At 41.1% G+C, this 144179-nt stretch overlaps 7 protein-coding genes and 1 long non-coding RNA gene across 8 annotated transcripts; 5 read left to right on the top strand and 3 right to left on the bottom strand.

Annotated features, from left to right (window-relative positions):
• Positions 1 to 40112: 40112 nt before the first annotated feature.
• Positions 40113 to 93843, top strand: vsnl1a (visinin-like 1a). Its single transcript, XM_079571853.1, has 3 exons — positions 40113 to 40296; positions 88765 to 88980; positions 92833 to 93843. The coding sequence occupies exons 1-3, from the start codon at positions 40135 to 40137 to the stop codon at positions 93028 to 93030; spliced, it is 576 nt and encodes a 191-aa protein (XP_079427979.1). The 5' UTR covers positions 40113 to 40134; the 3' UTR covers positions 93031 to 93843.
• A 3224-nt stretch (positions 93844 to 97067) lies between these two features.
• sf3b6 (splicing factor 3b, subunit 6) lies at positions 97068 to 99032 on the bottom strand. The gene is made up of 4 exons (XM_079572260.1): positions 98892 to 99032; positions 98452 to 98570; positions 97446 to 97584; positions 97068 to 97360 (listed from the first exon to the last, which is right to left on the bottom strand). Exons 1-4 carry the CDS (start codon positions 98919 to 98921, stop codon positions 97271 to 97273), a joined length of 378 nt encoding a protein of 125 aa, XP_079428386.1. The 5' UTR covers positions 98922 to 99032; the 3' UTR covers positions 97068 to 97270.
• Positions 99033 to 100916: 1884 nt separating this feature from the next.
• Positions 100917 to 108253, top strand: tdrd6a (tudor domain containing 6a; the record flags this gene model as incomplete). The annotated part of the gene is made up of 5 exons (XM_079572447.1): positions 100917 to 105663; positions 106138 to 106509; positions 106587 to 106663; positions 106736 to 106819; positions 108218 to 108253. The coding sequence occupies 5 exons, from the start codon at positions 100917 to 100919 to the stop codon at positions 108251 to 108253; spliced, it is 5316 nt and encodes a 1771-aa protein (XP_079428573.1).
• A 4177-nt stretch (positions 108254 to 112430) lies between these two features.
• On the top strand, positions 112431 to 113787 carry LOC306975010. Its single transcript, XR_013793688.1, has 3 exons — positions 112431 to 112486; positions 113606 to 113639; positions 113722 to 113787. It is a non-coding gene; the product is annotated as an uncharacterized lncRNA (long non-coding RNA).
• Positions 113788 to 117376: 3589 nt separating this feature from the next.
• pla2g7 (phospholipase A2, group VII (platelet-activating factor acetylhydrolase, plasma)) lies at positions 117377 to 127400 on the bottom strand. The gene is made up of 11 exons (XM_079571828.1): positions 127107 to 127400; positions 125862 to 125989; positions 125337 to 125487; positions 125045 to 125138; positions 124351 to 124419; positions 122474 to 122645; positions 121529 to 121642; positions 121366 to 121457; positions 119956 to 120126; positions 119733 to 119881; positions 117377 to 117902 (listed from the first exon to the last, which is right to left on the bottom strand). The coding sequence occupies exons 1-11, from the start codon at positions 127168 to 127170 to the stop codon at positions 117802 to 117804; spliced, it is 1305 nt and encodes a 434-aa protein (XP_079427954.1). The 5' UTR covers positions 127171 to 127400; the 3' UTR covers positions 117377 to 117801.
• Positions 127401 to 127996: 596 nt separating this feature from the next.
• ints9 (integrator complex subunit 9) lies at positions 127997 to 136475 on the top strand. The gene is made up of 16 exons (XM_079571812.1): positions 127997 to 128119; positions 128205 to 128265; positions 128428 to 128490; positions 128578 to 128717; positions 129522 to 129608; positions 129685 to 129805; positions 129929 to 130063; positions 130687 to 130798; positions 131049 to 131229; positions 131869 to 131929; positions 132007 to 132178; positions 132253 to 132377; positions 132463 to 132630; positions 133861 to 133959; positions 135955 to 136092; positions 136291 to 136475. Exons 1-16 carry the CDS (start codon positions 128055 to 128057, stop codon positions 136465 to 136467), a joined length of 1905 nt encoding a protein of 634 aa, XP_079427938.1. The 5' UTR covers positions 127997 to 128054; the 3' UTR covers positions 136468 to 136475.
• Positions 136476 to 138920: 2445 nt separating this feature from the next.
• glrx5 (glutaredoxin 5 homolog) lies at positions 138921 to 141883 on the bottom strand. The gene is made up of 2 exons (XM_079571858.1): positions 141468 to 141883; positions 138921 to 139200 (listed from the first exon to the last, which is right to left on the bottom strand). The coding sequence occupies exons 1-2, from the start codon at positions 141769 to 141771 to the stop codon at positions 139028 to 139030; spliced, it is 477 nt and encodes a 158-aa protein (XP_079427984.1). The 5' UTR covers positions 141772 to 141883; the 3' UTR covers positions 138921 to 139027.
• An 838-nt stretch (positions 141884 to 142721) lies between these two features.
• prkrip1 (PRKR interacting protein 1) lies at positions 142722 to 143368 on the top strand. The gene has a single exon (XM_079572031.1). The coding sequence runs from the start codon at positions 142731 to 142733 to the stop codon at positions 143307 to 143309; it is 579 nt and encodes a 192-aa protein (XP_079428157.1). The 5' UTR covers positions 142722 to 142730; the 3' UTR covers positions 143310 to 143368.
• Positions 143369 to 144179: the final 811 nt, after the last annotated feature.

Genomic DNA, 144179 nt, shown 5'->3' with positions numbered 1-144179 from the left:
TAATATGTTTTGTTATTTTGTGTTCAGGACCTCCTTGAAATAAATCAAATCAAGTTCCTGCACATCGTTGATCCACACACTACATCACCAGCCAAGAAAAGACAACAGTGTCTCCACTTCACTCTCTCCTTTCCCTCCCTCAGTCCGTCTGTTCCCACATACATCCTGTAACTGTGGTCCTCTCTCCAGCCCCCATGAGGACACTCAGGACCCTCCCTGTTATATGCTACACCTGCAGCACAGAGGAGGGAGGCGTCACAAGAGGCGCTACAGGGAACAAGGAAGGGACAAAGGAGAAGATAGTGAAAGACTTGAGGATTTTGTTTTAAAGGCAACAGCTATATTTATGTTTTGTGTGTTTGGGTGGGGCCAGGTAGCCATGCAGTTCATTAAATGGACAGGTGGGGGTGGAAGCTGGCCTGGGTTTTAGGCCCAACGGTTTTTTGACTGTGCTGTGAAAACTGTGGAACTGTGAAACCTCTGTCTATATGTGAACTTGTGGAACTTGGACCATATTAAACCCAAACTTCTCCGTTATCCTGTAAGTCTGGACATTACATTTGTTTTTACTAAAAAGCACACGACAAGCTAAGGCTACGGCCCAGGCTGCTTACCATGGCAAATTACCCTCAAAGATTGCCATAATAAGCACTGAAGACAGCCAGCCAGGATTCTCCTAGTTTCCTCTGAGTTTCCCCTACCTCCAAAAACATGCTGGTCAGTTTAGCCCACGATAGGCGCACTCAGTCCTGCCTGAACACAATTTCGTTGTATGGTTAAAATAAAGTACTTACTTCTAGAACATCATTGCGATTGGATTACTGCAACAGTCTCTTTAGCAAGAAAGAGCTTGCTCGTCTGCAGTCAGTTCAAAACTCAGACTTCTGACCAGGACAAACAGGAGAGCCCACATCACACCTGTGTTGAAGTCCTTGCACTGGCTCCTGTTGAATATCGGGTTCAGTTTAAAATCTTGGTGCTACATGGTCAGGCTCCCGCTTACATTGCTGATCTGCTTAAGCCCTACAGTACGTCTCGGAACCTGAGGTCGTCTGGGCAGAACCTGCTGGTGGTTCCACGAACGCACTTTAAAACTCGGGGAGGCCGCTCCTTTAAAGCCGTAACACCCCGACTTTTGAATAAACTTCCTCGTCTCGACTTACGCTCATCGGAGTCAGCAGCTAACATCTAAAAACCCATCTGTCTCAGGAAGCATTCAAGTCCGGCTGACGCAACACTGACATAACTTGTACAATGTTTTGAATTATTGCAATGAATATGCTGCTGTGTCTGTGAAAGGCGCTGTACAAATAAAGTTCACTTACTTTGCTCTGGTTTGCACCAAGGGATTGAGTTTGACGTCATTTACATTCTCTGCATGTACTTTGCACATCGTAAATATGACAATAAAGCTAACACGGACTTTTACTTTTTGATTGTCAAAGATATTTTGAAAAGTAGAAACAAGTACTAAAATTCCCAACAGTTTGTCACAAACGTCCGTACACTACAAAAAGTAAAATCAAGCATTGGCTTAAATGACTTGAATTGAGGAAATGTTTCTTGTTTTGAGCGGTTTTCACTCATTGAGACACTTTTCCTGATCGGACCGAGTTTACTTTGCTTGTTTGAGGACATTTCAGACCAGTTCTAGGGTAAATCTCGCTTGAAATAAGAAAGTAAAATTGCCAATGAGATAAGACCAATGTTCTTTCCCCATTGGCAAAGAAAATGACCTGAAATAAGGACGAAATGTATCGAAACGAGTCAGAAACATCTCAGAACAAGTGAAATAATCTAGGACAAATGCCCAAGAACTTCTTACCTAGTCAAAACAACTAAAATTTGGATTATTATGCTCAAATTGAGATGTTTGTACTGATCTAGTTAAATACTTTTTGCAGTGCAGTCTCTAAAGTTAGTGAAACTTGTTAGTTGCATCAAGGCCTGATTTTAACCCTACCGCCTTTTGAAATCCCCTAAAACTCATACATTAAAAAAGATATGCAGCTCAAATTGTATTCACAGAATATTTAGAAGATCAACATCAACTGTGCCAAGTTCGAAGCAAATCCAAACAGGTGAAGTTGAACTGTTGTCCTAAAAGCTGTAACTTCACCATGGAATGGTCTCACAGGCCTGTATGGACAAATGCATGAGGATCCACAGCTCTGAGAGGGAACATGACACACATTTTCTGTTATAGCTGCTGATCCGTTAGAGGTACTGAGTTCATCTTGGGCTTAATGTGAAGCTAATGAGTTGGGGCAGTTTTCTATTTACATTTGAAAAGGTAAAAATAAACAAAAAAGACAATAATGCACTCATTTGTGAAGTGCTTTTCTTATCTACATGACATTTATTTAGCGTTTTTGTAGATATATCGTTTAATATATAGAAAAAGAAAAAGCTAAAGCCCAAAACTGTCATATTCCTTTGTTCCTCATCATGTCAGCTTTCCTTGTTCTAGAAAAGGAAAAATCTCTCGCACACTGTATACTTGCAGAGAGATTTTTCCTTTTCTACATTCGGCCTCTATGCCTTCTCTTACGCACCTGTTTAAAACAAAGCGATGTGCGAAGTAAACCTTCTTTAAGCTTTCTTTGTTCTAAATTTCATTAATCTGTGACTCTGTATGTGACCACAGCACTACTTTGGAGAGAATCACAAAGTTCCGTTTGAACCCTGTCCCGTTAAAGTGGTTTTTGGGCTCCCACAGCCGAACGGGGCCGAGTTGCAATGGCGGGTTCCCACTGGTAACGACCCAAGATATACTCTATTGAAAGATACTAGTTTGGAAAAGGCAGCAAAAATGTGCCTGAGGAGGGGGGTCTGGCTCCCGGTCGATTTGACTTATAATTGTAAAGCTGAAATTGTGCGCGACACTTCACTCCTGATTAAACGTTGTGTGTGAAATACTGTGCAAGCGACCGAGCAGCATCATGAACTGAAACTGAAGTTGGCTGATGGTTACGCAAAAACCTTATGACACACAGAGAAAATTGAATGAGAAAGGACCTTCAACAGGTCGGGCTGAAAGTAGTCTGAGAATAGCACTTAGCCCGGTCTTGTTTTAGTTCTGATTTCCTCCTTGTTGCGACAGACTGCTGCCATTCGAGCGAGCGAGCGCCACACACATACACAAATTCATGTTTTATTTAATCCATAGCTGGCCTGAGGACGCCTCACAAAAGACAGCACTCCGCTAACCTCCCACTGAAGCGCTCAAGGACACGTCGAACACACATGAAGCTTTAACGGCTGAAAACTACAACGTACACAATGAACCACGCTCGCCCACGCGCTACAATAACAAGAACTGCTGTCCGTACGCCCACGACGGAGCAAGAAAGATCGAAAAACAATTAAAAAACTTACTGTAAAGAATAAATACAAACCCCCCCTCCTATAAATACTGTACAAAGAGCAAGAAAAGTGTAGTGCGTAATGAAATAAATAACATTACATTGAATACAAACAGTAAAGGGGACATATTATGCAAAGTCGACTTACATAACGTTGAGTAGAGTAATGTTGTTTCATTTAATTGCATCTTCCTCTGCAGCTGAATCGCTCCATTCTGTATTTCCTGGACTTTGCAGCATAAACCTTCTGGTCTCCACTCGTTTTTTTTACGGCGCCATAGATTTGAAAGCTCGCATCTTGTTTTTATCAAAGCCAATTCCACTCCAAGCCACACACAAGATTACTAGTCTTTTCAAGCACATTTTAAAGGAACAGGCCAACGTTTTTACACACTGAGATATGTTCTTACCTGAGCTTTGACGAGTTCTTTAGGACCTGTCTGACCTTCAGTCACGTAAACACAGCGCAGACGGCGTTAGCATTTAGCCTCTCCCTCTCTCCTCTATAGCTCCAAAACAGGTCAAGACAGAAGCTACCAAGCTCTTCCACGTTTTCCCTATTTAAATATGGTTACGTGAAGTGTTCCACTACAAAGTATAATTACACAACATTAAACAATGTGGATTTTCTAAGCGGATAAAAGGGGGGACTATATTGTAAGGCGTAATAATACCAGGAGTAGTTCGAAATCCACGCAGTAATCTTCACTTCAGTGTCATATTTTATTTTAGTTTTAGTCTTTTGACTAAAATGTATTTTAATTTTAGTCGAGATTTCGTCCAAAAAAACTTTTCAATTTTAGTCTAGTTTTAGTCGACTAAAACTAGACTAATTTAGTGGACTTTGCATTGATAATATTCATTATAATCATGTTTAATCTTGTTCCTCTGCTTCATGGAGCTGCTCCACATGAACAAAGCTCAGAGCTGATCCTTTGGCAGAGAATTTACATGATCTGAGGCTCTTTCAGACGCTCAATAGAAGTTTGGAGGATTTTAGTCTCTCCTTTTCATTTTTATTTAGTCTTATTTTAGTCGACTAAAATATCTGGACATTTTAGTCACAGTTTTAGTCTCATGAAAAACTTTTAATTTAGTTTTAGTCCAATTTTAGTCACTTTGACTAAAATTAAGACAAAATATTTTAGTCGACGAAATTTACACTGCTTCACTGCGGATGCCAAATTACTCCTGGTATTATTACGCCTTACAATATAGTTCCCCCTTTTATCCGCTTAGAAAATCCACATTGTTTAATATTGTGTAATTATACTTTGTAGTGGAACACTTCACGTAACCATATTTAAATAGGGAAAACGTGGAAGAGCTTGGTAGCTTCTATCTTGACCTGTTTTGGAGCTATAGAGGAGAGAGGGAGAGGCTAAATGCTAACGCCGTCTGCGCTGTGTTTACGTGACTGAAGATCAGACAGGTCCTAAAGAACTCGTCAAAGCTCAGGTAAGAACATATCTCTGTGTGTAAAAACGGGGGCCTGTTCCTTTAATTAAATGATCAGATGTGATATATCTATGCTGAGGTGCTCACAACGGGTTTGTAAGCCGCTATTATGCATCACATGTCCACTTTAATTCATAAATAAATACACACCAGCATAGACTCTAACTACAACCTATACATCTTTAGCTAAACAGTTGTTGTTGTTACAATGGAAAAGAAATGGCACAACAACAAAAGCCTGTCCCAGTGACAAACAGCAGAGACTATCATCTTCAGTCGGCGGTCGAAGTGTCCTTAGGCTGAGAGACAATACGTGAATTCCCCAATAGGCTCGTCTAAGCTCCGCACTGAGCTCGGATTTTGTGCCGACCTCCCGGGAAAGGACGAATAAATATGCCAAAGGACAAATTCAGAGGCAGAAAATGACACCCAGATCAAACAGGGATTGTTTTTCCCGAAGGCTAATGTCGTAGCTGACCTAAAAGTGCACAGAACAGGCTTTCACGTGTTTGTATTTATCACTGAGGTTGATGAGATGATGCAAGTGGTGAATATTAGTCACTGTTTTACACCAATAACGTGGAAATTCTATGAGGAAAAGACTATGGGAAATGTCCTCCTGTGAATGCTTTGAAACTGTCTTTGCCCACATTTACCATTAGAAATGCACAATACAATGCTAAATTATTGTTATTTAGGTTTTCCATCAGAGTTTCCTCAAAATACAGTGTGTTCTTGCCAAGTTTCTATATTTAAAATGTCAAATCTTAGCTGTGTTTTCCCAAAAAAGTTGCTGATTCAGCCTGTTTTTGTCCTGGTCCCAGTTTTTGAATATGTAATGTATATGTCAACTCTTCTTAAGGATAGGCCTTTTTGAACAAGCAACAATTAGAGCTAAAAACCTTTTAAGAGCTCGAGAACATGTTAAAGTGTGCCTGAAAGCGTTCATTTGTAGGGGTGTGGCTGATGGAGCTGTCCCGTCTTCGCTCTCTTGGACAGTCCCACTCGAATGGGCCTCGTGCAGGTTCTGAGCGGCTCGAGACGCCGCGGTGGCTCCAGCAGCTCTGCACAAAACAAAACACGGAGATGTGACGTCAAGTATTTCATTCCGTTGACACAAAATCATCGTCATCTCTCGTCAAGCCTGAATGCCAATGACTAACCATGACTGGTCAACACGTTGGCCTAATTTTCCAACGCAGTGATTTCTCAAGCGCCGCTCAGAAGAACCACTGCAACTCCTCCAAAAGCCACGTTCAAAGCAAAACTGGCAAAAGCGTCTCCTCTGAGCAAGTCCAAATCATTTTAATTTGAAGTGTCTCAAGAAGTGAAGAGACTTGAAGAAGTGGAAACAATTACTGCCTGAATTAAGCTTAAATACTTCTGCAGGTACGTTTTTAATGAGGGAACAATGATAAAACATTGTTTAAAGCTTGATGATTTTAACTTTGCCTCTTAAAGGTCCTATATCAAGGAAAATCTACTTTTTGGAGCTTTTTGACCATGTTACTATGCTATTTCCTTATCAAAAACACTCAATGTCAATAAGGTAATCCTCCTGAATCCTGCTCTCTGGGCAGCTGCTCTGAGCAGTGTTAATTTTGACAACATATTTTAATTTAGTTTTAGTCTTTTGACGAAAATGTAATTCGATTTTAGTCTAGTTTTAGTCGACTAAAATTGCATGTCAATTTAGTCGACTAAATTTAAGACTAATTTAGTGGACTTTGCATTGATAATATTCATTATAATCATATTTAATGTTGTTCCTCTGCTTCATGTTTCTGCTCCACATGAACAAAGCTCAGAGCTGATCCTTTGGCAGAGAATTTACATGATCTGAGGCTCTTTCAGACGGACAATAGAAGTTTGGATGATTTTAGTCTCTCCTTTTCATTTTTATTTAGTCTTATTTTAGTCGACTAAAATATCTGGACATTTTAGTCACAGTTTTAGTCTCATGAGAAACGTTTCATTTAGTTTTAGTCCAATTTTCGTCGTCAAAAATATCACTTTGACTAAAATTAAGACTAAATATTTTAGTCGACGAAATTAACACTGGCTCTGAGTAACCAACTTACACATTTTACGTACGATTGTCCAACCAGGAAGTGCCCAATGTCTGTAATGTAATGCCTTGCGCCCTGATTTTAATTTATTATTATTTATTATTATTTCTGTTGCAAGAAAAAAAAAAAATGAAGTGCCCGACGTTTAGACAAGTAGTGAAGAAGGGACTCCTTTCTTACCTACTCTGGACTCCGCCTTTTCTATTTTTCTTACCTAACGATAATGCGGCAGCGAAAATGTGCGTTTGGGAGCGAGGGGGACAGGACTTTATTTCAACCTTTCTAAAGAAGAGTCCAAAGTGGAAGTTGGAATTTCTCTCCGGGATTCAGCGACTAACCAGACCAGAATATGTTTGTACTTCACCAACGGCTGCTTGGAGAACCTTGGCCAGAACCGAAGTGGATTCACTAATAACCAGCGCGATTCCCTCAATAAAAACACCCGATGGAGAGACCAGAGCAGTAAGTAAATCAAAACACGTGTTAGCGTTTGTGTGTTAGCAATTTATCAAGCTGTGTTGCAAATGTCAACTCCTAAAAACTGCATTGTGAAGTAACGTCACTTATTACTGCGATATCTATCTTTCTACTACTGGTAATGTTGCATGTGCGGCATCAACTCGGAGAGAGAGGGCGGAGTTAACTGAATCCAAGCGTCTTGTCTTCTGGGTTCAGAGCCGTGGGAAGATGTTTTAGTTAGGGGGCGCTGAGGGACAAAATTTACCCCCAAAATACTTTTTCTGTGCATAAATCCTATTTATTAACCTCTTAACTCCCGCCTGAACCGAGAGCATTTTCTCCAGTTCAGTTTTACCCAAATCCTGTAGGCCAGTGTAACGCCTCATTTGAAAGACCTACAAAACTAAATGGATCTTTTTCCTCACGTCAGATTTTTTTTCATCACTTTTTTTGTTGGGCAGTCGTCTCATTTTTGTCAAATTTACGTGACTTTTTAGTCAATTTTTCGTCAAGTTATTCACATTTTTTTGTCAAATTCTTAAAACTTTTTTGTCATTTTTTTCTCAAATTTTCATCAAATTTTTCTCACTTTTTTGTCAATTTTTTGTCACTTTTTCGTCAATTTTTTGTCAAATTTTCGTGACTTTTTTGTCACTTTTTCGTCAAATTATTCACATTTTTTTGTCACATTTTTGTCCATTTTCGTCAATGTTTTCTCACTTTTTTGTACATTTTTTGTCACTTTTTCGTCAATGTTTTCTCACTTTTTTGTAAATTTTTTGTCACTTTTTCGTCAATGTTTTCTCACTTTTTTCACATTTCCATCCTTGTTTTCGTCTCAGTTTTGTTGCCATTTTCACACCTTTTTCCCAGAAGCTTTTGGACTGGGGGTAAAGCTGGAGAAAATGTGCTCGGTTTCAGGTGGGAGTTAAGGGGTTAATATTGCCTGCAGTTCACAAACTATCCACCAGGGGTTGTTGCAGCGCCCTCAGCACCCTGGGTTCCCACGGCCTTGTCCGGGTTGGTAAAATACCCCAAGAAAGTACTTCAAAAGTGAGTACTCCATAGTGGTAGAGGTACAATGTGTCATACAAATGCCTATAATTTACTTTCAACTCTTTCAAAGAGTGAAATAAAGAAGTTTTCTTTGTGTTGAAATAACATCTTTGCTGCTAAGTCACTGTCCAGGATACTTCACCTAAAGCAAATAGTTACTCAAACATCCTTAAGTCGCCCTTTGCCATTTTTATTTTGCAAACGCATCTGATTTAATGAAGTGGATTAAATCTACTGATTGAATTAAACAATTTACAAGCTTTGATAATTTCCTTTAAATTGCACTACAGATTTTAAGTGCGGTCGCTGTTATAATACACGAGGTTATTTTTATATTGGTTTAGTTTTTAGCGGCAGCCTCACTGTTTTGTTCATTTGTCACGGTGCAAATAATGAACACACAGTGAACCTTAAACGTCGGGCTTAACGCGGCGTGGCTCGATAAATGGAGACAGCTCCCAAGGTTTCCTCCCCTCAGAGCGACGAGCTAAACGCAGTGTTCAGGTGGGCAGAACTAAATATGTATTCCACTCCACCTACCAGAGAGAATCGCATTCATAATAAAGTGACAAGCAGAGCGGGAGAACGCTGCGAGTGCCAAACAAACACTTAAAATGTTCAAACGTTTTCCTGACTGCGTTGAGTTAGCTGCCAAATGGATTCTAATAAACACTGCCTCGAGAATCCCACGGCCATGTCTGTAGCCTTGTGTCTAAATAGTTATTCAAATATTCAGATTGTTTCTAGCAACAAAACATGTGGGGCTCATTCTGACTTTGTGATTGAATATTTGTCTGGGGAACAAAAAGAAAAAAATAGAAATAGGAGCTTTTACCACCTTATCTAAAATGTCTGTGATTGTACACAGGTTACAATCAATATTTCATTTGAACAGGTAATGGAAACAAAATCTTATCTATCTACATTATCTACATCTACATATCCTACCGTTAAATACTGCAAAAAAAAGAAGTGCAACGAGTATTATATTGGAGAAACTGAACAACATCTGCATTAGAGGCTCTACCAACATCACAGAAAGGTTCTAGCAGTCCTCAGTCTGCAGCCCCATCTCCACCTAAAGCCACAAACCAATACTTTGAAGACAGTGAGGTTAAAAAGATGTTTTGAGTGAGTGGTTAAGAAAGGAAGTTTTCTAAAAAGAAACTGAGATACTGAAGATATCTCAGTATCTTCTAAAAAGATACCGAGATATCTTCTTACCTGAGCTTAGACCAAAGTTGTTGTTAGCATTTAGCCTCTCCTCCTCTCCTCTAAGGGGCCAAACGGGGGTGGAGTCAGAAGCGACCAAGCTCTTCCACGTTTCCCCTATTTAAATACGGTTACGCAAGTTGTTATAAAAAGAGAATTCTATAGCAGTGAGGATATAAGCCGAATGCCCATCTCGACATGCGTGGGTCATTCAGGCTCCTAATTTCGGCCCAAACAAACCCCTCCGCCATTGAAATGTGTGAGCGAGTCCAGGTAGCGGAGCCTGAACACTGAAGTATATTAACCGTGACCCAAAAGGCTCACGGGCACTGGTTTAAAGACTGTAAGTCTCAAGTGACATTTCTTGCAAATATTTGTGTTGTCAATATCTTGAAAGCGAGGGAACAGTCAGGATGCCGGCTCAGTAGGCAGGAGCGGATCATAGCGGACAGGGGGACGACAGGACCTGGGATCAGCCCGACACAGACACCGCCCCTTTATAAATAATTTAAATTTGTCTTGAAATCACAGGGGAAAGTTTCAAAACAGTGTTGATGTTAAATATAGTGGGTAAATTTCCATCTGTCAAATTAGCGATGTTGTACCATCTGATCACTCGTTAATAATATACAAATAAAGTAAATTTGGCACAGCCTATATGTGGATCTGTCACAATTAAAACAAATATTTCCTTTACTGTCCACCTCGATATTGACAAAACAAAACAAGGATTCTATGTTTTTACTCATTCAGTTTAAATGTAATGAACATCTGCGACACGAGGCCACAGTTTCAGACCCTGGACTTTGTCCAACAATCAGAAGGGTCAGAAATGTTTTTGTCACATAGTTATTCCAACTATGTGTGTTTTGTTAACCGTAACTAGTGTTTTGTGTTAATGGCCCCCCTCGCAAACGAGATGGCACATCTCAAGGGGCATTCCATCAATAAACTTAAACTTCTATGTGAACAAGGACTGGTCGTCACTTTTGAAGCAGCTCTACATATGAACGGCCGTTCAGTTCTTTAAGTTTCTGTCTGTCTCCGTTCGCAGCCCTGGTTGTAAAAATACACTTTATGCTAATATTGTAACAAGCTCCACAGCGACGACAAAAACAATTTATATCATCAACTTTCCAGCAGTTAAAACCATAGAAATAAAAAGTTAAACAGTCTAAATCAGAGCTTTCTTCGTTGCTTTACACAAGCTCTCGATATTGTTTGGTCAAAATAAATTCCATTACCCATAATGCAACGGGCGACCCGAGATGGGCCTTCGGCTTATTACTGCATGGATCATATCTCAGTATGGAAAAACAGTGGCCTGTTCCTTGAAGGACGCCGTCATGCTAATGAGGCTGAGACACAGCCCAGGGCAGATCAATACACAGGTAACTCATCTGGTGCTAGTCTCTCTATCTGGTCTTAGAGAAACTCACTTAACAACAAAGATTTGTATCAAAAGATTGAGAGTAGACTTTGAATACAGAGTAGGGGTAGAGCCGAGCACAAGCCAGACCCTCCCAGCGGTCTTTATTTAGTCCGTCTGTGGTCAGACATATTAAGTGCCTTGGATGAGTGGTAAGTGTCCTGCAGAGTACAGATGATGAATCAAGAACCTTCGTCTATTTGTCGAGGCGCTATTAGTCTGAGCCGTTATGGTACAGCAAACAGTGCTTGCAGTTTTCATTATGCTGTGGCTCATGTATTTTGTTATTTGCTGTCCCTTGTTTTGCCGAGTCTGTCTCTGAGCTCTGTGCCAGTAAATCAAGCTCGACATAAACACACTAACAATAGGCACTGCTGTGTTTTTTTCTTAAACGGCACTGTCGATGCAAGTGGAAACTCACTCTGGGTTAGTTGTTCCATGAGCGGCCGCGACATGAAGGATGGAGACCACGTCCTCTGCGTCTGCTCCCTCTCAGCGGGCTCTAAAAACAACATTTATTTACAATCAGCGACAGCCATAGAGGGCCAATAACACACTGTTGTATTAGTTGATATTCTGTTTGTGGCGGAAAAACACTTCTGAGCTCCCTCTTCACTTAGGACTGGAAATGAACATTTAGAAACTGAATCGCCTGCAGTGACATTAAAAATATAGGCAGTTCTCACAGGAGTGGGTAAAGCCCAAAGCAGCTTCAAATCCACAAACATTTTGTTTCTTCAGGGTAATAACTCAAAGTGCTGATCCAGAGAGTTAGGGGATTGCATGTATCAAAATATGTATTAAAATGTTTCTTCTGTGGTACTCCAGTCCCGGACTTGTTTTGCAAGTTATTTCCAGGACTTGTGACTCAACATGGACATCAACCTCTCACTGAACTCGGACAGAGGCAGAGACTTGTTACCTTCAGATTCAGGTAGGAAGACTTGGAACTTGGGGGCTAATATTTTGAGTGGACAATGGTTGAAAATGAAGTAGAAAACTCGCCTAAAATGGACTGGACTACAATCCTGCTACATTTTAGGGAAGGGCACCTCAATTTTCAGTAATGATAAGTAGTTAATATTGTTGCAATCCTTTAGAAATGTACAACAATGTGTGTGCAAATGTGTTTCTAAAAGTAGAATTTGACCAAAAAACAAACCATAGAAGTGTGGAAATATAATTTTCTATTCTAGTTTGATATTGTTCTCAAGCTGTTTTGCCTGTTGGTTGGTTTCTTTTATCTCGTAGATCAGTGGTGTCTAACTCGTTTTCAGCCCCCACAGCGGGTCATGGGTCGCATATATTGTGGAGGACTGTGGCCTAATAAATAACTAAAAACTATACCGTAATCTACGTAATCTATGTGAAAGTACCCGTTAGAAAAAAGACCTTTGGACAGTCAGCTTTTACCGTCCAGGGTGCTAAACTTTGGAACTCTTTGCCTCCTGAGCTGAAACAGGACTTAGATCTGGGGGCTTTTAAATATGAACTAAAGCGTATTTTTAAAAAGAGATCAAGTCTGCAATCATTTTTAGTCTGCGCTCAATGCACTTCCTTTGTGTAATGTCAGAATTAATTAATTAATGTTACTGTAAATGTATTTTTTGTACTTTCTGTGTGAACTTGAAAAGCCCTTCTAGGGACGGACATTGCAAATTAGCCTTGGCTATAAATGTTGTAGTGTGGTACATGTTTATTGTTCACACATGTCCCTATCAAATAAATAAATAAATCAATAAATACTTCTTCTCTTAATCTAATAGAAGGAATTGCGTCCACGGTAAAGCTAAACCTCTCTACGGTTTAATCCGAGTGCTGAACAAGGAATTACCCGTCTCCTTCGGTTCACGGCGTCCGGGTGCTTCCTGATGTTCGTAGGTGCTGAGGGGGACCTCCTGCTCTCCTTCACGACGCTTCGCACCGGGGACCACAGCTTCACACTCCAGGCTGCGATCTTCATCAGTGTCGTCTAATTAAAAGGAAAACACCTGACATCACCTTTGGAAGAAGAATAATTGCTTCCTGACACCCTTTTAGCTTTGTGTGAATTTAGAGGTCAAGCTGATGCTTTTCTTTGACCTTCGTTTGACAAGAACATGAGTTTACAATCAAAAGTGCCAGTGTTTACTTTCCTTGGTGTATTGGCTAACATGTTACGTGGATGCATTTGCAATTTCTTTTACTCAACACACAATCAATCGCCTTAAGGGATCGATAGTAGTTAGTGCAGCTCATAGTTAAAACCGGGTTAACTGTTTCGTCAATAGTAAGGTTTGCTAATTGAAAAGTAAACCATTCCAAGGCGTTTCTTTACTGCACTGTTTGACTCACAATACAATACAATCAGGCGTCTCTACAGCCGAACGACTCCACTCCATCTTACCCAAAGACGTTTCTCTGGTGCCTGCCTCTTCTGCGCTCCCCTCCCGGTCTTTGCACTTTGAAGCGCCCCCTTCTAAGGCCTCGATTATTTCCCTCAGAGGCTCGGGAGATGACGCCGCGCCGTTGCCGCTCGCCATTTCACTTGCGCTGATGTCAAAAAACAGCTTCAGCTCTTCCAGCACCGCGTCAAATTGCTTTTTCATTTCAAACCCGTCGCCGCCTTCGCACTCAGAGTCGTCGCTTTCGATCGACGCGGCGGCGGAGTCCAGAAAGCAGTCGTACATTTGGAAAGTTGATTCGCGGCGAGGCTTTTGGTCTGGCCAGCCTCGGGCGATAACATCTGCCGGCGGGACGGGGCTCGCGACAACAGCACGGGCGCTGTTACTGCTTAAAAAAAAAACACATGCGTTGTTAGATGCGTCGCTCTCAGCCTCGTCGATCTGGTGCGGTTGTTTTCCCAACAGCTGGCGGGGCGGGCTGGTGAGCAGGGTATCGTTGCCCGGGCCAGAGGCGTCTACGTCGTCGTCATCTGGTGAGAGCTGGATCTTCTCGAACGTGTCAAACCCCCCGGCGGTCGCTCGAATGGTGAACGCCGGGGCAGATGGCGCTCGGGAAAATCTGACATTAGACGCAGAGCTGTGGTCAGTGAGCTGCGAGTCCGCTCCAAAGTTGTTTATTCCCGGGACGACCGCATCGCTCGAAGTGGGACACGTCACGGGGAAGTGGGTGTTCAAAGTTTCTTCACAGGTTTTCTCTTGACTGAATGGTTTTAGAGTGTTGCAAATGGTTTGACAGGACTCAGGCGGCGGCAGATTAGCCGTGTTAGCTTTACGTTGCGGTGGCTCCTCGTGCAAAGTATCACCTGTCATTGCATTTTCTCCTTGACTACCAATAACATTCACATTTAACACGCTGTAAACTGCTTCATCTCTCTCATCCGTGTTCTCGATCTGCGCCGGCTCGCTTTCATCCAACTTTTTCCCATTTTCTTCGCTGTCCGACATTACACAAGTTTCTTTCTTCAGACTGTTGCAAGCTGAGAGATGGACCTCAGCCAAGCCAGCTTCACGTTGCTCTGAAGCTTCTGATGTTTTCTGTGGCCCATTTATTCCCTCCCCTGCGTCTCTTCCCTCTACTGCACTTTCTTTACATGTATTTGCCTCCTCACTATGTCTGCTGCCGGTGTGTCCTGCAAAGCCATTCCCAGATTTGCACATTTCCGCGGTATCGTGATGAACGTTTTGCTGTCGCACCAACTCGTCTAACCAAAACCCATTTGTGCAATTCACAACCTTTGCTTCTCGTGTCTCGCTTTTCTTGTCCATTCTCGCCGTGTCCCCCCGCGTGGGCGCCTCTGGGTGGTCAAGGCCGCCAGAAAGGCTTCCAGATTGATCTCTCTCTTTCAACTCGTCTCCCACAGTCCCCTCGCTTCCTCCTCTTTGATCCTCGGCAGAATGGGAGGTGGCTGAACTGCCACTGCCAGGGCTCGCGGGTCTCCGGTGGTTTTCAATGTCGCTCTTGTCACCCGTTTTGTCATCGGTGATAGAAGTTGCCGTCTCCGTGTTTGACAGACGGTCTTTGTCGTATTGTTGCTGCGCTCTGCTTTGAAATGGCGACCGCTCTGTCTGCTCAGGCCCGGGGAGGTCGACCGTTTGCAAGTCTTTAGGATCGCCCTCATTCGTGCAAACCTTTTCAGATAACTCAAAACCTGCACTGCGATTTTCCTCAGCGGGCCAGTCAGCCTCCATCAAGATCGCACGGTCAATTACAGAGGAAGAGGCTGCGTCATTATCTCCTTCAGTGACGATTTGACTGACGCTTACAGACGCTCGGGTCTCCGCTGTGTCAGCTGTTTGCGTCTCAACTTTTGCGATCGACTCTCCCGCACTCTGTTGTTTCTTCGCTTCGCACTCTTTTGCATGAAACGTGTTGATATTTTGGGTTCCCACAGCACCCGCATCCGAAAATGATAGTTTCCTACCGTCATTAAATCGCTCCTCTGCTTTCCCGTCACAAGAGACAACATTTTGCAATTCTAATGTTTCGCCATTATTCTCTCCGACTTCCGCCAAACGACCACAGGGGCACACCGCGGGCTTAGCGCTGAATGATTTACCGTCTGCGAAATGGCTGAAAGATAAGCTGGTTTCCACATCCTCTGTTTCCTCGTTGCAGAGGGATTTCTCTCTGAACTCACACTGAATCTCCCTCTGATTACTCTCTTCAGACGCCGCCAGAGCTCGACTTTGCATATCAGTGCCTTCATCAAGAGCCGCTTCTTCATAACCGCAATCAGCCTGACACCTGACATCCTCTTCAGCCCGAGTCAAGGTGACTGGTTGGATGGGGCTGCCGCTGCTTTGCACCTGTCTCGCACCATCTTCCGCATCGCTCCCGGAAGCACCGGGCCCGACGGGGGGCTCGCGTTGGACTGATTTCCCCAGTCGGCTGCCATCATGACTAGATGCGTCTGCTACGGCATCATATAGCATGTTCAAAATGAGCCTGTCGGTTTCTGTTATATCTGTAATGGAAAATGTTTGGATTTCCGTGGTTGAATCTGCTTGCAAGCCGAGTTGGTCCTGAATGCGTGTGGTTTGTAAAGGCAAAGTTTCTACACACGCGAGGCTTGTGCTCTGCAGTGTGAAGCCCGGTTTGCAAAATGTCAGAAGCTCAGGAAATTCAAATGTGCTTTTTCCGACGTCTGCCTCTACGTGATCCGTCCTTGGTCGTTTGGGAGACGGAGGTGAGGTCATCGCTTCCACTGCCGTAAGACTGTCGTTCCTTTCCATGTTTGCGACTCCTGTTCAAACAGATAAGCACAGTCTTTCAATGAGAGGGCACATCTTTGTTGTTTCTGAATAAACGTTTAAAGTAAAGCAGTGTTTCCCGTATGGTGGAACCCAGGGTGTCATTTTTTAATCCTCATAGTCTGAACAATAAATTAGCATTACATTGGTAGGTGATAAACAGGAAAAGCCTGTTTGATTTGATTTAAGGCGAGACACTGCAGGTGAATACGGAAAAAAAAAAAAATGTAGAGATGTCAATTTGAAGCTTTTGCTGAACATCACAGATATAAACATGAGAAATTTGTTCTGTCATTTTATGTTTTCACATAAAAATAAGGCATTTTGAGCATTAAAATGGCCACAATTGCTTATATTTTGGGCAATGAAATCAAAATAATGAATTGATCCAGATTAAATGTTATGGTTTTATTTTATTGACATATTAGTAACTAAGATTTTTGCATTGAGTTGCCTTGTGTACGAAATGCGCGGTATAAATAAAGTTGCCTTGCCTTGCCTTGCCTTTCAGAGGGGATTTTGGATATTTTGTTTAGTTTCAGTGAAAAAATCTGTAAAAACTCAAATTCCGCCTGTTTTTCAAGGTTCAAGGTTCAACTTTATTAATGTCCCGAAGGAAATGATTATGCAGCAGGAGTCCACACATAATAAAGCAAAAACAAACAAATAAAACACAGTGAGACAACAATTGTGCTTGGGACAAAGATCATACAGTCACAGCATCATCAGTCACACAATCAGAATAAGATCAAGTAAAGCCTCATTTGCAGCAGCTTCACTGAGCAACATATGATCATTTACCTTCGCAACAGCCTGTGGAATAAAAGAGGCCCTGGCCCGACGAGTTCGAGTACAGGGCATTCTGAGCCTGCGTCCGGAGGGGAGTAAGTTAAACTCCTTAAAAAGCGGATGGTCCGGACACTCCATTATCTGTTGGGCTTTACGTACAACCCTTTGGCTGTAAAGGTCATGCAGCTGAGTCTGCTGTGCACCAATGATTTTACCTGCTACTCTGACCAACTTCATCAAACAATTTTTGCTGGTCACAGAAAGAGCCCCAAACCAAGAAACAAAACAAAATGTTAAAACTGACATTTTGTTTTGTATCTTGGTTTGGGGCTCTTTCTGTGACCAACAAAAATTGTTTTTTGGTTTCAAAGCTGAATAAATCAGGCTCGGAATTAGAAAAAACCTTCAAAATCTTGTTGTGTCTCAGACTGGAGAGTTTGGAGTCTGTGGGAGCTTCTATAAGGGCTCAGGCTCTGCCCGAGTGCGGCTTCTCTCATTCAGAGAAAACCAGCCCTGAAGTTTTGTAGCGAGTGCGCATGCTCGGCCCGTTCTTCCACTTTTTCCGCTCCGGCGTCTCGTAGGAGGAAAAACACCATATTTGGGTGAAAGCGTCATCACGGGGCCCCTTAGCAGGACACGTGGATGTAAAATCTGTCAATATTTATGAATGAAAACCCGCGGGAAAGACGGCCTTTCTACTTCCGGGTCGCCCCCACCTCGCAGACAAAACATCATAAAATAAACATCATCATTTTTATATCTGACATGAAAACTAAGATGTAAAGGGAGGAAAATAGATACAAATCTCCACTTCGACCACTGCGTGAAAAATCTTAATTCATTCATCACATAATCATCACAAACGCTTCCCCTAAATGTGCATGGATATCGCTTATCTTTTCCTTCTGATCTGATTAATGCAAGACGGCATCTCACCTCAATCCAAAACCTGCGGCGAAGTCTGACAGCAAACCTGGGACACACCACATTATTCTATCAGCGGATGGATTGTCAGAGCAGATTGTTTCTCAGCGTGGAGCACATTCACACGGCACCAGGGCTCAAGAACAGACCAGACACCTGCATTTACTGACCGGCATTAACGAGGGAAACACAATGTGCTCTGAGTCAGACCGCGCAATGTACCAGCTCTTTGGGGTTCAGAGATATGCAAATGAAGGCAAATTAGATCAATAATGATTTTTTAGAACACCGGCTGTTACTGCGCAGACCTGGTGTGCTTCCTCTCATGACTATTGATGTGTTTGGAGTCAATTAAAATCAGATTAGTGGCAGTGGTCAGGGTGGTGCACATACAGTGTATATGAAGGCAATAATTATACATCTAAGTGAAGGCAGTGTCTATAGAACCGTCCCATGGCTACAAACTCTGTTGCTCTCTGCTATTTTGCCGTCTCTTTATGATGATGCGTAAAAGGACGTCCAGTGACCAAGGGTTCAACAGCTCAACATTTAATGCACTTAGAATTTGTTTGAGAGATAAAATAAATGATTAGTCACGTCATTATATTGCTGAATAATCTTAATCCTAATCTAATTGAAATGATTAATTGTTTTCCTGTTTCTAAACTTAAAGAGACTCGATAAAGTTGGTCATTTTTTACTCACTACTGCCACCTCAGGTCACACGTGTAACTGCACCTTCTATATGAAGCTCGTGCATGACGGCACTTTGGACCCAAAATAACTTTCTGAGTGACAGTGCAGGATTTTAGAGGCAGTTGTGGTGAACAGGTCTGGGCTCCTTCTACACATTAGGACATGGCTGGAACATGTAGGGGGAGGAACATACTTAGTTTTAACATTTTTAAACTCTGTATTAGTCCCTTTAAGTGTTTTCCAACTCCTGGCCCTAACCATAACCAGTTATATTGTCCACATCTGTCATGATCTGTCTTCATGTCCGAGTCTGTGAGTTGGGTTTTCAGTTGCTCCTGCTTTATTTTTGGTTTTCGTCAGTGTTTTGTTTTTTTGCACATATTAAATAAGTTTAGTTGCAGTCTGCATTTTGGGCCATTTCTTTCTTATTTTTACTTTAACTCGTGACACATATCAAACATATGTGACGGCAAAATAGAGAACTGTCCGACGGCATCGTTGACACTAACTTTTAACAAATTATTACCTTTTACTTGACGTGAAAATTCCTTTCTTGCCCCAACACAATATATGGAACAGGCCACCGTTTTTACACAATGAGATATGTTCTTGCCTGAGCTTAGGCGATTTGATGCGCACCTGTCTGGTCTTTGAGCGTGCCATCAGTCACGCAAAACGACCAAAGATGTGGTCGCATGTAGCATTTGGCCTCTCCCTGCATATTCCTTTAGCTCCAAAATGGGGTGAAGTTAGAAGTGACCACGCTCTTCCACGGGCACAAAGACCAGACAGGTACAGATCAACTCGTCTAAGCTCAGGTAAGAACATATCACAGTATGGAAAAACGGTGGCCTGTTCCTTTAACAACATGCACTGATTAACCTAGTCAGATTCAAGTTGGCCCCCCAACATATTTTACAAATATAAACCACGAATGTGTCGTTACTTTATTGAAACTAAAGATTATGTAATCATTGACTCGTTGAGGACTGATGACTGAAAGTAATGTTTTTTTTTTTCCTTCAGTTGATTCCTTCATTATTAAGACATTATGATGAAGGCCTTGGGGCAATGTCAACCCCAGGGTGCAATCTTAACCCTCCAGCAAATTATATCCTGTGGCCCCCTGATGATTTTGAGATATATGATTGTACACAACAAAGATCTACAACTGACATAATACTTAAAGAGGGGGTATTTTGCTTTTTTCAGTCCCACAGCACCAGTCTATATCACATTACAATGATAAGCAAACCTTCTGTTGGTCTGTAAATGCAGTAAATTAGAATAACTGCCTTGTATAAAATGTCTCTCTCAAAATGGCTGTAGTGAATGTCTTGAAATAGGCCTCTGTCTCTTTAAGAACCTCTGAGCCTTTAGACACGCCCCCTCCACACGCTGTCTGTGGCATCAGTGGGGAGGGGGTTCTGCTGAGGAGCAGTGGTTGGTTACTCGGCTGGTGACGAAAGCTCGGAGGCGTCTCCAGGAGGTGGGGGCGTTCCTAGGAGGACTCAGGCAAACCTATCCCTAAAATGGCCGCCATCAGAGTTTTTACAGATTACTCAGAAATACGTGAATGTGCCAAGGCAACACTTCAGGGGTGTTTTTAATGAGGGAGTGACAGAATAACATGATGGAAAGCTTGAAAAAGTCAATTTTGCATAATACCCCCTCTTTAAGTTAACTGTAAATACCATAAAAAAGACCTCCTTATTTAGTCAATGTGGGGAATAATAGCTTGATGTCAGGCCTCCATCTTACAACTAGAACAAAAATTGGCCTGCAAAACTTCCCTACCTCTGGCAAACATGATTATACACGACAAAACATGAGACCAATGAGATTTCCAAGCTTGTACTTGATTTTTTTTACTGACCTTAACTGTTACCAAAGCCACGGAGGGGAGCGCGAGACGAGCCAGTTGCAGCTAAAGTAAGAGACAGACAAAGTCAACATTCACGTTCATAACCGGATTGTAAATATAAAGCGCATTAACATTAGAGCTGTGTGATCACAATACGATTTCTCCTGGTTACTTGTTTACTTGCCTCAAATTGATTTACTTCGAAGACAGCGCCGTTAAGCCCCTTTTCCCGCTGGTGTCGTGTGGCGCGAAACTGCGCCGGCTTTAAATGTCTGTTATCGCGAGAGTTACGCGGACGGCGAGCGTGCGGCTGTTTTTTCGTAGTTTTTTTTTTTTTTCAAAACAGACGAGCTTTGTTATTATTATTATTATTATTATTGTTATTATTATTATTATTATTATTATTATTTTTATTTTTATTTTTATTTTTATTTTTATTTTTATTTTTATTTTTATTATATTTAATATTTATTTTATTGTTTTTTCGTAGTTGATCCGGGGCTGATATAGATTATGTATGTGTGCTTATGTATGCTCGATTTACCGCGTTTATTTGTTCACCTCTTGACAGCATCAGCCAGCAGGAGAGGGGGGGGGGGGGGGAGAGAAAGGGGGAGAGAGAGAGAGAGAAAGAGGGGAGAGAGAGAGCGAGAGAGAGAGAGAGAGAGAGAGAGAGAGAGAGAGAGAAAGAGAGAGAGAGAGACACGATGCGCCGCTGCTCGCCTTCGTCCCCAGTCTGGTTAGTCTCCTCCTCCGCTCCGCACATCACCAGCACACTGGGCTTTTACGGGGCATCTCTACAGCGGACCTGCTTTTACTTTGCACCGAGGTTGACGACTCTCCCCCCCTTTCACCTCTTCCAAAACCCCCCAAAAAAAGCACCTGCAGCAAAACGACACTCCGACAAAACTCGTGTCTTTTAATCGCTCCTCGCGTCGTGCGCACTCGCAGGGTTTTTGGATCAGCTCCGCGCTATACCAGCCGCTCCGCTTCTCCCGTCGTCTCCCGCACTTTGGCACGGTAAGAAAGATTCATTTTCCCCCCTAATGGCTCACACACTGTAATAACAATACAAATATAAATGCATGGGTTTGTATCAGTTTTGGATTTTGGGCGCACACACCTGCATGATGCAACGCGCGCGTCGCTCACTTGGGTTTCGTCAGATTAAATCATTTGGAGAGTTGTTGTTGAAGCGGGTTTTGGGGGTTTGTGCGAGACATATTGGCGGATAGGGCTGCCTTCTTCACTTGAATACTCCCTCCCAATCTCTCTCTCTCTCTCTCTCTGGCAAAACCATCAACTTTGCTTCAAATTAACTTGAGATAGTTTTACTCCTCTGTGCGTATTACATTAAAAATACGTCTACAGTTGTTATAATAGGCTCAATCCTGGCTCTGGATGGTGTATCTGACTCCCAACAGCCTCTAATGCAGATATGACAGACAGGGATGAGCTATGATGCAGCTCAACTGGTGCTGATGTTGCACGGGTGTGTGAACATACTATGGGGTTGGGTCCTTTTTTTTTCTCAACCAGAGCCACCCACATTGTTTCCCACCGCCAGGGTTTCTCCCTCATTTCCCAGGCTGTTCCATCTTTGCTCCACTCTGCTCCTGTGTGGTTACAGGCTGCCCCGGGGGCCCAGGGCTTTGCCTCCATCTCAAGGTCATCCCCTATTGGCAATTGATGGTTAAGAGACACAGTGTTACGTAATAGCCTCGTGCGCCCCCGCCTCTGGAAGCTTCTCCTGATGCTGCTCCTGTACCTGTCTAGTCATGTGTAACTATAGCTGCTTTTTCCACCCCCCCCACTTTAGCTTAGGCGAGACCCCAGTGGATTCCACCACGAGACAAAAGGCTGTGACTCAGGTCTGGAGTCAGCGTGGTGCTCTCTGCTCTGCTCGGCGATGCGTGGATAAACAGAGAAGCTTTTTTTTGTTGTTTGCTGTTTTTATCCACGTCAGAGAACCTTGATTTGCTTCGTTTTTTCCCGGCTAAAATCTCACTCTGACATTTGCCCATCATGCGCCAGCTGTCTGTGTTTTTAATTTAGCTGGATGTGAGCAAGCGGCGCAGAACCCAGGCACAGGATGAAGGCGCAGAAAAAGGGGAAGAGGAGGGCGAGTTTAAAGAGTGTCAGTGATAATTACATCCTTCGCGCATCTGTCTGGTACTTTCGCTTTATTTTGCCTTTTGAATTGTGTTCGCAAAGCACTGGAGATGATTATCGCCTTGTTAGTGGCCGTCAGCTGGCGTGGAAATCAGAGAGAGAGAGATTTGCTCGTTTTGCAGGAGGCTGATTAGAAGGGAGAAATCCTCGGTGCGTGTCTTGCTTGCATGAAATATATCAAAACGCAGACTTAAACGAACGCTGAAACAGGAGATAAAAGTGCACAGTTTGTTTTCCTAGCCCAAATTGCTGCACTGTCCTGAACAACATCGAGCTTAGGGTCGGCCTGTGCAATTAACTGAATTTAAATCGAATTGTGGGATCAATCAGAGTTTGCGATTATCGGCTCGGGGCTTTTAAATTCACAGGTCTATTGTAGCCAATCCGTGTTACTTTAGAGGCATCAATGGAAGCTTAGTTGGAAACATTGGGACTGACAGCATTTGTTGCTTGAACTGAGGTTTATTTGAAAAGTCTTATAAACCTTTCTAGTACAAGTCATATCTATAAGGAAATCCATCTTTTTGACAAGCAGACACTTTTTAGTCTGTGGGTCATGGAGACACAGGCTCTGTGAGTTGTGACTTTGATTTGTTTCGCTTTATTTTAGGTTATGGGTGTGATGTAACTTAAAGGAATAGGCCACCGTTTTTACACACTGAGATATGTTCTTACCTTAGCTTTGGCGAGTTCTTTAGGACCTGTCTGATCTTCAGTCACGTAAACACAGCGCAGACGGCGTTAGCATTTAGCCTCTCCCTCTCTCCTATAGCTCCAAAACAGGTCAATAATACCAGGAGTAGTTCGAAATCCGCGCAGTAAAGTGAAGATTACTGCGCGATTTCGAATTACTCCTGGTATTACTACGCCTTACAATATAGTTCCCCCTTTTATCCGCTTAGAAAATCCACATTGTTTAATTATACTTTGTAGTGGAATAAGAGCTTGGTAGCTTCTATCTTGACCTGTTTTGGAGCTATAGAGTTCGGGAATGTCCACAGTTACCATGGAGATCCGCCATCTTTGCAGCTGTTAGCGTACATTTCCATACACTAACATTAGTTAAAAACAGTATAAGAAGTGGAGAAAAAAACAGTGGAACGACTCCATTAGCTGCTGAGTTACTGCTGGTAAATACATCTAACACACTGTGGTCTCCAAGTGTTTTAATGTGAACAATAACTCCAGTATTTTAACTTTTAAAATCTCCATTAGTTTACAATGGCTGCTAATCCCATAATGCTTAGCGATATGATGTCACATTCCCGAACTCTATAGAGGAGAGAGGGAGCGGCTAAATGCTAACGCCGTCTGCGCTGTGTTTACGTGACTGAAGGGGAAGATCAGACAGGTCCTAAAGAACTCGTCAAAGCTCAGGTAAGAACATATCTCAGTGTGTAAAAACGGTGGCCTGTTCCTTTAAACCTTTCCGATACAAACAGACTAACATAGAGCAGACAGTGCTGCTCAGTGTGAATGGAACAAGACAGTGGAATGAGTAACTACCTCTATGATGTAAGCTTATGTCAGCCCAACATACAGGACACGTTCAGCCAAGATGTATGAGCACATCCCGCTAACCGTATGCAGTAATTAAGCTTCATAATTTCACCATAACCTTGGTCAGGGAGGCAGGAGGCAGTGACTACATTAAACACAGAATCACATTTTTATGAAGTCGAGGAAAGCATTACATAACTCCACTCACACGGACAACTTCACATTGTGGATAAAAGCATCAATTAGCTTTGGACATGGAATTGAAAGTGCCTCAGTGGATTCCTCCCGGCAGCTAGAAGCTCACGTTACACTAGAATACAGTAACATTATGCTTCCTGTTGCTGTTCGGTATATGCCCAATTATTGGTGTTAAAAATACATATCGCAAAATCCCTGAGGTTTTCCATCTGACTGATTTACACTTTTCTACCACATCCTAAAACACATGATAACTTAAGACGAGACACTGCAGGCGAATAGGGAAAAAATGTATATTAACAGATATCAATTTGAAGCTTTTGCTGTCGATCACTGGCATAAATGTGAGAAGAAAATACATGGCAAGTTTTCTGTCATTTTATCTTTTCATATAAGAACAAGGTGTTTTATGCCTAAAAATGCCCCAAATTTCCCATTTTTTCAGCGACGAAATCCGAATAATGGATAGAGCTACATTCAAATTGATGGTTTCATTTTATTGATGAATGAGTTACCAAGACTTTCTCAGAGGGGATTTTGGATTTCTTGTTTAGTTTTAAAATAAGCTGTTTTTTAGTGGAAAAAATTGTAAAAATTAAATTTTCGCCTTATTTTTTGACATTCAAAACTCAATAAATGGGGCTTAGGGACAGAAAAATAAAAAATCCCTCTGAAGAAATCTTCCAAATATTGTTCAGTCCAAGGCTGGAAAATGTGAAGTCTTTAGGTCCGACTGACGTGGACATAGTGTCGCCACAATGACAGAAAAATGTGTTTTGAGAAAAAGGCCCTTGAAATTGCATTGTCCCATATAAGTCTATGGGGGAACATTGAATCAGCGCAATATTTAAACATGTTATTGTGAAGATTAGGCATATTTTCTGTTTCCGGGTGAAAGCTTATATGTTCAGAGACCAATTTGGCCCAAAACCTGAAAACTGAAAAAATTGAGTTTTGCCTGGAGTGTCTCCCCTTAAAATTTTAAAAAGATGAATTTCAGTCATGACTTTCCTAGTGTTGTACTATTTTAGCCCTGTTTTGGTCCTGTTTTGGTCCTGTTTTGACACACTGTGATGCAAATTTGTTGTTGAAAGTTGATGAAACGTACTGTGTTGAAATGGTTTTGTCAAATATCCCGATTAAATTGCGATCTTCAGCTCCCCCCACAACACTTTGTGCAGCCTTAACGTTTGGAAGATGGCGTTGAGTCGATTGTGGTGAATAATTCTGATTCCATCTCACTTTCCACAGCATTCGCCTCTTTTAGTTGTTGTTGTTTACTTGAGTTTTAGCCGCTACTTTCGTTGATGAGGAGGCGGGCCATCGCACCTGTCAATCACCGAGTCTGGGTCGATGGACAGGCTTGTTCGTTTGCCTTGTTCTGCGGGCTTCATTAAACAGGACAGCGTAGTGTGAAAGTGGGTGAGGAGCGGAAAGAGACATTTGGGAAACTCTCCGGGCTGGGAGGCAAATCCACAAAGCTGGCACAGTGCCCTGCATCGGACTGGGCTACGTGGGCTGAACAATTCATATCACGCGTCCATCACGACTAGGGCTGTCACGGTTTTTACCTCACGGTTATTGTGGCCAAAATGATCACGGTTTTCGGTTTTATCGCAGTATTTTTTTTTATGTGTGTTAATATGTTCAGAAAGCATTGATAGTCCTGCACAAACTGAAATAGTTTCAAAAAAGTTTAACAGTGCTTGTTATATAAAAAAATACAGACAAAGCCTTTTCGATCAAAGTAAAGGAACTATAACGATGTGTTGTTGATGTTTCGAGGGTATTACATGTGCTGTTTATAGCGTCAGAAACAAAGAAAAACCGTCTTTATCAGGAACATTGTTGTTGTCCTTCCAGTGAGCTTTCGCTTTGCAGATTTGGGAAAATGCCTCAGACAGTGATCGTTATTAAATTCATAAAACTGCGGCGAGAGTGAATCTGCCACTGGGAGCCCCGTAACGCATTGTGCCATCGTGCGGAGGTATCCGGACACGGCTTATGCTGGCGGTGGCGCTGCAGCCACACTATGGGGCGACTCGGGACCCAAAGTCCCACATCAGCATTTCAACTAAAGCGCTAACGTTAGCTTACTGCTATAGAGCTGTGGAGACGGTCACGATAACGTTAGCTTACTGCTATAGAGCTGTGGAGACGGTCACGCTAACGTTAGCTTACTGCTATAGAGCTGTGGGAGACGGTCACGCTAACGTTAGCTTCCTTCTATAGAGGGAGACGGTCATGCTAACGTTAGCTTACTGCTATAGAGCTGTGGAGACGGTCACGCTAACGTTAGCTTCCTGCTATAGAGCTGAGGGAGACGGTCACGCTAACGTTAGCTTCCTGCTATAGAGCTGAGGGAGACGGTCACGCTAACGTTAGCTTCCTGCTATAGAGCTGTGGAGACGGTCACGCTAACGTTAGCTTACTGCTATAGAGCTGTGGAGACGGTCACGCTAACGTTAGCTTACTGCTATAGAGCTGTGGAGACGGTCACGCTAACGTTAGCTTACTGCTATAGAGCTGTGGAGACGGTCACGCTAACGTTAGCTTCCTGCTATAGAGCTGTGGAGACGGTCACGCTAACGTTAGCTTACTGCTATAGAGCTGTGGAGACGGTCACGCTAACGTTAGCTTACTGCTATAGAGCTGTGGAGACGGTCACGCTAACGTTAGCTTCCTGCTATAGAGCTGTGGAGACGGTCACGCTAACGTTAGCTTACTGCTATAGAGCTGTGGAGACGGTCACGCTAACGTTAGCTTCCTGCTATAGAGCTGTGGAGACGGTCACGCTAACGTTAGCTTCCTGCTATAGAGCTGTGGAGACGGTCACGCTAACGTTAGCTTCCTGCTATAGAGCTGTGGAGACGGTCACGCTAACGTTAGCTTCCTGCTATAGAGCTGTGGAGACGGTCACACTAACGTTAGCTTCCTGCTATAGAGCTGTGGAGACGGTCACACTAACGTTAGCTTCCTGCTATAGAGCTGTGGAGACGGTCACACTAACGTTAGCCTCCTGCTATAGAGCTGTGGAGACGGTCACGCAGGAGAGTCACAGGTTCGAAGTCTTGCTGCTTTAGAGACACTTTTTCCTGCTCGTTCCACAAACAGGAAAACCGTCTCTATCAACTGTCCTTCAGCTTCTTAAAATACACAAACATGCCCAGACTTCAGGCTCGGTCTCTGAGGCTGATCCTGCGCTGTCGTCTCGGACATGATTCCAGCTTCCAGAAAGTTTAGTTTTGGTTGTAGCTAAAATGAGCCTCATGAGGCTCACTTTGCCTAAACCGCGGGCGCCGTAATCCACCACGGTAAAATATTTTTTCAAAAACAAGACGGTAATTTTTATTGTCAACATTTTTACCAGGGTTTACCGCTACACCGGCAACCGTGACATCCCTAATCACGATTTGATCTCCATTCATGTCACTTAGTATCTTTATATATGAAACACAGAGGGGTTATGTTTATTCAAAGTGTCACCATGTAGCAAAAGCCAATTCCTATTTATCATATGAGCGATACGTTGTAATGCAAAGCCGTCCACAATCATCCGTCAAACATGTCACTGTCATTACAATGCACTTCCCTCGATGTGTCCCTATTTGTTCGTGTCACCCTTGATCCAGTCCAGTCTGCCCCCGCCGCTCTCCGGTGACATAACGGCCAATCTGACGTGCATCTTGAGCTCCTGTCTCTCCTGGGACGCATTCGTCTCACACCACAGCAGCAGCCCCCCGACCTCCCTACCCCCACCCCCCGTCCTGGCATGTGAGCCTGGCACCCATTTCTGATAGAGGAACGTGTCAGAATGAACTGCCCCCCTCGCCGCTCCCGGGCCACGTCACCGGAGCTGCACTGCGGGTCATGAAAGATGTTTGTTATCAGGGGCGGACCGGCCATGTGTCCATTCTGGAAGAGCACAGAAGGGCCACTGGCTCTAGGGCCACCGGTCTGGCCTCTCACTTTACCCCCGGGCGTGACCGAGCTTTACCCAAATCTAAAAGCTTAACCTCTTAACTCCCGCCTGAACCGAGAGGATCTTTTTCCTCACGTCATCAGATTTGTTTTCCATCATTTTTTTGTCAGGTATTCAACTCATTTTTGAAACTCATTTTTTTTGTCATTTTTTGTCCATTTTTTTTGTCATTTTTTTGGTCTAATTTTTGGTCTAATTTTTGTCATTTTTTTGTTGATTTTTTATAATTTTTTTGTCATTTTTTTGTCATTTTTTTTGTCATTTTTTTGTCATTTTTTTGTCATTTTTTTATAATTTTTTTGTCATTTTTTTTGTCATTTTTGTGACATTTTTGCCACTTTTTCCTAAATTTTTCGTCACTTTTTTGTCACATTTCCATAATTGTTTTCGTCTCAGTTTCGTCACTATTTCCACAGCTTTTTTCCAGAAGCTTTTGGATTGGGGTAAAGCCAAACTGGAGAAAATGTGCTCGGTTCAGGCGGGAGTTAAGGGGGTTAAAAGAAAAGCATCCAAAAACAAAAATGCGCTGGAAAAGCAACAGAAAAGTGACAAAAACAAAACGAAATGTGACGAAAACGTGACGACAAAGCAATGGAAAAACAACAATAACATGAAAAAACCCCCGGAAAACAAGAGACGAAAACACAACGAAAAAGTGACAAAAAAGTCATGAAAAAGCAACAAAAACATGACAAAAATGCAGCGACAACGTGACAAAAAGTTACCTCCACTTTTCTAGAATTTATCTTTCAAATGAGACGTTACAGTGTTGCTCTCCAGTCAAGAAGCTTTTAGATTTGGGTAAAGCCGAGCTGGAGAAAAAATGCGACAAAAAAAATGACAAAAACACGACAAAAAATGTGACAAAAAAGTGAAAAAAATGCGACAAAAAAGTGACAAAAAAGTGAAAAAATGCAGATTTTTTTTCCATCATTTTTTTGTTGGGTATTCAACTCATTTTTGTAACTCATTTTTTTTGTCATTTTTCGTCAATTTTTTTGTCATTTTTTTGGTCTAATTTTTGTCATTTTTTGTCGATTTTTTATAATTTTTTTGTAATTTTTTTTGTCATTTTTGTGACATTTTTGCCACTTTTTCATCAATTTTTTGTCACTTTTTTGTCAAATTTTTCGTCACTTTTTTGTCACATTTCAATCATTGTTTTCGTCTCAGTTTCGTCACTATTTCCACAGCTTTTTTCCAGAAGCTTTTGGACTGGGGGTAAAGCCAAACTGGAGAAAATGTGCTCGGTTCAGGCGGGAGTTAAGGGGTTAAAAGAAAAGCATCCAAAAACAAAAACGCGCTGGAAAAGCAACAGAAAAGTGACAAAAACAAAACGAAATGTGACGAAAACGTGACGACAAAGCGATGAAAAAACAACAATAACATGAAAAAAACCCCGGAAAACAAGAGACGAAAACACAACGAAAAAGTGACAAAAAAGTAATGAAAAAGCAACAAAAACATGACAAAAATTCAGCAACAACCTGACAAAAAGTTACCATCACTTTTCTAGATTTGAGCTTTCAAATGAGGCGTTACAGTGTCGCTCTCCAGTTAAGAAGCCTTTAGATTTGGGTAAAGCCGAACTGGAGAAAATGCTCTCGGTTAAGGCGGGGGGTCAGAGGTTAACATATGTATTTGTGGAAGTGTCACATTTTCGCTAATTTGGGCCAGGCTGACCCGAGTCCAGGGCAGTTTTTCAGTCCCAGTCCAGCCCCTGTTTGTTTTCAATATGAGATGAGTGATTACAGTGAGGTGGACGACTTCACAGTGTCAGAAGTCAGTGGTTCAATCCTTGCCGTGCACAGTTATGTACATCCATCTCGTCTGTTTTATTTCTACCTGCTGTATCTATATGGTATGTGCTGCCAAACACTAACGCATTATTGAAAGTCAGACTCATAAAGCAACAGGGCTCAGCTGCTCTGTCCAAAGGGAGAAGCCACATCCGCCGTGCTCTATACATCACCCCGGGAAGTGTGTCAGCGTCACTCTGCGGGTCTCAACGCACTTTTCAGCTCAAATCTTTGTTCCTGAGAGAACAATGGCGGGTTTGTTTTTCTTGTTTCTGTCACCCGGCCAGTCACAGAAGTTGGATATATTGAGCAACGAATGTATTACAATAAATTACCTTTTAACGGCATAGAAAGTAACTCGTTCTCGTCCGAAAAGCGTTCTTAAAATGTCATTCTACAACATGAAATATAGTGAGTAGTGTGTGGACTGCAGGCAATATGAACCCCTTAACTCCCACCTGAACCGAGCACATTTTCTCCAGTTTTACCCCCAGTCCAAAAGCTTCTGGAAAAAGGTGTGATAATAGCAACAAAAGAGACGAAAAAAATGATGAAAATGTGACCAGAAAAAGACAAGAAAAAGACAAGAAAATGACCAAAAAAAACGACCAAAAAATGACAAAAAAGACAAAAAAATTGACAAAAAAATGACAAAAAAATGACAAAAAAAGACAAAAAAAAGAACAAAAAAGACAAAAAATGACAAAAAAAAGAACAAAAAATGACAAAAAATGTGAAATAAAAAGACAAAAAAATGGCTAAAATTGACCAAAAAATACAAAAAAATACAGAAATGTGACAAAAAAATGACAAGAAAATGACAAAAAAATGACAAAAAAATACAAAAAAAGAACAAAAAAGACAAAAAATGACAAAAAAAGAACAAAAAATGACAAAAAATGTGAAATAAAAAGACAAAAAAATGGCAAAAAATGACCAAAAAATACAAAAAAAAGTACAGAAATGTGACAAAAAATGACAAAAAAATGACAAAAAAATGTGAAATAAAAAGACAAAAAAAACGACCAAACTTAACTACCTCGATGTTTGTGTGTCATTTATTGAACGATAAGTTGATATAGTAATTATCCTGACATCTATCTGTCACACTGACGTTGAAGACATTAATAGAGGTATTGTTATGTAGTTTTTTTTCATTGCATGTTTGTTTTGCTGGGCTCGCATTAGCAGTTGTTCCTCATGGTTTGCACTGAATCATTAGACAAAGCATCGGTCGCCGCGTATTGTTCTGGCCAATGGGCAAAGGAAATTGCAAGGGCGTGGCTATGCTTAGCAGAGAAATTAAATCTTTCTAAAAGAATGACCTCTCTGACATGCCAGTCCGCCGTCTGCGCTGTCCTTGTCCTCCATCAACAATGCAAACAGCTAAATTAGATCAGCCGCGGCCGGTCACTCGCTCCGTATAAGCTCCCTCATTCCTCCGTTTACAGCCTATACTAAAATTAGCTGAACCCCGTGGATAGCACTCCTTGTGATGAAAGACAGACCCAGTATGTTGTAGTAAAGCTCAATAAAGCCCAGCCGTACAGTAGGGCTGTGCAAAAACATTTACATTATTACACTTAACGACTACAAAATAAGCATAATCATGAAAAAAAGACTATTATTATTATTTATTACATTTTTTTCCCTTCGCATTTCACGTGCCACTTTTGCCTGGCATAAAAACAAACAGCGCTGTGTGATGATGTCATCAGGCCGCGCTGCTCTGTTTGCTTGCGCAGGTGTGAGGGCTGGCCAGCAGGGGGCAGGTGTGAAACAGAGACCTCTCCTTAAAGGAATAGGCCACCGTTTTTACACACTGAGATATGTTCTTACCTGAGCTTTGACGAGTTCTTTAGGACCTGTCTGATCTTCACCCGTGCCTTCAGTCATATAAACACAGCGCAGACGGCGTTAGCATTTAGCCTCTCCCTCTCTCCTCTATAGCTCCAAAACAGGTCAAGATAGAAGCTACCAAGCTCTTCCACGTTTAAACAATGTGGATTTTCTAAGTGGATAAAAGGGGGAACTATATTGTAAGGCGTAATAATACCAGGAGTAGTTCGAAATCCGCGCAGTAATCTTCACTATACTGTGCAGATGCCAAATTTTAAATAGGGAAAACGTGGAAGAGCTTGGTAGCTTCTATCTTCACCTGTTTTGGAGCTATAGAGGAGAGAGGGAGAGGCTAAATGCTAACGCCGTCTGTGCTGTGTTTACGTGACTGAAGGCACGGGGGAAGATCAGACAGGTCCTAAAGAACTCGTCAAAGCTCAGGTAAGAACATATCTCAGTATGTAAAAACTGTGGCCTGTTCCTTTAATCAAGGCATACTTGAAATCATTTGTACTTTTATGAAATAAGATAAAGATAGCCTTTTTTTTTTAAATAATCGTTTTGAATAATCGTTATTTCAATTATGACTAAAATAATCATTGTTATTTTTTCTATAATCGAGCAGCCCTACCACACAGTGCAGGGCTCGCCAAATGGTTGATGTAAAGTTTCCAGTAAGGCTATATGCAGTTATTAAATTCTGGTCATGTTACAGACTGAAACTAATTTTTGTAAGATGATAGTTGTCTCTCCGGCTAAGAGAACCACACGAAACTAATGTGCCTATCTGCTAATTATAGTCAAAGGGATTATCATCAAAATGGTATGGCATTAATATTTCACTCGTTCTGTTGAAATGCAACACTGAAAACAGTTAATCTGAGGCAAACATACATTGCACTACAGCAGCTAAAAATACGAGTAAATCTTGGCTACCCTTACAGCAACATTGTAGTTTATTTTGAACATAATTTAAAGAGGGGGTATTCTGCTTTTTTCAGCCCCATAGCACCAGTCTATATCACACTACAATGATGAGCAAACCTTCTGTTGGTCTGTAAATGCAGTAAACTAGAATAACTGCCTTGTATAAAATGTCTCTCTCAAAATGGCTGTAGTGAATGTCTTGAAATAGGCCTCTGTCTCTTTAAGAACCTCTGAGCCTTTAGACACGCCCCCTCCACACGCTGTCTGTGGCATCAGTGGGGAGGGGGTTCTGCTGAGGAGCAGTGGTCGGTTACTCGGCTGGTGACGAAAGCTCGGAGGCGTCTCCAGGAGGTGGGGGCGTTCCTAGGAGGACTCAGGCAAACCTATCCCTAAAATGGCCGCCATCAGAGTTTTTACAGATTACTCAAAAATACGTGAATGTGCCAAGGCAACACTTCAGGCATGTTTTTAAAGAGAGAATGACAGAATAACATGATGGAAAGCTTGAAAAAGTCCATTTTGCATAATACCCCCCTTTAATCACATTTCCACTGGCTTTAGTTTCAATGAAAAAGCCTTTCTTCTCTGCGTTGCGTTGCTCGTCTGCTTTGTGCTGCTGAAGTCAGGTCAGTCCTGAAGCTGCGCAGGAATATTGGTTATTTATGTCTTTACCTTTAACAAGAAAGGCTTCTGTTTTCTTGCTTCTCCACTCCCCTGTTTTTAAACGAATATAAGCTTACCTTTGACACTACACAGAACGGGAGCGCCTTTGCTTACTTTTCGGATACCGCAGAGAAAGAGCTCAGCAGCGCCCGAAAAGCAATCTCAAAGTTATGACATCCCGTCTCCTGCAAAAGGAATAGTTTTTAGTGAAACCAATGTGGCGTGAAAGTCCGTAGTGCTCGCTCCCCTCTCCCTCCACAGCTCCCGGGGAGGGGGGGAAAAAACCCAAAATATCAAGTGCCACTACAACTGCACGGAAAGTCTTCAACGGTGTCTTCGAATTAGTGTAATTGTAGGGGTTGTTAATGGGCTAATCAAGGCCTGAAGTGGCGGCATCAGCGTTCAGCGAGACAGCTGGGTGGAGGCAGATGCGGGGGAGAAATGAGGAAACGAAATGAGCTCAACAGTTAAAAAGTCACAGGGGGCCAGAGGGTTCATCATGTTTAACCTTTACACATTGCAGAGACTAGAGCACTTCTTCCGTGTGCTAAGCGAATGTACATCTTGCTGGTATGCTGGTGCTTATATCTAAACTTAAAGGGATATTTCAGGATTTTTGACATAAAGCCTCATTTCCTAGTTATCCAGAGTGTTTTTCTTTTTAATTCACGCAGTTCTTACATTTGAAGAGTTTCGTGGCGCTCGGCTAGTGCAAGGCTAGCGCGTTAGCCTGCATTAAAAACAGTCTGACTCCACAGAGCACCTGAGGCAAATCACTGACATCAGGGGTGTCCAAACCTTTTTCCTGGGGGGCCGCATACTGAAGCATACACAGGGTGAAGGGCCATAGATCGGTGGTTAGAGCCGCAAAACCTTTGACTAGCAGAGGTTTAAATTGCGCCCACACCTTTATTTCTGCTCAAAACCTTCATGCAGCTCTGTGTCACAGTCAAAGGTTAGTTGTTTGGTTAGAATTGTGTAGAATTATTACATTTCAAATAAAAATGACCATCTCTGATGATGTGTCCCGATTCAGCAAGAAGGTCTGAGGGCCACCAACAATTGGTCTGAGGGCCACATTTGGCCCCCGTGCCGCACTTTGGACACCCCTGACATACAACGACAGAGCAACGATAAATATCTGTGTCGATAGAATAATTTTAACCATTTTGCATTTAAAATAAGCAGATATATATTTTTTAAATTCATGCAGTTCTTATATTTGAAGAGTTTCGTGGCGCTAGGCTAGTGCTAGGCTAGTGCATTTCTATGGTATCAGCTAGCCTGCATTAAAAACAGTGTGACCGGCTCCACAGAGCACCTGAGGCAAATCACTTATAACACCAGACTAACCATATAAATGTCTGTGTCCATAGAATCGTGTTTGGAATATAACTGACCTTCATCACATGAATAACCGCATTTTGAGGGACTATTTTCTAGCAGATCACTCCGCCGCTGCGTAGCTTATACAACCGCGAAGCTGATGCTGCTCAAATATAAGTTATTTTAAATGCAAAATGGTTAAAAAGATTCTATCGACACAGATATTTATTTATATCATTAGTGTTATAAGTGATTTGCCTCTGTGGAGCGGGTCAGACTGTTTTTAATGCAGGCTAGCTGATACCATAGATACAGACAGCATCTCTGGAATCGCCCATTTATGGTTATGTTTGAAAACAGTTAAGGGGGAAAACAATTTTGAAAAAATGTTAATTTTCTCTAATTATTCAAAAACTACTGTAACAAATGCTGAATTATGAATATAGTTTCTACTACATAGGTGTCAAACTTTAATGTAATTATATTTGGCCCGCGAGGCTATACCAAATGACTACTCGAGCTGGCCCACTGGTATTATACTTTTTTTTTTTTTCAGATTTTGCATATCTGGATATTAAGTTATATATTGTATAGTAATAAGTGTTGCTTGTTCCATATTCAATGTTAAAGCAAATCTTGTTTGGGTCCATATTAAAAGGTTCATTTGTTCAATGGTGGCCCGCGACTTTGTTCAAGTTTTACATTTTGGCCCACTGTGCATTTGAGTTTGACACCTCTGTTCTACTAAATAAAGACACAAAGACATGAAGAGAAGCAAAGTGGTTCAACAGCCCATAAATACATAAATAGCGGAGAATGCTAACTTGATGCTACATGTTAGCATCGGGCTAATGCTAACGGTTAGCTAGCGCTAGCTACAACTGCCTTTTTTTCACATCTACAGAACAATCTGCTGTGAGAAAATATGCATATGGGCCCGATTTACACTTGACTTTCTTTGAGTGATAAATGAGTTCATTTCCACCAGAAAATGGCTAAAAAGAGGGAAAATTGTGTTTCTCAAAAGATTCTATTTTTTTTGTGCTAGCCTTGCAGTAGCCTAGCGCCACGAAACTGTTCAAATATAATAAAAAAGTATGTATATCTCCAGAACACTCTGGATAACTAGGAAATGAGGACCTATGTCAAAAATCCAGAAATATCCCTTTAAGTTTAGCTAGAAGTACCAGCATACCAGCAAGATCTACCCCACTTCAATTACACTGTTTTTAATCCAAGCTAATGCGCTAGCCCTGCAGTAGCCTAGCGCCACGAAACTCTTCAAATATAAGAACTGCATGAATTAAAAAAATATATATATCTCCAGAAATCAACAACACTCTGGAGAACTAGGAAATGAGGCCTAATGTCAAAAATCCTGAATTATCCCTTTAAGGAACATTTGTTGCATCCTGGACCAGTACAGGGCCCGGGGACATGTCTTTGAGCTCGGTTGCTTTGTTTGCATGTCCTTGTCCTTTCTTCCAGGTGCTCTGGTTTACTCTACCACTAAAGTACAACAGGTCAGGATGGACGAGAGTGTGTTTGAGCGAGTGAGACGACAATACAAAGACTGGATTGTGAAATACTGAACCATTGTCTCCCAATTTGGCAAGTTTACGCTGCGCCGCTTTGATTCAGCGCCTTACTGTCTGCGCTCAAAATAGAAAGGCCATCTACTTTTACTCACCCTCTCCTGGGTCCGCTCGTCTACATCTGTCATGCTCCGTGTGAGTGGCCAGGAGATTTTTTCCAATTACAGTGCAGTCTCAGAAGAGGATCCAGATTGTCACATTTGTTTCAAGCCCCATAAAGCTGCTAAGTCAAGGCCGTGGGAACCCAGGGTGCTGAGGGCGCTGCAGAACCCCCCCTGGCGGATAGTTTGTGAACTGCAGGCAATGTTAACCCCTTAACTCCCACCTGAACCGAGCACATTTTCTCCAGCTTTACCCCCAGTCCAAAAAAGGTGTGAAAATAGCGACAAAACTGAGACAAAAACAAGGATGGAAATGTGAAAAAAGTGAGAAAATATTGACGAAAAAGTGACAAAAAATTTACAAAAAAAGTGAGAAAAATTTGAGGAAAAATTGAGGAAAAATGGACGAAAAAGTGATAAGAATTTGACGGGAAAAAAAGTGAATAATTTGACAAAAAAGTGACAAAAAATTTAGAAAAAAATGGACAAAATTTTGACAAAAAATGGACGAAAAAGTGACAAAAAATGGACGAAAAAGTGACAAAAATTTGATGAAAAATTGAGAAGAAATGGATGAAAAAGTGAGAAAAAATGGACGAAAAAGTGATAAGAATTTGACAAAAAAAATGCGAATAATTTGACGAAAAAGTGACAAAAAAGTCACGAAAATTTGACAAAAATGAGACGACTGCCCGACCAAAAAAAGTGATGAAAAAAAACCTGACGTGAGGAAAAAGATCCATTTAGTTTTGTAGGTCTTTCAAATGAGGCGTTACACTGGCCTACAGGATTTGGGTAAAGCTGAACTGGAGAAAATGCTCTCGGTTCAGGCGGGAGTTAAGAGGTTAATAGAGAGGATTTATGCACAGAAAAAGTATTTTGGGGGTGAATTTTGTCCCTCAGCGCCCCCTAACTAAAACATCTTCCCACGGCTCTGGGCTAAGTGCACGTGAATAGTGACAGAATCCAGATTGTCACATATTGCCCAACCCTAAAGCAAATCTTCATGGACCGCACTTTTAGATTTTTTTCCTTGCTGCAAAACTAGGCCGAGCAGCTGGTTCAAAAGAGGTCCAAAACCGTCTCTCCGAAATGACCCTGTTCCCCAAAAGGAAACTATCCCAGGATGACGCTCAGGCACGCGGCGCTCCTCTGCATCACACCCGTTTGTTCCGTGTATTTTTAGTCGCGGCTTTGGTGTGCACTTTCGCAGTTCTCCAGAAATCTCTCGTGCTTTTCCCAGCCCCGATGAATCACTCCTCTGTTCGCCCTCCGGTCTGCCAGCATCATGTACGGCACAGGCACGAACACCCATTTTGGTCGGCGTCCCATTTGTCTATTAAAGACATTCAACAAGGTGATAGAACGAAGCGTCTGGTCTTGCTTTTAAGCTGTGATACGCGCTTTTCGTGGTCTTGCAGTTGGAGACTTTGTGGTGGGAATCAATGCTAAGGGTTTTATTTTAATCAGGTGTGATCAAACAAATGCTCATGTGAGGAGAAGGCCGTGGGAACCCAGGGTGCTGAGGGCGCTGCAGCAGCCCCTGGTGGATAGTTTGTGAACTGCAGGCAATATTAATCCCTTAACTCCCACCTGAACCGAGCACATTTTCTCTAGCTTTACCCCCAGTCCAAAAGCTTCTGGAAAAAGGTGTGATAATAGCAACAAAAGAGACGAAAAAAATGATGAAAATGTGACCAGAAAAAGACAAGAAAATGACAAAAAAAACGACAAAAAAATGACAAAAAAGACAAAAAATTTGACAAAAAAATGACAAGTAAATGACAAAAAAATGACAAAAAAAGACAAAAAATGTGAAAAAAATGACAAAAAAATACAAAAAAATACAGAAATGTGACAAAATGTGACAAAAAATGACAAAAAATGACAAAAAAAAAAAGTGAAATAAAAAGACAAAAAAAACGACCAAAAAAGAACAAAAAAAGCCAAAAAAATGACAAAAAATGAGTTGAATAACCCCCCCAAAAAAAGATGGAAAAAAATCTGATGATGTGAGGAAAAAGATCCATTTAGTTTTGTAGGTCTTTCAAATGAGGCGTTACACTGGCCTACAGGATTTGGGTAAAGCTGAACTGGAGAAAATGCTCTCGGTTCAGTCGGGAGTTAACAGGTTAATAAACAGGATTTATGCACAGAAAAAGTATTTTGGGGGTAAATTTTGTCCCTCAGCGCCCCCTAACTAAAATATCTTCCCACGGCTCTGTGTGAGGAGCACCTACGCCTGGGGAGAACATATACTACTGCTAAATAACGTCGGCGTCCCATTTGTCTATTAAAGACATTCAACAAGGTGATAGAACGAAGCGCGTCTTGTCTTGCTTTTAAGCTGTGATACGCGCTTTTCGTGGTCTTGCTTTTGTGCCGGCCGCAGTTGGAGACTTTCTGGTCGGAATCAATGCTAAGGGTTTTATTTTAATCAGGTGTGATCAAACAAATGCTCATGTGAGGACAAGGCCGTGGGAACCCAGGGTGCTGAGGGCGCTGCAGCACCCCCCCTGGTGGATAGTTTGTGAACTGCAGGCAATATCAACCCCTTAAGTCCCGCCTGAACCGAGCACATTTTCTCCAGCTTTACCCCCAGTCCAAAAGCTTCTGGTGAAAAGGTGTGAAAATAGTGACAAAACTGAGACGAAAAAAATGATGGAAATGTGACAAAATAGTGAGAAAACATTGACAAAAAAGTGACGAAAAAAAGAACAAAAAATGACAAAAAATGTGACAAAAAACTGACAAGAAAATGACAAAAACTGACAAAAAAAGAACAAAATAAGAACAAAAAATGACAAAAAAGAACAAAAAATGACAAAAAACGTGACAAATATGACAAAAAAATGACAAAAAAATGACAAAAAAATGACAAAAAAAATGACAAATAAGACAAAAAAAATAACAAAAAATAACAAATAATGTGAGAAAAATGTGGAAAAAATGACAAAAAATGACAAAAAAATGACAAAAAAGACAAAAAAAAGAACAAAAAAATGACAAAAAAGAACAAAAAATGACCAAAAATGTGAAAAAAATGACAAAAAATAACAAAAAATAACAAAAAATAACTAAAAATGACAAAAAATGAACAAAAAATGACAAAAAAATGTGACAAAAAATGACAAAAATGACAAAAAAAACTATAAAAAAAAGACAAACAATGAGTTGAATACCCCCCCCCCCAAAAAAAAAGATGGAAAAAAATCTGATGTGAGGAAAAAGATCCATTTAGATGAGTTTTGTAGGTCTTTCAAATGAGGCGTTACACTGGCCTACAGGGTTTGGGTAAAGCTGAACTGGAGAAAATGCTCTCGGTTCAGGCGGGAGTGAAGAGGTTAATAAATAGGATTTATGCACAGAAAAAGTATTTTGTGTTTAAATTTTGTCCCTCAGCGCCCCCTAACTAAAACATCTTCCCACGGCTCTGTGTGAGGAGCACCTACGCCTGGGGAGAACATACTGCTAAATAAATCATCTATTTCTTCTTCTTCTCTGTTTCTAGGCGAAATGGGGAAACAGAATAGCAAGCTGACCCCTGAAGTGATGGAGGACCTGGTGAAGAACACAGAGTTTAATGAACATGAGCTGAAGCAGTGGTACAAGGGCTTCCTGAAGGACTGTCCCACCGGGCGCCTCAACCTGGACGAGTTCCAGCAGCTCTATGTCAAGGTAAGGCTCCGCTCTAGACTCAATGCTGACATGTCCCGCACACGGCACAAAGAAAGGGCTGCAGTAGGTCACGCAAAAACCACATCACGACGAACCACAATGCACGGTGTTCCTTCTGATTTACAAAAGTGGGAAAAAGAATGGCAAAAGTTCAGTCCAGTCACAATCAGCCATTTTAGCCTCATGTTGGTCTTGATGACACAATTCACTGAACAAACAAAGTGCAATAATCATTTCTTTTATCAGAATGTCTTAGTAAAGGTTGACTTTATTAGATTTAGTTGAGTAACTTGTTGAATGAACATGACTTGTTGAATTGTTTGATAGGTCACAACATTTTACGTCTGCAAGAGTTGCAATTTGAACTACATTCTTATTTTGTATTGAATTATGTAGAATAAAGTAAATCTACAAATCGAGATACAAATCCCACAAGACGAGATGAGATTTTGATATGGTATGGTATGTTTTTTATTTAGACAGGGACAGTGCACAATTTAACATTGACCAAAAGGAAAGATGCTTTGTGCCCGGTTATAGCAAAGATGCTAATTTCCACCTGTCGTCCCTGGGCAGGTTGATGACATAACAATAAATCATATTTTGTTTTTATGTTTCCTTTGTACAGAACCATTGTATTGAATTGTTATTAACAATTAACAAACAAATAAGGATAAGAATGGAAAAGATTTCACCAATGTCAATAGAAGAAAGCTGACAGAAAAAGTATTCTGATTAAATTTCCTATTGCGATTGTTATGATGAATAATTAAACAGAATTTGAAGTTTAAAAGGTGATTTCAGGAGGGGAAGCAGGAGACACAGGCTTAGATTTGTCTGTGCCAGACACTGACACAGGTGTGATTCTTAGTTAGACTGAGCTCTTTCTTCAGTGTTGCTTTGTTTCTTCCATGTGCGGTAGAATACACGTGTATAATCGCAAAGAGACGACAGATCGACCCGAACTCGCCGCCACAGCCCTAAATTGTTGCTTCCAACTGCAGAGCCTTTAGTGGCTACGTAATGAAAGAGAAAGTTACAAGGTGCAGGTGTGTATCTGCGGGCATGAACCTGCAGCAGCTCCAGTGCTGCAGGTTAAAACACTGAGACGACGCTCCAGACCGACTGAAAACTTATCAAAGTTATTATTTTTTAAGTGCCGATCAGCATATTAAAGGAATAGGCCACCGTTTTTACATACTGAGATATGTTCTTACCTAACCTTAGTCGAGTTAATATATCCCCGTCTGGTCTTTGTCCGTGCACTCTGCCAGGCAAACGGAGCACATACGCAGCCTCTCCCACATGTCATATAGCTCCAAAAAAGCTCACGATAGAAGCTACCAAGCTCTTCCACGTGTTCCCTATTTAAATAAAGTTACGTGAAGTGTTTTCATGCGAAGTATATTTACACAGAAATGTAACATATCGATTTTATAAGCAGATAAAAAGGGGGACTATATTGTGAGGCGTAATGATACGAGGAGTAAAACGTCCGCGCAGTAACTCCTAAAGGTTATTGACGGAAGTGAGCGGGGGAAGTCTTTAGGAGTTACTGCGCGGACGTAACTTAACGTAACTTTATTTAAATAGGGAACACGTGGAAGAGCTTGGTAGCTTCTATCGTGAGCTTTTTTGGAGCTATATGACATGTGGGAGAGGCTGCGTATGTGCTCCGTTTGGGTGACAGAGCGCACGGACAAAGACCAGACGGGGATATATTAACTCGTCTAAGGTAAGAACATATCTCAGTATGTAAAAACGGTGGCCTATTCCTTTAAGTACAGCTAGATAACTATTGCCTAAACATTCCCTTAAGGTTAGGGTGAAGGTATACTTTAATAATCCCCGTAGGGAAATTCATTCTCTGCATTTGACCCATCCTCAATGCCGCTGGGCCGACCTGTAGGAGCAGTGAGCTGCCAGCGTGGGGGCCCATCTCCATTCTGTTGGTCAGAAACACCTGGCAGGAGGATTCACCTATTGTACATGTTTTTAGTGGTAGGGGAAACCAGACACAGGAGAACATGCAAACTCCACACAGAAAGGCCTCGTATACCAGGTGGGAATTGAACCCGGACCTTCTCACTGTGAACCACTTTACTACCGTGCCGCACCAATTTTACCTGGCGAGATCTCGTGGAAAGAGATCTCGGCCCATCCTTACTACACAAGAGTATAATGTGCACTGAAATACTACAGAAACTGCAGTTGTGAAGCGCTTTACTTTTGGACTCCACTCTACTAAATTCTCCTTCAGTAAAGTTGAGTCTCCATCCACCTCACGACTCACTACGGCAGAAACTCGACTGGACTAACAAAGACGGCGCTAATGATGGTGTGAAATGGATTAGCGGTTTGGACGGATCAATCGTTTTTTAGTGAGCGCTAAGGAGAATGAAAAAAAACTCACCGGCCTCAGCTGAACCGAAGAAGCAGAAGGAATTAACGTTTGCTCAAAGGCTTTTCATTGCATTCACAAACAGGAGTCTCTTTCAAACGAGCGTGACTTTACTGATACAACTATTGGCAGCTCGTACTTGTTTATCTAAGAGCGGAGGTGTGTTAGTGACTGGAATACCTCGAAGTTATGAAGCGCAGACTTTTAAGCACGACCTCGGGCAGATGATTCTTGGTACGACTTTGAGAGGATTTAATTACTCAAAGCTTTTCACAAGACTCGATTAAACTCTTTGTATCAGTCCATTCAAACTGTGACTCGTAAAAAAGGAAAGGTAGCTGAATAGTGCATCTTGTACATTTCTACTATAATGTCTAATGGTTCCTGTTATTTCCTGAAAGGTGTTGTGATTGTGACTTGCATTGTAGACTTTAAAGTGAAGATTCAGTTCACACACTGCACATTTTAAACATTTAAAACATTTGATCGCATACATTTCAGAACACAGCTGTTTATTTCTCTGCAGAGGATGTTATACAGGGTTTCCGTGAGGCATTACATGACCAAAATCAAGGCCTTAAATGTCATTAAAAAACATTAAATTAGATTCAAACTGGCATTAAATCCAAATTTCTTTGAAAATCATGACATCTCAAACATTTTTTACTGTGAAAGTTAATCAAAAATACCCATATTATCGTCTAAAACATATTCAGTTGCAGTTCTGGCTGAAATTGATCACATTTGCTCAAAAGTTACCCATTTTCTCGATTTGCTTTGATGTGAAAGTTTCCTCCCTTCTTCTGCTTGAGGAAATCTCTGCAAATCTTAAGAAATCAAATTAGTGATGCACCGATACGAGTACGAGTACTTTGATTTAATTACTCGCCGATACCGAATACCGATACGAGTACGAGGCATTTTCTTCAACGTTCTTACTTTTTTCACAGCAGATTGGTTTGTAATTAGTTAATTTACTCATGTACATTTCCTTAAGTAAAGTCGGCGACACATTTAAGAGCAGGTATATTAGAATTGTTCTGATGCCATTTATTTATTTATTTTTATTTTCATTCAATCTAATTTTTAATGTTTATGTCTCTGTCCATCATAGACAGAAAAGTCCATGTCCAAAAGCTCCCAATGCCTGAGCTTTATTCATTTATGTGTTTTTATTTAACAATAGTATTGAGATGTTTCTTAAATGGTCTCTTTTCGTCTTTACTTCAGCTCCTGTAGATTTTCTCTTGTGTTTGTAGTAACTTAGCGAGAAGCTACAGCGTTTTCATTGTTCTGCTGCAGCTCATTTTCCCTCAATATAAACATGCTGTATGTCTTTACTTTGGATTTTCTGAGGACTTTTTAGTCTCTGGGTTAGTTTTTCAGATGAATAAACCCCTGGGCATAAAACGGTGTCAGAATGGCCAAAACTGCTAGCCGCGAGTTAGCATCGTTAGCCTGTATGTTGTAAACACTGCAGACGCTGCAGCACGAACAACATTAAGCTCTGGTTAAATCCAGCTCAGACTCTGGTTTAGAGAGCGCAGTCTGTAATAAAGTCAGCTCTATGTGGATTATTGTGTTTCCACTAAACAATTCTCCAGTTTGTTGCTTCTTCTCTCCTCAGCTGAGAGCTGCGCCTCGTAGCTGCGCCTCGTAGCTGCGCCTCGTAGCTGCGCCTCGTAGCTGCGCCTCGTAGCTGCGCCTCGTAGCTGCGCCTCGTAGCTGCGCTGGCCGCACGTCAAATGGTATCGGCCCTGACACCAGCGTTCGTTTGTGCAGGGGGACGTGACATGTGCTGCTCAGTCCGGAGGCACCACAGCAGAATCACACTCGGCTTTGTAATGATCGTTCTGTTTGTACGAGCTGCACATCTGGGTAAAATGTCGTGTCGAAATGTGTTCGCTGTGTGGCCTGTTGATAAGCAGAGTGAGTAATAACATGAAGCAGCCATGTCTGGACTTCTCCGCGACGCGTCATCCTGAGCATATCTGAAGTGGGAGACGGAGCGTACACAGGCTGCATGTGGAGTAGAAGTAGTAGTAGTAGTAGTAGTAGTAGTAGTAGCCTCTGTGCTCTGTTGTCTAATGCACCTGTCATACAAGATGAACGTCACTTCAGCCACATGGCCACGAGTCACTGTGCTGCTGGGGAACTGTGTGCATCCTCTGTTTGATCCAGGAGGTCAGCGGCGAAACATCTTCTCGCTTTTCAAATGTATATTTATTTGTAGATGCCGTCTTTGCAAACGATGTTGGGAGGAAGCACAGATGCCTTCGGTGGCTCGTCTCGGCAGGACAGAGCGGCACGATCTTGTAATAAAATGCCTAATTGCTCTTTTCGTGATGAGTATTGCAACTCGATTCGTGGTGAACGCTTTAACGTGAAGATTCAGTTCTCGATGTCGGCGTTAAACATGCGTCGTGCAAGTGAAAGACTGGATATGGACTGCGAAACTCACACAACAATCGCACACATGTTTGTAGAGCAGTGGTTCTCAGGGGGTCACCAGATCATGTAGATAAAATATAGATATTTTTATTAGCATATAATATAATGTTTTATTGCAGCAGTGCCATTATTTGTTCGGAATCTGAATTTTATTTTATCCATTGTTTTTTTTTAAAGGGCTAGAGGCAAGTTAGCCATTTTATACTCACTACTGCCACCTCAGGTCATATGTGTAGCTGCACCTTCTATATTAAGCTCGTGCATGACGGCACTTCGGACCCGAATTAACACAGTTCTGAGTGACAGTGCAGGATTTTAGAGGCAGTTGTGGTGAACAGGTCTGAGCTCATTCTACACATTAGACATGGAGGAACATGTAGGGGGAGGAAAATACTTAATTTTAACATTTTTAAACTCCCTATAGCCCCTTTAAGAATTATTATTATTTTATTTTTTTACTTTATTTATGAATTATACATTTTACAATTATGCAAAACCATAAACAGACACACTCTACCCCTTACCTAAACCCACTGTACCTGCCCAATTAGTGAAAGAGGAAAATTAAACAAATCAATCAATCAATAAAGGGAGGGAGAACATTGAATAAGAGTGGCAGTTGCAAAGAGACGAGTAACACAGTAAGAAAGAATAAAAATCTTAGCCTGAAACATTCTGAACGGGAATATTCTCAACATAATGTAGAAAGGGGTTCCAAATTCTTGAGAACTTGAGAAGCACCTGCACTGAGTCTGATTTTTTCAGATTTAAGAAAGTACATCACATCTTTAAGAATTATGTCGGCTAATGTTCCTATTTCTCATGGTGTGACTCGGACGGGGGTCACGAACCCCTTTAACTGTTATAATGGGGGTCACGCCTCTAAAAGGTTGAGAACCACTGTTGTAGAGGAGTAAACTACAAGATGAGCAGATTTCATTTACATGATGAGACAGGACATGCTGTTGTTTGGAAAGGATGCTGAACTGCCTATTTGCGGTTTTGGGGATTTGTAAATCGCAGCCGTTCAACTGCAGATAACGCCCTGTAACTGTGCACAAATGGATATTAGTAGCTATTTATGCATCTAATCTAACATTACCTTTATGTCTGTTGTGAGATTTGGCGAGTGTAGAACCTCTGGCCCAAAGATGATTTTGAGAAATATTCTTACACAAATCAAAGAACATTGGTCCTTCACTAAGCAAACCTGCCTGTCCCAGATTTAGATCTTTGATTTATTGTCCATTTCTGGGCCAATTGGAATGAATTAAAATATGCCACAGAGTTAAAGAGGGGGTATTCTGCTTTTTTCAGTCCCATAGCACCAGTCTATATCACACTACAATGATGACAAACCTTCTGTCGGTCTGTAAATGCAGTAAATTAGAGTAACTGCCTTGTATAAAATGTCTCTCTCAAAATGGCTGCAGTGAATGTCTTGAAATAGGCCTCTGTCTCTTTAAGAACCTCTGAGCCTTTAGACACGCCCCCTCCACACGCTGTCTGTGGCATCAGTGGGGAGGGGGTTCTGCTGAGGAGCAGTGGTCGGTTACTCGGCTGGTGACGAAAGCTCGGAGGCGTCTCCAGGAGGTGGGGGCGTTCCTAGGAGGACTCAGGCAAACCTATCCCTAAAATGGCCGCCATCAGAGTTTTTACAGATTACTCAGAAATACGTGAATGTGCCAAGGCAACACTTCAGGCATGTTTTTAATGAGGGAGTGACAGAATAACATGATGGAAAGCTTGAAAAAGTCCATTTTGCAGAATACCCCCCCTTTAAAGACTTCTCTGTCACAATAACAATATCTGAGGTTTGATATTTGGAGGCAGGAAAATATTGCGATAAACGACATCATCACACGTCAAGACCTTTTAATGCCACAAAAACAAACTCTAAAGCTTAAAAATGACTGTAAAGCTTTGTTTGAAAAGTACTTACACCTTAAAATATCCAAAAATAAACAAGAAATACAATATAGCACAACTTACTGTGGGTGGAAAATAATATATTACTTAAGAAAAATGGGGAAACAATGCAAATACATGTACTGACGATAAATATTGAGCCCAAAAATGTATTGTTTATTTGTCATTTAAAGCAGAACTAAGTAACACATGAACCTAGAGGCCATAAGCGCCACTGCAGGTGCTGTGAGAGTAAACACTACGCTGACAGAAAAGACAAAGGGAGAGAGGGATATTGTTCATCCAATTACACAATTTTTTTTTGCTTAAACTTGGCTGCAAAGTGATGCTAGCCCACAGCTAGCTTCTTCTTCTTGATTCCATGTGTGTTGGGGCCTCCGACCCGGTGCAGTAAAGCTACAAGCGTCGCTTTCTGGCCAGAGACACCGGGGGGAGATAAAAGACCCCCTAATCATCCCAGTAACACCTGTATTACCTAGCCTGGCATCCAGACTAATCTCCGATGTTTATTAATGAATAAACAGGAGACTAGTCTGGCGACCCTGTCGTAGAAAAGCCAATGAGAACAGAGCGGATGTGACGACAGAAACAGCGACAAGAAAGTTGTATCATTCGGACATTAACAATGGTGCTCCTGCCACACGGAGTTCAGTAAATGACTTCTGTCGTTTATGTCAGAAACACTTACACAAGCAAACCGGAGCATTACGTGAAGTGGTTGCTTGTGTTGAAAAACTACAAAACAAAGGCACAACAACGTGACGCCCGTTCAGGAGCTGCTCTGATTGGTCGGTCGGCTCCATATCGCTGCGTCACTTCCTTTGAAAGCGCACAATGGAGTGTTGCCAGACCCTCTTCTGTAAAGAAGCGGAGTCTGGTTGGCGAGACTATGTATTACCAGCAGAGGGACTATAGAAAGGATTTTTTAAGGCAAACAGTTACTTAGTTCTGCTTTAACAAATAAAAACAGTGAAAATATAGAACCAAACAATGATCAGGTTCGACGTGAATAGTTTTTCTGTTTGAATTCATACTGTAGTTTTCTGTGCCGTCACTTTACACTTCGTTAGAAACCTTCTTACTCTCCAGCGCAGACCTCCGAGCCGGCCTTGTCATTTAAATGGCAAGAGAACGCTGACATGTCGACGTGATGCCGCATGAAAACGATGAATATTTCTATACAGCGCAGGCCTATACATTACGGGCTGCCGACCTCCATCACATCAACCCATCCGACTGCATTCAGGACCGCGCGGCTGCATCATCATCTGCGACATTATGACAGCTAAGGGCGATGCGTTTCCCGCGGAATCAGGCACGGTGCCACGTTGCCGTTCGCCCTTGTGTTTCCGGGCAGAACTCCAGGACCCGCTGCTCACACTGGGAGCCGCTCCGCTGATCATTCGCTCGTGCTAATACGAAGTCTACCGCGCCTCATCTCTCCGCCGGCGCTGCAAATGTATTCACTCACACAGCACATCAAACGGGCGACATGCAAAGGAGCAACGCGGCCCCGTAGTACGATCAGGCGGTGATGCCAATGCGTGACCCACTTCTCTGTCATCTATGTTTGTTAGAGACCGAACGCGTGAAGGATGGGGATCTTGTGTAAATGCAAATAAAGCCGATGAGTGGGTTTTCTTATTGTTTCTATTGGGGACTTTTGTATTGGGCTTAGGCAGGGGCGGACTGGTCATATGTCCATTCTGGAAGAGCACAGAAGGGCCACCGGCTCTCGGGCCACCGGTCTGGCCTCTCACTTTACCTTACCTCCGGGCGAAACTGAGCTTTACCCAAATCTAAAAGCTTAACCTCTTAACTCCCGCCTGAACCGAGAGGATCTTTTTCCTCACGTCATCAGATTTTTTTTCCATCATTTTTTTGTTGGGTGTTCAACTCATTTTTGTAACTTTTAAACTTTTTTGTAATTTTTTTGTCACTTTTTTGTAATTTTTTGTAAATTTTTTATCACATTTTTGTCATTTTTTCGTCATTTTTTTATCAAATTTTTGTCACATTTTTTGGGTCAATTTTTTGTCTTTTTTTGTAAATTTTTCGTCAATTTCTTGTGACATTTTTGCCACTTTTTCATAAATTTTTCGTCACTTTTTTGTAAATGTTTTGACACTTTTTGTCACACTTTTGTCATTTTGTCATCATTTTTTTTGTCATTTTTTTGTGTCATTTTTTGTGTCATTTTTTTGTCTTTTTTGTGTCATTTTTTGGTCCATTTTTTGTCAAGTTTTTTCACATTTTTGTCATTTTTATGTCATTTTTTTGGTCAATTTTTTGTCTTTTTTTTGTACATTTTTCGTCAATTTCTTGTGACATTTTTGCCACTTTTTCATCAATTTTTCGTCACTTTTTTGTAAATGTTTTGTCACTTTTTGTCACACTTTTGTCATTTTGTCATCATTTTTTATGTCATTTTTTGTGTCATTTTTTTGTCATTTTTCGTCATTTTTTGTGTAATTTTTTCGTCAATTTTTTATCAAATTTTTGTCACATTTTTGTCATTTTTTTGCCTTTTTTTTGTCTTTTTTTGTCAAATTTTCGTCAATTTCTTGTGACATTTTTGCCAATTTTTCATCAATTTTTCGTCACTTTTTTGTTCTGTCACTTTTTGTCACACTTTTGTAATATTGTCATCATTTTTTGTGTCATTTTTTGTGTCATTTTTATCACATTTTCGTCATTTTCCGTCACTTTTTGTCCCATTTCCATCCTTGTTTTCGTCTCAGTTTTGTTGCTCTTTTCACACCTTTTTTCCAGAAGCTTTTGGACTGGGGTAAAGCCAAACTGGAGAAAATGTGCTCGGACAACGTGACAAAAACTTACCATCACTTTCCTAGATTTTCACTTCCAAATGAGGCGTCACAGTGCTGCTCTCCAGTCAAGAAGCTTTTAGATTTGGGCAAAGCCGAACTGGAGAAAATGCTCTCGGTTAAGGCGGGGGGTCAGAGGTTCACATGTGTATTTGTGGAAGTGTCACATTTACGCTAATTTGGGCCAGGCTGACCAGAGTCCAGGGCTGTTTTTCAGTCCCAGTCCGGCCCCTGGGCTCAGGCGCTTTGATAACACATCTAACACACACTTTTCTGACAAGTATTGCGATTACATGTGCGTTTTTATGTTTTGAAAAAATGATTAATATTTCAGCCTTGTTTCAGGGCACTTGAGAGGAGATAGAGAGGAAGATGAAGGGCTAAGCTAATACAAGAATCAAAGGGTCTAAGCAAGGATTACCGTCGTTCACACATAAAGACGCCACTTTGATACTGGATTCCTCGCTCTGTGCAGAAGACATTGTCAGAGCTGCCAAATGGATCTGAAAACCCGGCCAAAGCCCCCCCACACAGTCAACGTGACTGTAATTCCCAATGTATTTATCTGTGTTTCTCTCTCACACAGAAAGAACAGCTCGAACGGCCTCAGATTCGAGGCGTCGTCGCTCGAAATAGTGATTTTTATTCGTCGATTTAGTGAAAGAGCATATTCTACATGGAAAACAGCGCGGCCAAAACCGGCGGACGCTTTCGTTTTGCGCTTTTCCTGCTTCTTTTTATCAGCTTTAGCCTCATCCGAGCACATTTTCTCCAGTGTGGCTTTATCCGAATCTAAAAACGTCTTGAAAAAGGCGTCGACAATGAGGATGAAAATGCAACGAAAATGTGACAAAAGAAGCAACAAAAACAGCAGCAGTAACACAAGAAAAAATGTGATTAAAGAACGGCAAAAAAAGGGACGAAAATGCGGCGAAACCACGACGAAAAGCAACGGAAAAAACAATGAAAAAAGGAACAGAAGCATGAAGAGACTAAAACATGACAAAAACGCTTTTAAAAAAATGAGACAAAACGCGGCGACAAACAACTTAAACAACTAAAGCCAAACTTGGGAAAATGTGCTGGGTTAAGAGGTTAAAGGAACAGGCCACCGTTTTTCCATACTGAGATATGTTCTTACCTTAGCTGTGACGAGTTCTTTAGGACCTGTCTGATCTTCAGTCACGTAAACACAGCGCAGACGGCGTTAGCATTTAGCCTCTCCCTCTCTCCTCTATAGCTCCAAAACAGGTCAAGATAGAAGCTACCAAGCTCTTCCACGTTTTCCCTATTTAAATATGGTTACGTGAAGTGTTCCACTACAAAGTATAATTACACAAAATTAAACAATGTGGATTTTCTAAGCGGATAAAAGGGGGAACTATATTGTAAGGCGTAATAATACCAGGAGTAGTTCGAAATCCACGCAGTAATCTTCACTTTACTGTGCGGATGCCAAATTACTCCTATTACGCCTTACAATATAGTTCCCCCTTTTATCCGCCTAGAAAATCCACATTGTTTAATTTTGTGTAATTATACTTTGTAGTGGAACACTTCACGTAACCATATTTAAATAGGGAAAACGTGGAAGAGCTCGGTAGCTTCTATCTTGACCTGTTTTGGAGCTATAGAGGAGAGAGGGAGAGGCTAAATGCTAACGCCGTCTGCGCTGTGTTTACGTGATTGAAGATCAGACAGGTCCTAAAGAACTCGTCAAAGCTCAGGTAAGAACATATCTCAGTATGTAAAAACGGTGGCCTGTTCCTTTAATACAGGAGTGTCCAAACTTTTTTCACTGAAGGCCACATACAGAGAAATACACAAACAACTGGGCTTTACTCAGTAGAGGTCAGATGTATAACTTCACCTCTGTTGTTATAACGTTAGCAAATTCAATAAAATGTGAACTAGGCTTTTTAACTGAATATGCTTAAAGCAAAAAAAAAAGAACAAATTCAACTACATTTTTTTGAATTTGCAGCAGGCCAATTAAAAGTGGGCTGTGGGCCGCAGTTGGGCCGCGGGCCGTAGTTTGGACGCCCCTGGGTTAATACATTTACACTGTCCTTTTGTAGGATAACCAGACGATATTCTACTGTGGAAAAGGAAACGTCAGAACCTGCCGCTACATAAGATGCACTCAAAAGGTCGTCGTCTAAAGGCCACCGAGCACAGGATGGGCTGTGGAAAAAAAGACTCGCCTTGTCCGATCAAATGCCTCTAATCTGGCTTTTGAAGAAGCGCAGAACCGAAGGGGCGCGAATCCTTTTATCGACGCGGCCTGTTGTGTTCCCAGGCAACAGTGTGCGGGTGAAAGGGGCTGTATTTAAATCCGGGGGACTGATAAGTGGAAAAATGGCGCGCTGTGACCTCACATTAGTGGGACAGATTGTTCCTGTGAAGAGCGACTGGATGTGTGGGCAGAGCGGGGGGGGGGGGGGGGGCGGGGTCGTGTGGCCAGTGGGAGAATGCAGAGCGGCTCTTGGTGATTCACAGCGAGAGGAGAGAGGGGGGGGGGAATAGGAAATTGGGTTAGCACTTACGGGTGGGAAGTGGATGCTCTTACTAACATTCACCAGCTGTAACACGCAAAGTTTCTTTTGTCTGACTGCTGGACTGTGCAGAGTCCAGGGCTGCAACTCACGAATATTTTGTTTTTTCGATTAATCGATTAATCGTTCGGCTGTAAATGGTGTAGGAAAATTGTATTTTTTCTTAGTTTTAAAATGTTTAACCCCTTTCCTCCCACCTGAACCGAGCACATAGCAACAAAACTGAGACGAAAACAATGATGGAAATGTGACAAAAAAGTGAGAAAACATTGACCAAAAAGCGACGAAAAATTGATGAAAAAATGACAAAAATGTGACAAAAAAGAGACAAAAAAATTACCAAAAATGGATAAAAATTGACGAAAAAATTATAAAATAAATTACAAAAAAATTACAAAAAAATTACTAAAAAATTACTAAAAAATTACTAAAAAATTACTAAAAAATTACTAAAAAATTACTAAAAAATTACTAAAAAATTACAAAAAAATTACTAAAAAATTACAAATGTGACAAAAAAGTGAGAAAACATTGACCAAAAAGCGACGAAAAATTGATGAAAAAATGACAAAAACGTGACAAAAAAATGACAAATGTGACAAAAAAAAAGACAAAAAATTGATTAAAAATTGACAAAAATATGACAAAAATGTGATAAAAGTTTTACAAAAAAATGACAAAAAATTGACGAAAAAATGACAAATGTGACGAAAAATTACCCCCCAAAAAAAGTGACAAAAAATGGCAAAAAAGTTACAAAAATGAGTTGAATACCCAACAAAAAAATGATGGGAAAAAAATCTGATGACGTGAGGACAAAGATCCTCTCGGTTCAGGCGGCAGTTAAGAGGTTAAACGCCGTATAGTCCCTTTAAGTGGTGCTGTTTGAGGATGTGTTGATGGAGTAAACTAAAGTAAACTAAAGGGAAATGTTTTTTGAAGGCTCTATTCATGAAATGTACAATGTACAAAACACTACAGACCCAAATCAAAGTAGGATTTCATCAAAATTCTTACATTTTTTATGTCATTTTTGCTCCATTTTAGTCTGTGTGAACCAGCAAACGACTAATTGATTACTAAAATAGTTGTCGACTATTTCAGTAATCGATTAGTTGTCGATTAATCGATCAGTCGTTTCAGCCTTAGCATCGTCCACTCAGTCTTGATTTTAAAGCGTAAATTATAAATATGATGAGAGAAAACAAACTCAACAGAACCAATTACAGACGCTGTATTTGTTTTGTGATTTGTGTTTTTCCATATTGTGCTTCAGTAATAAGCAGACACCTCGCCTCGTGCCTAATGTTGTTGGTTACAATAGGTACGGCCTCTTAATTACCAACAATATTGCCTCGTCGCCGCCGCAGCCTTTTGTTGACAGTCTCTCTCAATGAATATGTATCACGGCTGCGGAGCGATAAATGGAACGTAATTGCTATTCAGGCGGGTAGCGGATTGTGACCATGGCAATCGTTAAAAAAGCTTCAAACGAAAAAAGCAAAATTTAAAAAAACCTCTTCCGTTGCAAAGCTATTTCTATAGCCATTGGAGAACAACAAACGCTCTTTGTTTGATTGAGGGACCTTCATGAATAAATTGTACATCTAAAAGTAGCATAGATGTAGGTTTTTTACTTCTTCAGTGATGTTGTTTTGATGTAATAACATAATTACTTTAGTACAGTCACTTAACATTACTATACCGTAAATTCTCTAATACTGGCCTGTATTCCATTAGCGGCCGGGTCTCTGACAGAGGCCGGGTTCGCGGCTGGCGGAGGCAAATTAAAGCCGGTCTCTAAAACAGGCCGGGGCTTTTATTACAAACTATAGCAGTAGAAATATTCCCCATGTTAGGAATTTGTCTCATACTGGTGTAAATGAAAACTCACGTGCAGGAAGTAACAAACGGGAACCCGGGCCGAGGGCGACGCTGCGGAGGAGCTGATCCCAGCGTAACTTTGACACAGATTTAGCCACTTTTCAAACCTCCTGTGACCATATTTGGAAACAGGGGGAGAGTTGTGTGACCCTCCAGGGTTTTAATAAAGTCTCCATCGCGTCTTCAAAGCACGTCCAGCTGCTCCGTGTGCAGGTCAGTCCCACGCCTCAAAATAACTCCTCCCATCAGCGCGAGCGTCTCGTCTTCTCTCGGGTCAGTCTCATGATCGATCACAAACACAAACGCTCCGTCTAAACTCGCCTTTTACACAAGATAACAACAAATAATCCGGTCCGCGGTAAAAACGAAACAGAAACCTGCAGTGACATTGATGTCAAAGCTCCGCTAACAGCAACGAAACACTTCCTGTTGTCCCTTCAAAATAAAAGGCGTCAATGTTCCAGCCGCTGGGAGAGGGTTTGAAATGTTAATAAATGAACCTAATATTTTAGGTGCAAATGGACACAAATCTCGTTTTTCTTCATTTTCCTGGTCGTTCGTTTTGCCTGGTTCCAATAAAGGCCTGGTCCGAGATGCCCTTGAGTGAATAAAGACCCCGGCCTATATTAGAGCATTTACGGTATATATATTCTGAGGATAACACATCAGCATTCCTATGTGCCCTCCTATTTTAAGTTTGTCTAATGAGTAAAGTCTCCTGTTTGGTTCTTTTGTCTGGCGTGTGTGGCTGCTCTAAATGTGGCCACATCCACCTGCTGTTAATGTTTCATTTTGATCCTACAAACACCCACAGTGACGATCTATCGCCTTTTTAAAAACACGCTCCCTTCTGCGCTCTGTCTCACACATGGATTCCTCCTGCGTTCTGTTGCTCAGTTATTATCTCCGGGCCTGCGAAAAGGGAAAGAGGAGAGACCGAGCATCAAAGGAGGAGTCAGGGAAAGCAGTTGGAGGGAGAAATGATGGGTATCTGGGGGAGATCTTACGCGATATCATATTTCTGTTTAAACATGTTGCAGATTGCAGAGCGGGATCATTATTTGCACAGAACCAGTGCGTCGGTCTTTACAGATGAACAGTTTGACCTCAGCTGGTGGGGCAGAGTTAGCCACTGTATTAGATCCATTAAACTCCATTAGTGCAAGTGCAGTCAAATCGCTGTATTAATTCTGCAAAACAGAGTCCGGCTGCAGCAGACTGAGCAGCGCACAAATGAGCCAGTTTTATTTTAATTTGTGTAGCAGAGAATAATAAGCACAGCGGAAAGGCTAATTAAAATGAACAAATAATGAAATTAGTCGGGCTCTGTGCCCTGGACTTGGAAGTTGAAGGTGCTTCACTTATTCTTCTGAATGAAAGTGCATTGGCCCTGGGACTCCCATTATACTTAACAATATTATGTCTAAGATATTGCTACATTTGTCATCCACTCATTCCTAGTTAGATTTTTTCATTATTTTACATCCTTATTGGTGATTGACACAGGATATAAAGGTAAATATTTCGTTTGCCCTGAAACCATACTGTACATAAGGGCCATGAGTGAGTCCTATATCAGGAGAAGGGACATATTCTTTCTCTTCCAGGGTCTTTAGTGCTTTAAAGGAACAGGCCACCATTTTTTCACACTGAGATATGTTGTTACCTGAGCTTTGACGAGTTCTTTAGGACCTGTCTGATCTTCCCCCGTGCCTTCAGTCACGTAAACACAGCGCAGACGGCGTTAGCATTTAGCCTCTCCCTCTCTCCTCTATAGCTCCAAAACAGGTCAAGATAGAAGCTACCAAGCTCTTCCACGTTTTCCCTATTTACATATGGTTACGTGAAGTGTTCCACTACAAAGTATAATTACACAAAATTAAACAATGTGGATTTTCTAAGCGGATAAAAGGGGAACTATATTGTAAGGCGTAATAACACCAGGAGTAGTTCGAAATCCACGCAGTAATCTTCACTTTACTGTGCGGATGCCAAACCAGACAGGTCCTAAAGAACTCGTCAAAGCTAAGGTAAGAACATATCTCAGTATGTAAAAACAGTGGCCTGTTCCTTTAACTTACATTAGACGTGACCTCATCAGGCTGAGTAATACTTACAAAAACATACTAACGTCTTAAAGCAGAACTAAGTGACTTGTTTACCTTAATAAATCCTTTCCGTTGTCCCTCTGGGGGTAATACAAGTGTTTATGGGATTATTGGGGGGTCTTTCATCTCCCCCTGGTGTCTCTGGCCAGAAAACCACAATTGCAACTTTCCCTGCTCCGACCCGGAGGCACAATACACACTAATGGAATCACGAAGAAGAAGCTAACAGGCTAATGGGCAAAGCTAACTGCAGGCTAGCACCACTTAAACAGTATTTACAGCCAAGTTTGAGTGAAAAAAAATACTCATTGTGTAATTGGATGTATAATATCCCTCTGTACCTTCGTCTTTTCTGTCAGCGTAGTATTTACTCTCACGGACAATTAATGAGTAAAAAAAACGTAACTTGCTACGACACCTGCAGTGGCGCTTATGGCCTCTGGGGGCACGAGTTACTTAGTTCTGCTTTAAGTGAAGTGTTGAAGAGTTTATGAGTTGCAACACTTTAAAGCAGAACTAAGTAACTAGTTTACGCAGCTAGCTTTGCCTGTTAGCTTTTTCTTTGTCCTTCTATTAGTGTGTATTGCGCCTCTGACCCGGAGGTAGGGAAGCTACAAGTGAGGTTTTCTGGCCAGAGACACCAGGGGGAGATGAAAGACGCCCCCAATCATCCCGTCAACACTTGTATTACCCAGAGGGACTATGAAAATGATTTAAGGGACTCAAGGGAGTGGGAACCCAGGGTGCTGAGGGCGCTGCAGCACCCCCTGGTGGATAGTTTGTGAACTGCAGGCAATGTTAACCCCTTAACTCCCACCTGAACCGAGAACATTTTCTCCAGCTTTACCCCCCAGTCCAAAAGCTTCTGGAAAAAAGGTGAGAAAATAGCGACAAAACTGAGACGAAAACAAGGATGAAAATGTGGAAAAAAGTGAGAAAACATTGACGAAAAAATGACAAAAATTTGACCAAAAAGTGACAAAAAATTGACGAAAAAGTGACAAAAATTTGAGGAAAAATTGAGAAAAAATGGACAAAAAAGTGATAAGAATTTGACAAAAAATGTGAATAATTTGACGAAAAAGTGACTAAAAATTTACAAAATTTGACCAAAATTTGACAAAAAAAGTTTGGCGAAAAATTGAGAAATTTTTTTACGAAAAAGTGACAAGAATATGACAAAAAAATGTGAATAATTTGACGAAAATGTGTCAAAAATGAGACGACGATGTGAGGAAAAAGATCCATTTAGTTTTGTAGGTCTTTCAAATGAGGCGTTACACTGGCCTACAGGATTTGGGTAAAGCTGAACTGGAGAAAATGCTCTCGGTTCAGGCGGGAGTTAAGAGGTTAATAAACAGGATTTATGCACAGAAAAAGTATTTTGGGGGCACATTTTGTCCCTCAGCGCCCCCTAACTAAAACCCACGGCTCTGAAGTTAATTAGTTCTTCTTTAAAAGCTTTGTTGGTGAAATGCTTGAAGTAATCTGCCTTTTTGAATAACTAGTGTTTCCTACAGATTATAAATAGTCATTGATTGCTTCCATTTAATGTTCAGAAAGTAAATTTGTGTCTTTATTGTATAGGTTTATGACGATTTAAGAAGCTAAAAGTACAAATGCTCATACTACTTTTTTCCCCTGCATCTTATTTTAGACTATGGAGCGTCACTCTAGTCAATTCTCTTCATGGGAAACACTACGAGGCCGTTGTGGATTGATTTATCCGTGCCTATTTCCACGAGTATTGACCTGATTGTAGCTTGTATAAAAACAGACACGGGGCCGGCATCCAGCCAGCACCACTTTGCGGATAAATAATGTATTGTTTCATGATGCCTCGGGTCGTGAAACTATCTCCACACATCCGTCTGAACTGACCCGCGGCGCATTCCAGCTCAGATTTTTCACTCACAATGGTTCCGGCGCTGATGAAAAGTTATAAAGTTGAAATGGCTTTTTTTTGTGTGTGGCACTTCTTGCTTGCGCCTGCTGTTCGCCAGTGTGTGAAATCTCTCATCCGTGACACAGCAGCCTCAGAGGGAGAGTCTCGAGCAGGAAAACATCACTCTAAATGGTGAGATTTTGTCACCGTTTTTCCTCGTGGCCGAGATGAATGTCGAGACTCGAGGCTCCTGCAGATGCTTCACACGTTTGAGCGCAGGAGCCAGACGTCGACTTGCTTCTTAAATGTCAAATAAAGTGTATGATTACAGTGCAGAGCTTGAGAGATGATCAAGACAATCAGGTGGTTGTATAACAAGACATGAAGTGACTTGATGAATTGCAGATCAACATTAGAAAGCGGTGAGAGTAGTGCATTTGCTGGACACTGTTATGGTAAATATTGAGACCATATTAAATGAAAACCGGAGAGAAGTTGTCATGAATCAAGCGTGCCGATTTATTTGACATATGCATATGGAGACACACCAAGTACCTGGATACGAGATGCTCTGAAGCCCAGTTCAAGACTCACAATATTTATACACAAAGACACTATGACACTATGGCACAATGATCATACCATTATGGAATGCCCCAATGGTGTAATGGGTCAGATTGACCTAAGACATTCAGAGACACTGACGAAATGTATAAGACAAACGTCGCCACAGCGAGGACACAGACACCCTGGGCCAGATCATGTGACTGGCGCAGTCCGTGCGCAACATAGTACACGCGCGATCTTGCGTGTGGCGCAGGTTTTGCAGCGCAACCTTCACATTATGTTCCTCTTTACATCGCGCTGCCTTGTCTTCTTCCTTAGAATCGACATCATATAAAAGTCTGTTTGAGCGTTTTACGCACGGGTGTACTTTGATAGATCAACGCGCACACGCTGAACACCAAAACAACAACAGTTTTCCATAAATAAACCACACATGCCTCAAGTGCCACAACACCAGGTCTGATCTGAGTTTAAGGAGACATTTCCATCGTGTGTCAGTCTTTACCTCCTGATGATGCTCCGTGTGTAGCCACAGCTCAGTCCAAAAGGAAGACGCACATTGCAACTTTTTTTTTTCAGCCGCTCCAAAATCCTGCAGATGTAGCGCAAATGTTCCAATACGCTACAGTTTTACTGCATAACTCTGTAACTCCTCCACAGCCGATATGACAGTTTCTGATCAATTAAATCCTGTACATTTCGTAACTTTGCGCATTTGAACGGTGTCCAGCGCGAGGCCTCTCTGTCCCGCCCGCTCAGCTTTGATCTGCAGCAGCGAAGGAACAGTTTTATTTCTTTTATTTTTATTAAACATTGCGCTGCATCAGCATGTTACGCGTTTACAAGAGAACCCCCCCCTCGCAAACCACCGCCTTCCACAGGTCTGAGGAAAGCATGGGGAGGGGGCGGCACCACAACATCGCAATGCGAGTCTGCCCCCCCCCCTCCTGTCCGGCCCACTTTTTGCGCCAGGTATGACACCCGTCTGCGTATTCGTCTTCTCTACAGCCTGCGCCGTGAACCACAAGATCTGGCCCCCTGTCTCCAATTCTAGATAAGATGTCCTGCCCCCGGCCGAGCAGGTGTCCTTTAGCTGTAAACAGGTTACACTGCATACTTGTCAGTCGCTCATAAAACATAAGTAATGTGACTACAATAAATCATATAATAGTATACAGTTGGATCTCCATAATTTCCATAACAATCCCCACTTTTGATTATAATAAAACTTTATTTTATTTTGATCAACATAACAACTGAGCAATCATATACCCTCAGAGTACAACATACTACACTACACCAAAATCATAGTTGGACAGCAAAAATATATCCCTATTCACCATTATTAGCGTAATTAAAACCAATAATCTAGCTCAACACCTTATGTAAGAGGAAAAAAAACGACAAAAAAAAAATCGTATGAATGTGTATTTTGATTCTTTGTATGTGCTAGAATTGAAAATAAAGCTTCAGACTGAGCGGATATTAAAACGTGTTTGCCTGACAACCTTTCATTTGTCGCTCTGCAAAGCTCGCGAATGTCCCCCTCGCTTAAAACATGTGTCTCGACGAAAACAAAATGTGAAATTGTCGTGCTCCCTTCTGTTCCTCTTAATGAAAGCATCATGTACATGAGAGCAGATTGACACCTCCTACAGACGGGCTCTGAAAGCGGGGCTGTGGGTGGAGGAGGCTTGTTGCTCAGAGATGGACGGACGGGAGACAGATTAAACACGCTGTAGTGACACTGGCCCTCACGATCTCACAACGCCGCTCTCCAACCGACACACTCTGACCTGAATATCGATGCGTGGACCATTCCGCTCAGCTGCTTTTATCGCCGTGGGCTTCGGCAGCCGACAGGGATAATGCGGACATGATGAGCAAGGAAAGAGCAAGTGTAGAGATTAGGACTGAAAGAAAAACATCCAATAAGTGTTTTCATCGTGATTAGATTTGCAATTTATGTTTGAAAATCAAGACAAAGTTTGTGGTGCACGATATAAACATTTTTGTCTTGTGTCCTGACGTTTCAGTCTCACTCCAAGTGCACCTTTTGTTGAGGATATTGTTAACTAGATCAGTATAAACATCTCAATTTGAGCATAATAATCCAATTTTTTGTTGTTTTGACTAGTTAAGAAGTTGTTGGGCATTTGTCTTAGATTATTTCACTTGTTCTGAGATGTTTCTGACTCGTTTCGATACATTTCGTTCTTATTTCAGGTCATTTTCTTTGCCAATGGGGAAAGAAAATTGGTCTTATCTCATTGGCAGTTTTACTTTCTTATTTCAAGCGAGATTTACCCTAGAACTGGTCTGAAATGTCCTCAAACAAGCAAAGTAAACTTGGTCCGATCAGGAAAAGTGTCTAAATGAGTGAAAACCGCTCAAAACAAGATCATTTAAGACAATGCTTGATATTGACTTTTTGCAGTTCAATCACTAAAACTCTGAGGTATTGTAAAAAGACAATGTGTTGTGATCAATTAGTTCATATATTCACCAAGCTTACATTTGAAAATAATAATACAAATAAATAATTTTGACCTTTTTTTCTCGTAAATATCCACAAGATCCTGCCATGGGTCCCCGGACTCTTGGTTCGGAAGTGGAGGATATTTGGGCATCAGCACTTCATAAAACATAGTTATCTAACTGTTTTACTTCATTGATATTCACAGCCACACAGGGATCATAATCCAGTGTACTCCTCCATATTTAAAGCAGTGATACTGGGAACAAACAGTTCGGGGTCATGTTCAAAAGATTGAAGGTTGAATTTCAGAGACTACAGTAGTACTATATTTGACTTCCACACAAACAAAAACAAAAAAAAAGCAGTGGTTGTGTCCACAAATGTGCTGTATTGATATTAAAGAGGGGGTATTCTGCTTTGTTCAGTCCCATAGCACCAGTCTATATCACACTACAATGATGAGCAAACCTTCTGTTGGTCTGTAAATGCAGTAAATTAGAATAACTGCCTTGTATAAAATGTCTCTCTCAAAATGGCTGTAGTGAATGTTTTGAAATAGGCCTCTGTCTCTTTAAGAACCTCTGAGCCTTTCCGACACGCCCCCTCCACACGCTGTCTGTGGCATCAGTGGGGAGGGGTTTCTGCTGAGGAGCAGTGGTCGGTTACTCGGCTGGTGACGAAAGCTCGGAGGCGTCTCCAGGAGGTGGGGGCGTTCCTAGGAGGACTCAGGCAAACCTATCCCTAAAATGGCCGCCGTCAGAGTTTTTACAGATGACTCAAAAATACGTGAATGTGCCAAGGCAACACTTCAGCCATGTTTTTAATGAGGGAGTGACAGAATAACATGATGTGCTTGAAAAAGGAAATTTTGCATAACACCCCCCCTTTAAAGCTTTAATGGAGTATGTTAGGGCTGCTTGATTATTGAAAAAATAATTATTTTTGTCATAATTGAAATCACGATTATTCAAACGATTATTTGTTGCCTTTACAAAAATCCAGCAAAAAAGTGACAAAAATCCAGCAAAAAATGACAAAAATCCATCAAAAAAATGACAAAAATCCAGCAAAAAAGTGACAAAAATCCAGCAAAAAAATGACAAAAATCCAGCAAAAAATGACAAAAATCCATCAAAAAATGACAAAAATCTATCAAAAAAATGACAAAAATCCATCAAAAAATGACAAAAATCCAGCAAAAAAAATGACAAAAATCCATCAAAAAATCCATCAAAAAATGACAAAAATCCCAAAATTAAAAATTAGAAACAAAACAAAAAATGTGAAAAAAAAAATTGGATTTTTTTTTTTTATTATTGAAAAAAAAAATTATAATCGATTTTTTGCGATTATGCTAATTTTGTAATCGTTTACTGTTGTAATCGAAATCGTAATCGAATTTCGATTAATTGCACAGCCCTAGAGTATGTTGTATTTGGGATTTGTGGGTAGGAAAAATTGGAAGCAGCACAGATGAAAAAAAAAACTGGGACAAAGCTAATAAAGCTAAGGCTAATACAGGACAGTTAGGAACAGGACCACAAGCAACAATTCGAAGTCAAGTCATTTTTTTGCTCAAGCAGAAACCGTGTTGCTAAACCCATGACCGTCGACGGCAGGAAAGCAAGAGATTCGAGGCAGACTCTGCACAAAACAAGTGCACGAAAAGTCCTTTGACGCCAACGCCTTCCGACTAGCGGCTTCATCATGGCAACATATTTTTTTGGGTTTGGAAACAGGGACGATTATGCACGTGGCCTTTAATGTCGCTATAGCAACGGTACAACACAGCAATGCTTCTAATTGACGCACCTCAGCTTATTTGTGATAGATGTTAAGCTACGTGCTGTTTCCTTTATGTGGACAGGCCCGTTACAGAGGCAGATAGACGTGACCCCGGCTAAAACAATCCCAATGATCGAAGTAACCAGCGTGATCATGCTGCGCCTCGGCTCGAACACAGTGACCGAGTCTTCAAAGATTCAATAACGCCGTCTCCTGTGTGGCTTTTCCGTTCTCTCTTTCCTGTGCACTTTCTCTTACCTCTCCTTTCCGTCCCCCGTGTCCAAGGGAGCTCACGGCTGCTAAAAATAGCTTTTGTCATCTCCGAAGGTCCCGTGCCAGTCCCCATCATAACAACAGTAACACATAGAGAAGCATCGCGAATGACATCCCCGGCGAGGCGAGAAATGCTGCACAGAGCAGAAGTGTGTGTGTGTGTGTGTGTGTGTGTGTGTGTGTGTGTGTGTGTGTGTGTGTGTGTGTGTGTGTGTGTGTGTGTGTGTGTGTGCGTGTGTGTGTGTGTGTGTGTGCGTGTGTGTGTGAACTGTTGAGCACCTGGAAGTACAGTCTCATGTTTAGCATAGCAATTACTGTGTGTGTATAATTCAAATTAGCAAAGTATTTCCCTGACAATGGCGGCGGCTCGTGTGGGTGAATCGGTGGCGGTGGCGGCGTTCACAGAAGGGGATGCATCTGAAATGAGCTGGAATAAAGAAAAGGGAAACACATGAATATAGATGGACTCAAAAGCAAAGCTAATGTGGGACATGCTCTGTGTGCTCTTGATGTAGTTGTCAGTAACAACAATCAGGAATAATATCAACATAATGAGACGCAGCAGTAAAAATGACGCCTGAGGTTCTTTTTGTTGACAGGGACGTTTTCCCACGTTTATTTCATGTTGGTAATAGTTAGTATAGTTATTATTATATAGTTTTACACCATGGTCTGGGTGAATACTGGATTCTGATTGGCTGGTGCATTATTTTGGTATAACCGCACACGTAGTCCGGTAGTTAAATCACTGGGATGTCACTCCGCTGTGGCGTCGCCATAGCAACGCATGACACAGCTGAATCAGATAAAGACGTAATTAGTGACTGACAGGAACGTATGAGATGGATTTAGTGTTAATTTCAACGTTTTTGGCCAAAACAAAACGTTTGCTAAATGTTTGTAGAGGAGAGTGAGCAGCTAGGTTAGCTACTGTTAATAACATATGAGCTTTACATTTCTATTGAAAACGGTTAAGGCTATTCATCATTTTCAGGCGTACATAAAATGATCCTGCATTGAAGCATCTTTGTCTGGATTAGTAAAGTCAAACATAAAAGTTTGAGTTGGGGGGGCCCAGGTGTGAGCGACTCCACCGCAGCTGTTTCCATAAACAGTTGAGCTGGTTGAGCTAGCTAGCTAGCTTCAGGTTAAACAGCGTAAAAGTGAAATAACTCCTGCCCACGAGTGCCGAATATCGGTGTTTCCTTCCAGGGAAAAGTGTTTCCGGGTTAGTCCTGTTGTGTTGTGATTCTGTGCTGATGTTGTGTCGTTGAGCCTGACTGAGATCCTCGTAATAGCTGCGGAGAATGACTCGCTCTGAGACCAGCCTTCAGTGACCGGCTAATAACCCACACAAAATAGTCCCGTAGTCTGGCATATTTAGTGACTTTAGTCAATGAAAAAAACATTTATTATAAATGTTACGTTTGTGGGACCCTGGTTTAAGCGGATTAAACAACGAGGAGCCGCGTTAGACGTTATAATGCAGGAGGAACAACACTGTGTCGGGCGTTAGAACCGTCTAATGCGGCTCCTCGTTGTTTAATCCTTACATATTGAAGCAAAGAATAGATTTTCAATTTATTTGTACATTATTCCCCCTGAAGAGCATCCTACACAATAGCACTTCTAATCTAATTCCCTGTTTTCTGACGAGTTTGTAGATCATCTGTAGATTTGTCAACATCAGGGATATCGACATTTGTGAGAAATTCGAACCGGGATCACACGCATTGCAGATTTTGTAGAGGTCTTATCAGGTCAGGCTCACGGATATTAGCTTACACTCTTTCAGACTTTGTGACGGCCCCATTGCGACCATTAAACTGCGATTCACAAGATTAGCAGCACCGAATAGTGTTGAACTTTTCGTGTGCGTTTTCGTCAAATGTCCTGCTGTAAAACCTTTCACGCTCCTTGGCTTTTTGGACATTCATCTACAGCAATTATAGATGATGGCAGGCCTTTTTACGGCACCTATATCTGCGATTAAATTATTCATCAGCTTTCAGTCGGCTGTAGAGGAAGTTCGAGAGCGCTCCGAAGTAAGATGATAGGCCAATTATCACTCCCCCCTGAAAACCTCTCCATCGCCTGACGTTATGACGGTTCAAATGCTCGAGTAGAAAACCCCACATCCACTGTAATCATGGCCCTTTTTTCATGTGAAGGGCACCTCCGAATGGCTAACAAGGCCTCTACCCGCCATGACACCAGATATTGACCTGCCCGAATCGCAGCATCTCAATTAGTTTGACCTCTGAACTTTTTACAGCCCGGGGAAACTGCGTAGAGATTTCGCATGTAATTAGATATAATGACGTGGAGTATAATGAGGATCTCGACACGTCTGTGGGATTTGATGCTTTTTCTTAGTTTTTCTTCAGTTCCCAGCATCCGGACCCTCTGAGCCTTCTCTTATCTGGAAGCGCAGTTTCGCTCGCTCACTGCCGCTTCAATCCGCTCACGCCTCTGCTGCAGTTTTGTCTGAGAAGCGGCAGATATTTGGGGTTGTGTTCTAGCGCGCGGCCAAACGGTGTCGGGTGAAATTGGGTTTGTTTAATTGCTTCGGCCGCCTCAATAAACGCCTTGTTGTTTCTAATTGCTTCACTTTGAACGGCGCAAACAAAGCTCTGTGATGCTAAAGTCTGTTTACTTACAGATATGCAAAAGCAATTTAACAAGTGAAAGCCAGACTACGTGACAATTCACCCAATAAATAGACTGGAATAAAAACAGTGATTTCATTGTGGTTGTTTTTATTTGTGTAAGAATATAGGTCCTGTTCCAAGTGCTTTATTTCCATAATCCACTACTCCACTATCTTTGTTTTAGGGGCATGTTTTTGTACCAAGAGATAAAGGGGCTGGATGCAAGTTGGACATTTTTATACTCACTACTGCCACCTCAGGTCTTATGCGTAACTGCAGCTTCAATATTAAAGGGGGGGTATTATGCAAAATGGACTTTTTCAAGCTTTCCATCATGTTATTCTGTCACTCCCTCATTAAAAACATGGCTGAAGTGTTGCCTTGGCACATTCACGTATTTCTGAGTCATCTGTAAAAACTCTGATGGCGGCCATTTTAGGGATAGGTTTGCCTGAGTCCTCCTAGGAACGCCCCCACCTCCTGGAGACGCCTCCGAGCTTTCGTCACCAGCCGAGTAACCAACCACTGCTCCTCAGCAGAACCCCCTCCCCACTGATGCCACAGACAGCGTGTGGAGGGGGCGTGTCTAAAGGCTCAGAGGTTCTTAAAGAGACAGAGGCCTATTTCAAGACATTCACTGCAGCCATTTTGAGAGAGACATTTTATACAAGGCAGTTATTCTAATTTACTGCATTTACAGACCAACAGAAGGTTTGTCATCATTGTAGTGTGATATAGACTGGTGCTGTGGGACTGAAAAAAGAAGAATACCCCCTCTTTAAGCTCTTGCATGACGGCACTAGTCCCTTTAAGTTTCTTTTGTGATGTAAAGGCATTTCAACCTGAAAAGACTCACAGAAACAGAGTGGCATTAGGAGAGTTTTTTTGGACATGAATCATGATTGAGCCTCAGACCCCAGAAGACTGAATTAACAGTATGAAATCCATAGCAATGATGATGAGTCTTCCCCGTAGTCTTCCCTAGAGTCTGAACACTGGTGGTGGTAGAGGATGAGACGAGCAGAACCGAGGAGGGGCGGAGGAGGGTCCCAGCCAACTGGGAAACGGCCGAGCGATGGACGAGGAAGCTTAGGAAGGGGCTGAGGCGGGGATGTGCAGCTGCTGTGATTGGCTGTCGAGAAGGTGTGGCTTGAGATGGAGCTGTGATTGGATGATTGGTGAGGAGCTGCCAGCGATAAGGCAATGAATGGGTTGGATCCGGGTTGAATTTGCTCAGAAACTTCATATAAGTAAAGATTAAACAACTCAGAGCCATGCATTAGACGGTTCTAACGCCCGACACAGTGTTGTTCCTCCTGCATTATAACGTCTAACGCGGCTCCTCGTTGTTTAATCCGCTTATACCAGGGTCCCACAAACCTAACATTTATAATAAGTGTGTTTTTCATTGACTAAACTCACTAAATCTGCCAGACTACGGGACTATTTTGTGTGGGTTATTAGCCGGTCACTGAAGGCTGGTCTCAGAGCGAGTCATTCTCCGCAGCTATTACGAGGATCTCAGTCAGGCTCAACGACACAACATCAGCACAGAATCACAACACAACAGGACTAACCCGGAAACACTTTTCCCTGGAAGGAAACACCGATATGCGGCACTCGTGGGCAGGAGTTATTTACCTTTTACAAGGTTTAACCTGAAGCTAAAGCTAGCTAGCTCAACCAGCTCAACTGTTTATGGAAACAGCTGCGGTGGAGTCGCTCACACCTGGGCCCCCCCAACTCAAACTTTTATGTTTGACTTTACTAATCCAGACAAAGATGCTTCAATGCAGGATCATTTTATGTACGCCTGAAAATGATGAATAGCCTTAACCGTTTCCAATAGAAATGAAAAGCTCGTATGTTATTAACAGTAGCTAACCGAGCTGCTCACTCTCCTCTACAAACATTTAGCAAACACTAAATCCATCTCATACGTTCCTGTCAGTCACTAATTACGCCTTTATCTGATTCAGCTGTGTCATGCGTTGCTATGGCGACGCCACAGCGGAGTGACATCCCAGTGATTTAACTACCGGACTACGTGTGCGGTTATACCAAAATAATGCACCAGCCAATCAGAATCCAGTATTCACCCAGACCATGGTTTAACCTGGAATCTTCTGCAGTGCGGCTTTAAGTGGATTTTGTTGCTTCGATGTGGGGGCAGCGTGATAAAGTTCTGGTTGCATTTACGTGGCCAACAAACAAATCCAGATTGTTGGAACCAAAACTGGGGTTGAGTGATTTGATCAAATAAAACAAAAACAAAACACTCCCCCCCCCCCCCCAAAGTCCAAATTGACTGTGGGCCTGTTGATTAAAAAGTCCCGGGCCGATAACCGCGATCGACTGCGGCGCTACCAAAAACATTAGCTCCCAGTGCGATCAATGGCATCAGTGTTATAAAAGCCCTAATTTGTGACGCAATGGAAATGACGCAAGCGAACCTTTCTAAACAAGAGTGTAAAGTCTTGTTTAAGTCGTCCCCTCCCACACGTCGCATTGTTTTGTTCGCTTTAATCCTCCTGGCGAGCGCGTTCTCCTTGGCAGCCCCCGTTCGTCGTCGTCTTTGTACCGCGGAGCCGCTTTACACAATGAAAGCCTTAAGTGCTAAAGTACGAGGAACAAGATGGCGTTGGCAGTCGGCTTCCCCGTGCCGAGGCCGACGCTCCGCCGTTTTACAGCTCACGTCGCGGCTCAGATCGAGCGGTAATTGCTTCTATATGCCGCGGACAAACATGGTAAATTAATTTGCGGTCGTGCGCATACCCAAGGGTGCAATGTGTGACACCAGACTGTCAGTATAATAAATTCAGCTCGGGCAGATTGGTTTTCAAATGCCTCGCACCCACATAATTGCTGTTTGACCGCAGAACAGCGGCATTGATTGGGGGAAAACACCAGAAGCAAAGTGGCTTCAATGAAAAGCAACCACTATTGGAAATCCCTAGAGAGATAGATTTCGTGATTCTTTCAGGTTTTAATGGAAAGATTCTGCAGCACGGCTCGTTTCACACTCGTAAGTCATGCGTTTATGGTTGGAAATGGTAATGGCGTTCATTCTCACCTCACTGACGCACAGCAGACTGACAGCAGCTCCCCCCGAACAAAACATCTGTGAGTTTTCTTTTCTCTTTCCAACACTTCTTCGTTCTTGCGTAAGCCGCTGGCCCGGGGACAGTGCTTCTGTGTTGGAGATGTTCATTGTTGAAACATATTTCTGAGACATGGAACTGTCTAGGGCTGAAACGACTAATCGATTAATCTCCGACTAATCGATTATTGAAATAGTCGACAACTATTTTAGTAATCGATTAATCGTTTTCTGGTTCACACAGACTCGAATAGAGAAAAAAATGACATGAAAATGTAGTATTTTGGATGAAAACCTACTTTGTTTCTATAGAGTTCGGGAATGTCCACAGTTACCATGGAGATCCGCCATCTTTGCAGCTGTTAGCGTACATTTCCATAGACTAACATTAGCTAAAAACAGTATAAAAAGTGGAGAAAAAAACCAGTGGAACGACTCCGTTAGCTGCTGAGATACTGCTGGTAAACACATCTAACACACTGTGGTCTCCAAGTGTTTTAATGTGAACGATAACTCCAGTATTTTAACTTTTAAAATCTCTGCTGCTAATCCCATAATGCTCAGCGATATGACGTCACATTCCCAAACTCTATAGTTTGGGTCTGTAGTGTTTTGTACATTGTAAATTTCATGAATATCTGTCTGAAGCAGAATTAGCGTCAAGAGCCTCCAACAAACATTCACTTTAACTTTACTCCATCATCAGCGGCGCCACTTTAGCTTTATGTGATAAAAAATTGAAGATATACAATTTTCCTACACCATTCACAGCCAAGAGATTAATCGATTAAGGCGAGACACTGCAGGTGAATAGGGAAAAAATGTAAATTTACAGATATCAATTTGAAACTTTTGCTGTCGATCACTGGCATAAATGTGAGAAAAAAATACATGGCAAGTTTTCTGTCATTTTATCTTTTCGTATAAGAACAAGGTGTTTTATGCCTAAAAATGCCCCCAATTTCCCATCTTTTCGGCGACGAAATCTGAATAATGGATAGAGCTACATTCAAATTTATGGTTTCATTTTATTGATGAATGAGTTACCAAGACTTTTTCACAGGGGATTTTGGATTTCTTGTTTAGTTTTAAAATAAGCTGTTTTTTTAGTGGAAAAAATTGTAAAAATGTAATTTTCGCCTCATTTTTTGACATTCAAAACTCAATAAATGGGGCTTAAGGGATTAGATAATAAAAAATCCCTCTGAAAAAATCTTCCAAATATTGTTCAGTCCAAGGCTGGAAAATGTGAAGTCTTTAGGTCCGACTGACGTGGACATAGTGTCGCCACAATGACAGAAACATGTGTTTTGAGAAAAAGGCCCTTGAAATTGCATTCTCCCATATAAGTCTATGGGGGAACATTGAATCAGCGCAATATTTAAACATGTTTTTGTTAAGATTAGGCATATTTTCTGTTTCCGGGTGAAAGCTTATATGTTCAGAGACTAATTAGGCCCAAAACCTGAAAACTGAAAAAATTGAGTTTTGCCTGTAGTGTCTCACCTTAATCGTAAAAACAACCGATAGATTAATCGATCACAAAATAATCGTTAGCTGCAGCCCTAGAACTGTCTGGTGACTTTTCAGTTCCCTGATGGACGTTACACGAGGATCCACCTGCGGCTGAGCTTCTCGACATGGCGGGATGCACAAACTGAACGGCGAAAGGCCACCTCTGCTGAGTCAAACCGGGCCGATGCACTTTAACCATAATGAAGTTACGTAGTGGACATTACGGGGAATGGACGGGCAGCTTTATGCTATTTTCTTCAGCCATTTTCTCCCAGACCGGATGCAATATTTCACTCGCGCACTGGATCCTTTCTTCCTGTTTCTAAGTGGAAGGGATGCTGACCAAAGAGGTTTTTTTTTTTAAAGTAAACTTGTGAAGGGTTTATCTGCTCCGGACGCACCGCTGCTAAGCCTCGACAGTGTGACGTCCAGATGTGTAATAAGAGGATTGCCCCGGGGTCAAACTGGCAAAGTGTGACTCATACTCCCACCGGCCACGCGTGTCTCTCTGTCACGGGGTTCTAGCAATAAGGTTTTGGAGATATACTATTACGTTCTTTAACCATAAAAACATATTCTTCTTTTTTCGCTTGCCGTTCCATTGTTTCCAGTTTATGCCTTATTAGTGTTTTAAATGGTCGGAAACAGCAGGTTAATGTGTCAATCAACCTCCTTTTTTCTCTCTTCCCCTGTGCCGGCAGCTGCTCTTTCTGTTTACCCAAAGCCACACCGTTCATTCTCTTCTCAACACTGCCCCCTGCCGTTCATCTGCTTTGCTGTTTCCTTGTTCTTTTTGTGCAGCGCTGGTGCACATGGGTGTTTTCATATTGGTCAGGACACCAGAACAGTGTGTCTTTTTTTCTGCATTTGGGATTTGGGCCCTTTGTCTTCTAATACTTTTCCATTCTGGCCTTCCGAGGAAAAACCTTTGGGCGCCTCTGCTCTCGACTGACCCTGTCTCATCAACCTTGAGTTGAAACTGCAGGTCAGGAGGTGCATTAATGTGGTCTGATTACTCCAGCGCAGACAGAGTGACACGTCATCTCCATAATGAGTGCTTCACGTAAGTCCTCCTTGTCTTCACGATGGCTAATCACAATCATACAATGTCTAAATAAAAGAGCTCAAATGTACCTGGAGATTGTAAGTCTGGCTCTTCAATAACTGCAGTTCTCAGTAGTGAAGTTAATCTAAGTTTTCAAAATGTAAAGTCTGTCTGCTTTGCTTCAGACACTACAGTAATGGAACTTAGTTATACTTTTAGGTGCCAGAATGAACATGTGATATCTATATAAAACAGTACTACAACTAGTCCTGAGCATTACTTTGACCCTAAAGTGGATTTTGTTGTGTGAGTCGAGCTCCTGATGTTCTGGAGGAAACACATGTGTAACTGAGCCTGTTATTTTCCGTAAAATCACTGGTAAAGGTGCTATACCTAATTGATTTCTAGTAAAGGAATAAAATTAGCTTTTTCCTCCTTTAGTATATCGTAAACTCAGTTATTTGAGGGAAAAGAAACTCTGTGCCTCTAATTAAAACTTGGATTTGGAACAATTTTCAAGCATTTCTGTGAAAGCGACCCAAAAAGTGACCTGTTAGTTGTGAAATGTCATAATATATGTATAAACTTCTAGTCAGGAATGAGACCACAACAAATATTAAACATTTGATGTTCCCTCTTTCATTGTTTGGGATTAAAAAAAAGTTTAAATCACGTATTCACCTTATTCCGGAGGCTCGCGTGGGCGCCGCCATGAATTGGTCCCGCCCCTTTTCTCCTATGTGTTAACATGGGGCTGGAGAAGTCCACATAACAACTACACATAACACACGAAAACAAAGCCGTTTTTCAGGCCGCACAGAGAAACTGAACATGAAAATGAACATCGGACATTTTACACAAATCAATCTACGAAACATCAGATTTGAGCGGAGAATATTTCTGTTCTCCGTTTAAATGAACGGGCTTCGCGCTCGACCGGAAGTGTCTGTACAGCGGAAGTGCCGAGACAAAGCGAAAAGTGGCAAAAGTGGGCGGGGCGGAATAAGGTGAATCGGGCCTTTAAGGTTTAGAGTGGGGGTTAGCAACCTGTCCTACCAGAAGCAGTCGGTGCCAGATTGTGAGCTTGGTTTGGTCAGGACTAGCTGAAGAATTAAGCCTCTTTTGAAGATCTTTTTGAGGTGGGCAATCTACAAAACAACATCACGCAATTCATGTGCACTTAGCATCCCTGTATTGTAAGAACTAAAGCCACGCGCTTCCTCTGAAAGTTCACATTTCACCAGGGGCTGGACTGGGACTGAAAACCAGCCCTGGACTCTGGTCAGCCTGGCCCAAATTAGCGTAAATGTGACACTTCCACAAATACATATGTTCACCCCGCCTTTTTGTCACATTGTCGCTGCATTTTTGTCATGTTTTTGTTGCTTTTTCATTACTTTTTTGTGGCTTTTTGGCCTGTTTTCGTCACTTGTTTTTTGTTTTTCATATTATTGTTTTTTCATCGCATTTTTCATCGCTTTGTCGTCACGTTTTCGTCACATCTTGTGGCTTTTCCAGCACATTTTTGTTTTGGGATGCTTTTCTTTTAACCCCTTAACTCCTACCTGAACCAAGCACATTTTCTCCAGTTTGGCTTTACCCCAGTCCAAAAGCTTCTGGAAAAAAAGCTGTGGAAATAGCAACAAAACTGAGACGAAAACAATGATGGAAATGTGACAAAAAGTGAGAAAACATTGACAAAAAAGTGGCAAAAATGTCACAAGAAATTGACGAAAAATGGACGAAAGAAAGACAAAAAATTGACGTAAAAATGACAAAAATCTCATTAAAAAAAATGGACGAAAAAATGACTAAAATGTGACAAAAAAATGACAAAAAAGTTACAAAAATGAGTTGAATATCCAACAAAAAAATGATCTGATGACGTGAGGAAAAAGATCGTCTCGGTTCAGGCGGGAGTTAAGAGGTTAAGCTTTTAGATTTGGGTAAAGCTCGGTCACGCCCGGGGGTGAGGGTAAGTGGCCCTTCTGTGTTCTTCCAGAATGGACATATGGCCAGTCCGCCCCTGCACTTCACCGTGACTGATTAAATCGCTAAGAGCGTGATAAGACTGACCCATAGGCATTTATACTATAGATCTAGATTAAGCAGAGAAGCAAGGAATCACAAGTTGACAGTGACTGACTCAAAACAGCAGATTGTCAAAGGCACCGCATCACCCAGCCCTAATTTCAGGTACGAAATATATCACATTACAGCTAAAAAGAGATTCTTCCTCGTCAGTGAGCTTCTAAACATGCGCCACACAAAGCGCATAACATCGAAAATCAGGCGTATAGAATGAAAATGTTTTGTTTTCAGCTCCCAGCCAGGTCGGGTGTTGTTCTGCATACAGCACTGGCATTGCTTTTGTTGCATACAGCCAGCCCTTATCTAATAGTAACAAGAGCGTGATTAAAATGCGCTTTCCGGAGCAGACTCTATTGTTTGTTTGCAGGCCCGGAGGCTCAGAGCGGCAGCAGCTCCAGCTCAGATCTGCCTGGCGCTTCACCCGGAGTTTATGTAACGCGCGCCGCCTCCATCTCTCTCTCTCTCTCGCACAAACGCTCAGTAAATACCACGGATCATGAATGATGGCTTATGAATGTCTGCTGTTCGTTCTCCCCCCCCTCCATCCTAATCCTCGCTCCACCGTAATCAATGCTTTCGGGGCTGTCGTGTCGAGGTGATTCGAGAGCGGAAACTTTCTCCTGATAGTTTTCTGATTTACGAGGAAGTGTTGGCTGGTGCTGTTGAGGAAAAAAATTGGAAGCTTGTCAAAATGAATTACTCGTAAGAGAAGGGTGAGTCAATCACGCTCAGGTGCTCATTTTGTAAGAACAGAAGAGTGGCCGTGCTCAGGTTTGACATTTGGACAAACCTTTTGACCGATCTGTCAAAGGCCGTGCCCTGTCTGAACTAAACTTTCTTTCTTAGCCTCGTTTTGCTCGAACAAGGAGTGTAGTGTAAACAATCAAACAAACTGAGGCACTCCAATGGTAGAAATATTAAAAAGCCTTTATTTAAACATGGCTAGATTAGGTCAAATTGCCAACGCGTTTGGGCTCTAGGTCGTCCTCAGGGCGAGCTCGAGATGGCTGCCTCTGTACAGGTATAAGCTCACAGCATTGGTCACATGTCCCAAGTGGGTTGGTCCAAGGTGGGTGTGTTCATAGACACCTGGTTTGTAGAATACAAAACATTAAAATATGTACATGTTACGACCCGGCTCTGCTAGGTATAGGACGTAACAAAAACCAAGATGTCAAATGGTAAAGTAAAGTTGTAATTTAATAAAAGGAGTGTAAAAGGTAAATTTAACAAAGGAGTGACAAAAATAACCAAACAAAGGCTATTTACAGTATTTACAAAAAGGTTAACCAAAACAGAGCTAGTCAAACTAAATCAAACAAACAAAATTAGGCCTAACTAATACAAAACCAAGTCATGACTAAACACAGCAAGTGTCACTTCATTCCACGTCACACTTAAGTGAACGTTCCAAAAAGTGACACAACATAACACGAGTGTCCCTGGACACACAAAAGTTTAAACAACAAAGGGACACAACACAAAATGGCATACTGGCCACAAAGACCAGCAGCCCCGAATGAGCCACGGTGGAGTCCTTTTATAGGAGTGGCTGGCACAAGTGGCTTTGACGAGCTCCCCGCAGGTGTTGAGCTGCTCCCCCAATCAGGCGGCCAGGACCCCAATGCGCTCCACCAATCGCAGCCCAGGACCACAGCAGCAAACTTACATGGGGGAAAAACAGGTGGGAAGGAGGGAACCTGGAGGCCTGGGGCCGTAACAGTACAATACACTGTTCTTTACAAAACCATAAAGAGAAATGCAAATAATTATAAAATCCATACATTTTACAAAAATACAGACAAATCCAATCCTCTGATAGTCTCTTGTATTTGTTCTAAGCCACAAATTTTAAGGCTTTTGCAATTCTCATGGTGAAAAAGCTCCTTCAAAGAGAATCCTTTTGCATTTATACCCTCAAAGCTGTGGAGTACCCTGGCCTCAATGGAGGATTGATTTGTCTGTATTTTTGTAAAATGTATGGATTTTATTAGGGCTGCACAATATATCGCGAAAAATATTGTATCGCGATATTAGCTGATGCAATATCCGTATCGCGAGAAGCCACAATATATCGCAACATCACCATAGCCTTCATCTGACTGAGATCCACCCATTTTATTTTGCAAACTCAAACTTATGCATTGAAGTCAAGTGTAAAAGTTCAGTTTTAGTTGAACATTTACTAGCTTTGTTTAATTCTACCCTTGTTTTGGTCCTGATTGGGTGTTTTTTTGAAGTCTTCTTTTGACACAATTTGCTGGAAAAAAATGGAACATATCGTGTTTGGTGAAATATCGCAATATTATCGTTATCGCGATATTGCACAGCCGTATCGCATATCGCAAGTCACTTCAATATCGTGCAGCCCTAGATTATATAATTCTTTACATTTCTCTTTATGGTTTTGTAAAGAACAGTGTATTGTACATATTTGAATGTTTTGTATTCTACAAACCAGGTGACTGAACACGCCCACCTTGGACCAACCCACTTGGGACATGTGACCAATGCTGTGAGCTTTATACCTGTACAGAGGCACCATCTCGAGCTCGCCCTGAGGAAGGCCTTGAGCCCAAACGCGTTGGCAATTTTACCTAATCTAGCCATGTTTAAAGGAATAGGCCACCGTTTTTACATACTGAGATATGTTCTTACCTCACTTTAGTCGAGTTAATATATCCCCTCCTGGTCTTTGTCCGTGCGCTCACACATACGCAGCCTCTCCCACATGTCACATAGCTCCAAAAAAGCTCATGATAGAAGCTACCAAGCTCTTCCACGTGTTCCCTATTTAAATAAAGTTACGTGAAGTGTTTTCATGCAAAGTATATTTACACAGAAATGTAACATGTCGATTTTATAAGCAGATAAAAAGGGGAACTATATTGTGAGGCGTAATGATACGAGGAGTAAAACGTCCGCGCAGTAACTCCTAAAGGTTATTGACGGAAGTGAGCGGGGGAAGTCGTAAGAGCATATCTCAGTATGTAAAAACGGTGGCCTATTCCTTTAAATAAAGGCTTTTTTAATATTTCTACTTTTGGAGCGCCTCAGTTTGTTTGATTTTATGCTGAAACAGATCCCTGCACTGAAGAGCGCCCAAAAGACTAAACTTATACAACTCTTTACATCCGAGTAGCGCTCCAGCCTCCCAATTTTTTCAAAGGAGGTGTAGTGTGTTCATCATCAAAACTAAACACTGCCTTTGTTGCTAATTTATGTATTTTGTTTTTTTCAGCCCCCCCCCTCCCTCCCCACTGATATATCCTCAAAGGCCATTTGTTGTCTCTTGTTTGTCGTCAGCGCCTTCTGCTTCGGCGTTTGTTTGTTTTCTCGAGCGAGCGCCCCTGGGCTGAACTGCTGCTGCTGCCGGTCTTTTTTTTTCGCACCGCGAGAACGAGAGGCCGTCGTCAGCGGAAAGCGGACGTCCACGTGACGGGGGGGGGGGGGGGGGCGTGATCCGGGGCGGCGGTGTAGAACAGGTTTAATGGAAGAGTGACCGATCTGACGGATGGATCAGTGTGTGAACCCCGGGGTCGCTGGGAAACGTCCGAGGCCACGGTCTGCACTTTGTCACTTCTCGGCGCTGCGGTCGTGTCAGGGGTCTCTCAGAGGGGCTTCTCATTACATTTTATATCAGCTTCCAGCTCTATCAGTTCTCTATGATGGATGTGTCTTAACCTGCGGCTGTGTGCCTATTGCCTGTATCCATATATCATTATTATTTCATCATGATGGACAGGAATGATCTGTTATCACTTTTTACTTCACTTCTGGGACTCCCGAAATGTCAAAAAAAAGGGGCAGATAGATTGTCATTGACATTTTACTGTACCTTATTGAGTTTTTTTTAATATTTGTGCTGATTTAGATAATAAATATTAATCAAATTGTCTTAGAGTAGGATTAGGAACATGAAGGCGCGAGTTCAACCTGGAAGACTCATTTCTCGCCGCCTCTTTTGTCCGTGGCTTCACACTGCAGCATCCTTCACCGGTTTCCCATTCCACCACCAGGGGAAGACATCCCTAACTCTAACCTACCCATCCAAACTGACTATAATCCGGATGTAGATGTCTACACTGCCGGGGTCTGAATTGCTGCTTTTGTCTCTGAGTCTATCCAGGATTTAAGCAAAGTTTACACGCAGCAGTTTTGAGGTTGCTGAGTTTGTTATTTGATTTGAATAACAAGTATGAGGAACAGCTGGATTGTGGATTTGGGTTTTGGAGTGTCCATCCATCCATTTTCTTCCACTTGTCCGTTGCCGGGTCATGGGGGCAACCGATTGAGTTGCCCAAATCACATTGCACCAGCCCCTTATGGCTCCTCCTGCGGGTGGTGGGTCCACAGAAGGACGGCCTCCTGGTTCTAACCGGGCCTGTTGGTCTCTAATAAGGGGCTTCTGAACCGCTCTCTGTCTGACCCGTCACCTTGGACCTGTTTGCCCTGGGAGACCCTACCAGGGGCACGAAGCCCCCGACATCATTGCTCCCAGGATCATTCAGGTGCTCAAACCCCTCCACCACGTTAAGGTGGCGGCTCCAGGATGGGGTTTTGGATTGTGTTTATGTTATTTGTTTGTACCAGTTATGGCACCTGAGCGTCACAGAAAGTACATAGGTCGTGGGTTTGCTTCCTGTGCCGGGGTTTCTGCAGTTTTCTGGTTTCCCTTAAAGGAACAGGCCACCGTTTTTACATACTGAGATATGTTCTTACCTTAGCTTTGACGAGTTCTTTAGGACCTGTCTGATCTTCCCCCGTGCCTTCAGTCACGTTAGCGCAGACGGCGTTAGCATTTAGCCTCTCCCTCTCTCCTCTATAGCTCCAAAACAGGTCCAGATAGAAGCTACCAAGCTCTTCCACGTTCTCCCTATTTAAATATGGTTACGTGAAGTGTTCCACTACAAAGTATAATTACACAAAATTAAACAATGTGGATTTTCTAAGCGGATAAAAGGGGGAACTATATTGTAAGGCGTAATAATACCAGGAGTAGTTCGAAATCTGCGCATTAAAGTGAAGATTACTGCGCGGATTTCAAACTACTCCTGGTATTATTACGCCTTACAATATAGTTCCCCCTTTTATCCGCTTAGAAAATCCACATTGTTGCAGGAGAGGCTAAATGCTAACGCCGTCTGCGCTGTGTTTACGTGACTGAAGGCACGGAGGAAGATCAGACAGGTCCTAAAGAACTCGTCAAAGCTAAGGTAAGAACATATCTCAGTATGGAAAAACGGTGGCCTATTCCCTTAAAGGTTTCCCCCTCGTCGCTCTGTTACTAAAACCATAATGTACATAACACTCTCCCCTCTCCGGTCAGGACTAGATGCTCAATGTGCATGTTCAAGAGGAGCCATCATGCCCAATAATCCCACAGAATATACTCAGTCCAGGAATCCGCAGTGAAGCTCACGACGACGATAACTAGTCCTATGTGTTGAGAGCATTTTTCATCCCCCAGAAAGAGCAGTGACATTTCTCTATTGAGTACTGGAAGTCTTCCTAAAGGTCAGTGAGTGCTTTCTGACATGTGTCCAACCGCTCATCTCTCCATAATCCTGTTACATGCAATATGCGCCTATGCAAACCCCTCCCGGATCAGTCCGCGCTGTAAATAAATGTGTTCGACCCGTCAACCCATCGGAGCTTTTAAGCCGTGAGATGAGATGCGCGCGGAGGCTTAGCGGCACATCTCGCTTTTAATTGAAATTAGACGGCTATAAGAAGATCCCGGGATCTCTGATTTGTGAGTGGTGTGGATGATGGCGGCTAGTTATAAAGCTTGTGTGGGGACAGTAGCATCTGGTTTAGCTGGGGGGGCCTGTACTGCGTTCTGTCACTGTGAAGGCTTCTGTTCTAGTATTGATTTGATCGGTTTTCTTGTAATTTTATGTAACTGTGAAGCACTTTGAATTGCCTTGTGTATGAATTGTGCTCTACAAATAAGCTATGTAATTGTTTTTGTGCTTCATGGATAAAATTGACATTGACTCCAGATTCTTCCGGGCGGGAACAGGCCCCACCCGGTTCTTAAAACAAGTCCTCGGGAGGCTCTGGTCTGCGGAGTAGGGGCACAATACAGGGGGGCCTCACTTTGCACAGTGCTGAATTAAGATTTAAAAATCAAAGCGATTTTTTCTGGAAGTCATTGAGGACTTGGTAAAGGTCCTTTATTTGTCATTAAACTGTACAATAAAACTTGTCCTCTGCATTTGACCCACCCCTCGACGCCATTGGACGACCCGTAGAGAGCAGTGGGCAGTGGCAGTTCTGTAGATGTAGAGCCAGGCTGGTGGATTCACCTATTCTACATGTTTTTAGTGGTAGGGGAACCCGGTGGAAACCTACGCAGACACAGGGAGAACATGCAAACTCAACCCACAATGTCCCGGCTGGGAATCGAACTCGGGACCTTCTGGTTGTGAAGTGAAGCATTAAGCGATGGCTACCGTGCCGCAGGGGTCTTGTTTTTAAGTAGGGATGCACCGATGCCGATACCAGTATCGGGTATCGGGCCGATACCACATGCTTGTCCTCATACTCGTGCTCATTCATGAGGTCCCGATACCATTTGACGTGTGGCCAGCGCAGCTACGAGGCGCAGCTACGAGGCGCAGCTACGAGGCGCAGCTACGAGGCGCAGCTCTCAGCTGAGGAGAGAAGAAGCAACAAACTGGAGAATAGTTTAGTGTAAACACAATAATCCACATAGAGCTGACTTTATTACAGACTGCGCTCTCTAAACCAGAGTCTGAGCTGGATTTAACCAGAGCTTAATGTTGTTCGTGCTGCAGCGTCTGCAGTGTTTACAACATACAGGCTAACGATGCTAACTCGCGGCTAGCAGTTCTGGCCATTCTGACGCCGTTTTATGCCCAGGGGTTTATTCATCTGAAAAACTAACCCAGCGACTAAAAAGTCCTCAGAAAAACCAGATTAAAGACATACAGCATGTTTATATTGAGGGAAAATGAGCTGCAGCAGAACAATGAAAACGCTGTAGCTACTCGCTAAGTTACTACAAACACACGAGAAAATCTACAGGAGCTGAAGTAAAGACGAAAAGAGACCATTTAAGTAACATCTCAATACTATTGTTAAATAAAAACACATAAATGAATAAAGCTCAGGCACTGGGAGCTTTTGGACATGGGCTTTTCTGTCTATGATGGACAGAGACATAAAAATAAAAAAATTATATTGAATGAAAATAATAATAAATAAATGGCATCAGCACAATTCTAATATAACTGCTCTTAAATGTGTCGCCGACTTTACTTAAGGAAATGTACATGAGGAAATTTACTAATTACAAACCAATCTGCTGTGAAAAAAGTAAGAACGTTGAAGAAAATGCCTTGTACTCGTATCGGTGAATACTTAAATCAAAGTACTCGTACTCGTATCGGTTTTAGAAAAAGTGGTATCGGTGCATCCCTCAAAAATGATAAAAAAGCTGGGCTGGAGAAATGATCAGTTTGGATGTTGTTTGAAGGCTTGTAGCCCGATACAAGGGAGAGTGGAAAGAACCACAAAGAATACATGTTGTGTGCTATTCCCCTTCACGGTAGGGCTGGACGATATGGCAAAAAAAAGATCTTCTCATATTGATCAGTCTCAATCTTAGATCTGACAGCCCCGCCCTGCTATAGGGTGATCTCGTCTGAGCTTATATCGGCACATGTTGTTATCTGCAGTGCACATAAAGCATAGCCTAAATTATCACAAACCTTTCACATATCGGATTGTAATATCATGCGCCGCCCTCGATCCTGAGACGTTTTCCTTTTCTTCTCGTCTCCGGCCTGGAGCTTCACCAGTGCCATATTGCAGCAGATTAGCCGAGCTTTTATGTTCCACTTAACATCTCCAGTGCGGCGTGAGTGCCAGCCGCAGACAGGAGCGACAGAAGACACAGGCTAAACGCTGGACACGGACAAGAGGACATTAACTTCTATTAGAGCAGCTGTGCCTGGCAGCCTGGTCATCGTCCGCCTGGCACTGGGCCTGTCCTTTGATGGTCAAATACAAACAGGCCAATCACACAGCCGTGACACAGAGCGCGGGTCACGTCAGGAGACACTTCACGGAAACTTCAGCCGGTTATTATTTTGCCTTGGGGACGGACTTTAAAGCCTCGGCAGCTTGTTGTCGTCCAAAAAAAAAAAAACTCAATTATTTTCAACATTTCTTCAAAGTCACTTTCCCAAACACACGGCTTCTTTTATCAATTCCTGCGCTGCGCCTTTGTTGCATATTTAATGAAGGATATTGATTAAAAGAAGGTTAGGTCTTCTGGAGAGGTTTGTAGAATCGGCTGATTCACAATCGCAGCATGTACGGCCTTGACTAAAACTGCGCTTCAAATACATGAATGAAATCACGCTGCAAAAAGTAATGAAGTAGATTAGTATAAAAGTCTCAATTTGAGCATAATAATCCGAATTTGAGATGTTTTGACAATGAAAGGTGTAGGTGGGCTCCTGACCCAGATTATTTCACTTGTTTTGAGACGTTTCTGACTCGTTTCAATACATTTTGTCCTTATTTCATGTAATTTTCTTTGCCAATGGGGTAAGAACATTGGTCTTATCTCATTGGCAGTTTTACTTTCTTATTTCAAGTGAGATTTACCTTAGAACTCGTCACAAACGTCCTCAAAAGAGCAAAAAAAAACTTGGTCAGATCAGGAAAAAAGTTTAAATGAGATAAAACTGCTTTAAACAAGAAACATTTCCTCAATTCAAGACATTTAAGACAATGCTTGATATTCACTTTTTGCAGTGTGGACTTCAACACTGCAAAAAGTGAATATCAAGCATTGGCTTAAATGACTTGAATTGAGGAAATGTTTCTTGTTTTGAGCGGTTTTCACTCATTTAGACACTTTTCCTGATGGGACCGAGTTTACTTTGCTTGTTTGAGGACATTTCAGACCAGTTCTAGGGTAAATCTCGCTTGAAATAAGAAAGTAAAATTGCCAATGAGATAAGACCGTTTGTCTTACCCCATTGGCAAAGAAAATGACCTGAAATAAGGACGAAATGTATCGAAACGAGTCAGAAACATCTCAGAACAAGTGAAATAATCTAGGAAAAATGCCCAACAACTTCTTAACTAGTCAAAACAACTAAAATCTGGATTATTATGCTCAAACTGAGATGTTTATACTGATCTAGTTCATTACTTTTTGCAGTGTAGGTTTGCCAAACACTGTCTGGGATAACTGTGGGGTTTTGGTGCTACGGTTTCAGTGCTTGGTGCGATGTGAAGCTGTTTTTTATACCACTATGGAGAGCCAGATGAAAGGTTGTTTGGCGCATTTGGAACCGGAGAAAGTGGAAAGGAAAGTACAGACTGCTCTTCGTCGTCTGCGACCAGACTTTGGAGAAGTGGTGGAAAGCAGGTTGTTGTTTTCTACCACATTGTGCATTGTGCGATGAGTCAGCTATATCACTGCAAAAAGTATTGAACTAGATCAGTATAAACATCTCAATTTGAGCACAATAATCCAAATTTTAGTTGTTTTGACTAGTTAAGAAGTTCTTGGGCATTTGTCCCAGATTATTTCACTTGTTCTGAGATGTTTCTGACTCGTTTCGATACATTTCGTCCTTATTTCAGGTCATTTTCTTTGCCAATGGGGAAAGAAAATTGGTCTTTTCTCATTGGCAATTTTACTTTCTTATTTCAAGCGAGATTTACCCTAGAACTGGTCTGAAATGTCCTCAAACAAGCAAAGTAAACTTGGTCCGATCAGGAAAAGTGTCTAAATGAGTGAAAACCGCTCAAAACAAGAAACATTTCCTCAATTCAAGTCATTTAAGCCAATGCTTGATATTTACTTTTTGTAGTGTACATAACTTATATAGAAAATCTGTGATATGACGGTGCCATCGACAGCTACAACACTGTATCAACCAAGCACAATATAAATTGAACTCGTGCCAGTGCAGCAGCATCCCTTTTGCCTGCTGTGTTCATATTGGAGAGGTGCACCACTGCCATCTAGTGACAAGTCTAATGATATTTGCTTGAAACAAAAAAAAAACTTTTCCCCCCCACACATTTTCACAGTCTCGCCTCTGTCCCACTTTCCCCTGTCTGCCTTTTACATAACGCTTTCGTAACTCGGCCCTGCTTTCTTTTCTTAAACCTTTTTTGCGTCATTTTCTCTGCACCTTCCCCAAGACCTCTTTCCCCCGTCCTCCTCCTCCTCCTCCTCCTCCTCCTCCTCCTCCTCCTCCTCCTCCTCCTCCTCCTCCTCCTCCTCCTCCTCGGCTGACTACCCCTGGTAACTCCTCCAGACCTCGTCGTGCCTCTCTCACTGCAGTTTGACGGTAATGCCACTGCAGCAGAAAAGAGCTGGGTGGGTCTGTTTTGCATATGGGCACTCGGCAAGTCTTCGCTGACTCACAGACTACAGCCCATATGCTGCCTCTCCTTGTCATCTAGCCTCGTTTCCTCGCTTTAAGGGGACTCCGGGCAGATTGCGCGTGCTCACGCTTCCGCTCGACGGCTTCACAAGTGTCCTTGCTGAGCCTTTTCGTGATGACGGTTCTCCACATGCAGACAAGGGCACTGGGGAGGAGAGAATGTTGTGTGGAAAACTTTAACCTTCCACGTCGCTGAAGTTTGACAATCACGAATTCATCCAAAACAAAACGCTGCAAATGTTCTTGTGTCGTCACACTTTTTCTTCTTCTTTTGTTTTCTGCTCATACCGTAAATGCTCTAATATAGGCCCGGGCCTTTATTTACTCAAGGGCATCTGGGACCAGGCCTTTATTGGAACCAGGCCACGATTAGAGACAGGCCTTTATTTCTATTTGAGCAAAACGGACGACCAGGAAAATGAAGAAAAACGAGATTTGTGTCCATTTGCACCTAAAATATTAGGTTCATTTATTACTGAACATTTCAAACCCTCTCCCAGCGGCTGGAACATTGACGCCTTTTATTTTGTCGGGACAACAGGAAGTGTTTCGTTGCTGTTAGCGGAGCTTTGACATCAGTGTCACTGCAGGTTTCTGTTTCGTTTTTACCGGACCGGATTATTTGTTGTTATCTCGTGTAAAAGGCGAGTTTAGACGGAGCGTTTGTGTTTGTGATCGATCATGAGACTGACCCGAGAGAAGACGAGATGCTCGCGCTGATGGGAGGAGTTATTTTGAGGCGTGGGACTGACCTGCACACGGAGCAGCTGGACGTGCTTTGCAGTGTTAATTTTGTCGACTAAAATATTTAGTCTTAATTTTAGTCAAAGTGATATTTTTGACGACTAAAATTGGACTAAAACTAAATTAAAAGTTTCTCATGAGACTAAAACTGTGACTAAAATGTCCAGATATTTGAGTCGACTAAAATAAGACTAAATAAAAATGAAAAGGAGAGACTAAAATCATCCAAACTTCTATTGAGCGTCTGAAAGAGCCTCAGATCATGTAAATTCTCTGTTAAAGGATCAGCTCTGAGCTTTGTTCATGTGGAGCAGCTCCATGAAGCAGAGGAACAACATTAAATATGATTATAATGAATATTATCAATGCAAAGTCGACTAAATTAGTCTTAAATTTAGTCGACTAAATTTACTTGCAATTTTAGTCGACTAAAACTAGACTACAATTGAAACGATTTTTTAGACTAAATCTCGACTAAAATTACATTACATTTTAGTCAAAAGACTAAGACTAAAACTAAATTAAAATATGTTGTCAAAATTAACACTGGTGCTTTGAAGACGCAATGGTGACTTTATTAAAACCCTGGAGGGTCACACGACATTTGCCCTGTTTCCACAAATTGTCACAGGAGGTTTGAAAAGTGGCTAAATCTGTGTCAAAGTTACGCTCGGATCAGCTCCTCCGCAGCGTCCCCCTCGGCCCGGGTTCCCGTTTGTTACTTCCTGCACGTGAGTTTTCATTTACACCAGTATGAGACAAATTCCTAACATGGGGAATATTTCTACCACTATAGTTTCTAATAAAAGCCCCGGCCTGTTTTAGAGACCGGCTTTAATTTGCCTCCGCCAGCCGCAAACCCGGCCTCTGTCAGAGACCCGGCCTCTGTTAGAGACCCGGCCGCTAATGGAATACAAGCCAGTATTAGAGAATTTACGGTATTTAATGCAGTACTATCTCCATCCATCCCTTCTATCTCTTAACTATCTCTTTGTTGTGTTTCTCTACGAAGGCCAAACTCCCGTCGGCTCTGATTTATTTGCACTGTTCTTCTGAAAAGCTCTATCTCCGTCTGAATCACCCATCAGCACTCACTGTTTCCATGCGGACGTCAAGCGCAAGGTTAGGGACGAATGACGAATGGCTGCTGGTGGTGCGTTCATGGGCAGTCAGTACATTAACCTAGTTAATAGTGCAGGAACCTAGTGCATTAACCTCTAACCTGAAGCGTATGTTAAATGGGGTCGTGCCTGGTGACTAGGCTGCGGATAAAGATTATCAATTGAGTTGATGTATTATGCAACTATAGTCTATAACGCTAATATAGATCGTGGCAGCTGGGTTTTAAAGCAACAATTCATCAATATGTGGAAGAGACAGATAGCATTACCAACAAGTTACAGCACAACACTTTGAAATCCTGATCGGGCCATTACTAGTGGTGCCGTTATTTCCCCCCCGATTCCAGTACTTTAACGATACTTGGTTTTCGATACCGATACCTGAATGATACTAAATTATTTGTCACATAGATCCATAAGACAGATTAATAATGTTGATTTATTCATTTTCTTTCCGTTTAATGTCTTTTGCATTTGTATCATTTGTTTGAGATGAAATAACCAAGAAACTTCCTTTAACTACAAAAGTTTTTCTTATTTTTCCCCCTATTTTTAACTACATTTTCCCCTTATTTTTTTCTCCCAATCCTGCCCCAGTTTGCCTCTTGTTTTCCCAATTTTTCCACTTTTTTCAATTTATTCAACTTGTCTTTCCCTACAACCCAAACAGCATCAAAAACTTACAAAGAAAAATGATCTATTTCAACTGGTCTTTTAGTTTTATTTGATGTTGTATCAACAGCAGTGTTAATTTTGACAACATATTTTAATTTAATTTTAGTCTTTTGACGAAAATGTATTTCGATTTTAGTCTAGTTTTAGTCGACTAAAATTGCATGTCAATTTAGTGGACTTTGCATTTATAATATTCATTATAATCATATTTAATGTTGTTCCTCTGCTTCATGTTTCTGCTCCACATGAACAAAGCTCAGAGCTGATCCTTTAACAGAGAATTTACATGATCTGAGGCTCTTTCAGACGCTCAATAGAAGTTTGGATGATTTTAGTCTCTCCTATTCATTTTTATTTAGTCTTATTTTAGTCGAGTAAAACATCTGGACATTTTAGTCACAGTTTTAGTCTCATGAGAAACTTTTAATTTAGTTTTAGTCCAATTTTAGTCAGAAAAAATATCACTTTGACTAAAATTAAGTCTAATTATTTTAGTCGACGAAATTAACACTGATCAACAGTCATCCAGCTGTCATAATCAGTTTGGTCTTGGAGACTGGTCTTATATTCACAGCTATAGGTGGTGACCAATAAGAACACACCAGTCTGTGTTGCCAGATAAGATGGTATTCCTCTCTTTGAGGCGACCCCCCTTTACTCTAAGAGGGAAAAGTTGTTTCCTCTCAAACTTTTGAGATACAGCATCAAAACTTGAATATAAAGATTTTACATTTCTTTTTGGAACCTGCTTTCGATACTTTTATTTTTCCGATACCAGAAGTACCTAAAATACCAGACTGGTAAAGGTGCCCAGCCATTACAGTGTTGTATTACCAATTATTACAAAAAGTTGAATAATTGTTATACACTCAAACCTGTCGGAAAAGGTGAAGAAAAAGAAATAAAGGGAGTGCTGCAAAAAGTAATGAAGTAGATTAGTATAAAAGTCTCAATTTAAGCATAATAATGCGAATTTGAGATGTTTTGACAATGAAAGATGTAGGGGGGCTCCCGACCCAGATTATTTCACTTGTTTTGAGACGTTTCTGACTCGTTTCAACACATTTTGTCCTTATTTCAAGTATTTTTCTTTGCCAATGGGGTAAGAACATTGGTCTTATCTCACTGGCAGTTTTACTTTCTTATTTCAAGCGAGATTTACCTCAGAACTCGTCACAAACGTCCTCAAAAGAGCAAAATAAACTTGGTCAGATCAGGAAAAAAAGTCTAAATGAGATAAAACTGCTTTAAACAAAGAAACATTTCCTCAATTCAAGACATTCAAACCAATGCTTGATATTCACTTTGTGCAGGGTAGGTTTATTTTCTATTTTGACTTTGACGACGACCACACAAAGTCAAAGATAATTACGTTTTGAACCTTAACATTTTGAGTCTCTTTCAACCTTTATCACAAAAGTATGTCCAAACAGACGATGACAAATGGCCGCTTTGATAAATCTCACTCCGCCGTGATTTAATTTAAGACCAGCGCTGTGTAAATTGGGGGCCGCTGCAGTTTTTTCGAGCCTAATAAAATACGAACCGCCTCAAGGTGACACGTCTGCCCTTATCAGCGCCAAAAGCAAAAGGAAAGAAGCGAGTGGAGTCGGTGCGTCTGCAGAAGGGATTGGAAATAGCTTTGCATGTATCCACAGTAATGATGAGAGTGAAACACGCTGCGCTGACCTTCCCGGGGAGTCCGCAGAGAAGACGAGAGCTTTCCTTCAGGGATCAATACAGACTGAGCTAAAAATTGTGCCATATTTTTAGAAGGAAGTCTGCGGGATACACAATGCTCAGAGTGACACGGTGTGCTAAAAATTTCCCTCTGCGGTTCAAACGGAAAGTCTACATTTTTAGAGTGATGATGATGATAAAACTGTTCAAAAATAAAACCTCTAACGAATAAGTCACCCTCCTCTTGTTTCCTCCGCAGTTCTTTCCGTACGGTGATGCGTCCAAGTTCGCCCAGCACGCCTTCAGGACCTTCGACAAAAACGGAGACGGCACCATTGACTTCAGAGAGTTCATCTGCGCCCTGTCCATCACCTCCAGGGGGAGCTTCGAGCAGAAACTCAACTGGGCTTTCAACATGTACGACTTGGACGGGGACGGCAAGATCACGCGAGTGGAGATGCTCGAGATCATTGAGGTATGAGACTTACCATAGAGTCACATCAGAGAGACTGCAGAACATTTTGGTTAGATCGTTTTCTTTTAAAGGAACAGGCCACCGTTTTTACATACTGAGATATGTTCTTACCTGAGCTTTGACGAGTTCTTTAGGACCTGTCTGATCTTCCCCCGTGCCTTCAGTCACGTAAACACAGCGCAGACGGCGTTAGCATTTAGCCTCTCCCTCTCTCCTCTATAGCTCCAAAACAGGTCAAGATAGAAGCTACCAAGCTCTTCCACGTTTTCCCTATTTAAATATGGTTACGTGAAGTGTTCCACTACAAAGTATAATTACACACAATTAAACAATGTGGATTTTCTAAGCGGATAAAAGGGGGGACTATATTGTAAGGTGTAATAATACCAGGAGTAGTTCGAAATCCGTGCAGTAATCTTCACTTTACTGCGCAGTAATCTTCACTTTACTGCGCAGTAATCTTCACTTTACTGTACTGTCAAAGCTAAGGTAAGAACATATCTCAGTATGTAAAAACGGTGGCCTATTCCTTTAACTTTAACAGAGAGTGATTTGCTTTCTCTATTTTATTAATGACTTTCCCGGCTTCAAAGAGCTCCTCTGTGTTTTAATCAAACTCCGTGGAGATCCAGGAAGCGCTTCTCATTTCTTTTTTTTTTTGACATATTAATATCTTTTGAGATATTGTGTCTATTACAAAAATAGCCTTTATGTCTTACATATTACACAAAATAACACAGTAAAATATTGTTGCACTAATCAGCTTTTGATTAAAGGAATAAGCCACCGTTTTTACATACTGAGATATGTTCTTACCTTAGCTTTGACCAGGGGTCGGCAACGTCAGGCCCGGGGGCCAAATCAGACCCGCCAGCACATTACCCCTGGCCCTCAAGGTGAATTTGAGAAATATTATTATGCCAATAAGAGATCAAATACCTGCACTGCAAAAAGTAATTAACTAGATCAGTATAGACATCTAAATTTGAGCACAATAATCCAAATTTTAGTTGTTTTGACTAGGTAAGCATTTGTCCTAGATTATTTCACTTGTTCTGAGATGTTTCTGACTCGTTTCAAAACATTTCGTCCTTATTTCAGGTCATTTTCTTTGCCAATGGGGTAAGAAAATTGGTCTTATCTCATTGGCAATTTTACTTTCTTATTTCAAGCGAGATTTACCCTAGAACTGGTCTGAAATGTCCTCAAACAAGCAAAGTAAACTTGCTCCGATCAGGAAAAGTGTCTAAATGAGTGAAAAACGCTCAAAACAAGATACATTTCCTCAATTCAAGTCATTTAAGCCAATGCTTGATATTTACTTTTTGCAGTGTGTTAGAAAAAGAGAAACTGTCAGCAGGTTTAGGGAACTTTTTTTCAATTTTCAATCTGAAACTGGATGGAAACAAATCAGTTTGTGTTAAAATTAATGTTATTGGGTTGTGGAAAATACAATATTTTGTTTGCTAAATGGCAAATTACAGTTTCATTTGGGTCGCCGCTCGTCATCCTAGGGTAATGGTCGGCCCCGAAGCCAATTCCACTTGAGAACAGCAGATGTAAAACATTATATGAACTTTAGGCTACTATGGTGAGGTTCGGCCCTTGGTGTTTTGGCGACGATAAAAAATAGGCCCTTCACGACACAAACTCGCCGACCCCTGGCTTAGACGAGTTCATTTGTACCTGTCTGGTCTTCACGCGTGCCCTCAGTCACGTAAACACAGCACACACAGGTAGCTAAAAACAAGATAAAATACCAGCATTTCAAGATAAAAATACTTAAAACTAGTCAAATTATCTGTCCATGCAGCAAGATAATTTTACTTAGTAAGAGATCTTAAAATAAGATATTAAAATCTTGAAACAAGCAGTACACAATAAGGACTCCCAAGACTTATTCCAAGCTCAGAAAACTTATTTTTAGATTCAACTATAAGGAAAATATACTTGTTATGAGCATATCAACTTTTGTTTATGTTAACCTTACTTAAAAAATGTGGAAATTATCCTGAAACAAGTGAATATATCTTAAAATGAAGAAAAATTTATCCTAAAACTAGCTCTAAAAACCTGAAACCAGTGCTTGTTTAAAGGATGAAATCAAAACCAGAAAAGCAATATGAAAACATCAGCATTTATTTTTCAAGATTTTCGACGTTGAAATAAACAATATCTTATTTTAACTCCTAAAAAAACTGATTTAAGATTTCTGAACTAAATAAGACAAGTAATGAAGGTCTGTGCTAAAAATAAGACTATAATGCAAAGTCGATGGCTTAAAATAAGTGAATAACTCTAAAAGTTGGTGAAATAATCTAGCATGACTAAAAATAAGATTTAAAATCTTGCCAAGTTGTAGGGAATTTGCAGACGGCGTTAGCATTTAGCCTCTCCTCCTTTTTAGCTCCAAACCAGGTGAAGACAGAAGCCACCGAGCTCTTCCATGTTTTCCCTTTTTAAATATGGTTACGTGAAGTGTTATAAAGTGTAGTAAACAATGTGGATTTTCTAAGCGGATATAAAGGGGAACTATATTGTAAGGTGTAATAATACCAGGAGTAGGTCGACCTCCGCACAGTACACTGCAAAAAGTACCCGACTAAAAACAAGGAAAAAAATCTTAAAATAAAACATTTTGTCTTGTTTTAAGGATAAAATTCTGCCAATGGGGTCAGCATTTTTTTCTTGCTAAGAATTCTTATTTCTAGAATATTTTTCTCATCATAAAACAAGAAAGAAACACTAAATTTAAGCAAATAAATAGAATTAAGCAAATCGTCTCAGAAAATGTATTAATTTAAGGAAAACATTCTTATTTAGTGAAGAATTGTGGGTATTTTACTTAAATGTTGCTTGATTTAAGTAAAATGTTCTAAATTTCTCACATTTTTGAGCCAAATGTTCTTAATAAATACTAATATTTAAGGAAAATATTGTCCGCGCCCGGGGACCCGTCTCCATGATGTGGAGCCAGGCTGATGGTCAGAATCACCTTCTGGAGGATTCACCTATTGTACATGTTTTAGTGGTAGGGGAAACATACGCAGACATGGGAGAACATGCTCCACACAGAAAGGCCCCGTCCTGGTGGGAACCCGGGACCTTCAAATTGAAAAGCTGAGGCTCTAACCGCTGTGCCACCGAGCCGCCCACTTTAAAGGGACTATAAGGAGTTTAAAAATGTTAAAACTAAGTGTTTTCCTCCCCCTACATGTTCCAGCCATGTCCTAATGTGTAGAAAGAGCTCAGACCTGTTCACCACAACTGCCTCTAAAGTCCTGTACGGTCACTCAAAAATGTGTCACTTCGGCCCGAATTGCCGTCATGCACGAGCTTAATATAGAAGGTGCAGTTACACATATGGCCTGAGGTGGCAGTAGTGAGTATAAAAGGGCGAACTTGCTTCCAGCCCCTTTAAAGAATGGAATGTATTTTCTCTCTGTGAGAATCAGTTCTTACATTAAGAGTTGTTGTTGATCTTAGTTTTTCTTAAAATAAGAAAAAATATTCTTTGTCTAATGACTTAAGAAGATTTAAAAAGTTTTTTACAAGAAAAATGTGTTGTTTTTAGCAAATATATCTGAACAAGAAATGGCTAGATTTTATTTCCTAACATAAGGCAAGACATTATTACTTTTTAGGGAAAAAATAAGAACTTATTATTTAAAGAAAGACATTTTTTACTTGCTTAGAATCCACTTTTTGCAGAGTAGAGTGAAGATATTACTGCGCGGATGTCGTTCTACTCCTGCTGTTATTCCGCCTATTCCTTTAATCTTCTACGATCTGTTCATGCTGCGCGAGGCAGCATCAGCAAACCCTAATCTTTTCTTCTCTTGTTTGCGACAGGCCATTTACAAGATGGTGGGCACGGTGATCATGATGAAGATGAACGAGGACGGCCTGACGCCCGAGCAGAGAGTGGACAAGATCTTCTCCAAGATGGACAAGAACAACGACGACCAGATCTCGCTGGACGAGTTCAAGGAGGCGGCCAAGAGCGACCCGTCCATCGTACTACTGCTGCAGTGCGACCTGCAGAAATAAACCCCCCCCCCCGCCCCCCCCACAGCCTCCATGGACTGCACTGACAACCATCTCCATCCAGTCTGCAGCTATTTCCACTGAAAAAAAATATGCTTGGACTACCTTTCAACGGATCTGCTTCTTGTGTTGAAACACTCGTGTGCATGAGAATGTTTATGCTCTAAAAACGATGTACACACAACATAAACTCGGTGTGCGCGTGCAGACTACACACACACACACACACACACACACACACCACACGACAGGACACACCTTGCACAAATAATATATAGAAATCTATAAATATGAGTATAGTATATATATATATTTAAATTATTTAAAAATTAACTGCCAAAATGTGAAGTGTGCAAAGTATTTTCCATAACAGTCTACCGGAGCTTGCGCATCAGCATCGTTCAACTCACTGCTATTTACCGTTACAAGTTTACCAACGCTAGCTGTGTGTTTCATGAGCAACCAAACCAAATTCCTACACCGGTGATAAAAGTAACACGATATCTGCCTCCAATTGAGAACCGTCGTTGTCAAATCTTAGCTCTTAGACCAAACAGGAATTTGAAACATGCTTGTACCGTCCGTAAAGAAATGTATTTGTAGTTAATTTGCATGCCTATAGGTTCTGCCTTAAAAAATACCTCCTTGTTGTTGCATCCTGTACGATCTAAGACAGAAAGCCTTATAGAAGCGGCGCAATGATAAACATTTATCTAGTATTGTCTCTTTGGGATGTAACGTAACCGTCAAGACTTCTTTGTTTTTGACTGCTTTAACCGTCGAAGCATGTTTTCCTCGTATATACGCCGTGGTATCTTCAAAATTTCGCCCCCCATTTACGCACACTGCTATGTCTTTTTCGAGTATAAAGAATGTGGAGGATCCTAAAAGAGCAAAATTTCAAAAAGCGCTGGAGGCAAGTGATGGAAAAAAAAACAGAATAAGGACTTTGTGAAATACAGTGTGGTTGAGTATGAGAGTATGGCGGCCGTGAAAGGGAAGTCACAATAACAAAACTTTACATTCGTTTAACTTTCACATTATACATAACGTTCTACCTTTGAAATATTGGGAGTTTCTATAAAAAATTTTGATTTTTCAACGATTGCATTTGATATTAATGATTTTATACAGATATTTGTGCTATTGGGAGCATTGTATTTCTTTGCGCTTACAATTCAATGTAAGACCAATGTGTTTTTACTTTCAGCAGTTTCAAACCTTTCTATCTTGCTATTGTTTTAATACTTTTCTTGGATGTGCATATTTTTGTGCTTCTGTTTCTCCCTCCGTTGCTTTACTGCTTTTAATTAGACTTTGTTGTTGTGACTTAACCCAGGGCCAGCATATTCGCAGCACTGATTTTGAGTTTTCTCTCACCTACGCATCCCCTTTTGTGAACTTGCAGGTTGCATATCAGAGTTTGTAGGAATAACACTGGATTAAAGGAGAGGGCGGCGTTAGTGTTTCATCTTTTGTGTTGTTCCAGTGGAAGTACCGGAAAAGCCCTCGAGGTCCAGGTGTGATTTTTGTGATTCTAGAAGACAGTCCTTCAAGCTTAGCGAGTCAGTTTTGACACCAAACTAAACCTCCCCAGTCTTTCAATCCGCTCCTTTTTGTACTTTTTTACTCCTGCGCCTCATTCTACGACAAAAAACGTAGAGAAGTTCAGCGGAGTGTGTAGTCGTTCCTGGTTCCCCCGTTTAAAGATTCAGCCTTTGAAGCTTAAATTCTACTCTGGTGAGGGCTAGACAAAACAATATTGCAATAAAACAGATTGCCATCTTGTCTTCTCCCTGAACTTCTTTACATAACCATCTTTGACAATGTTTCTATTTATTCTTATTTTTAATGCTACTATTATGATCCAGATACCAAATGTAAGCGTAAGCAACCGTGTACAAGGATTCTTTTGTAGCATGTATTGTGTCCCTGACAACATGGCTGCACTACTCCCTGTGTTGTGATTTAAACTATTAAAAGGAACTCTATGGGCCCAGTGTCTGTCTTTTTATCAGATATTACATTTCTCACCTAGACTCACCAATACACTTTTTTTTTTAAGTGCAGGGTCTCAATCCTGTCATAGTTTTAGTTTTAGTTTGTTTATTTGAGCAACAAATGCATACAGGTATAGTATAAATATAACATACAGAATTTTTCACAACATAAGAGGTATTAGTGCTGCTCAAAGGGAGTAGGAAGAAGTTAATTATAACTTATAAGGCCCTCCCCCTCCTTTCAGACTTACACAACTTAAACTACTGCTCACGGCACAATCATTTTTTAATGTATATTTAGGCTTTAACCATGAGATCTATGCAGCAAATCCAGACTGAGGAATTGCCTTAGTAGTGAATTAAATCAACAAACGGCTCCTCTTAGCAAATCCCAACAGTAAAGTCATTAGTTCATGACATTCTTGTGTTGCTCTTGCATAAGGTTGAAGGTGCACATGCTGGACATGGCATAATAAATCCGGATTCATAACATACTTCTCATTATCGGATCACAATAACTATTCATAGTTCAGGAACAGATGATTAATTACAAGAGTTTTGCAGACTTTTCCAGTATTTGCTTTCAGTACATTTACATTTTTTGAGTTGTATAATATTTTTTCTTAAGATTCATTTTCCTTCTTTCATTTTCCCATCACGGTCTGAAAACATGAATTGAATGTTTGCAGGGAGTAGTGTTTTTGGCTTTGAAGACAACTTGGGCAGTTTTTAATCGCACCAATTCTGGAGAATCTGCGACTGTACAAATAGTGGGTTGGTGAGCTCCCTATATCCGTCTTTGTGGATAATTCGTAAGGCCTTCTTTTGTAATTTATATAAAACATCTGTATTGATTTTATATGTGTTCCCCCAGTATAGCATAATTGTTGGTTTCAAACTTCTAACGAGTAAAAACTCTATTTCCATCCTATGTAGAACAGAATGCACTTCTGCCACTAGATGTCCTTGTTGCACAATATAAAAAACGGATCACATTAGAAGCTACAGTAAAACTTACATAGAAATACTAAATGTGCATTAAATGCCGCTTTATGGTTATGGTCCACTGTTAGAAAACATATTGCAATATTGTGCATTTTTAAGCCCTGCGTGTCATGGAAATCAAGTTAGTCGCCTAAACTTTCTGCTGAAATATTTTTACAAGAACCTCCAAACAGTGGAAAAGAAAAAATCAAGATGAAGACTTCAGGCGAGACACTGCAGGTGAATAGGGAAAAAATTTAAATTTACAGATATCAATTTGAAGCTGTTGCTGTCGATCACTGGTATAAATGTGAGAAAAAAATACATGGCAAGTTTTCTGTCATTTTATCTTTTCATATAAGAACAAGGTGTTTTATGCCGAAAAATGCCCCAAATTTCCCATCTTTTCGGCGACGAAATCTGAATAATGGATAGAGCTACATTCAAATTTATGGTTTCATTTTATTGATAAATGAGTTACCAAGACTTTTTCAGAGGGGATTTAGGATTTCTTGTTTAGTTTGAAAATAAGCTGTTTAGTGGAAAAATGTGTAAAAATTTAATTCTCGCCTTATTTTTTGACATTCAAAATATTAAATAATAAAAAATCCCTCTGAAAAAATCTTCCAAATATTGTTCAGTCCAAGGCTGGAAAATGTGAAGTCTTTAGGTCCGACTGACGTGGACATAGTGTCGCCACAATGACAGAAAATGTGTTTTGAGAAAAAGGGCCTTGAAATTGTGTTCTCCCATATAAGTCTATGGGGGAACATTGAATCAGCGCAATATTTAAACATGTTATTGTGAAGATTAGGCATATTTTCTGTTTCCGGGTGAAAGCTTGTATGTTCAGAGACCAATTTGGCCCAAAACCTGAAAACTGGAAAAAATGAGTTTTGCCTGTAGTGTCTCCCCTTATGTTAAAAAAAGGTGTTCTTGTGGTGAAATGTGCATCAACAGCTATTCAGAGATTCCAAGCCAGTGACAATATTATGCAACATGTAGCGATTGATAACACAAGATTCAAACAATTAAGGCAAAGATTCCATTTATTTTCAGATTTGCCTGTATAACATTGTGAGGATTTGTGAATGAACTCAATGATTCTTTGAATAAAATCTGATCAAACATAACAGGGCCATTTCAATTTTATGCTAAGATTTTTCTTTCCCTTTCAAGACAAATCAGAGAAAAAAAAAAAGACAAAAAGGAAAATTACAAAAAACAGAAATTAAAAAATCAAAAGAAAAGAATGAAAGCTACTTCGGAGGATCCGTGTTGATTCCATATTTTTCTTTTAGAAGCTTCAGCTGCTCTTCTTTCTTTTTCGTGTCCATCTTCTGGAAAGCCTAAAACGAGAAACCACTTTTAATAACTAGGTATTTTAGCTTTTAGATTTGGAAAAGTTAAGCTCGCACACAGAAAAATACTTACTCTGTTTGCGTTGTAGTACAGCACCACCAGGTATCGGTTACAGACGTTGAAGCCTGAGAGATGGTCACAGGCATTCTTAGCATCAAAGATATCTTCATAGACCACATATGCTGTGCCTCTGGATTCCGGTGTGTTACCCCTGAAAGACAGAAAATCATTTTGTCTAATTAGGCAACACCTTTAACAAGTCTTGCTGCTTTGTTGCACTTTGTTGTTGTTATCTCGACTTGATATATTTAAGTCTTGTTTGATGATCCACAACTAAAATTGAGGGGAAAAAACAACAACAACAAAAAACAGTGAATATATCAGAATTCTCCCTCATATTGGCAGCCATAACAGGCACTAGTGTCACATTAAGAAGTGATTTTGCAGCAGAGCCATCACAGGATTGGGTAAAATCCATTTGAATATTTCAATTTGAGTTTCATATTATCTGGGTATATAGAGTTCGGGAATGTGATGTCATATCTCTCAACATTGTGGGATTAGCAGCAATTGTAAACTAATGGAGATGTTAAAAGTTAAAAAACTCAGCAGCTAACAGACTTGTTGTTCCACAGCTTTTTTTCACCACTTTTTATATGGTTTTAGCTAATGTAAGTCTATGGAAACGTGCGCTAACAGCTGCAAAGATGGCGGATCTCATGGCAACTGTGAAATTTCCCGAACTTTAATAATTATAATAATAATTGAAGAAATGTAATTTGTGTTTTATTAAATCAAAACAAATTACTTGTACTTAATTATGTTTTTTCAAGTTCAGAAATGCTTTACACCCAGTTTTGACATAATTTAGTCCAAATTATTAGACACGTGTCTTTTTATTATACAAGTACACTTTGATTTAGTGGTACTTTGTGGGAATCATTTGAGAACTACTGGACTTGAGTATATCATGGTTGTTGTGTCCAAGAATGTAGTGTTAGCAAGTACTGATTTATATTCATTAACTTCTGTATAAGTTGTATTGTAAAGCACGTACATAGTTTACGATTATACTCACGTTCTGATTTGCCTGATGGGTCCATATTTTCCAAAAATGTCGTACATTTCTTCTGCTGTGATTTTGTAAGGCAGGTTCCTTATGTAGAGGACTCTGTTCACCTCGGGGGGTAATCGGATCTGAAAAAAACAAGACAAACTTGCAATAACTTGATAATAATCAAAGCTGCGCAACAGTCGCCGTAGTTAGGACCAGTCTTATTGTTGACGTATCGACGCAGTACAGTGCGTAGTAACAAACATTTCAGAAAAAGAGAACAGGTTTTACAAGCGAATCTGAAGTTATACAGCTAATATCACCAACTAACGTAATAAATTCGTAAATGTTTTGTGTCGCAATGCTTGCTAACTGCTAACGGAAGCTACACGTTTTAATCATTTTTACATACATTTCATGTACTCGACACCAATCATACAGTACAGATTCTTTATCAGACTTACATTGGCTCGTTTTGCTGCTTGCATAGCCATGGTGAATAATTTGATGAGTAAATATATTCCTGAAGAAAAAAAACCTGTGTTAGCTGTTGTTTTAGCCGCAGCAGAGAACTCAAAATGGCGGAAGTTGTTTCGCTGTGACGCACTTCCGCTGGACCCGAGCTTCTTCCTGTGGGACAAAGCAATCCGGACAATCAATGGCCAACAGCGCCATCATTTGGACTGTGCTTACCTTTTCTTATAATTTCGTCATGTGTAGTGTAGTTCATTCATTTAAACGAATCAATCACATAATACCTTCACATTCTGTAAAATCCTAGCCCAACCAAAATAAAGTGTCACGTTATGCCAACAAAACAAACATGAGCTTTTTTTATTTATTTTTTATTTATTTTTTATTACATGTTAATCTTTTAACATTTCAAACGTCATCATAAAACATCACACAACTTTCACAACTTCTATAATTTTGTATGTTTTTAAAAAATGTTTGGGCATAATTTAACATTTAACATTCAATTCAACATTCAAGTGTGCAGCGATACTACATCCATGCCCTTGCCCCAGCTATATAATGTATCTGGCCCATCATGTTGAAAAATAAATAATAAATGTGACTTGATAAACATAGAGTTCAATGGAGCAGGTAATGACGCAAAAATGTGCGGAACAAAAAATATTTTCAGAGAAAAAAAACTACATTTCCGGGTCACGTTCTCAGACGTTTCATTCTGTAACGTGGCTTTGAACTAACGCTAAGCTGAGGCCGTTACCAACGTTTTCGCTTTGTTTGCGGTGGATTGTTTTATTTTCAACGTTTGTACATTGTCAAAAGAACACCGTGCAAATAATAACCGAGATCAACGAACGCTGTAGAAAGTAACGTTATTTTCTTTGATGTGCGAAGTTTAGGCGGTTCTGTTAACGCTAGCGCTGCTAAGGCTAGCACGAGCCGAGCTAACGTTTGTCGGTAGAGGGAAAAAAACAGACCAGCTTTTGAACTCTGCAGGTGAGTTTTATTAAAAGGATTTGCTTGAGGGTTAACGTGATCTCACTCATTTTCATATGTGCCTTGAGACACAAACAAGGAAAATTCAAGTTAAGCCAAAACAAAGACGCTGTTGGAGACACTTTGCCTTGACATTTCAGCTAACGTCACTCATAGTCATTGTATGGTTTGTGATACAATTCAAGATAAATAAATAACTACTAAGTCTGTGGGGTCGATTGTTGAACAATGGGGGTGCAATGCAATGGGGGTGCAATTTAATGATCTAAGTTACCATGCTTAAATGTATGGCGTTCGTAGTTACGTACCAATGGAAATCTTTTTCTAAGTTCGCGCTGACAGTTTATTTCGCTTCTGTCGAAGAACGGCCTAACGTTTGCGTTCATTCACGAACATTCTTCAACTGAATTTACTCGTTGGTTTTCGGTAATTATTTGCAATGTATGCATACGTTCTGTCTTAGTGAATCCTTATTGAATTGCTGTATTTCTGCGTAGTAGCTACGGCTGAAAAAAACAAACAAACAATAAAACCAAATAATACAATTGTTGAGTATTGCACACTTTTAGTCCAGCTACTACAGTTTATATGACATAAACATGTGAACGTGACTTCTGATCTTCAAAAAACATGTTCTTCCTTTCCATTTAAAAAAAAAATGTATATCAGAATAATTTGTTAACAAATGATAACATTTTTGCACTGTTTTTCCAGGTCCTCACACTTCCACCTTTCCATACTTTTAACTGCGAACCACTTAGAACCACTTCATCATAATCCCTTATATCCTGCAAGTAAGTCCAGTTAACTATTTAACTTCACTACAATATATAATTGTAAAGTAATTGCTGTGCAGACCCTAAATTTAAAGATCATTTTAATTTAAATAGGGAAGGGGTAGAAATGTTGACATTATAATGTTGTATTTTATTTATTATCCAGGTAGCATCCAGTGTGTTTTTCCCTTATAAATGAGAGGTGACGGCTCATGGAATGCAGGGACTTATGAAGCTTCCAAAATGTCTTCAATCCATGGACTCCCAGATCAAGGATCTGATGTATCTATTCTCATAACCCGGGTTCACTTGCACCCTCTTTGTGAGCTGGTTGAGTTTTGGGCCAACTTTAGCCAAAATGGGGCAGCAGACTACATGAGCCTGGCCAAGGACATCCAGTCACCTGGCACCATTTTCAGAGAGTTTGAGGGAAGTCCTGGAGACCAGTGCTTGGCTCAGAAAGATGGCACCTGGTACAGAGCTCGCATCGTGTCGCAAAATGGATCACAGTACGTAGTCTTTCTCATTGACAAAGGCATGACCTATTGCACAAACGCATCAAAGCTCGCTTGGGGAAAGAGGGAGTACTTTGACTTGCCGCCTGAAGTAGAGTTTTGTGTGCTTGCCAATATCTTACCTGTGTCACCAGATAACAGATGGTCTCCAGTGGCACTGGAGTTTCTAAAGTCTCTCACTGGAAAATCTGTCAAGGTTCATGTTCAGAACTTCTTGAGGGTACATCGAATGTTTGTATTGCACATCCCTTGCATCTCAAAACAAATGTTTGAGATGGGATTTGCCAGAAAGTTGTCTGCAGAAATGTTCCAAGACTTTTTGCTATCATCACTACAGGTTAAAAGTAGACCCACACTACCACCAGAGCCTCAGTCCGTCGTCTGTATGGGAACAGGTGAGCGGCTGCATAATGAAGAGATGTACATGTACCCAGAGCTGCAAGCAGGTACCGTGGAGACTGTTGTCGTCACAGAAGTCACAAATCCTCTACGGATTTTCTGTCAGTTGAAGGTTTTTTCTCAAGAGCTAAAGAAATTGTCAGAGCAGCTGACACAGTGCTGTGATGGCAGAATTGCATCTTGTGCTATCGATCCTGAAATGATTGGTTTCCCTTGCGCTGCACGAGGTTCTGATGGTAAGTGGTACCGCTCAGTCCTCCAGCAAGTGTTCCCCGCAAACAAAGTGGTAGAAGTCCTGAATGTTGACTATGGAACAAAACAGATAGTTCATGTGGAGAACGTGAGACCACTGGCATCAGAGTTCTTCCGGATGCCTGTGGTGACGTACAACTGCTCCCTCCACGGAATCATTGACCAAGGCGTTGGATGGACAACATCTCAAATTGACTATCTCAGGACACTTCTTCTGTTCAAGACAATAATTGCTAAGTTTGAGTACCAAAGCATTACAGAGGGTGTTTATTATGTGACACTTTATGGTGATGAAAACTCAAACATCAACAACTTGTTTGGTTCCAAAGAGAGCTGCCTGCTGCAGTGTGACAAAACACATGTAGACTATGCCATCCGCCCAAGTGGATACACCCGCAACAATACTTCGATGCCACTAAGAAGAAAGGGAGGGACTGACGACAACAAAAAGAAGCTAAATACACATTTAGTCCCTGTTGAAAATCTTTCCATTGGCTCCACTCATGAAGCATTTGTACAGTATGTATCGAATCCATCAGAGTTTTGGATACAGACACAAAACTTTGCGAAGGAGTTGGATGAATTGATGGACAAAATGGCTAAAATGTATCAAAACGATTTGAAAGCTGATGTAGTCAAGAATCCGACTGTTGGTCTTTATTGTGCAGCCAAGGCGGAAGATGGCGAGTACTATAGAGCTATTGTAACAGAGATCGACAATACTAAGGTGAAGGTGCACTTTGTGGATTATGGAAACAGTGAATCCATCAACAATTGCTGCATCAAAGCTTTAAATGAGGAGTTCAAAAAGTTGCCCCAACTTGCACTCAAATGCACTCTTGCTGATGTTAGACCAAAAGGCAGAGAATGGAGGCAAGAAGCCTGTGAGCTGTTCACTAAAATTGTACTTGATAAAGCACTAAGTGTACATGTCACAGCCAAAGCAGATGGTTGTCATTTTGTTAAACTGACAGACCCAGATGCACAAGGAGAGAAAGATCTTGCAAAGCTTTTGTTTGCTGCTGGCTTCGCTGAAAAGAATGAAACAAAGACGCCCTCTAAAGGCAAAACAAACTCTGAAGTTGCTCTTCCTTCTACAGCACAGTACACTGGAACGTCTTTTCAGCATCCAAATGCTGTTATCTCTGGGGGCATTGAAAGAAAATGTGGTACTTTCAAAGAGCAGATGTTTTCTATTGGAAGCATTCTTGATGTCAATGTGTCCTATATTGAAAGCCCAAATGACTTCTGGTGTCAGTTAGTGCAAAGCACAGGGCACTTGAAGTTGCTGATGTATGACATGCAGACTCATTATAGGAATAGTGAGTTTCAGCCTCTTGTTGAAACTGCATGTGCAGCCCGTCACCCTGAAAACGGCATGTGGTATAGGGCTCTAATTGTCCAAAAACGTGAGACGCCTCATGTAGACGTGTTATTCATTGACTACGGTCAAACAGAAACTGTGTCTGTCTTTGACTTGAGGAAAATGGAAAAAGACTTTCTTTCTCTGCCAGGACAAGCATTCCGATGTAGCCTCTTTAACCCTGTTGACCCCACATCAGCTATTAATGACTGGACAGAAGAGGCAGTGGACAGGTTCCATACCTTTGTCGGAACTGCTGCAAATAGCTTTGTGATTTTGAAGTGTACGGTTTATGCTGTGATGTACAGTGAGCAGAAGATTGTGTTCAACATTGTGGATTTGGAAACCCCTTTTGAGAGTATCTGCACCAGTCTGGTTAATCTGGTTAAAAGTGCACCTCCTAAAGTTCCTTCGGGTCCCTCTTTCCGTCTTGACACATACTATTACTCCACTCACAATGTGAAAACGGGAACAGAGGAACAAGTGACCGTGACAAGTGTGAAAAATGTTTGCCACTTCTACTGCCAGCTCCAGAGAAATGCTGACACACTAAAAGATCTCCAACGTAAAGTGGCCAGTCTGTGTGCGCAACTTCAGAGAGTAACTGTTCCACCTGTCTTTGGAACACTGTGCTTTGCCAAATACACAGACGGTAATTGGTACAGGGGGCAAATCAAAGCCACAAAGCCATCCGTACTAGTGCACTTTGTGGATTACGGCGACACTCTGGAGGTAGTCAATTCTGATCTCCTTCCAATCCCCAAAGAAGCATCAGAAATCATGGCTGTTCCCGTCCAAGCACTTTTGTGCAGTCTGTCTGATATCCCTGATAACATTCCCCGAGAAGCCAACAGCTGGTTTGAGACAAGCTCCACAGAGGGTGAATTTAAAGCTCTCATTGTTGCAAAAGAACCTGATGGGAAGCTGGTAGTTGAGCTGTATCAGGGGAAAATCCAAGTTAATACTAAAATCAAGAAGTTGTTTGAGCTTGAGATGCTCACAGAAGGGACAGTAGTCTGCCAGGACAGCACATCTTTTGAGATAACAACGAAGGCTGCTAAGACGAGGACAAATGTTACCCCTATACAAACATATGCAGAGCAAGATGATGCCAAGCACAGCACAAACGATACACTTACCTTTGTCCCCAAAACCTCCCTCTCCAAAACCTTGACTGATTCTCGGGAGAGAAAGTCTCCCACACCCAAGCCTCACCACAATGTCAAAGGAAATCAGCAGCTGTACAAACCTCCGCCCCAAAGAGAATTAAATGCCAAGGCAGTATACGAGACACCAAAATGTACTGAGCCGCCACCCCTATCTGAACAAAAAGACAGAGACTCTCCCGTTCAATCTAAAAAACCCAACACCAGGCAACAGCCCTCAAGTCCAGCCACAGAAAGTTGGATCAACGACAATGATGTCTTGCCACCCAAAATTGAAAAACTGCCAAAACTTTCAGACCTGGCACCCAGATCGATCACAAGTGGTCTGGTCACAGATGTGTACATCTCACACTGCAACGGTCCACTCAGTTTCTATGTGCAATTGGTCAAAGAAGAGGATGACATTTTCTCTATGGTGGACAAGCTCAACGATCCAGAAACCGCCTCAATTTGTGCTGCTATCACAGATGTCCATCCCGGTGACCTTGTTCAGGCAGAGTTTACAGATGATTCCTCATGGTACCGTGCTGTAGTCAAAGAAAAACAAGATAAAGAAACGGTACTGGTAGAGTTTGTTGACTTTGGAAACACTGCATCTATTTCTCTTTCAAAAGTGTGCAAGCTTGACAAAGCCTTTCTACAACACCCGGCATACAGCACTCATTGTATGCTGAAGAGTGCAGCTGACCTCAAAGTCCTTGAGCCAGAGGTTTCATCAGCTTTTGAGTTAGCCATTGGTAATACTGGAGAAAAGCAACTCAAATGCAAGTTTATCCAGCTTTTAGGAACTGTTTGGGAAGTTATTCTAGAAGATGGTGACGTTGAAGTGGAGTGTAAGATTAGCAGGAAAAGCCAACATGATGACATTGAAGTCAAGAAAGCACCACCTACGGCAAAAGTGGTAGACTGGTGCTTTTTACAGTTCAAGCAACATGAATTCCAGGAGGGAAAACAGCTTGACGTCTACATTACATCTATAACTGATGCCCAGACATTCTGGTGCCAGCCCGCAGACTCTGAAGAGCTAGATCAGATAACAGAAAGTCTGGCAGAAAAGGGAGAAGCTGCAGACTCTATGAACCTTGGTTCTCTTGCAGTTGGCAGCCCTTGCATTGCTCTGTATTCTGAAGACCAACTTTGGTACCGCGCAGAAATCTTGAACAAAACTGGAGATGAGTTGTCCCTCTTCTTTGTTGACTATGGAAACAAGTCCCAAGTCAAGCTATGTGACGTGAGGCAAATAACCCCTGAAATTATCCAGAATCCAGTGCAGGCCTTCCTTTGTGAACTTCAAGGTTTTGATTCTCTAGAAGGATCTTGGAAAACTAGCGCAGAAGATGAGCTATCTGTACTCACTGCAGACCAACTTCTACAACTCACTGTGTGTAAAGTAACAAAGGAAGATGACAAACCCAAGTGTTACGTGCGTCTGGAATGTGAAGGTCAAGTAATCAATGAGTCAATGAGAAAGTTTTGGAAAAGCAATGCATTGGAAACCTCTACTGAGACTCGACCATTAACTACTGCGGAAGAGGCTGTTCCACTTGAAAAGCCAAACGAAGTTGAATCTTGTGATGACGGTGGTGCAGATGTTACGTCTGTAGATGGAAATGAAATGGTTGAGGTGCGGATGGAAGATCAAACTGGCACAACTGAAAAGGGTTCCCAATCAAGTGAAAACCTTGAGCCTTTTGAATTTGTAGTTGAAAAAGATGACGGTCAGATCTTGGCACATGAAAATTCCCTTCCATCATTTGCTGTGCCTTTAGAAGACATTGAAGACCAACTGTGTAGTACATCCTCTGGCTCCCAAATCCTTGAGAGCCTTGAAGTCAACATCTCCGCAATAACAACGGAACCCGGCGACGCCTTGCCTTTTGACATTGCCTCTGAGGAGACGGTGCTATACTGCACTGGCGACGAAAGTGAAGATTTAAGTTCAAGTTATGAGGCCAAACTGATGGACAAAGATCTGGAAGAGCATGATCTGTCAGTAATGGACTCCACTGGGACTGAAGATATGGGCTCCCCACTAGATGAGTGTTTCCTGGAGTTCACAGACGAGTCCGGCTTTACAGAGCCTTTTGATTCTCCGTGTAAAGAATCCAGGAGACACGACTCTGACATCAGCAAATACTTTGGTAAGCAGAACTTTTGATGTTCTTATTGTAATATCTGAAATTACTTAATCGCTTTGCTTTATTTGATTCTTTTCCAGATGCAAACCAGGATGCTGAAAACCCAGAAATGTTCATTTCAGAGACGCGCCCGGCCAGTGTGACAGCGGCGAGATTGGTAATACCAATACATTTTATGACACAATTTGATCAGTGAAGTTTTGCTTAAATATATCTCTTTGGCCTTCAGGTACCCTGTTTCTTCCTCAATCCAATGGGAAAGATCAGTCCAGAGAATGAGAGCCCAGATGAACATTCAGAGGGGTCACAGCAGGTACAGAAAAGTTTGAAATTGTTGACCTGTTCTTTTACAAAGTAATAAAAACAGAGTACATACATCTGACCCTCGAGGTTTAAACTTCCATTACAGAATGAAGATTTGTTTGTCGTGCCTTCAAGTATGTTTCCCCAGGATTCATTTGGTGAGTTTTGAGTTAATCTAGTCTCACAAGTAATATTTTTTATGCATTTCTCAGTGCTAGAAACTAGATAGAACTATAATCATTAATCATCACCTGTGACTATTCTTCAGGCAGTTTAAATGAGTTTTTAAATTTTATTTTTAGATTCTGACCTGGATGTTGAGACCCCAAAGGAAGTCATTCCAGCAACTAAAAGTTCTCCCAGTGTGACATCAGCACAAATGGTAAACGGTGGACATATACATAAACAAGTAAATCAAAATTTTAAAATTTTGATTTACTTTAAAAAATCAAATTTTTTAAAGTCAGAAGCCGTTTGACACATCTTTGCTTTTTAAGGTGCCTCGTTTAGCTTTGAGTCCAACTGACAAGATTCCTGATGAACCCTCAGAGTTTCAGCAGGTACAACAGAATTTACTGGCAGCAAGTCTAAATATTACAAAATATTATCATTTTCATCACTTAATTGAACTTTTAACCTGAGCTGAAGTTTACTTTATAGAATGAACATTTATTGCTGCCCTCACATGGTTCACCACAGGAGTCCTTCAGTGAGTATATTGGTATTCATCCCACTGTTGTTGAATGTTATTGTACTACTTGACAATAATAATGCCATTCAATATGACCTCTTTCTAAGTTTTTCCAGATTCAGACCTGGAACCTGAGTCTCCAACCATTGACCGCTCATCAGTGCCTACGGTAAACGAAATCACTGTTGTTTAAATTGTTGTTTAAATGGGTGACATTACGAAGGAAGGACTAAATATTGAGCATACAATAATGTTGTGATGTAGAATTCACAGAATGAAGATTTGATGCCGCTGCCCACAAATGATGTTACTTCTCAGGATTCACACGGTGAGTATTTTATTTCTGGGTTTGAATTCAAGGAAACTTTTCATAAAATATAAAATTGAGCATGACACACAGTACAGTAATGCTGATTTCCCTCATGTATATTTTTAGATTCAGCGCAGGAGGCGGAGCTCTCAGAGGAAGGTGCTCCTGAAACACCTGCAAGTGTCACAGCAGTTAAAACGGTATGATATGATATACATGATTCACAGTAAAACAGAACCAAATCCTTAACGTTGAAATACCACCAAATATATATACTGATTTACAGAATGAAGATTTATTAACCTGTCCCTCGAAGGATTCAATAGGTATTTTATTTTATTTTTTTTGTCATCATCTTCCGGCGCTAAACTTGAATTGAATGTTACTTTTTTTTGTATTTTTTTCAGAGTTTCACCACGATCCTGAGACTCAAGAGGATCTGATTCCAAAATGTACTGTTCAACAGTTCTGCAGTTCAACATCAGCACAAATAATGGTAAATCATTGCAACAATCCATAAAATACGTAGTTGATATCGTGTGCCCGTTCAGTGCAAATAGTGGAATAACATAATATAATTTTACAGTTTTATAATCATGTAAAACTTTTATAGTGAAGAGGTTGCAGTCTGTTTAAAAAAAAAAAAGATTTAATTTTGTATTTGTGGTTTGGATAATAGATAATACAGTTTTATTGTTGACATATGATACATTTAATCTTGTGCATTGGTATGGCTGCCTCTTAAAACAATATGTATGTATTTCTCTGCTTTTGTGCCATGAGTCATTTCTTTTTATAATGACAGTGTGATGATGATGATGATGGTCTGCTGCTGGCATCGAATGTTGCTTTGCCTCATGATTCCTTTGGTAGGTTTTCTTTTACTTGTACATAACCTGTGTTGATAGTGATGTTCTTGATAAGATATTTAATTTGCCCAGATATAGAGCTGGAAACTGAGACTTCAGACGGAGTCGTTCCAGAAACAACCTCTCAAAGTTCACCAGTGCCCATGGTAAAAGAGTCTTATGTTGCAGAGTAATTAAAATGGTTGACATTATACAGGAAATAGATCTAATCCCGTATGTGGACAGACTATATTAATGCCTTTGTTTAAATGTCAGAATGAAGGTTTGTTGCTGGCACCATTGAGTGATGAAACTGACTCTGCGGGGTCATTTGGTGAGTGCTCCTTACACAGAAGTAGAAAATGAGTGTACAAAACTATGATATGCAACGTTTTTCTGTCATATTTCTTAGATTTGGACAAGGATGTAGAGACAACAGAGGAAAGGGTAATGATATAATGATAAATGTGTCAAATCTTATCCACGGGGATGTCATAACGTCACTTAGATTATAAACATCCTTTACAGAATGAGGTTTTCCTGATTCTTCCCTCAACTGACGGCACATCTCAGGATTCACTTGGTATTCTTTTTCCCCTCAAGCAACCATACATTTTTTGTTTGATTATAGAACATCTTGGCCATCTCTGTACTGAACTGCTACTTTTCCAGATTTAGACAATGATACGGAGACCCCAGGCGTAGAGACTCGAGAGCCAGCGACTGTCAGCCTGACGTCTACAGAAACGGTAACTCACGGCAACTAAAAAGCTAAAAGAATGTGCGAGTATTAAGCACTTTAAATGTATGTACAAAAACCTACTTGTTCAAGAATACACTAAGAATGTAAAGTGTCAGGGCTGTAGTTGTTATCGCCTCTTGTCTGCTTTTCCATGTGACCGTCCTTGTTTCCTTCCACTCTCCTACCTAAATAAATATATCAAATACATACAGCAAAACACTAGGGCAAGCAAGAGGTAACCGGTGCTCGAATGGGACCACCCTGGTACCGGGTCGCCAAAACCTTGCTCTTGGACACTCAAAGGCTCCTCCAAATGTACGATGAAGAACAGTTGAGCAGGAGGTGGGCTGGTGCTCGAAGGGCGCCCCCTTTTGGCAACAGCTTCCCAAATGTTGCTTCTTTTAACGCATAGACCAGGACACACTGAAATGTCCTCACAGATGACAAATATTTAAGACACATAAGAAGGAAACCATAAGTTTATATATATGCACGTACTGTCCATGTACAGGTGTATATAAATATAGCAATGATGGTACTATATGTGGCAGTGTCACGAAAAAATGACGAAGAAATGACAAAAATGTGACGAAAAATGACAAAAATGTGACAAAAAATGACAAAAATGTGACAAAAATGACAAGAATGTGACGAAAAAAATGACAAAAAATGTGACAAAAAAATGACAAAAATGTGACAAAAAATGACAAAAATATGACAAAAAATGACAAGAATGTGACGGAAAAAATGACAAAAATGTGACAAAAAATGACAAAAATGTGACAAAAAATGACAAAAAATGTGACAAAAATGACAAAAAATGACAAATGTGACAAAAAATGACAAATGTGACAAAAATTGACAAGAATGTGACGAAAAAATGTGACAAAAAAATGTGGAAAAAAAATGACAAAAAAATGTGAAAAAAATGACAAAAAATGACAAAAAAATGACAAAAATGTGACATAAATGACAAGAATGTGATGAAAAAAATGACAAAAATGTGACGAAAAAATGACAAAAAATGTGACAAAAAATGTGACAAAAAATGTGACAAAAAAATGACAAAAAATGACAAAAAAAATGACAAAAAAAATGACCAAAAAATGACAAAAAAATGACAAAAAATGTGAAAAAAAATGACAAAAAATGACAAAAAAAATGACAAAAATGTGACATAAATGACAAGAATATGACGAAAAAAATGAGAAAAAGTGACAGGTGTATATAAATATAGCAATTATGGTACTATATGGGGCAGTATCAGACGGCAGCAATAACCTGTCACCATTCCATTCCATATTTAAGAATGTACAATAAGACAGTATTCCAAACCTGATTCTGGACCAAAGACTATGTAAATTTATTTCCTATGTTTGATTATGGTCATGTATCTATATCCTAAACCATGTGTTGATTATGGTTATGTACATCTTAATTGTACCATAATGAGCTGGTCTCAGAGAACAAACCGGAAAGTAAAAGAACGGCAGCTGTAAAGTTTGTAAATGCGTTTAAAGGGGTCGGCATAAATAAGCATTGTTTGCTTCAGCCGACTCCCTTTTGGGCATTATTGTGTTTCTTTTCTTTTGTAACAACTTGGAACTTGGAATTGCACTAACCGTGAAGTATGACTGGAATTACATAATGACACTTCTATCTTCTTTATACCTGCAGAGCGAAGATGTGTTGCCCATAAATGTTGCTTTGCCTGACGATTCTTTTGGTAAGTTTTTTTGTTCACCTGTGAGGGTAGTTTAAATGTGAGGGATTTTTTTGTTGGTGATGGCCGTGCTTTTATAAGAGATTTATTATTTATCTTTGTTCAGACTCCGATGACAATTCAGAGAAAGCAGAGGTTGTCATTGCTGAGAGAATGGTGAAAATACTGTTAAGCTATATTATTAAACCCTTTGAACTTGTAGAATATACTAGTAACACATGTACTTTGACATGAAGTTGCAGGACCAGGGATTCTCACCACAGCCCACAGGTGAAGTCTTGCCTGAGGGTTCAAAAGGTGAGTGATTTTTCCCTACAACAAGAAAACTCTACATAGAATCACTGTAGTCCACATTCTCTTAAGTTTTGGCTGGGTTTCAGTGTCCCACAGTACATTTGCAGTGAAGTCTTTGGCACAACTTGCAGAGCAACAGTTCGAGGCTGCGGTTGATGTCCTGTGTCCAAGCAGGAAAGATGAGTCCACATCTGGAAAGGTAGTGGTTCAAAGGAAATATAAAATGTTCAAGTTGGTACAAAAAATGCACTCACTCCTTTCATTGTTCGATTCAGACTGACGGAGCATCGGAGCTGCTGAGCCGCTGTGAAGGTAGATGAATCCTCTCTTACCATCAGAGCCGTGGGAAGATGTTTCAGTTAGGGGGCGCTGAGGGACAAAATTTACCCCCAAAATACTTTTTCTGTGCATAAATCCTATTTATTAACCTCTTAACTCCCGCCTGAACCGAGAGCATTTTCTCCAGTTCAGCTTTACCCAAATCCTGTAGGCCAGTGTAACACCTCATTTGAAAGACCTACAAAACTCACTTTTTTTGTTGGGCAGTCGTCTCATTTTTGTCAAATTTTCGTGACTTTTTTGTCACTTTTTCGTCAAATTATTCACATTTTTTTGTCAAATTCTTATCACTTTTTCGTCCATTTTTTCTTAATTTTTCATCAAATTTTTCTCACTTTTTTGTCAAATTTTTGTCCATTTTGGTCATTTTTTGCATATTTTTTGTCACTTTTTGGTCAATGTTTTCTCACTTTTTTCACATTTTCATTCTTGTTTTCGTCTCAGTTTTGTCGCTATTTTCACACCTTTTTCCCAGAAGCTTTTGGACTGGGGGTAAAGCTGGAGAAAATGTGCTCGGTTCAGGTGGGAGTTAAGGGGTTAATATTGCCTGCAGTTCACAAACTATCCACCAGGGGGTGCTGCAGCGCCCTCAACACCCTGGGTTCCCACGGCCTTGCTCACCATTTCAAATGTAGGAGCTGTATCTTTTATCTCTGTGTTCTCTGCAGATTTGTTGGGAGGTGGTGATGTGGCCGAGCCTCCTGCTTACACTGGAGCTTCTACAGAAAAGGTGAAGTGAAGCTAAAATTCCTCATGGCTTGTAATATTTTGACGTCTTTCATAATTGGCATAACATCGAGCTGAATTTATGTTTTACAATGTTTGTTTTCGTTTAATAAGATCTTGCCTGTCGATCAGTGCATCCAAGTTGTACTTTCACGCAATGATCCTGTCTCATTTTTCATACTGCATCACTGTGTGGGGCCGAGCTTAACCAGTCCACTATGAGAGGTGTGATCTCTCTGTACAAACAAGCTTTAAAAGTGCTCGACAAAAAGCCCATGATGTGGCACTGCTGCAGAATTCAAGAGAAGCATAATCTTTTTAAGTTTTGAAAATGTTAAGAAGTTCTCTTTTGTTAAATTTGTTTTTAAATGTGTCAACAACCTCGCTCCCGATATCGCTGCAGGAATGATTGAAACATGTGCAGCTCACGGGATCGTCACAAGGGGGCGCTGTCAGGGTGCGGTACAAGGGCCACAGATCTGGAACACTTTACCTGCTGATCTGAAAACTTTAACAGACCTGAGCCAGTTTAAAAGTAAAGTTAAACAGTGGCTCAAACTGAATCAAACTCGTGGACACAACAGACATTTATAATATTTTATTGCAAACCTTTTCTAAATTGTATTATTTGTAATGATTTATGTAAATGTTACTATTTTATGTCTTGGGGATATATTCGGAATATTCATTATAATCATGTTTAATGTTGTTCCTCTGCTTCATGTTTCTGCTCCACATGAACAAAGCTCAGAGCTGAACCTTTGGCAGAGAATTTACATGATCTGAGGCTCTTTCAGACGCTCAATACAAGTTTGGATGATTTTAGTCTCTCCTTTTCATTTTTATTTAGTCTTATTTTAGTCGACTAAAACATCTGGACATTTTAGTCATAGTTTTGTCTCATGAAAAACGTATGTAAATGTTACTATTTTTTGTCTTAGGGACCAGGTCTGCGAACTAGCTTTTAGCTCTACGGCCTATGAACATGGCATCGGTTATTGTAACAATGCCTATCAAATAAACTATATAAATGAATAACAAATACTAGTATACATGAACCTGGATGCGACATTAACTCACCAGTAGGAAATGTTCTCACTTGTGTGTGGTGCTTTCTGTTCAGGGCGAGGAGGTGTCCCTTTTGGACCTCTGCTCAGGTACTGCACTTGGAATAACTACAGGAAATCGCCGTTGTATTATTGCACTGCAGTAAATCAAAACATGTTATTTCCGTTGCAGATGAAAGAGCTGAAAATCTCTCTCCCCCTGATGCAAGCCGTCCAAGTGTGACAGAAGAGGAAACGGTATCTTGCTTCAGATTTACTTCACCACCACAGTTACACCAGTGCGTTTGTTTCCAGTCGACTGTTTCTGACATCTTTATTCTCTTTTGAGGATGAGAGACCTCCCAGTGTCGAGGTGCCCTGTGCACAGCTGATTGGTTAGTTTTGCTTGTGCTTGTGCTTTTATCAGTGTCAAACATGGGACTTTCCTTTCCTTACCACGTGCTCTTGGTGGTTTTTGTGTCTAGTGCTGGATGACGTGGAGACGGGAGCTGAGCCAGAGTCCTGCCCGTTTTCATCCTCACATCTTCCACATATGGTAAAGAAAAAAGTAACTCGCCAGGTCTCACACTTGCTTACTCACGCTTACAGCAGGTTCAGTGCATAAGTTCAAACAGAACCTAAGAGTTTCCCCTTTACCTCGGGCAAATTAAAGTTTTGTGAATGGGCTTAAACACAGTAAAAGTATTAAATAGTCTTTCATTATAGCTGACACGTGCATTTTCTCACGCTGACGTCTCAACCCTGTAAAGTAAAACGGCACATTTGTTTCCTCAGGCGGAGCTGGCAGATCACATGAGCTGTGTCGTGGAAGAGGACGTCTGTGCAGGTATGTGCAGGGGCCGGACTGGGACTGAAAAACCGCCCTGGACTCTGGTCAGCCTGGCCCAAATTAGCGTAAATGTGACACTTCCACAAATACATATGTGAACTTCTTACCGCCTTAACCGAGAGCATTTTCTCCAGTTCGGCTTTGCCCAAATCAAAAAGCTTCTTGACTGGAGAGCAACACTGTAACGTCTCATTTGAAAGTGAAAATCTAGAAAAGTGACAGTAACTTTTTGTCACGTTGTCGCTGCATTTTTGTCATGTTTTTGTTGCTTTTTCATTACTTTTTGTGGCTTTTTGCCGTGTTTTCGTCACTTTTTTGTCACTTTTTCGTTGTGTTTTCATCTCTTGTTATTCGGGGGTTTTTTCATGTTGTTTTTTCATCGCTTTTTTCATCCCTTTGTCATCACGTTTTCGTCACATTTTGTTGCTTTTCCAGTGCATTTTTGTTTTTGGAGGCTTTTCTTTTAACCCCTTAACTCCTGCCTGAACCGAGCACATTTTCTCCAGTTTGGCTTTACCCCAATCCAAAAGCTTCTGGAAAAAAGGTGTGAAAATAGTGACAAAACTGAGACGAAAACAATGATGAAAATGTGACAAAAAAGTGAGAAAAGTTGGACAAAAAAGTGACGAAAAATTGATGAAAAAGTGGCAAAAATGTCACAAAAAAATTACAAAAAAGTGACAAAAATTTGATAAAAATTTGACAAAAAATGACCAAAAAAAATTAGTTACAAAAAAAATTAGTTACAAAAATGAACAGGAACAAAAAAATGATGGAGAAAGAATCTGATGACGTGAGGAAAAAGATCCTCTCGGTTCAGGCGGGAGTTAAGAGGTTAAGCTTTTAGATTTGGGTAAAGCTCGGTCACGCCGGGGGGTAAGGCTAAGGTAAAGTGAGAGGCCAGACCGGGGCCCTTCTGTGCTCTTCCAGAATGGACATGTGGCCAGTCCGCCCCTGGGTCTGTGCTCTTACAGACAACCAGCAAGGCAAAAGTATTGTCACAAGAGGCCAGTCCTGACTTAGCCCCGCCTTATTCCTGTAGGTGAGGAACCAGCAGCTGAAAGTGTGAGCGAGTCTCTGGAGGACCCGCAGACACCAATAGAGGTGAGAGAAGACTGAAACTGTGCATTTGTATAAAGGCACTAACTTTGTTTTCTTTTTCTAGGATTCCAGCGACGACACGCTGACCGAGGAGTCCTTTTACGACGACAGTTTGGGTTTGTATCTTCAGTGTTTAGCTTGTATCCACGACTGTCATCTCTAGAGTCCTATTTGAATCCCTCATTCAGTATCGAAGCACATACAGTTGTGCTCATGAATTTATATACCCTTACTCACGGTTGGTGCTTTTGTGAAACCATTTATTGTCATGTACATGGCTATTCCTCCTGCTCGGTTCTCCTAAACAGTGAAAGAAAAAGACAAAAACATGCGTAGAATTCAAAATGGACCTGAACCTTAATAATAATGCTACAGGTTTTAAAGAGGGGGTGTTCTGCTTTTTTCAGTCCCATAGCACCAGTCTATATCTCACTACAGTGATGACCAAACCTTCTGTTGGTCTGTAAATGCAGTAAATTAGAATAATTGCCTTGTATAAAATTGCGCTCTCTAAATGGCTGTAGTGAATGTCTTGAAATAGGCCTCTGTGTCTTCAACCCCTTAACTCCCACCTGAACCGAGCACATTTTCTCCAGCTTTACCCCCAATCCAAAAGCTCCTGGGAAAAAAGGTGTAAAAATAGCGGCAAAAATGTGAAAAAAGTGAGAAAAGATTTACAAAAAATGTACAAAAAATGACACAAATGGACAAACATTTGACAAAAAAGTGATGAAAAAAATCTGATGTGAGGAAAAAGATGAATTTAGTTTTGTAGGTCTTAGCTTTCAAATGAGGCGTTACACTGGCCTACAGGATTTGCGTAAAGCTGAACTGGAGAAAATGCTCTCGGTTCAAGCGGGAGTTAAGAGGTCACGAACCTCTGAGCCTTTCCGACACGCCCCCTCCACACGCTGTCTGTGGCATCAGTGGGGAGGGGGTTCTGCTGAGGAGCAGTGGTTGGTTACTCGGCTGGTGACCAAAGCTCGGAGGCGTCTCCAGGAGGTGGGGGCGTTCCTAGGAGGCCTCAGGCAAACCTATCCCTAAAATGGCCGCCATCAGAGTTTTTACAGATTACTCAGAAATACGTGAATGTGCCAAGGCAACCCTTCAGGCATGTTTTTAATGAGGGAGTGACAGAATAACATGATGGAAAAAGTCCATTTTGCATAATACCCCCCCTTTAACATTTAGCAATCTTTTCATGGGGATTCAAAGAACATTGAGCATTGCTGTTTGGCTTCACTCTGTCCTGTAACCCTATGGTCGGTGTTGTATTTGTGTTTCTGACAGAGGCGCAGCTGTCCAAAGTCACTCACCTCTCTCTCATCGTTCAGGACTGTCCCGCGTCGGACAGTCAGTCGGAAGAATAACATCACCCACTCCACTTATTAATCTGTACTAAGTCGCCTTGTTTTTATTTTACGCCACAGTTTGTTCTATTGGCTTTACAGGTTTTTGAAGCAGTTCTGTTCAATTTCGTCCAATAGAGGTTTACGGAAACTAGAAGTGAAAATCTGATCAATCTTAAGTTGTATTGCTTGATTGTTTGTGTTTTGTCTGACTTGCAGAGTTATGCCAATCCAAGAGCTTAGAGTTCTTATGTGTGTAAAGAAAAAAAAACAACATGGCCACACGATTTATGTTGGTGCAATAAATATTTACAAATCTATATCTTTGTCCTAGAAGTGAATGGTTTCATGGTGAATGGCTTCATTTCTGTGACATCCCACAAGAAAGCACACGCTAAGAAAGATCATTTATACAAACCAATTTTATTTCCTGTTTTAAAAAGATGAGCCGATGGAGAGAACAGATGTATAAAAGAGTAGAGGCTGGAGATCGGAGGCACATGGATGAATGAATGAATATTAGTGTTAAAAATCACGCTATTGCATTGTTGAGGTACATTCTCGTGTCTGTCCAGATAAATCACCCAGATGTTTGAAACTGATGGGTCTTATTGAAGGCCATTTTCGAAATAATCACACTGCAGGCATCGTGTATCTCATCACAGCTGGGGGTGAGCAGCGTTTGAAGCACGGCATAACGATTGATTTACAAGTATATACACAAGTGCAATCATTGAGTTAAATTAAAATGGTTGTCATGATCACATTGCCACAGTAAAATAAAAATAAAAAAAAGAAGATGCTGCTTGAACAACATTCAGGCCCCAGAGGAGAACAAATAGTCACACGCTTCCTTCTGCTGAGGTAGAGCTTTCATCCGATTCTGCAGATAAACGTCCAAAAGGCTGGAAGTGACAGCGGGACGGCCCCGAGTTACTGTCCCAGGAGTGTCCGAACCGTGGGGGGGGGCCGCTCAGATGGACGACTGCAGGATTGTAACATTTGTGCCCTGGATGAGGTTGTCATCTTCCCCGTTAATCAGAGGATCCCACTGGTTAAAGTTCTTCTCCAGACCTGAGTACGCAAAATATTCATGTTAAAGAAGAAGAAGTAACTTGTTTACCTTAATAAATCCTTTCCGTAGTCCCTCTGGGGGTAATACAGGTGTTAACGGGATGATTGGAGGGTCTTTCATCTACCCCTGGTGTCTCTGGACAGAAATCAATTGCGATTTTCCTGCCTCCGGGTTGGATCCACCTATACACACTCAGGGGCGGACTGGGACTGAAAAACAGCCCTGGACTCTGACCAGCCGGGCCCAAATGAGCGTAAATGTGACACTTACCACCCGCCTTAACGGAGCACATTTTCTCCAGTTTGGCTTTACCCAAATCTAAAAGCTTCTCGACTGGAGAGCAACAGTGTAACGCCTCATTTAAAGGCTGAGACCTACAAAAGTGATTGTAGCTTTTTGTCAAGTCGCCGCATTTTTTGTGATATTTTTGTTGTTTTTTCATTACTTTTTTGTGGCTTTTTGTTGTGTTTTTGTCACATTTTTTCTATATTTTTTTGTTGTGTTTTTGTCATGCTTTTGTTGCTTTTTTTCGTTGCTTTGTTGTCATGTTTTTGTTGACTTTTCATCACATTTTTTGTTGCTTTTCCGGCACATTTTTGTTTTCTTTTCATCCTCTTTTTTTGTCGCTATTTTGACGCTTTTCTTTTTAGCTTTTAGATTTGGGTAAAGCTCTGTTTAGGCGGGACCGGTGGCCCTAGAGCCAGTGGCCCTTCTGTGCTCTTCCAGAACGGACATATGGCCAGTCCGCCCCTGTACACAATAATGGAATCACGAAGAAGAAGCTAACAGGCTAATGGGCAAAGCTAACTGTGGGCTAGCGCCACTTATCCCTCTGTCCCTTTGTCTTTTCTGTCAGCGAAGTATTTACTCTCACGGACAATTAATGAGTAAAAAAACCGCAACATGCTACCACACCTGCAGTGGCGCTTACGGCCTCTAGGGGCACGAGTTACTTTGTTCTGCTGAATCATTTATATCAGGAGACGTCAAACCTTTCTGCACAGAGGGTAAAACACTTGTCAGTTTCCTTTGTTCTAGAATTGATCTGTGAATTTCCCTAAAGCTTTCATAGGTGTAAGTCTGCCACGCACAAAAATGGTGCTTTCCGCCTTTGCCGGTGCCGGGACTCAAAGCGCCGACCGTCTGGTTCTGAAAACAACCCACTCTAAACCACAGGAGCCACTGTCGCCCCACAACATCGTCAGAGAGCAGCATGTGGCCCCCGTGCTTTAGTTTGGACACCACTGATTTAAGTCCAAACTCCACTCAGGCAGTGTTAATTTTGACATATTTTATTTTAGTTTTAGTTTTAGTCTTTTGACTAAAATGTAATTTAATTTTAGTCGAGATTTAGTCAAAAAAAACTTTTCAATTTTAGTCTAGTTTTAGTCTAACTAAAATTGCAAGTAAATTTAGTCGACTAAATTTAAGACTAATTTAGTGGACTTTGCATTGATAATATTCATTATAATCATATTTAATGTTGTTCCTCTGCTTCATGGAGCTGCTCCACATGAACAAAGCTCAGAGCTGATCCTTTGGCAGAGAATTTACATGATCTGAGGCTCTTTCAGACGCTCAATAGAAGTTTGGATGATTTTAGTCTCTCCTTTTCATTTTTATTTAGTCTTATTTTAGTCGACTAAAACATCTGGACATTTTAGTCACAGTTTTAGTCTCATGAGAAACTTTTAATTTAGTTTTAGTCCAATTTTAGTCAGAAAAAATATCACTTTGACTAAAATTAAGACTAAATGTTTTAGTCGACGAAATTAACACTCCACTCGGGACACCCGCAGTGCACAATACTGAGGAGACAGTTTGCTCACCCAAGTGCCTCTGTAAAAAGGCCAGAGATGCTTTATTGGAGAGATCTATAGCGAGTTCAGGGTCGATCTCTCCCTTGAGCTTCATTAACTTTCCGATCCAGTTTCCGGTCAGGAAGGTGAAGTCTGGGAAGCTCTGGTGCACGGTTCCCCTAAAAAAACAACAACACCAACGATGAAAAACTAAACAAGAGCAGCTTTAGTTATTCCATCATCTGAGAGGCACCTGATGGTGATCATCTTCCTCTGTATGACGGCCGAGTCCAGCTTCCTCATGCGGCTGATGTTTCCCGCCCACTGGAACCTCTCGGAGTTGATGAAGAAGAGGGGCTGCTTCACCCGAGGGAAGATCTCCTCGTCTAAAGGGAACATCCAGGCGTCCAGCGCGACGCCGCACCTTTTGGGGAATTCACAGTTTGATAAGAGGTCTTTTTTCATTTGTTTATTTTTAACACAACAAAATGTGTCATGGTCGCACAAAGATTTACAACTTTTACTCACAGAACCTAAAATGAAGCTGTGCTGCGTCTTAAAATATTAAAAACGACAACTTTCAATTATGATTTTATGATTAAGTCCGACTTTACATGGAGTCAATATTTATTGACGAGGTTCAGGAGCAGGACCTCGGCTCAGCCAATCACCTTCTGCAAACCAACCACTCCTGCTTTCACCTTGTCACGCCTCTAATTACCCACAAGCCTTATATATACACCAGGCCAAGCCTCTTCATTCATGTTTGCTCGAAACCGTCGACCCCACCCTCCCTCCCTCCCTCTACGTCTGTTTTATCTTTCAGCCCTGATTCTTCTGCTGGGAGCCAGTGTTAATTTCGTCGACTAAAATATTTAGTCTTAATTTTAGTCAAAGTGATATTTTTTCCGACTAAAATTGGACTAAAACTAAATTAAACGTTTCTCATGAGACTAAAACTGTGACTAAAATGTCCAGATATTTTAGTCGACTAAAATAAGACTAAATAAAAATGAAAAGGAGAGACTAAAATCATCCAAACTTCTATTGAGCGTCTGAAAGAGCCTCAGATCATGTAAATTCTCTGCCAAAGGATCAGCTCTGAGCTTTGTTCATGTGAAGCAGCTCCATGAAGCAGAGGAACAACATTAAATATGATTATAATGAATATTATCAATGCAAAGTCGAGTAAATTAGTCTTAATTTTAGTCGACTAAAACTAGACTAAAATTGAAAAGTTTTTTTTGACTACATCTCGACTAAGATTAAGTTACATTTTAGTCAAAAGACTAAAACTAAAATAAAATATGTTGTCAAAATGAACACTGCTGGGAGGGGGGTCCTGAAGAGCTGGGCGCCCCCACCCACAGTCTCACCCAGCTTCACCCTGCACATTTAAAACATCAATAAATTCTTCAGCTGCAATTTGTTGTGGCGTGGTCCTTGCTAGTGATTTTTTGTTTTGTTTTGACTTAGTTTTACTGGTAAATAAAAGATGTGTTAAAGTACATTTTGTTTTTTAGATAGTGGGCCATGTCATGAGAAAATAGTTTATTACAATATCTCAATAATGTCTCTATCAAAGTATCAACAGAGAAATAGTAAATACTGCATTGTCCTTGTGGTGCTGCCCTGGAAGAGACAAGATGGAAACGTGACGTACTTGAATTTGACTTCTTTACACAGAGCCTCTATGGCAGTCGCCCCCCCGAAGGAATGTCCCATCACCGCTATCCTGCACAGGTCCATGGAGCTCTGGAGAACCGGAGAGCAAGGGTTAGTGGTTAAAGAAGCCCCTGACCACTGCTCCTGAGAGCGGCAGGTACCTCCAGTGTGGTCCAGTCGAACTCTGTCTTCAGGACGTTCTGCAAAGGACGCCCCAAGTTGATTTCTTCAAGTCTCTCCAACGCCAGGATGCACTCGTCTGCCCTTTGCTTCACCTGCAAAGGAAGATTTAGATGAGCGAGAGCTGAAAGAGCAACAATCTGTAAAGAACAGCGATGACTCAACACCTGAGCTGGTGGAAAATTTAAAGGAACAGGCCACCGTTTTTACACACTGAGATATGTTCTTACCTGAGCTTTGACGAGTTCTTTAGGACCTGTCTGATCTTCAGTCACGTAAACACAGCGCAGACGGCGTTAGCATTTAGCCTCTCCCTCTCTCCTCTATAGCTCCAAAACAGGTCAAGATAGAAGCTACCAAGCTCTTCCACGTTTTCCCTATTTAAATATGGTTACGTGAAGTGTTCCACTACAAAGTATAATTACACAAAATTAAACAATGTGGATTTTCTAAGCGGATAAAAGGGGGAACTATATTGTAAGGCGTAATAATACCAGGAGTAGTTCGAAATCCGCGCAGTAAAGTGAAGATTCCTGTGCGGATTTCGAACTACTCCTGGTATTATTATATTATTATATATTATTATTATAAATGCTAACGCCGTCTGCGCTGTGTTTACGTGACTGAAGGCACGGGGGAAGATCAGACAGGTCCTAAAGAACTCGTCAAAGCTCAGGTAAGAACATGTCTCAGTGTGTAAAAACGGTGGCCTGTTCCTTTAAACCTGAGGTGTCCTGACATAGTTTATGGATAATACAGTATTTATACAATAACCAGGCCTGCCCAAAACAAAAGAAACAAAGGAATGGCTAAATATAGGAAACAGAAACGTCACAGAGCTGCTCATGCTTTGAAAATACTTGCACACTATGCACTATACGAGTAAAGCGAAGTTCACCCTTCCTGCACCTGTGTGATTCCAGTACCTGTTTGTTCCTCAGAGGGAACTCGCTCTCTCCGTGCTTCAGCGCTCTGTAGTACATCCAGACTTTCACCATGTGGTCCGGGTCTGTGGCACAGGTTTTAGGCACACTCGGCTTGGCCTTCTCCTCCTCGGCCATTTCTCGGAAATAATATGTGGCAGAGGACGATTCATCTCTGCATCAAAAAACAAAACAATAAACATAATGAACAGAAGAGCTTTGATTCTTCTCCCTGAGTCCAAATAAATGTATGAGTTATCGATGCCTCAGACACAGTTTGCCTCTGGCTCTGCTGCCTAAAGTCCATCAGTGACTGTGACCCCGACAGAATGACTGGATTTTTACTATATTATTTACACACGTGACAAGTCATGAGACCAGGGGAGCCCAAACTGTGGACCAAACTCGGCCCTCCAAGCAGTGTTCATTTTGACAACATATTTTAATTTAGTTTTAGTCTTTTGACGAAAATGTAATTGAATTTTAGTCTAGTTTAAGTCGACTAAAATTGCAAGTAAATTTAGTCGACTAAATTTAAGACGAATTTAGTGGACTTTGCATTGATAATATTCATTATAATCATATTTAATGTTGTTCCTCTGCTTCATGGAGCTGCTCCACATGAACAAAGCTCAGAGCTGATCCTTTAACAGAGAATTTACATGATCTGAGGCTCTTTCAGACGCTCAATACAAGTTTGGATGATTTTAGTCTCTCCTTTTCATTTTTATTTAGTCTTATTTTAGTCGACTAAAATATCTGGACATTTTAGTCACAGTTTTAGTCTCATGAGAAACTTTTAATTTAGTTTTAGTCCAATTTTAGTCACAAAAATATCACTTTGACTCAAATTAAGACTAAATATTTTAGTCGACGAAATAAACACCGGCTCCAAGAGCTTTGATTCAGCAAATGGGTGTTGGAATTTTGCTTTGACTTTATTTAATTTGATTTCAATCAATCAATCAATCAAAGTTTATTTGTATAGCACCTTACAACAACACAAGGAAGACCAAAGTGCTTCACAGAAAGATAAAACAATATTAACAAATCAATCAATCAAATAAGTGCGATCTAAGTCTTAAAAGCTAGTTTGAAGAGATGTGTCTTCAATCTAGACTTAAAGAGGGACAGTTCTGTGATTTATTTTGCAGCCTACAACATTTCCTTCAAAATGCCACAATGAACAAAGACATTTAGATCAAATGTCTTTTCACTCTTTACATAGAAAACATTATTGTGCTTTATTACTTTTCCAAAAGGGCAAAAGTTCAACATTTCAAAGCAGAACCGAGCTGACTAGGGCTTCCATTCTTTGGGTCTTTCTTGTGTTTGGTTTGACCTCATTTGTTCAGCACCTGTGACCGTTTCCCGGTGTCTCCCATGTGAGCAGCCGTCTGCTCACCGGCTCTGTGGCCGCAGCCGTTAGCTCGTGGCTAAACCCGAATGAAACGCCACTTGACCCTGTCCATTATGCTCATCTCCATACGGCCCTCTTGTGTGCACACACTAAAGAAATGTGATGAGCTGGTCTCTCCTATTGTGTGCGCAGCCTTTTAGCCTCTTACCGCCCTGACAAACACAGGCGCTGGCACAAGAGACTGTGTGCGCCGGGCTAACGCTAAGCTAATGTTTACTTTAAAATCAGGGAAACGCTCGTGTGTTTCAGATTAAACAGAATCGGTCGATAACCAACGGCCTGAAATCTGCAAAGTAAACAAGGGCTGCCCTCTTTTCACACAGGATTAATGCTGAGTCACTCTCCAGCTCCTGACCAGGTGTTTTGTAACAACAGCTCACAAAGCATTGATTTTATATTGTTGAATAAATATAACCACTGGGCTTAAACAGAGCTTGTTGACGGATGTTTTTAATGTTACCTGTGTTCCACTGATGCCACGATGAAGCCCTGAGATGCCAGTTCTGCGCATATGGCTGAATACAAAGTTCTGGGACAAACATGACACAAGAACAGCACACGATCAACAAAACGCACTGTATTAACGGCTTTAAATGTCACAAAATGAGCTGATGATAAAAGTTGATCATTATTTAACTACCATGTACATTAAAAAAGCACTAACATACTAAACCTGTCACTCTACACTACAAAAAGTGAATATCATGCTTGGCTTAAATGACTTGAATTGAGGAAATGTTTCTTGTTTTGAGCGGTTTTCACTCATTCAGACACTTTTCCTGATCGAACCAAGTTTACTTTGCTTGTTTGAGGACATTTCACACCAGTTCTAGGGTAAATCTCGCTTGAAATAAGAAAGTAAAATTGCCAAAGAGATAAGAACAGTTTTCTTTCCCCATTGGCAAAGAAAATGACCTGAAATAAGGACGAAATGTATCGAAACGAGTCAGAAACATCTCAGAACAAGCGAAATAATCTAGGACAAATGCCCAAGAACTTCTTAACTAGTCAAAACAACTAAAATTTGGATTATTGTGCTCAAATTGAGATGTTTATACTGATCTAGTTAAATACTTGTTGCAGTGTAATCATTTCAAGCTATAGATGAAGCTACGTTAATGCCTGTGTGAAATAAAGAGTGAATGTCTTTGTACCGAAATGCTCCGAGGCCGTGGGAAAATATCACGACAGGACACGGTGCGTTGGCTTTAAACGGAGCGTCCATGTAGGCTGGGATCTTATAGGACCCTGCGACAAAACAGAGCATCATGTCACGTGCATCACAGCAAACTGATTCATATGCAGAACTTTCCATTAATAAATGTGCTTAAGTTCACATTTCTTATCAGTTCAGAGGGCGAGGCTGTGACACTAGCTCACGCTCGAAGCCCAAACGTGAAGGGAAAACACTTTGTTCAAGCTGTGTCCGACATTTGCAGGATTTACCAAAGAGGTAGTTGAAAATCCTTTCGCTGATTGCCCTGTTGATCTTCATGAAATCCGCCAGACCGTTGAAGTACTCTCTACAGGGGACCCAGTCCGGCTTCTCCGCCTTGTCCGACTCCTGGCAGGGATAGTACAGGCGGAAGAAGCTGCCCTGCGGAGATCACAGGACATGGCAATACAACATTATATTACGGATACTGATGAATAACTCAAGAATAGACTTAACGTGCTGCACTAAAACACAGACATGAATGAGATAATGTAATGTATTGTGTTTTTATCATTGTGTATCTAAGCTTTGTCGTTGCTCCTGTTAAGTATTGATACAAATCACGCCATGCTGACAAAAGAAACGGGTCATAAGTCAACGTCTATGATCTCACCCTCTGTCACTGAAGTTGTTATGCAGTAGTAAACCGGCCTTCACCTTGGTTTCATCACAGATTTCAACTCATTTATTTTGAAGTAGCCTCAATCGCTTCATGATGTGTAAAACAATGAATATATCGATGAGATTAGACTCACGTGAACGGTGTGGTCCAGCATGAAGTCTGTGCAGCCCACGGGATGGGGGCCCTTGGCAGGAGGGATCCCCAGATGATTGCTGCAGCTGTTCCCCATGACAAACAGTCCAAGTGTCCTCAACCTCAGCTCTGTCACACAAGACAAGACATGACAAGACATGACTTAACTCAAAACAGAAACCACACAGACCATTGGGCACGTGCGGCACAGCATTGCTCAAATAGTGGTTTCAGTGAGGAACTAGAAAAACAAGCTGATTTGATCTCTTAACTCCCGCCTGAACCGAGAGCGTTTTCTCCAGTTCAGCTTTACCCAAATCCTGTAGGCCAGTGTAACGCCTCATTTGAAAGACCTACAAAACTAAATTGATCTTTTTCCTCAAATCATCACATTTTTTTCATAACTTTTCCGATTTTTTTTGTCCATTTTTTTTTCACTTTTTCGTAAAATTATTCGCATTTTTTTGTCAAATTCTTATCACTTTTTTGTAAATTTTTTCTCAATTTTTTGTCAAATTTTTGTCCATTTTTTGTCAATTTTTTCTCCATTTTTCGTCAAATTTTTCGTCAATTTTTTGTCAATTTTTTGTCAATTTTTTCTTATTTTTTGTACATTTTTTCTCACTTTTTCGTCAATTTTTTCTCAATTTTTTGTCAATTTTTTCTCAATTTTTCGTCAATTTTTTCTCTCTTTTTTGTCAAATTTTTGTCCATTTTAGTCATTTTTTTGTACATTTTTCTCACTTTTTCGTCAATTTTTTCTCTTTTTTTTTGTACATTTTTTCTCACTTTTTTGTCAAATTGTTCTCATTTTTTCGTCAAATTTTTCTCACTTTTTTTGTCAAATTTTCTGTCCATTTTAGTCATTGTTTTGTACATTTTTTTCTCACTTTTTTCACATTTCCATCCTTGTTTTCGTCTCAGTTTTGTCGCTATTTTCACACCTTTTTCCCCAGAAGCTTTTGGATTGGGGTAAAGCTGGAGAAAATGTGCTCGGTTCAGGTGGGAGTTAAGGGGTTAAAGGCATTATAAGCAGCTCGTGTGCTATGTGTGCTATACACGTGTCAAGATACACTATTCTCCTGATAACTGCTCAATGGAAAAGCTTCACTGTGACTGCTCAATGAAATCTCCTTTTTTTTTATGAATGACAACTTGACATTTGTTTACTAACATGTGTCACTATCACTCCGCTTTTCAGACAAAATAATAATAATTAAAAAAGACAGTTAAAGGAAAGTCTTACCTGCCTTTGGCCACTCGTAAATCCTCTTCAGTAAACTCGGTGCTGGTGCCCCATGACCAAACATCGACCCCTCGAGTTTTTAGCTAAAAGTTACAGTCATGACTTTGAACGAGCTCGACATAACTACACATGAATAAAAACCCACCCCTTGTCAGACAAATCTGCTTAGAGTTCTTGTCTCTCTACATCGGTTTCGTAACATGACTATGCAAATAATGCAACTGTACGAAGGTCCTGGGAGTGGTTTGAGTTTGACAGCTTAGGCTAATGTGGTTAGCATCAATTAGCTTCAATGACAAAAGCCACCTCTGACAACTGAAATCTACATATTTACTCGGTCGATCAACGCTCTGGTGGTTTGGCACGTTGTCCTCTCACTTCCGTATGCGTAGAGTTAATTATTCAAACGCGAAAAGCAAAATTAACCTCTTAGAAAAAAGGGAAACGTGCTTTTTCTAACGCATGTGCTGTGGACTCCGTGCCGCTAGGGGGCAGCGCCGAGCGAATGGCAGAACAGCCACAGCTGGGACCGGAAGTCACACGGAATGAATGCAGCTTTAGCGAGGTTTACTGTTAAAAAAAACGAAATTTAGTTGTCTTATAAAATGAAACTGGTGAGTATTTAAATAGTCAGAGTAAGAACGCGGGTTTCCACTACCACCACGATCATTTCCCGGCATTTAAAGCTAAATCAGAGCATATTTAGTTGTAAATGCTAACACGCAAATAGCTATGTTGTGTTGTTTCCTTCATTCATTTCATACAATAAGAGCAAACACGATACCCAAAGTAATGGCGCATGATTCCATATATGTTGTTTAAATGTGTATAAACCACCCTCTAAGTGCGAGTGGTTTTAAGACTTTGCAATACATGTGTTTTCAGTATTGTTTATCTGGGCATCCAACATTACCCTGCAATGTCCTCAAATTTAAGTCCACCACTATCATGCTGGACTGTGGGTTAGACACCACCTCTGTCCTCAATTTCCTGCCCCTTCCTCTTGTGCACAGGTGAGTCAGCCCTGGAGATGTCAAATAATCATCAACATGATAAATAATAATCTTGATTCCTCTGTTAATCTTTTGTTTTCCCCAGTTCAAGGCTGTCAAAGCTTCCTGGCTGGGTGTCCAAAGATGGAACGATCAATCTGGAAAAGGTGTGGTTATTGTTTTGTTTAACATTTGTTCATCTTCGAGATAAAATGCAGTGTATGTGAAACCATAAAACATTTAATATATAGTATCCTCATCTGATATAATGTATGTTTGAGTTCATGAAAAGCATTGTATTAATATATATTTCATGTGTGTTCCTTCAGGAAATAAAGGAGTGTGCGGGAAAGGTGTTTGTAGACTCACAACCTGAATTCTGTCTTCCTGAGGTAATAAATCAATAATAAAGTTACCATAAAAGTCACTGTTGTAGCTGCTGCTTAGCTAAATTGATCTGCAAAATCTATTTTCCACAGAGGGAGCTTTTAGACCTATCCACTATTGATGTAATCCTGATTTCCAACTACCACTGTATGATGGCCCTGCCTTACATCACAGAGAACACTGGGTTTACTGGGACTGTGTACGCCACGGAGCCCACACTGCAGATTGGAAGGTAAAAAAGTCAACACATTTTCTGTCTCTCTAACTACAATCATAAAACTCCTGCCAGATATTTCCCTCTCCAAAACATTTTCTGAATTGCCTGTGGAGTCCTGTTCTTTTCTGTCTGTTCTTTTCTGCACTGCAAAAAGTAACTAACTAGATCAGCATAAACATCTCAATTTGAGCATAATAATCCAAATTTTAGTTGTTTTGACTGGTTAAGAAGTTGTTGGGCATTTGTCCTAGATTATTTCACTTGTTCTGAGATGTTTCTGACTCGTTTCGATACATTTCGTCCTTATTTCAGGTCATTTTCTTTGCCAATGGGGAAAGAAAATTGGTCTTATCTCATTGGCAATTTTACTTTCTTATTTCAAGCGAGATTTACCCTAGAACTGGTCTGAAATGTCCTCAAACAAGCAAAGAAAACTTAGTCCAATCAGGAAAAGTGTCTAAAGGAGTGAAAACCGCTCAAAACAAGATACATTTCCTCAATTCAAGTCATTTAAGCCAATGCTTGATCTTTACTTTTTGCAGTGTGGAGTCAATTATTTTTCCTGTGTATGTTGTTATCACAGCAACAACAAAAAAACAGACCTTGCTGCAATGTCTATACCTATTTTATATTGAACAAAGTAGATTAATTTTAGCCTGTTTTTTTGCTTCACTTTGCCACAACTCAAAGCTGTTGACACGTGTGAAAAACGTGCATATGATCACATTGTTTTTTTGATATGCAGGAGGCATTGTGAGAGCTAGACATGGGTTTGGTGTGTCTGTTATGTAGTGTAAATAAATGGTTCTGTTCCGACAGGCTCCTGATGGAAGAGCTGGTTAACTTCATGGAGAGGGTCCCGAAACCACCGTCTGCCACCTGCTGGAAAAACAAGGAAACACAGAGGTAGTTTTCAATCCACAAAAGAGACCTGCTTAACTTGGTTTCTTGAGCGTAAACAATACTCTTAATGCGATGCCAGACAGCTCCCCGGGCCGCTGAAGGACGCTGTAGATGTGTGGATGTGGAAAAAGTGTTACACAATGCAAGAGGTCAACTCCGCTCTGAGCAAAGTTCAGCTTGTGGGCTATTCTCAAAAAGTGGTAATGTTGCAATTTCCTCTATTTACGTGAAAATGAAGCGATTGATTTCACAGTATTTCATTGTTACCAAACCCTTTCTGTGCACTGTAGCTTTATGTGAGGTTTTTGATTGTTGTTTTTCAGGAGTTGTTCGGCGCCGTGCAGGTCTCTCCTCTCAGCTCCGGGTACTCGCTGGGCAGCTCCAACTGGACCATTCAGTCTCATCACGAGAAAGTGGCCTATGTTTCTGGCTCGTCTCTGCTCACCACACACCCCCAGGTCAGGCCAGAAAGTACTAAAGGTCACAGTTAGTCACATTCACATGACTTTGTAACACATATGGTATTTTTTATTCCAATGCAAACCTTTTACACTGCAAAAAGTAAATATCAAGCATTGTCTTAAATGACTTGAATTGAGGAAATGTTTCTTGTTTTGAGCGGTTTTCCTGATCGGAGCGAGTTTACTTTGCTTGTTTGAGGACATTTCAAACTGGTTCTAAGGTAAATCTCGCTTGAAATAGGAAAGTAAAATTGCCAATGAGATAAGACCAATTTTCTTTCCCCATTGGCAAAGAAAATGACCTGAAATAAGGACGAAACGTATCGAAACGAGTCAGAAACATCTCAGAACAAGTGAAATAATCCAGGACAAATGCCCAAGAACTTCTTAACTAGTCAAAACAACAAAAATTTGGATTATTGTGCTCAAATTGAGATGTTTATACTGATCTAGTTATTTACTTTTTGCAGTGTAAACATTATCCTAAAAATATTAAACATGTTAATAATGAAAGATAAAAAGATAATGATACTAATACATAGATTCAGCATAATACAAAAATTCTACTCGTAGTTAAGTTAATGCCCACTTGGCAAATATTGATTTTATTTCTTTTTCAGCCAATGGATCAAAGTTCTCTGAAGAACAGCGATGTTTTGATACTGACAGGACTCACACAGATGCCCACGGCCAACCCAGACGGCATGCTGGGAGAATTCTGCAGCAACCTGGGTAAAGCCAATATGAGTAAAATATCCACAATGTATGTCAATGTTGGTATAGAAGTGTCAAATTCCAGTACATTTAGATTCAATACTTGGATTATGACAAACACTGAAATGAAATGTGACAAAGTTTGGCCAATTCACTAACATAATAACATTTTTTATTGAACAAGTACGAACAAGTATGAACAAGTACCAAACCCACGAAATGGTATTGTTCCCTAATATATTAATCTCCCTGTACTCTTTGTCTGTAGCCATGACGATTCGAGCCGGAGGTAACGTGCTGGTGCCCTGTTACTCCTCGGGAGTTATTTATGACCTGTTGGAGTGTTTGTACCAGTTCATTGACAACGCCAATCTGGGAACCACGCCTTTTTACTTCATCTCGCCAGTCGCCAACAGCTCACTGGAGTTTTCCCAAATCTTTGCCGAGTGGTAAGAAGATAAATGGTATTATTCAGCATTTCAGACCAGTGTTAATTTCGTCGACTAAAATATTTAGTCTTAATTTTAGTCAAAGTGATATTTTTGACGACTAAAATTGGACTAAAACTAAATTAAAAGTTTCTCATGAGACTAAAACTGTGACTAAAATGTCCAGATGTTTTAGTCGACTAAAATAAGACTAAATAAACATGAAAAGGAGAGACTAAAATCATCTAAACTTGTATTGAGCGTCTGAAAGAGCCTCAGATCATGTAAATTCTCTGCCAAAGGATCAGCTCTGAGCTTTGTTCATGTGGAGCAGCTCCATGAAGCAGAGGAACAAGATAAAATATGATTATAATGAATATTATCAATGCAAAGTCGACTAAATTTAAGACTAATTTAGTCGACTAAAACTAGACTAAAATTGCAACGTTTTTTTAGACTAAATCTCGACTAAAATTCAATTACATTTTAGTCAAAAGACTGAGACTAAAACTAAAATAATATATATTGTCAAAATTAACACTGTTTCAGACATACATAAAAACAAAACAGGGTGAGCACATTGTGTATCTACAAAGTGAGCGGGAGACGTAGCATTTTGGAATCATATTAAATCCTAAAATTCTGCTTTTCTCATTCCAGGCTTTGTCACGTTAAGCAAAGCAAGGTTTACCTCCCTGAACCACCATTCCCTCACGCAGAGGTACAGTCGCTCATCCTTACTTTCTGAATGGAAATGAATCAGCCCTCATTGTCCCTCAATGTTGTCTATTTGTGCAGTTAATCCAAACGAACAAGCTGAAGCACTACCCCAGTATCCACGGCGACTTCAGCAACGAGTTCAGACAGCCCTGTGTGGTGTTCACGGGACACCCGTCCCTGCGCTTCGGGGACGTGGTTCACTTCATGGAGCTGTGGGGCAAGTCCAGCCTCAACACCATCATCTTCACTGGTAAATTCTACCGTCAAGGGTTTCATACAAAGTAGCTTTGGTGCCATCCCGTTTTAATTCATTTTAATAAACAGAGCCCGACTTTAACTACCTGGATGCACTGGCTCCGTACCAGCCCCTCTCCATGAAGTGCATCTACTGCCCCATCGACACGCGCCTCAACTTCCTCCAGGTCTCCAAACTGCTCAAAGAAGTGCAGGTGAGACTGGGATTTTTGAGTAACTCGTGCAAAAGGAGATGCTGCGAAAAGACTCTGCTGTGTCTTATGTTCCTGTGTTTTCCAGCCCCTCCACGTGGTGTGTCCGGAGCAGTACACCCAGCCGCCCGTGTCCCAGTCTCACCGCTCAGACCTGATGCTGGAGCTGAAGCCTCCCCCCATGCCCTACCGCCGCTGCTCTGTGCTCAGCCTGCCCTTCAAGAGGAGATACGAGCGGGTCTACATCATGCCCGAGGTGAGGAATAATCAGGGCTCTAGACTGCAACCAAAATGCTCTCATATGCGACTATTTTTAGAGAATGTGCGAGTAAAAAAAATAAGTGGTAGCACCTGTGCGAGCAAAAAAAAGAAAGAAAGTCTAATCGGCTTTATGAGGAGTGCTGCAAATAACGTTATAAAGCATCTCCAGAGCACTTCTCTGAGAACACACACACACACACCCAAGCTTCCACTATTATTGAAGAAATCAGCTGGCAGTTTAGGCTAAACGTTTTTAGGAGGAGACAGGAGCAGAAAGAGTTCAGCGGTTTATGTTCCTCCTCGCGGTAGAAGAAGCTTGTTTTAGAGCGCAAAAGTAAAGCTAACGTAAAGCTAACAGCTGCTGTTATGGCCCGCCCTCAGCCGCTGCAGATTCAGCTCCTGTATTTTATTTAGGCTTTAGGCTAAAACAGGTACTTTTTGCCTGTGATTAATACGTCTTATACGTGATATTGCAGATTTGGAAAGAAAGAGACAAACAATTGTCAAGTAAGATGAATAATAATGGATTGAAAACACAAAATTAAAGCAGAACAATGCAAAAATATATATATATATATATATATAAAATCACTAATATTAATATGAAAAACTCAATTTTAAAAAGTTTTAACATTGTTTTAATCATTATTAAGATCAATTATTAGTGATTTTGAACATGTTTATAATTGTCCTTGTTTTAATTTATTAAAATGGTGAATTTTGATATTGTGTCTCGAGTCTGTGCGACCAAATGAAAAAGTTGGTAGCACCAGCGCTACTAAAATAAAAGTTAGTCTGGAGCCCTGATAATGCTTAGAGTATAGTTTTTGACTACCTTACCCCACCCCTATAAGGTTCATAACAGTAAATTGTACTTTGGTTTTCTTGCTTATTACTTTGCAATATTATTTATTCCTTAAATGTTAAAGTATACTGTGAAGAGTTCGAGATCAAATGTTATCAATTCGCTATTTTAAGGGGAACTTGCTAACATTGTCTCTAGACTAAATTACAAATTAAAAATACATTAACATACTGTTGTGTCTAATGCTTTTAAGCAAACTCCAGCATTTTACAGTTTAATTTTATTCATTCATTACTTTTTGTTCAGTGTATTGTTCAATTATTGTTTTATTCCATAAATGATGAAGCGTTTCTGGGAGTAACTGAACCCACTTTTAAATGGTACCAAAAAAATAAAATGGTAACATGATTTCTTTCGTAGCTGGCGAACTCTCTGGTGCCCAGCGAGGTGAAAGCTGGCGTCTCCGTGGCGACCGTCTCCGCAATGATCCACTCCAAAGACAACAAGCACACGCTGCAGGTGTGTTGATGCACTGCCTAACGCTTCACCACTGGTTGATGCACACACTTCTTCAGGGTGCGTTCCTGACTCAGGGTATCGTTATTTAGTGACTGAAAGGCAAGGATTTAATTGATTAACATTTCTCTCAAAGAAGGATGTTGGTTGCTTTCGGGTTCGAGAATGTGATAATAATATTAATAATAATAATATATTTTATTTGTATAGCGCTTTTCAAGACACTCAAAGACGCTTTACAGAAAACAAGAATAAAATCACACATAAAATGAGCACATTAAAATAGAGCAGTTACTCGATATTAAAAGCCTTTTTAAAGAGGTGGGTTTTGAGTTCTCTCTTGAAGGTGGGGGGGTCAGAACAGGCACGGAGCGGTTGGGGCAGTGAGTTCCAGAGTGCGGGGGCGGCGATGGAGAAGGCTCGGTCTCCCCAAGTTCGGCGCTTGGTCTTACAGGGGAGGGACAGGAGGTCGGCGTTGGAGGAGCAGAGGGAGCGAGATGGAGTGTGATGGTGGAGGAGGTCGGCGAGGTCTGGAGGGGCCAAGTTATGGAGGGCTTTGAAAGTGATGAGGAGGACCTTGAGCTGGATGCGTTGAGGGACGGGGAGTCAGTGGAGGTTCTGAAGGACCAGTGTTAATTTTGACAACATATTTTATTTTAGTTTTAGTCTTAGTCTTTTGACTAAAATGTAATTTAATTTTAGTCAAGATTTAGTCCAAAAAAAACTTTTCAATTTTAGTCTAGTTTTAGGATTGGATTTTTACTATATTATTTACACACGTGACAAGTCATGAGACCAGGGGACCCAAACTGTGGACCAAACTCGGCCCTCCAAGCAGTGTTCATTTTGACAACATATTTTAATTTAGTTTTAGTCTTTTGACGAAAATGTAATTGAATTTTAGTCTAGTTTAAGTCGACTAAAATTGCATGTCAATTTAGTCGACTAAAATTAAGACTAATTTAGTCGACTTTGCATTGATAATCTTCATTATAATCATATTTAATGTTGTTCCTCTGCTTCATGGAGCTGCTCCACATGAACAAAGCTCAGAGCTGCTCCTTTGGCAGAGAATTTACCTGATCTGAGGCTCTTTCAGACGCTCAATAGAAGTTTGGATGATTTTAGTCTCTCCTTTTCATTTTTATTTAGTCTTATTTTAGTCGACTAAAATATCTGGACATTTTAGTCACAGTTTTAGTCTCATGAGAAACTTTTAATTTAGTTTTACTCGGAAAAATATCACTTTGACTAAAATTAAGACTAAATATTTTAGTCGACGAAATAACACTGTGAAGGACAGGGGTGATCTGGATGTACTGGAGTTTGTTGAGGGTTTTGGATGTTGAGCCGTAGAGGGCGCTGTTGCAGGAGTCAACTCTGGATGTGATGAAGGCGTGAATCAGAGTTTCAGCGGCGGAGAAAGTGAGGGACGGGCGGAGTCGTGATATGTTTTTGAGATGCTTGACGTGGGGTTCGACGGAAAGAGTGGGGTCGAGGAGAACACCGTGGGGACGGAGCGACGGTGGTGCTGTCGAAATCGAGGCAGAAGTCTTGGTGATGTTATTTGTGCCGATGATGATGATGTCTGTTTTGTCACTGTTTACTTTTAGAAAGTTGTGTTTCATCCAGGTTTTGATGTCACTCAGGCAGTGGGTGGGGGTGGATATTGGAGTCTATGGATGTGGTGGAGATGTAGATGATGATGTCACAGGATCCAGTAGGGGGGCAGGAGCCAGTTTTCCCCATTAACTGCATTACACTTTCACTAGTCATATCTAAAAAAACAACATTTCTGAATTACGAAAACTAATATTACATTAATTACACATTAATATCAGTTACTGGGTTCATGATCTGTCTGTACACGACCAAAAATGTCCTCAAAAACAAAACAATTTGACCTCTATGTAATATTATAGGCCTTTAGAATGCTGTGACGTCACCTGAAACCCAGCAACACTGTTTGTAGAGTTTCTCCTTCTCTCTTCTTTATAGTCGGTGCCAAAGCCTCCTCCGGCGCCGCCCAGTAAGAAGAGGAAACGTGTCATGGAGGAGCCCCCGGCCGCTCAGAGCCCCAAGCCTCTGCTGAGTGGAGCCGTGCCACTGGAAGGCTTTCTGGCCACGTTACAAAAGGTCTGACTTCTTCTCTGATAGAAACACTGGAAACACAAATCTAAATGTCAGTAGTCTATGTTAGTGAAGAATACAGTAATGTTCTGTTTCTGGAGATGGGGATTAATGGAGTAATCCTATCACAACATCTAGCATCTATTCTATACATCTGTGGTTGCCAGTCGGATTCTATATCAACGCTGCGTCCTCTTGTTGCAGCACGGCATAACGGAGGTGAAGGTGGAGGAGACGCCGGAGGGACACATCCTGCACCTCCAGGAGCAGGACACTCTGATCCAGCTGGACGAGGACGGCACACACATCATCTGCGACAACAACGAGCCCCTGCGGACCACGCTGCGAGACCTGGCGCTGCGCTTCCTGCTCAAGCTCTGACACGAAACGCCTCAACTGGACTTTAAACACGTAAAACTCGAGCAACTGCGGCGCTTAGACAGAAAACATCCCGGACTGTTAGCAGCCAAGGTCATGTTACAAATCAAAGAAGACGTTCTGTTTCTTCTTAATATTTGCCTGTACGTTTCCAGATTGTTTGCTGCATAAAGAGAAAATATAAGAATGACAATGTTCCTGACAGCGCTCAAGATTGGCTTTAGTTATGAAGCGAAAAGATCTGGAGAATCTTCCTCTAATGCAGTGCAGTGTTTAACTTATGTGGCAAAAACATACAAGTAAGAACACTCTTGTTGTACTTCGGGCTACTACAATATTTTGTATATAGTATTTTGTATTAAAACACTTTTTAAACACATGGCGAAAGGTGTCATTGTCATTTAAATCCAGTCAACCATATGTAAATGATTTATTCTTAATCATTTGCATACCTTCTTTTCTTTAAAGGGGGGGTATTCTGCAAAATTGACTTTTTCCAGCTTTCCATCATTTTATTCTGTCACTCCCTCATTAAAAACATGCCTGAAGTGTTGCCTTGGCACATTCACGTATTTCTGAGTAATCTGTAAAAACTCTGATGGCGGCCATTTTAGGGATAGGTTTGCCTGAGTCCTCCTAGGAACGCCCCCACCTCCTGGAGACGCCTCCGAGCTTTGGTCACCAGCCGAGTAACCAACCACTGCTCCTCAGCAGAACCCCCTCCCCACTGATGCCACAGACAGCGTGTGGAGGGGGCGTGTCGGAAAGGCTCAGAGGTTCGTGACCTCTTAACTCCCGCCTGAACCGAAGGGATCTTTTTCCTCACGTCAAGTTTTTTTTTTCCATCATTTTTTTGGGGGGTATTCAACTCATTTTTGTAACTGTCATTTTTTGTCACATTTTTGTAATTTTTTCTTCAATTTTTTTTAATCAATTTTTTGTCATTTGTTTGTCAAATTTTTACACATTTTTTGTCGTATTTTTGTAATTTTTTTGTCAATTTCTTGTGACATTTTTTCATACATTTTTCGTCACATTTTCATCCTTGTTTTCGTCTCAGTTTTGTTGCTCTTTTCACAGCTTTTTTCCAAGAAACGTAAAGCCAAACTGGAGAAAATGTGCTCGGTTCAGGTGGGAGTTAAGGGGTTAAAGAGACAGAGGCCTATTTCAAGACATTCACTACAGCCATTTTGAGTGAGCAAGGTTTGCTCATCATTGTAGTGTGATATAGACTGGTGCTATGGGACTGAAAAAAGCAGAATACCCCCTCTTTAACAATTTTTTAACTAGATACAAAGATAATTTCAAGCTCACACACACAAACGCTGAACTCCCGTTTTGTGTCAAAATATTTAATGGTGCCCGGGTTTGTTTACATTTGATAACAGGCTTTAAATGTACAATATTTTACAGCATCCTACATGATAACACAACTGCTGCAGGACTTGTACGCGCGTCACATTAGAAAGAAAACACTTTAAATAACAGGTATTTGTAATGACAGATCGTGAAAGCAGCACAAATTTCAGTGCATTTGCATCTTTTAACGTGACGATTAACACGTGGGGTCAACGCTTTAAACAAGTGGACACAGGATCAACGAGCGGTGCGGAAAGCTGAGCGAGCACATAAAGGTTCTTGTAGACCCATGACAAAGTACTTTGGTAAGTGGATACAGTTACCACAGCAAAGTATTGTGTGACAAGTTTCATCTGGCAGTGTAAGATTTTACTCAAAGGCTGCATTTTCAACACAAGAGACAACTTCTGATAAAAACAGACAGATTTTTATTGTACAGTCATCTACCTTTGGTTCACTTGTTGATAAAAACTGTCTAAAAACGACGACTACGCCGAATATTATAGTTTAAAAGTGGTTCAAATGCCACTTTACATGCTGCCACTGCAAAAAGTAATTAACTAGATCAGTATAAACATCTCAATTTGAGCATAATAATCCAAATTTTAGTTGTTTTGACTAGTTAAGAAGTTCTTGGGCATTTGTCCTAGATTATTTCACTTGTTTTGAGATGTTTCTGACTCGTTTCGATACATTTCGTCCTTATTTCAGGTCATTTTCTTTGCCAATTCGCAATTTTACTTTCTTATTTCAAGCGAGATTTACCCTAGAACTGGTCTGAAATGTCCTCAAACAAGCAAAGTAAACTTGGTCCGATCAGGAAAAATGTCTAAATTGGCAAAAAACGCTCAAAACAAGATACATTTCCTCAATTCAAGTCATTTAAGACAACGCTTGATATTTACTTTTTGCAGTGTGGGACCTAAGAGTCAATCTGAAGACACCATAGACCTTTGCCGTCACTATATTGCTCGATCGAGAACGTGGAGTTGCCGCACTCTATCCTTTATTAATCGCCATTTTCATAAGAATAACCCTGAAAGAAGAAGAAGAATTCATTGTCCTGTCATATCTACGCACCCACAGCACACAACACAACCTATGTCATCTGCACCAGCACATGCTAAACGTGTGCTTTCCGATGTTCCCAGAGTGAACAGAATAGTCAGTCCTCTCGTGTCCCCGTGTGTCCCCTCGAGTGTCTCTACTTGGATTCCTTCTCGGCGTTCAGCAGAGGGGAGGTGATGCCCAGCTTCTTCAGCTCCTCCACCAGGTCCCCGTTCTGGTGCATCTGGAGCAGGATGTCGCAGCCTCCCACGAACTCGCTGTTGAAGTAGACCTGGGGGATCGTGGGCCAGTTGGAGAACACCTTGATGCCTGAGAAAACGGAAGCAAAAGCTGGTCAGGAGTGAGTAAACAAAGCGAGCGAGTTTGATCTACCTTTTTCTTAAAGGGACAGGCCACCGTTTTACCATACTGAGATATGTTCTTGTCTGAGCTTAGACGAGTTGATGTGGACCTGTCTGGTCTTTGTGAGTGCCCTCAGTCACGCACAAAGACCAAAGATGTTGTTAGCATTAGGCCTCTCCCAATGTATACCTATGGCTCCAAACGGGTGTGAAGTTGGAAGTTACCAAGCTCTTCCACGGGCACAAAGACCAGACGGGTACGCATCAACTCGTCTAAGTTCAGATAAGAACAGATCTCAGAATGGAAAAACGGTGGCCTGTTCCTTTAAGTATATTTGCAGCACAATAGAGGTATGCAGATGATGTCACAACACGGCTGTTTCGTTTTCCACGGTGATATATAATACAACTGAAGCATGAAAGTTGTGCCTGTGCATTTCCTCTATAGCAGTGATTCACAAAGCTCTGCCAAATAAATTCTTTGACCTTAAAAAGTATCACCAGGCCTAGATCAAGGTTCAGTCAACACTACACCGGCTTTAAACAGATCTAAATTATATTAGATTATGTCTAAACTGAAAATAAACCAGAGGAAGCACCAAACATGGATGTATTATTAAAGCATACATGAAATGATCTTTATATATGTGGCCACACCGCCTTTGCTCTGCCCAATCCCGTCAGACCTGGGAAGCTCAGCAGGGAAGGGCCTGGTCGGTACTTGGATGGGAGACCGTTTAGTAACACCAGGAAGCCTAGCGAATGTAGTGAGTGAGTGAGTGAGTGGTTGGTGGTGGTCGGAGGGGCCGATGGCGCAGACTGGTTGCCTCGCTTCTGTCAGTCTACCCCAGGGCAGCTGTGGCTACAATAGTAGCTTTACCACCACCAAGTATGGAGTGAACGAATAGTGCAATGTGAAGCGTCTTTGAGTGTCCAGAAAAGCGCTATATAAAACCGATGCATTAATATTATTATTATTTATAAATTAAGTCAAAGTTGCAGAGGATCCGAGTCCTATCTAGGGAAGGGAAATATGGCTGAAAAGCTTTATCACGATATAAAAGAGAAATATCACGATAACGATGTATTTGACGATATAATTGACGATGGACAAATTACTTCAAAATCCCAGCCTTGCACCTATTGGGAAGATTAAAGCAAAGATACTTTCTTCTTTTTTTTGACGGCATACTGATTTCCTCGCAAATGCAATCTATAGAAGCGGTTTCATTTCATTTTACTTTTTAAGCACCTTCCCCCGTGTTCCAAAGTCAGTGTTTATATCACAATAAACGATAGGCCCACCCCTATTCCTATCTGAAGTAATCAAGCAGTGGTACTGCTGCTTTACAGTCTATACATAAACATGAGCAGCTGAGAAGATCATCTGTGACCCCCTACCCCTCCATTCAGGACCGTCACACAAACAGCACAGACATATTGCCTTGTTTATATAATCTAAAGTTCACACAAAGAGCATCAGAGCAACACCACGTCACTCCTCTGTACATGCACTGATACTAATTCTGACTTGGCATATTCGAGTTGTCACCAGGAGCTCACGGCTTACTCTAAAACAAATACACTATTCTGGCTGGGTTGTTCCATTAATCTATGAAGCGCAGTGAACCCATGCTCTTTAGTCTGGAGTCTGTGATCTGAAATAATACAGACTGTAAGAGCTGGTTCTCAAAAACTGCAAAGTCACTGCTGAGGTGGTCATGTGTCCTGCAAAGACATTTCAGTGACTGGGATTTAAACAATAAGCTTTGTCACTGTGAGTCAACCATTTCCTTGTTCCTCAGGAAAATAACCTTATGGTTCACAAGCCAAGAGAAGAATATGGATGTGATGTGTAGTATAAATTACAAATAAATAACTTTTATACTGTCTTGATTATGAAACATGTAACTGTTCTCCTTCAGCTTTCCATTTGTAGAACTTGTAGCTCCCTAAAATATGACTATGATGTAGCTGATATTAGGTTGTCAATTGTAAACGTTTGTTTTGAACCACCACGCCCTTTGCTGCTGGAAACTGATAAATGATCTCTCTCTCCACAAGTCCAAAAGCGTCACGATAACAACCTGCTTTAACAATGAACAGAGTTAATCAAGCACAATCTGGACACAAAAACAAGACCATCTTCTCCAGACACTGTGCTCAGGTGAGGTTAAATGGACATCCTGGTACTTGTTGCGGTCATAGCCAAACATGCCGCCCAGGTGAACCCACCGTCTCGGAGCTCCTGGTCCTCCAGCACGTTGTAGGCTGCGTAATCGTCCACGCCGTGCATGCGGAGGATCTGCACCACGGCGTTGCTGAAGCCGCACATGGGCTGCGCCGGTGTCCCCTTCATAAACACCACAACTTTGTCCTTCTTCACCATGTCGCCAAGGTCTTTCTGAATGTCCGAACTGACCGCGCACAGCAGGCGAGCCGAGGCCGAGCGCACCGCTCCGTCAGCCGGCCTGGAGAGGAGGAACGACGCCGAACCGGACCGCAAACACCGCCCCGCCGTCCTCATGAGGTTATTCATGTTCGTTTCTGTGGTTTTGATCCGCAGCCACACGCTATACAAGGAGAGGAGGTCTGTAGTTTTACTACAAGGGTGACAGCGAGCTCTTACCCAACGCTGCGTGGAGAGAGGGCGGGACAATGAACTGTAGTGAAATGTAATTGGCTGATTGACTTGCCACTCACAAAAGTTACACAAACCGTTCAGACAAAAACAACAAATTATTGTTGTTTAAAATCTAAAATAATAATTCAGGAGAAAACTCTTTGTAACGGTAATCATTAGAAATTATTTCTAGGGCGAATTTGCAAGATAAAAAAATATTTAAATTAGAAAAGGGGCGGGATCTAATTGCGTGCTGAATTTCTATTGGTTAATCATCCTTCCCTTCCCTTCACTTACGTACGCGGTACAAAACAAATAGAATAACTGAATAAATAATTAAGAGATCTATGTTATCAAAATATTATGACTATTATCATTATATTACCATCTTTTTTTTTTTTTTTCAAAATGTATTTATTATTTTTGAAAATAAGTACAGAAAACACACATCAATGTACACTCCATTGTCATATTGGGGCAAATAGTCAAGGACAAAGTTCTTGAATAAACTTATGTTTACCATAGCCACTCCAGGGTAATAATGCCCCCTCAAAAAAAAAAAAAAACATATCTCAAATAACTTAAAAATAAATAAATAAATAGATAAATAAATAATAATAATAATAATAATAATAATAATAATAATAATAATAATAATAATAATAATAATAATAATAAAATAGATACAATAAAAAAAATACTACTAATAAAAAAAAAAAAAAAAACAGGGACATACTGTCTTAAATTGCTAGTCTAAGGAGTCTGCATATTACCATCATTATAATTATATGTATATTTTAAAAAAAAATCAAACCGCAGCGCATACTATAATTACTTCCGGGTCACGCTCCGAACGGAAGTCGATTGTTTGAAACATGGCGGCGGACGCGCAGAAGAACAACAACAAAGCTGGAAAAACGGCCAAAAAGGAGCCCCAGCCGCTCATAATCGCCAAAACCCCGGCCGAGGAGCAGCGGCTAAAGTTGGAGAAGTTGATGAGGAACCCCGATAAGGTCGTTCCCATCCCAGATCGACCGAAGGAATGGTCTCCCCGCGCCCCGCCGGAGTTTGTGAGGGACGTGATGGGCTCGAGCGCCGGGGCCGGCAGCGGCGAGTTTCACGTGTACCGCCACCTCCGCCGCAGGGAGTATCAGCGGCAGGACTTCCTCGACAAAATGTCCACGGTCTACAACAAAAACGAGAAATATCTGGAGAAGGTGGAGGAGAACAAGAAGGCGGCGGACGAGAGGACGGCCAAGCGGAGGAAGAAGCGGGAGAAGCTCAAGCAGAAGAGGCTCGCGGCTAAGAAAGCTAAGCAAGAGGCGAAGAAACAAAACGACGAGGGGGGTGATGATGATGATAAAAGCTCGGAAAGCAGCGACGAAGATGAGCCGGGGGAGCGAGAGGCAGAGGATGATGCGGAAGTTCCCAGTTTCATCATGGGAAAGAAATGACTTAAAGGCTGACTCTGGCGTGAACGGTGAGAGTTCAGACGTATGGACGAACATCAGAGCCAGTGTTTGGTGGTTTCAAGCCTTTTGACTTTATCCTTGCAATGTTAAACGTTACCACAATGTTTATCCCTGGCAATCTTTAAACACATTTGATCAGGGGCTGGACTGGGACTGAAAAACAGCCCTGGACTCGGGTCAGCCTGGACCAAATTAGCGTAGATGTGACACTTCCACAAATACATATGTGAAGTTCTGACCCCCCGCCTTAACCGAGAGCATTTTCTCCAGCTCGGCTTTACCCAAATCTAAAAGCTTCTTGACTGGAGAGCAACACTGTAACGTCTCATTTGAAAGATCAAATCTAGAAAAGTGACGGGAACTTTTTGTCACGTTGTCGCTGCATTTTTGTCATGTTTTTGTTGCTTTTTCATTACTTTTTGTCACTTTTTTGTCACTTTTTCGTTCATCGCTTTTTTCATCGCTTTGTCGTCACGTTTTTGTCACTTTTTTGTTGCTTTTCCAGCGCGTTTTTGTTTTTGGATGCTTTTCTTTTAACCCCTTAACTCCCACCTGAACCGGGCACATTTTCTCCAGTTTGGCTTTACCCCAATCCAAAAGCTTCTGGGAAAAAAGGTGTGTAAATAGTGACAAAACTGAGACGAAAACAATGATGAAAATGTGAGAAAAAAGTGAGAAAAGTTTGACAAAAAAGTGACAAAACAATTGATAAAAAAGTGACAAAAATTAGACGAAAAAATGACGAAAAATGGATGAAAAAATGACAAAAAAGTGACAAAAAAATGACAAAAAATTGATGAAAAAATGACAAAAAAGTGACAAAAATTAGACAAAAAAATGACAAAGAATTGA

This window comes from Gobius niger, assembly GCF_951799975.1.
Source record: "Gobius niger genome assembly, chromosome: 15".
Classification (NCBI taxonomy): domain Eukaryota; kingdom Metazoa; phylum Chordata; class Actinopteri; order Gobiiformes; family Gobiidae; genus Gobius; species Gobius niger.
Note: the sequence above shows the minus strand (reverse complement) of the source record. Positions and strands in the feature narration are given on the sequence as shown.

Excerpts from the sequence above, each read along its gene's own strand:
- vsnl1a (XM_079571853.1), top strand. The coding sequence starts at position 40,135 with ATGGGGAAACAGAATAGCAAGCTGACCCCTGAAGTGATGGAGGACCTG. Across the intron at positions 40,297-88,764 it reads TCCAGCAGCTCTATGTCAAG|TTCTTTCCGTACGGTGATGC; the intron begins GTAAGGCTCCGC and ends TTTCCTCCGCAG. Across the intron at positions 88,981-92,832 it reads AGATGCTCGAGATCATTGAG|GCCATTTACAAGATGGTGGG; the intron begins GTATGAGACTTA and ends TGTTTGCGACAG.
- sf3b6 (XM_079572260.1), bottom strand. The coding sequence starts at position 98,921 with ATGGCTATGCAAGCAGCAAAACGAGCCAAT. Across the intron at positions 98,571-98,891 it reads AAGCAGCAAAACGAGCCAAT|ATCCGATTACCCCCCGAGGT; the intron begins GTAAGTCTGATA and ends TGTTTTTTTCAG. Across the intron at positions 97,585-98,451 it reads CCCATCAGGCAAATCAGAAC|GGGTAACACACCGGAATCCA; the intron begins GTGAGTATAATC and ends TCTGTCTTTCAG.
- pla2g7 (XM_079571828.1), bottom strand. The coding sequence starts at position 127,170 with ATGTTTGGTCATGGGGCACCAGCACCGAGTTTACTGAAGAGGATTTAC. Across the intron at positions 125,488-125,861 it reads TGCTGGACCACACCGTTCAC|GGCAGCTTCTTCCGCCTGTA; the intron begins GTGAGTCTAATC and ends TGATCTCCGCAG. Across the intron at positions 117,903-119,732 it reads CTTTTTACAGAGGCACTTGG|GTCTGGAGAAGAACTTTAAC; the intron begins GTGAGCAAACTG and ends TTGCGTACTCAG.
- ints9 (XM_079571812.1), top strand. The coding sequence starts at position 128,055 with ATGCTGGACTGTGGGTTAGACACCACCTCTGTCCTCAATTTCCTGCCC. Across the intron at positions 128,120-128,204 it reads CCCCTTCCTCTTGTGCACAG|TTCAAGGCTGTCAAAGCTTC; the intron begins GTGAGTCAGCCC and ends TGTTTTCCCCAG. Across the intron at positions 132,378-132,462 it reads AACTGCTCAAAGAAGTGCAG|CCCCTCCACGTGGTGTGTCC; the intron begins GTGAGACTGGGA and ends TGTGTTTTCCAG.
- glrx5 (XM_079571858.1), bottom strand. The coding sequence starts at position 141,771 with ATGAATAACCTCATGAGGACGGCGGGGCGGTGTTTGCGGTCCGGTTCG. Across the intron at positions 139,201-141,467 it reads GGACCAGGAGCTCCGAGACG|GCATCAAGGTGTTCTCCAAC; the intron begins GTGGGTTCACCT and ends CCGTTTTCTCAG.
- prkrip1 (XM_079572031.1), top strand. The coding sequence starts at position 142,731 with ATGGCGGCGGACGCGCAGAAGAACAACAACAAAGCTGGAAAAACGGCC.